Source organism: Nyctereutes procyonoides, unplaced genomic scaffold (genome assembly GCF_905146905.1).
Source record: "Nyctereutes procyonoides isolate TBG_1078 unplaced genomic scaffold, NYPRO_anot_genome, whole genome shotgun sequence".
In the NCBI taxonomy this organism is placed as follows: Eukaryota; Metazoa; Chordata; class Mammalia; order Carnivora; family Canidae; genus Nyctereutes; species Nyctereutes procyonoides.
In genome coordinates, this window is record NW_026575128.1 from 25,385,644 (window position 1) to 25,529,822 (window position 144,179).

Genomic DNA, 144,179 nt, shown 5'->3' on the forward strand with positions numbered 1-144,179 from the left:
ATCATGGAGGGGGCAGATGGGATGACTCATTGCATGCTGGGAGGTTAGATGTCTAAACTCTGAACTCAGTGTCTCCTGGAATCAATGAATATGTGGCTGCAGTTTTGTTTTTGTTTTTGTTTTTTCCTGTGGTGCTGGCTGGAGTAAAGCAGTTGCTATATAAAACTTTTCCGTCTGTCTAGGCTGCCCCTTTCCCTGTCCTGTCATTAGAGAACACAGGCTATCTTTGGGTTGTTTGTGTGTGTGTGTGTGTTTACATGCCTTTGTCACATGATACCTAATATCTAAGAGTCACTCTTTCCTACATTTTGCCCATTTTTCATGTGGTTTTAGGCAGGGGAGTGAATCCAGTACCTGGTACTCCAAATTTGCCAGAGATATGAATCTCATTTTTTTTCAAAAATAATAACTTTCTACATAAATATTCTTTCTGTAGTTTGCTGGCTTCTCTAGCATCATGTTTGTAATAATATAAGGCTAAACGAAAACGCAGCAAAATTACTACCATGTAATTACTTCAATCTCTATTTCCATAGCAAGACTGACTTTTCCTCTCTACTTTTCAAGTCTTTTTATACTTGTTTTATATATGTTCAGATTTTTTGAACTATATTTAGCAAAATAATAGGAAAAATTACTTCTACTTCATCTTCTTGAGAGCAAAAGTCCTTTTTTAAAAGTAAATTTGGATAATGGGAAAAAAAGAGTTACCAACATAGTATTTCTTATGTTTTTCAATATATTGTTTAGATACAGACATTGTGATTTTTCCCATGTTGGGTGCTGATATTTTTTATATATATATATAAATATAAATATAAATATATATATATTTATATATACATATAAGTATTCTTGAGCATTGTTCTAGTACATACTTGAGTTACTTGGAAAACTGATAATTTTTAGATTTTGTTTTTAGGATTTATTAGGTAAATCCAAAGCAGTGTGTAGTATATGGCTACTTATTTATCCCCCACTCCTGAGGCAAAATTTTCTGAGCACTTTCCCCAATGCCCTATTAATTAGAGGTCATTCTAGCTAAGAGACACACATTATTTCTGTCTCTGTGTGTGCTTTGAACAGTTTCCTCTAATTCTTTTGAGTGGCTTTCTTCTGGCTTTAGGTAATTTCCTCACACCCATGTGTTGCTTAGTACTCTGCTGATTATTGGAGGAGGAGCCTCTGCAGATCTCTGGTGTTCTTACCCTCTGCACCCTTTCCTCACTGGTACCATGCTCTGTGAATACCGGCTACTTTGATCTTCCTGGCTCTCACCTCCCCTTCAATTTAGGGAGACTGTGGATTCCATCTGGATCACCTTTGTTTTGTCATGGCCTGGAAAGTCTCTGAAGATGATATATAGCTAAAGTCTCGGGGTTTACCTCATTTATTTTTTTTTAAGATTTTTTTTTTAGAGATTTATTTATTCATGAGAGACAGAGACAGAGACACAGGCAGAGGGAGAAGCAGGCTCCACACAGGGAGCCCGACATGGGACTTGATCCCAGGACTCCAGGATCACGCCCTGGGCCAAAGGCAGGCACTAAACTGATGAGCCACCCAGGGATCCCAGCTTACCTCATTTATTGCTTGTGACTCAGAGACAGGTGTCCTTTGTTACTTCACATCCAATGTCTTGTCACTGTTTCCTATATTATTCTTGTTTTTCATCTTTTTTTGGGAATGAGGGTGAATATAGTCCCTCATAATTTAAATTAATCAGAAGTATAAATCCCACTTAAAAAATAACTTTCTATGTAAATGTTCTTTCTTCTCGAACTGACTCTATATAATTTGTGAAGTAGCAGCTATTTCTTATAAATTGTCTTGTATGTTATACATACATCAGCAGGTATTTGTTGTTGAACTTGAATATTAAAGGATATTTATTTTTATTTTTTTAGTTTTTTGAATATTAGAGAATACTTATTGACCATTTAAGCATTTAAATAATGCTATGTCAATATGTTAAATTCTACTTTTCTATTGGCTCTTTTATTAACTTTTCTCTTGAGAAAATTTTATATTATTTGACTGAAAATATGTTTTAAGAGTTTATTATGTTCAGGGACACCCGGGTGGCTCAGTTGGTTAAGGTTTGCCTTAGGCTCAGGTCATGATCCCAGGGTTCTGGGAATGAGCCTCACATTAGGCTCCCTGCTCATCAGGGAGCCTGCTTCTCCCTCTCATTCTGCTGCTCCCCCTGCTTGTGCTCTCTTACTCTCTCTGTCAAATAAATGAATAAAATGTTAAAAAATATTTTATTATGTTTAAAGTATAACATGCAAAATTTAAAGTGTAATGAAGGAATTTAACTAATTGAGCCTCAGGACAGTTATGTCTCTGTCATCCTTTATAAAACTTTGAGAATTCAACTTTTGTGCCATTTTCAAGTATATTTTTATTTTTTATGTAAAAAATAATGTGACCTTCTATAAATCATTATCATTCAATTATTAGGACTATAACATTTTTCTCTATTATTTTTCTAGGTATGATAGTTCTTTGTTTCTTATTTCCATTTTCCTTCCTTTTTCCTTTCTTCCTTCTTCCCTTCCCCACTAAGTGTCATTTTTGGGGTCCCTTCCAATGCTTATATTCTGTAATTCTCAGAAAGTTGAGAAACTTTTTATAAAATTGTTTACTTATAATTCCTGAAAAAGGACTTAAAATTGGTTAACTTCCAGAAAATTAATACTGGAAAAATACTTTTTCTCCCCTAGATTATTAAGCTAGCTTTAATTTGTAATATAAATCAGAGTATACATTTTAATTATTTTACAGTTGTAAAACATTTTAAGACAGATTCTTATCACTCCCTTGTGAGATGGATAGTTTACGATTTCCCTTTTACAAGTGAGGAAATCAGTGCTAACTAAGGAAATTCAGCCAAAGTTGCCTCCAACACAAGAGCTCATCCTCAACTTCCTGTTAAAGAATACTTTTTCTGTTGCTGGCAAGTGGATATAAAATCAAGGATACATCTTGTCTTTCATTGAAAGATAAATAAGGGAGGGATGGAAAGAATTAAAGAACTGGTTGAGGTAAAAGATAAGAAAAAAGAAAAAAAGATAAGAAAAAAGCAAGGGACAGAGGAAAAATCACAGAACAGTTGATCTACTTTCCTCCTGTTGATTGAGGAGACTTTCTGAAAAGAGATAAATATTCATGAGAAATGGAATCACAAGGGAAAAGCTATTCATTGGTTGGCCTGTATTATTATTGAAGCTTAAACACATTTAATAGTGAAAGGGAACATGATTAATATTTATTCTGGTAGAGTATTCATTAATTATGATTCAGTTAATTCAGAATGCGTAGTAACAATTGATAACAACCAGGAAGAGTTTGATCTAAGTGAATTAAAGGAGTAGATTTTGCTGTCACTATGGGACTTCACTCATAATCTTTCAAAGCATATTCCTCTGTTGGGAAGACTTAGGTGTAAATAATTTTGGGAAGCCAAGTCAGGAGTGTTCTCTCTCCTCCTCCTTCCTTTCTCCCTCCCAACCTCCCCATCCCCACTGTCTCTTTCTCTCCCTCACTCCCTTCCCTCCTTACTTAAGTAAAAAAAAAATATGGAGCACTTATTGGAAAGTCAGTGGAAAAAATGTGGGTTAATAATTGGCTGCTACCATGTATTACAGTCATAGGAGAACTAAAGAGTGATCAAGGAATTCGAAAATTCTGAGTACATTGGTGACATATTAGGGACTGATCAAACTATTTTGTAAATGATTCATGAGAAAAGCTATGTTTAACTTCTGATTTTTATTGCTCAACTTTGTGTCAATCACGCCAATTGGAAATTTGTCAGATTTTTTCTTTTACTTTTCACATTACATACAGTCTCTTTTAGGGGAGAAGAAAATATGATTCCTGTGAATGTTACAAGAGATAATGAGTTAATGAGTTAATGTCAAAAGAATTAATGGCAAAGTCAATACTGTGCCCTAAGAATAGAACAACAGATACAATAATTATTTTCCCTCTTTTAGAAGGTAACTAATGGGTTAAAATCAGTTATGTTCAAATATATGATATCTAGTATTCTCTAGTGTCTACTAGTCCTAAATCATTTATAAAGAATTCTTAACTCCATTTTAAATGTTTATGTTTTTAAATTGAATTTATATAACATCACCCTACTGTGGCATCTTTTCAAAGTAGAGAGTAGAATGGAGGGAATTTCCTTACATATTTAAAAAATAAATACACAATTGTTGATATTAGACCAAGTAAAATAGATAACCACTTTAACACTACATTTTGTTATATGGATATATATATGCTTAAAGATACAATTATTTATCAAACAGACCTAAATCATGTTTCAAAAAAAGAATAAATTGGAAAGCTGGATGATTTAATCAATGAAGACAGCCCATCTAAAATTTTTAAACCTCAAACTTCTACTTTTTCTTAATAGTAGTGTTTGGGAATTATTAGCCAGATAATTATCTCAACTCTCCATTAATTTAGAACTATTCATACAAAGCCTCAATGTTGAAGAATCCATATATTTCACTTAAAAACAGAATACACCGAGCAATGTATTAGTCCAATAATCAAGGATCATGGACAGACACCACTATAATAAAGCTTGCCACATGTACAAAAGGAACATTAAAAACATTTCAACTATTAGGCTGCTCAGTAGAAGTTGCCAAAATCTTGAGCATTCAATATATACACATACACATAGCTTGAGAGACTATATGAAGAATATTGAAAGCTTTTTATGTTAAGCTGTCCCAAGAGCTATTGTGTAACTAAAACTAGTTCTTGGTTCCAGAAAATCAGAAGAGCAGAGGCTTAGGGGAAAAAAAGTGGAAGTAAATTTGAGAAAAAAAAAAAAAAAAAAGCACTTCAGGTGAATTATATTTAAAGTAGCATTATACTTTTCTCATTTTTTAGAAATCTTCATTTCTTTGTTTTTCAAATTCTACAATTTTTAGACACCCCAAAAAATATTTCCATAAGGGTTATCTATTTCTCTGTAAAGATATATCCCATACTTAGTGGTTTCAAACCACAGTGATTTATTGTTTCTCTGTATTATGGTGAGGTTAGTAAGAGTTTCCTTTGTGGGTTTCCCATGAGCTCATTATGCAGCTGAAGGTCAGGTGCGCTACAAGATACAAGGTGGCCTGACTCATAGGTCTCTTAGTGGATGCTACTTGTGGGCTAGGACATCTTAGTTCTTTTCTTGAGTTACTACTTTGGGCTATCTATATGCCTTACATGTATAATTTACAGCTTTATGTACTGATATTCTACAATTACGTTGCCAATATCCAGAATATAAAAATAATTAATAGCATTATTATTAACAAATATAGCCCAGAAACACATTGTTTAAAAAATTATATTTAAGTAGGATTTAACAGAATTCTTTCAAAGTGAATGCAGATTATATACATTTAAATTTTGTTTTTGTTTTGTTTAAAAGTGTTATTCATTTATTCATGAGAGACACAGAGAGAGCGGCGAAGACAGGCAGAGGGGAGAAGTAGGCTCCCTCCTGGGATGGGAGCCTGATGTGGGACTCAGTCCCAGGATGATGGGGATCATGCCCTGAGTTGAAGGCAGACACTCAACCACTGAGCCACCCAGGCATCCATACATTTAAATTTTGAATAATAGTAACAAACTATGAATCATAATTTTCGTATTGAGTTAAGGCCTTGTCACTTTTAAAGGTATTTTGTATTTTAATTTCAGAATGATCGTTTTAGAAGAAACATAACTATGAATCCAAGTTTATAGGTGAAAAAGAAGACTTTGAGAAGTGAAATAGTTGCCTAAGTTCATATGTTACAAGCATTTATACTTAACCCTATATTTTAATTTCGTTCATAGGCAGTCATATTTTTATTGCTAATGGTTCATGTAAATAATGTTGGACATTTCTGCTATAACTGCATTGTTTTGATTGCTAGCATATTCTCCTCTTTGGGACAGAGTAACTTCATCTTAACATTAGCTTACAGTTCAAATTGGAACCAACATATTTTCCATGGCATTTGCTCCCTGGCCACAGCAGTTGTTTGAGAATTGGTCACTAACTCAAGCCCGGCCAGGCATACGTACCTCTTTCCTGGGATATTTCAAACTTTTGGTGGAGGGAGAGCTTCTTCAGTTCTGTTATTAAGCTATGAAAAGTTGAGCCCAGTAGTTGTTGATGCCATGCCCCAGCTAGCAGATCTGTTTTAGCAGCAAGAGGGAATTAGGCCAGCATGCAAAGAAATGTAGAGTTGAGAATGGAAGAGACAGTCTTGATGGTTTCAAGGGCCTGAGGCCTGCAAACTTGCCCTAGGCCTCTGCCTTGTCAATATCCAATATTTTGAAATTTTGTTATCAAACCAAATCATTACACACCACATACAATTTTATTCTGAGGTATGGCATTATGTAAAGGTTTAAAATATATGTATTTCAAATTCTCACTTAATTTTTCTAGAATTATTTGAGGCATGATCCTCTCTTCATGAGCAATGATTTGTAGTAGCTCTTTCTATATTCAGTTCAAATATATAGTTCAGACTTTCTATTCAGATGCCAAAGTGGATATTTTAACCTAGTTTATACAAAAATGGAAGACAAGTAATAAAGAATTATCCCAAGGCATAAACTGAATTGCATCAAAATGATGGTAGTGGAAAAAAAAATGATGGTAGTGGAAATCCCTTTCTACAAGATGTGTAAGAACATTAAAATACTAATTTTGGAAGGAAACATCAGGATTAGGTAGGTATTTCAGGAAGTCAGGAATGGAAGTAAATTGAAGTTGATGTGTTATGTGTAGATCTCAGACTTTGACAATTGGAAGCAAAGCATATTGCATTCTCTGTAGTTTTTTCAGGCTTGTATTTTTCAAAGATAGTCTACTGATGTTTTTTTTTTTCCTTTGATAGAAGAACTGAGTGCTTTAACATTGATGATTGATGCACTTGTCTCTTTCTTTTGAATTTTTTCCAGAGTTAAAATCCAAAATTTAAAACATTTCCCTATCAGGATTTTAAAAAGCATTTTGTAGTCTTGGATCATTTTACTGTAGTGTTGGTAACTTTTATAAGACTAAATAACACATTTGCATCACATTGCACAATATCTTTTATTACAGAGTTTTCTAATTCAAACCTCTTAATGACTCCTATAATTACCTCGTGTACAATTTCTCTATTTTAAAAGTGAGTATGGTGACTGGCTAAGATCCTTAGAGGGATTAAAAAACATATTTAGAAGAGATTGAGAATTCTGACATATGCATACATGTTCTACAAAAAAATACATTTGGTACTATCAATAGAGGTTGGTAACTAAATCCACAATTAGAAACAACACTGATAGAATGGTAGTATCTTTCTTGCTTAATTTAGATATTAAGAACTGAGGGGAAAATTACACATCACAAATAATTACTATATAACATAAAGTTCTGTTTCCCAACATCCCAGTGACTGTGTTGTAATTTTAACAATATATTAAAGGCATAAATGTGCTATATGTAGATGCCTTTTCTTTTTCTCCAAGTACATTTTATAGTTTCAGACAGGTCAGGATCTAAAATCCTGACCTAAAATCCTTACTTCTAAAAATCTCTAATTCACATATTCAATCATTTATTCATTAACACTTTCATTTTTACTATATTCAAGCGATATATATTTACTCCCTTGATGTATCAACTACTGGACTGGGCTCTGAACCAATGTGTTAGATTTCATATTTGAATAAAAGATTTTTTTTCCTGCATAGTGCTCAGATAAAGTTAAAATAATTATTCTAGAATTTATAAATTGTCCTAAGCTTATTAGCATTTGAATGAAAAATGCCTCATGTAAAATACATTTTCTTTGTTCCTTAGGATAACAGGAAACTCTCTTTTCCCCTTAAAAATATAAATATCTCAAATTGTTTCAGCATGCTAACATTTTTGCGAAATCTATGGTTAAAGGCAAGGAGAGAAATTATATAAGATGTGGTTTTAATTTTAAATGGAATCTATAATTTATAATTAATTTTTCTTATCAATCAGTGTTCTAAATGTTCTTAGCACGATAGTATTTTGTAGTCTTTTATATATGATAGGTACAAAAGATTCCGCATGAAAATAGGTGGAAAATTGTACTCAACAGTACTTCATCCCACAAGGTTACTCATGTTGGCCCAATATAAGTTGAAGTTGACCAGTAATTTTGAGGATTCAGTTAAAATTATAGTCACAATAACTTGGTTGGTACCAGATGTCTAGGTATTCAAAGGGTCCAAATTCAGAAAAAAAAATGATAATGAGATGATTTTTAGCACATGCACATCAGAGACCATTCGAAGTTAATGTTTTTAAGCTAACCCTCTCTGGGTGACCGAAGGCTGTGGGAAATCATGTTAACAGCAAAGTGAAGCAATTTTACCTACATTATGATAAATCAACATTTTAACAATTGTTCTTGATTTTTATAGTAGACCATAATAATAGTTTCTAAACGGAGTCATTTACTTGTCTAAATGGCAAAGTCCTTCAAACCAATATAGAAGGATCATAGCTTCCTGGGGTATTTAGCTTTCAGAGTTCAACTTTTATATCCATACAAAAATTGAGCTGAACTTGTTGACAAGTTACAAAGAATGATGGCTTTGGGGAATGTCACATTTGTTTTGGAATAGGACTACCCCTGTGATTTTCTTTGCCTTCGAGGGCTTTAGTGAACTAGAATAAGAACCATAAGACCTGAAATAGCCAAATTTACTAGAATAAAAACCAAATAAATACTTTGATGTATGTTGAGAAAAAGCTGATATCTTTTCGTATTATTTTTTTTAAGATTTTATTTATTTATTCACAAGAGACATAGAGAAAGAGAGGCAGAGAGACATAGGCGGGGAGAATCAGGCTTCCAGCAGAGAGCCTGATGTGGGACTTGATCCTGAGACTCCGGGATCATGCCCTGAACAGAATGGCAGACGCTTAACCACTGAGCCACCCAGGAGTCCCTCATATTAAACTGATAAGAAAAAACTGGGAATGTAGTATGTTTTTCTTTTGTTAAAATATAGGCAAAATGTGGATTTATCTATACATATTATTTCCTTTAAGAAATATCTTAGTAAATCTTTTACCTTAAAATATAACTCGTGTTTAAATATTAAATAATTATTTTCATAAATATTTCCTGACAGCTTATTATGTGTAGGGCACAGTGTTCTGTTCTGTGGGGGACATATAGGTTTGCAAAGCTTGGATCTTGCCTTAAGGAGAGATATATTTCTCTGGTGAATTAACCAATATCACCTCATCTCTTTGAAAATACGCTGATTTATGTCTGAGATGTACTAGTTGCCCATGGTGACTCTTAAATATCCATGTACTTTTGCTCTCACTAATTGACGAGCATGCTTCCTAAAAATCAGTTAAATATGTTCCAAAATTTGCTTTAGTGACATGGCATTTTTATTTAGAATCATGTTGTGTGCTGGGTCCCCAAGATTGCTCTCACATTGGGTGTTTTTCCAGAAGGACTCATTATAGTTGTAATCACACTTAGTTGTAATCACAACTAAGATTTATTACAGTGAAAGTATACAAAGCAAAGTCAGCAAATGGAAAAGGTATATAGCAAAAAGTTAGGAGGAGGCCTGGCACAAATTTTCAAGAGTCTTCTCCCAATAGAACCACACAGGATACACTCAATTCCTCTAACAATTAGTTATGACAACTCATGTAAAGTGTTGTCTGCCAGAGAAGTTCAGGAGAACCAGGGACAACAGGGTTTTTGAGGGTCAATCACCTTGGCGTTCTCGACCTAGCACGTAACAAAATTCCAGACCCTTAGAAGGACAGCAGGTACTCGATTTATACTGTTTGCACAGATTTGGCACAGGGAGCCATGTTTACCATTTAGAGACAACTTTATACCAGTCTTAGGAAGTTGCCTATCAAGTTTCCTAACACCAGCCAAGGGCCAACTTTGCAAATATAATTTTCTGAGAATAATAGTCTCAGGCTGCTAGGATAAGTCTTTTCCGCATATACATGTATCAATGAAACATAAAATGGGTGAAGAAGAAAGATCAAGTGAAAAAATTGTTGTTTCAATGAAAATGGAGTTCAATATTTTGAAGAGACAAAAAAAAAATAATTGCAGGGGCACCTGGGTGGTTCTGTGGTTGAGCATCTCCCTTTGGCTCAGGTCATGATCCCGGGGTCCTGGGATGGAGTCTGGCATCAGGCTCCCCCCAGGGAGCCTGCTTCTGTCTCTGCCTATGTCTCTGTCTCTGTCTCCATGTCTCTCATGAATAAACAAAATCCTTAAAAAATAAAATAATTGCAGTTGAATTAGTTATGTGCTAGATCATTATTTATCCAATTTTTACGTTTACAGGAATCACTTGGAGATTTTATTAAAGTGTGAATTCATACTGAATTAACTCTGGTATAGAGCCTAAGGCTATATTTCTAATTAGTTCTAAGGTATAATGATGAAGATGATGATCCATCAATTATACCTTGAGAAGCAAGATTCTAGAGGAGACCAAAAGACAACAAAATAATTTAAAAATCAAGAATTTTTACCTTGACATTTATCACTGTACAGGTTTCTGTAAGTTGCTGCTCAATATTAATTAAATTGAGATCAGTAGGTAAAGTATTAGCATGGTTTAGGGGAGACCATTATGCAGAGTCTAATCAATAGACTCACTCAAAAGATCTTGGCTCAATACTAAAATATTCATGAATGTATAATTACATATTTTAATTTAATATAAAATATTCATGATGTGAATGTCTCAGTGTTAACAATTCTCCATTTTTATATATATCTTTTCAAGTATTTGATTAACTGGACAGTTGTGTTGAATAGCAGGGCTTCTAGGGAATAACAGAAATAAAGACTCAGAGAGAGAACAAAAGGATATAGAGATTAAGGATGGAGAAATTGCTCCGAGCAGAAATGCTCTTTTGTAAAAGAGGTGGCATTTGAACCTTGGAGGCCTTGAAAGATAAGTAGATTTGATAAGCAGTGACAGAAGTACTTGGAAATAATGACAATCCAGATCTTTTCCTAGAGAATTCAGATTTACGGAAAAATGTAGTTAAGTCTGGAAGGTAGATTGATTGGTTCCAGGTTGTACAGCTTTGATGGACAGAGAAAAAAATATGCATTAATAATAATAATGGGCTAACTATTATTCTCTTAGACCCTTATTCCAAACTTCCCATGGCTTTTCCTAACACTTAGGATCAAATCCCAAATTTTGACAAGGCCCCTGATGGATTCCCTACTTGATCTGGATGCAGACTACTCTGATAGACTGGTCTTTTTTGTATTCTTAAATAGGTCAAACATACTAGCACTTTAAAGCTTTTGTATCTGCTGTTATCTCTGCCTTGGTAGAGTCTTTCCCTAGATATTTTCTTGATTTTTTTTCTCTCCCTTTAAAATTTTTACTTTGCTCAGGTATCCACTCATCAAAGACATCATCCTCAATAGCCCTACTACCTAAAATAGCATCTACCTATCCCAGTTTATTCTTTCAGTCTGCTTAACCTTATCTACATAGCATATTTATACTAGTAACTTGGTGTTATTTTTTGTGTTTTTTTGTTTGTAACTACTACTCAAACATGAGTGCACTGAAGTATCTCTAGAGCCTAGAAGAGTGAATGAAACATAATAGGCACTCAATAAATATTAGATGAATAAACAAGTATCATAATTTATTATGCATTGAATTTTTCTTATGTCAGAGCTGATTTAATGTGATATAATGAAAAGTCCCACGAAATGGATGGTTTTAGTGAGGTAAGGTTTCTCCTTAGAGCTAGAATAATCCATGTTGTATAGAAAGTGCTCAATAAATATTAGATGAATAAATATATATTCTCACTTATTATGCATTGACCTTTCCATTTCCATTGCCATAGCTAATTTTATGCATTAAGATGTGGCCACATGTTCCAAGAGTTATGCATCTCTCCAGTGATATTCTGGGCTTTCATATCTCAGATCATTGAACTGTCCCTTGGAGTGTCGAATATCAGAAGGTGTGATCTACCAGAAGAGGTGAAGACATTGGTTGTTTTTAAAAGAAGGTAGAATCAGAGAGTAAAGAAGGGGTTGTATTAAGGAGCCAACATTTTAGTTTACCAGTATGTAGAGCAAATATGTATGTTGTGTGTTCCTATGTATATACCTAAATATCTGCACCTCAGTGTCCATTAAAAGACATTTTATTTCTATCACTGTTAAACATATGCACCAGTCATTTCCTTGGGCACCCTTTAGACTCTCTAGGTCTTGGCTTGAGGTAGCATCCTGAAAGCCCACAATTGATGTTGAAAGAAGGAACTCCAGGTTGAAGACATAAATGAAAAATATAAAAATCCTGTAGTTGCATTTGTGGGTGGTAGACCAGGGCTTCCTTTGACCTTTAGCTTTCCAGTGGGTATGATCAGTGGACAAGTGTCTTCAGATGTGAAGATGAATGCCTGCCCACTCTATTTCTGCGCTCAATTATGTGATTTATTTTGGCCAATAGAATGAAGTAGAAACAAAGCTGTTCAGTTTCAAGCCCAGGCTTCAAGAAGCCTTAGGTATTTTTAATTGCCCTCTTGTATCTCTGGCATTGACATAGAGAGAACGTGTTGGTTGCACCTACTGATTCCAAGAGGAAAATGAAAGACATGTGGAGCAAAACTCACCCACAGATACATGAGTAAATAAGCAATGATCAGTTAAGTTCTGTACAGATTAACCAAATGGCACAGTTACAAGAAATGCATACTTACTGTTTTAAGTCCTTGCCAGCTAGGGTGATCTATTCAGTGAAGGCCAAATAAAGGGGAAAAGAGAAAAAATGAGTGGGAAATATCAGAAAGGGAGACAGAACATGAGGGACTCCTAACTCTGAGAAATGAACCTAGGGGTGGTGGAAGGGGAGGTGGGCGGAGGTGGGGGTGACTGGGTGACGGACACTGAGGGAAGGCACTTGATGGGATGAGCACTGGGTGTTATTCTATATGTTGGCAAATTGAACACTAATAAAAAATAAATTTATTAAAAAAAACCAATTGGTACAGGCATCATACTACTAAATACCCTCTTCATGTTGAAATCTCTTCTTCCCTTTATATTTATCGTCCTTCTGTCTCTCTACTTCAGTTATGTACACAACTTCTTTTTGTTTTATTTTCAATACATGTAACTATCACCTTCAATTTAGGTATTTTCTAAATTTTATGCCTTTATTTTTTCTTCTGCCTCTTTCTTCTTACTGTTTTATAAGATGCTGGAAGGAACATAGTAATATAGTGTTCTAAAAAAATAAAATAGTTTGACTTAAATAAAACAAAATTAAATTTTATTCTCTAGTGGTATTCCAAAAGATTTTAATATGCTATGATAGGTTGAATTGTGTCCCCTAAAAATTTATTTGTTGATACTCTATGCCCCAGTACCTCAGAATGCCCTTATTTGTAAATAGGGTCATTGCAGATGTAATTAAATAAATGGAATATGATTACCATAAAGTAGTAAGGATCCCTAATCCAGTATGACTGGTGACCTTGTAAAAGAGAAATTTTGGACACAGCCATCCATCATGTGAGGACTGGAGTTACACTATCACTAGCCATGGGACTCCCAAAAGCTAGGAAAGAGGCCTGAAACAGCCACAGCTGTACACCTTCAGAAATAATAGGGCCTTGACCACACCCTGATTTCAGATTTCTGGACTTTTGAACTGTGAGACAATACGTCTCTATTGTACTAAGACACTCAGCTTGTGGTACTCTGTAATAGCAGCTCTAGCAAAGTAACACCTTTGCAAATAAGCATTTCCGTCTTGAGGAAAGAAGTGTGAAATTTCTTAAGCTTATTTCATCAGCTACTGGTCCCCCTACAATGCTCTTAATAGTATCTTCAGGAGAAGTATTAAGTAGAATTCCAAGTTCAGCAAAGATGACCTAGAAACCTAGCTCTCTTTCCCAAGATTTCCCATTAAATGTTTGCTTGAAGGTATATATAGTTCCTTGTGATAATTTTTGAGTGATATTTGGCAAAAAACATGATTCTGGGACCAAGATTAAAGAGTGGTTAAGAGGGAAGCATCTTTCCAAAACTCTTTTAATATTAAATATCTGTCCTCTGTTTTTTTTTAATATAAAAACATATTCGATGCCTTTCAAATATTAATCACAAAGTTCAAAGTCTTTCACATAATGTTTTTTTCATGGCACTCTCAGAAAAATTATCTTTTATTTGAGCTAAATTTCTCACCATCATTCCCCATTGATGCCTTGGTGCATGCAGCCTATTAGGAAAGAGAAAATAGATGTGACTCTTGGCCTTTCTATAAAGGGAGAATTTTATTAGTTTTACCCCTGCTTGGCTGAAAATGAATTTTAGAGAGTGGGATAAAGTCCCCTGTAGTGTATTTTATATAACTTTTCTTCTTTATCATTAACCATGAAGCCTATGCTGATAGAACACCCAGAATTTATATTGTCCTTTGTGTTTAATAGGATTCCATCTAGTTATGACCAGTAACTGACAATCGTTTTAAGTTATTATTCTACAGAAATTGTTTGTATAACACTAATATATTCTTTTCAAGCATGCAGTGTTTGGAGATAATCATAAATTTCAATGCTTGATATTCAATTGTCCATGAGACTGTGGTTCTCAAGGGCTGAAGCAGCTTTTTATACATTCCCATTTTTCCTGTAGCCCAACCACAGAGAAAGCATCCAATAGTATCTTTCAAAGCTTGTTTCAAGGCCTTGCATATTTTTATTTGGAAGATTCTGCATGTGTTATTTGGAAAGATAATTTCTGGAGGCAAAGGTAAAAGAATTTTAAAAGGATTAAAAGTAAGTTGGTAGAGTCTTATGGGAAGATAAACGGATTACAAGTTGGGAATGCATGTGCTCCAATTCTGACACTAGAGTAAACTTTGAACATCTCAACCTTTAGTTTTCTTATCTGTAAAAAAAAAAAAAAAAAAAAAAAAAGGATCAGACAAGATAATTTCCAGCTGTAAAATGTTACAGTTTGAGCCTAAATGGAGCCTGTGGTTAAGTCTGAGGCATGTCTGAATATATCTAACAAAGAGGTGACACAGGCCCATTAAAAATACATCACCCGAGCTTATTCAATGGGTTGGGGCAGAGTCCTCAAGGGAAATGTTTGAATACAGAACCTTAAGGAAAAGACAGTTGGTGAACACTGTGCCATCTAGTCCTCAGGTCAATTGAATAAACTGGTTTTCAATGAAACCAGTGAGAGGTGCAGTAGGCACAACTTAAAGATATTGTTTTTAGAAGATATTGCAATATCTCTTTCATCTTAAGAAGCCATTCTTCATTACATGCACCATCAATAACAGATTTTCACAGAAAACAATGTAAAAGGATGCACTGTATTAAATTTACCTGGCAGTGTAATATACATCTTGATTTCAGGAGACTTAAAATAGGAAGGCTTCTTATGACTCAGATTGAAAGAAATAAGGCATTTGAAATATGGAGCACAGGCTGTGCTTATTATATTAAAAATCATAAATTTGTCGAATACTTATCATCTCCCCTCCCACTTACATGTAAATGCCTTAAGAGATACCTCTGCTCTCTTGGTCATTGTTTTAAGTTTACTATTTTGTTCCTTATTTGATCTCCAGTGGCTTGAAAGTACTTAGCACAAAAAAAGACTTTCAACACATATTTGTTAATGGAATAGATGAATTAATGAGGACAATGTTCATATAGGGAGAGAATATAGTCCCCCTTCTTACAGAAAACAGTGTTGCAAATGAACAATATTAACTGTAGGGAACCCAGGACTGCTTTGGCAGCTCAAGGTACAGCTCTGGGAAATTAATGCCCTAAGTAAGAAGACTGTCATTGTAAATGGTATTCAGAGCTACTAAGAATACGTGGCTTCCATCTCGAATAGTTTTACAGAGAATGCAACAGCAGCACCGTTTATGAGCCTATGTAAGTCTCCACCATATATAATCACACTCCATAACACAAAGCTGGAATTCCTGTAGTATGTGAGTAAATAAAACAGGTCAGTGGCATTTGGGTTCTGACCCTGAATGCAATCTAACTGGAGAGAGCCAGGTTAAAATCCTACCATTTTATAAAACAATTTGTTAAGTATTGAGAATACAAAATGAACAAGAAATAATTTCTGTACATTGTACTTCACCTATCCCTGCCAAAATTTCAGTTTCCTTTGAGAAAGGATAAATTTCTTTTAAAAATAATATTTAAAATAAATATACACAATGTTTTACTGAACCATAGAGAGATAGGGACTTTATCTTATCTTTTAGGCAGAAAAAAAAAAGGCAAAGAAAAAACTGGCTTTCTTGCTACTCAAAGAATATATGTGTTCAATTACCTTCCAAAAGTTAAGCCTGAGTAGATTATCTATTAGAAAACTGACTAGTGAAGCTCACAGTCCTCAGGAAAAGTAAAATATTGGTATTACATGTAACTATAAACTATATGTATGTGTATATATATATGTATATATATATTTTTCTGAAATGAGAAATACATTAAAATGATTATAAAAAGAAACTGCAACTTCTAGAGGCAAAAACTCTTCAACAGGGCCTATCGTGCCACAGCTTCTGTGTAATCTTCAGGAGTAAGGAGGTGCATCTTTGATGGCACAGTATTTGAGGAATCTCATAAGTGCACTATTATTGAGAACCAACCTAATATGTATTAGAAAAAGCAAGAGAAATTTGAGAGAACATGGTGCATGCAAATGTGAGTCAGTTCCACTAATAATTTCCTTACTTTGATATAAAAAATGGATACTGGCTTCAAGGAATTACTAAATTTGAAAAGAAAATAATTTTGTTAGATTTCTAAATGTAGTAGAATTGACAATGCTTTGTATTCTTTTCTTAGTTGGTATAAATTAAAGTTTGTTCCTGATTCTAAAAGCGTTTATTTTCATCTGCACTGAGGAAAGAAAGGTGTCAAAACACATACATCAAGATTAGCTTAAATGTTCCGCAATGGAAATGTGATGAATGAAGGATGACATAATTGACTAAACCCTGGGAAATTTCTATATGATTAGAGCCCTTGTTTTAGAAAGCCACTGAGTGGTACAGCAAGCAATCTCATAATAATATATGCTTAACTGGGAAAACCTGAAATAGACCAATAGTCCTGCTGAAGAGGAATGAAACAAAGATAATTATCTACTGGTTTGTATAACCCACCTCTTCTCTATCATTGTATTCCTTTTATATATCAGAGTACAGTTGACCCTTGAACAATGTGAAGGTTAGGGACACTGACCCCTGCCTTGTTGAAAATCCACATGCAACTTCTGATTCCTCAAAAACTTTACTAATAGCCGACTATTAACTGAAAACCTTGCTGATCACAGTTAACACGTTTTTTGCATGCAATATGTATTATATACTCTTTAAGTTAGAGAAAAAGTTAAAATCACAAGGAAGATAAAAAATTCGTTTATAGTACCAAAAAATTTGCATGTAAGTAGACTCACGTAGTTCAAACCCATGTGCTCAAGGGTAAGATGCATAGTGTCAAATAGCAGATTTCTTTACAAAAGGTTAGGTTTCCAATAACATAATTAATTTCTAAAAATTGTCATTATAATAAAATACCAATCAATAGATGGTAAGTATCAAATAATAAGCATGAAGAGGGGAGCTAGGGGAGCTTCTCTCTAATGTGGGAACTTTTGGGGTACATATATTCAAGAGCTGTGACCAAATAAACATATTTTGTGCATCGTACCTTTCTATGTCCAAATATATAAGAAAACAGGGTTTATCCCAGAGGTAAGCCTAGCTATACCCTTCTCCATTTCTTCTCTTTCACATGTGACTAAACATATTCAACCCTCTCCACTTGGAAACTAGTTGAAGGGTTGGCTTCATAATTTGTGGAGTCCAGTACAAAATTAAAATGCAGAGCCCTGTGTTCGAAAAGGAGGAAAAATACCATTAAAGATTACAAAATGTAAAGCTTTTTCCTTTCTCCCACACTCTAGCTCGATTTGCCACTGTTTTCTGCTTGTTATTTAATGTCATAATAAGAAAAATGTAATTATTAGCATAAATTTTACTATTCATGTTTATATCACGCAACACCAGTTTATAATGCAAATATAGGAACATTTCACTCGTATGCATAACTACCCAAATTAATTTATGTTTCATACATATGGAAGTGCTGCACAAAACCACCTCAGCTATTCCTAGTTCACATCTTGATATGCATACATTCTACCAACCTACCTTCAGCACTCAGATGAGTAAGGAAACGAAAAGGAACTCTAGGTTGCTCTTTGTTTTCCTTTCCTTCTATGTCATCATGTTCGGTGTAAGTGCTTAGCTAACGTAGGAAAGTAATGCAAATATGAAAGCATATGGTAGGATTCCTTGGTTGCTCATGTCTCTTAGAATGCCTTTACCTTATGTTTGCATTCGAAGCAACTTCTGGTTCTCTAGAAAGTGTGACCTCTCAGAGCTGGCATGTTCTGCTTATTTGGTTACAGACGAACACATTTACCTTTTGCTCACTCTGCATCTCATAGGACCCACATGCATGTGCCCTCCAGAATTCTGTTTTCAAAAGGTATCGCAAACACTGTATGGGAGTGGGGTGATGGGGAGCAGTGATCAACAAGCATATTGTGCCTATCTTTTCTACTAACATGCACGCTTCATTGTCCCATTAGTCTTCATCAGGAAAATGCAAGTTAAAAAATAAAATTATTAAGAATTTGAAGAAGGCAGGGGCACCTAGGTGGCTCAATTGGTTAAGCGTCTGCCTTCAGCTGGGGTCATGATCCCAGGGTTCTGAGATTGAGTCCCACATCAGGCTTCCTACCAGTGGGGAATCTGCTCCTTCTCCTTTCCCTTGATCATGCACTTTCTCTCTCGCTCACCCTCTCTCTCAAATAAATAAATAAAATCTTAAAAAAAAATTGAAGAAGGTAACATGAGCATTAAACCAAGCTGAGGCCCTTAAGAGGATAAGACTCTGTGTGATGTCCCAGATCACATACTATGAAGCTAGCCCTGATTGGTTGTGTATATTATTTTTACCTAGGGAAAATGTGAGGCTCTGTTGTGTCTTGAGCCCAAGTCAGTCATAGCTTGTTTTAGTTGTCATCATAACATACATAATTTGAACATTGTATATCTTTAACGAAGAGGCATGGCTATACAGGCATTTTTTCTTGAACCGTAGGCTGTATAATAAGATCCCAGCCTATACCATTAATAACATTCAGTTCATAAATGACTTCAATAACTCCAGTACTTTGTTGTTGTTGATATACACATGAGAATCACCAGAAACCATAGCCCACTTGAGAAATAAATGTGCTAGCATATGCTAAAGCTTTCTAACAGGTCAATTAAAAACCATAGAGGCCCAGTATTTATTTTGCTGCTGCTATGTGTGTCCATCTCTCCCTGTTTTATAATAATGAATATTTTTTGCCAGTTATCTTGGCCCCATCCATTTATGTGGGGGATTTGGAAGTATGTTTTGCTTTGTGTGTTCTTTTGGCATATTTTAGCTGATCCTTCAGAGAAATATGATGAGAATTTGATTGAAATGTATGTCTGTGATAAAGAGGTTGACAAAATAACTGGGTGAAATAGAGAGTTGAGGATAATAGAAATAAGTGGAGGGATGAAGCATCATGGGGAACTCCATGGTGAAGACCAGATTCTGTAACACTGAAGAATTGGTAAAGGGGAAAGACAAGAATTTGTGCTTGAAAGAGGAAAAAGAGGTTACAGGAGTTCACCGTGAAGATGTGATGGGAGATGTGACAATGTGGGTGTGTTGGCTGACCTAGACCAAAAGGTTGAACATGAATAGGACAAAAAAGTTTTATTGTGTTTGATTATTAGAGAATTGAGAATGCTTGTCAGAGGTTTTAATAATCACGACCGGTTCTTCAAATCTTGAAATGTTTTTCTACAAGCACTCCAAAGGTAATTTCATGCTTAAAAGCTGCCCCATTAAGGGAGCTATTATTTTACCTTCTCAATGCCCTAATCACCCATAAATTGAATTAAAAGCACTGGTTGCCAGGTTTTCTTTTGGATTAATCATAATTACCCAGCAAATAGTTTTCAGAAATCATCATGCTGCAAAAAAAATAGTATTTGGTTCATACAGTTTGCTTTAATCTCATCTACATTTATCAAGTAGTCCTATCCCCTGCTGACCCCTTTCGTATTTTAGAGAAACCTTATATAATTAGACATAGATCAAGAACATCTCACAGCATCACTGTGCCCATGTTTTTGTGACATCATAATAACTGTGTAGAAAAGTTAAAAAAAATCAACTCTTGTTTGAACGTTAAATTTTCAAATAATCAATTTTCTTGATTGTTCTAATCTAGCAGTTCTTTTATTTATGATTTTCCCTGGAAATAATTTTCTATGAAGGCTAATAGGACAGCAAATATTATAAATGGAGTGTTTTGTCTTACTGGGTTGGTCTGCTTCTATTTCAGTGGTAAACTTTCACGATTTTTTTTGTGTTTTGGAACATAACATTTTTTTTTTTCCCTGAAGGATCAATTCAGGAAAAATAAAGGTGTTTGCCAGACACATTTTAAAAGTTCACATACAATTATATTTTAGTGAATCTCATGGAAAATGCAAGAATGTAACATAAAAATTTACATAGATTCATAGAATCATTGTATACTGAATAGAGGAATGTCATTTTGAAAAGTAGCATTATATTTGAGCCACTAACATTTTTAATATCTGGGCCAATTTGATAAATAATATTAGAGCTATTTTCTAATTTGGAGTCATTTGTATTTTTTAACACTTTAAAATAATTTTTAAAGAATCTGTTCACCTAGGGCATTTCAGTTCAACTTTGCAATAACCCTAAAATGCTGATATTCTTTTCAATCCTAGGTGAATAAATTAATTAGAATAACAAAATAACTTCACTTAAAATTGTTTGAAATAGACTTAAAATAGTTGATTTCATTACATGATTTTGTCAGGAAGGGATACTGAGCCAGAGATATAAATTTAGGAGTTAGGAAGACATAGATGTTATAAAATCCTGGAACAAGAGGTGCCCAGAAGGTACACCCAGGGGAACTCCAAAATTTAGAGTTTGAAAAGATAAGGAGAATCCCACAGATTAAACTCTCAAGGACTCTCTGTGAAGTAGAAGTTGAACCATGAGGAGGTGACATCAGGGCGGCTAAGTGGAGGGACTATTATTAGGAGACTGTGATTAAACGGTGTCAAGTGCTGCTGTCAAGACAAATAGGAAGATGACTGAAAAAAAAAAAGCCATAGCATTTAGCAACAATGGAGATAACTATTGTCAACTCTTGTTTTGGTGGAATAGCAAAGATGAAAGCCTGACTAGGGAGTAGAACAGAGATGAACATCATGTTTTGGTTTTGCCCGTTTGTTTGCTAAAAGAGGTGCTCAGGTATTGGATGCAAGTGAAGACTAATGTGAACATCACAGGAGAGTTTTTGTTTTGTTTTGAGATGGGAGATATTTTAGGCTGTTTGTCTGATGGGATGATTCCAGACAGAGGAAGCATTTATGAACAAGAAGAGAGAACACATGAATGCAGGAAGGTGTGGAAGTAAAATACAGCATAACGGTGTGGCATAGGCACTCCAGTGTTTGTAGAAGCTGGTGGGCCCTGTGATTACCTGGGCTTGAGCTTGAGCAGGGGACAGACGATGGGGGTGATGGGAAAGTGTAATGTGGCAAACAGGATCAACACAACTCCACGTAGAATTTACTCAATGTTTTGACTTGATCGTGACTGTATTCTGGAGTGGCATTTTGCCACTGATGAGGAAGCAGCGCTACCTGGTACACTGTCATCTGTATCTGTTGTGCTCTTCCTGCTGAACCTCTCCTGGATGACACTGGAGCTCAGGAGGCTTTATGTGGAGTCCTTGTGTTCTGTCCATGCCAGCTCATCGTGTGTAAATTTAACTAGCTCTGAGTTGAAGTGAGACTCTTTGATCAGAGGATTTTCCCAAATTCTTGTCATTCTCTGTTTTGGGGGATATACATTTTTCTAGTTATTTTCATTGCCTGGCGTACATGAGATGGGTAAGGGAAATGTCTGAAGAAGGTGACCTTTTGTGATTCATCTGAGGCTGCCAGTATGATTTTTTTTATTTCAGGTTTTTTAGCTTACTGAAGTCTGAGTCCTTTGTCACAGGAGCCTGTGTTGCCTTGAACTAACACATGCTCCAGGCCCTAACGATGACCTTGATGGCGAGAGGTTCTGGGTCTACATGTGTGACTTCACGCACATTAAGGCCAACTTCATGGAAGAGTAATTTCCAAGACAAAGATTATTTGGTGTATGGTCTGGGTCAGTGGGATGGTGGGTATGGGAGACGGTGGTATCACATGGTGTTGGGGGATTTGGTTAGTTTTGCCTACAATTTGCCCAGCAGGGTGGGAATGAGGGGAAGAAGAGCAAATCAAGCTGTTGAAATCATACAGATCTGCAGTCACTGATAAGACCAGGTCTGTGTCCCACCCTCACCCCTCCTCCTTGAGTGAAGTATTTTTCTGGGGGAAGTCTGATTACAAAAATCAAAATAGATAAATATGGAACGAATTGATGCCATCCTGTATCAGTTACACTATCATAATAAATTATTAGAAAATGAAGATGTTATATTCTGAGGCTTACCCAGAACTTCTGATATTTTATTGAGCCTCAGAAGCCTGCATGACCTCAGAGTCCTCAACCCCACATTTCATCCACACTGAGGTGAAGGAAATGCTGCAGCATGCCATCAAGGATTTCTTGGGTAGGGTCTGTGGGGGTATTGCATCTCAGGTACCTATTATCCCTGAGTGTAAATGAGGTGAATTCATTCAGTTTAGCTCCCTAAGGTAAATTTGTGAGAATTCCTCCCCAGCATTTGCTCATTTCCATGAGTCACTTTAGGGATTACAGTTTCTCTAAAGGCTTTGTAGAAAAGCTTGAGTTAGGATGAATAATATAGGGTCAGAACAAAGTTTCACGACATGACACAGCATTTTCCCTATTGGGTGGTCATGAAAAAGTATGTGAGGAAGGGGCCAATTTCCTTTCTCCATGAAGACCAAAAGTTCTACCCCTCCTGAATATAACCGGTGACAGAGTCTCACCCAAGTAGAGTTGAGCTGTCAGCTGCTATGAACTTTGATGCAATGTGTTTTCCAGCATGGTGTTCGTTATGAGGGACCTTCTCTGAGTCAATGCCATCACATCTAGGCTCAGATTCCTTTTTTCCATTATAAGCACAAACACATACACAGATACACACTGACACCTTCCAGACAATACCTCTTAGATTCCTTCCCGTTGCTCTCCTATATCTGGAATGCCAGCTAGTAACCCTTCTGCTAGGTCCTCCTAACTCTGATATTTCCCAAGATCCTTTTTATCCCTCTACAAAGATCTTAGCCTCAATTTTTCTTTTATTATAGATCTTAATAAATCAGTAATCCAGAGCCCGAACTATTAGCAACCAAAACCAAGTTTCTTCTTCTTTGAGGGCAAAGGAGGTAAATCTCCAAATTTTCAAATATTTGCTAGAAGTGCGATGAAGTATTTTCATATCATTTTACAACAAGTCATGTAGGGATTGGCTATTCACCTTGTCCTTCCTTTCAGAACGGGTTTAGCCATCCTAAGGCAGTCTGACAAAACACAAATGGTTAAATTCCATACATCTAACCCAGCTGCATATTTACAGCTTGCTCTATTTTTGTCACCCATCTAGAACAGGAGATTTCAGATGCCGTTCTGGATGACCGACGAAGTATTGCTCAAACCAGATGCACCTTGATGCAACCAAATGTATTTAAAATTGTTTGAAAAAACCTGCACCCACTCAGGTCTAATAAAAAGAAGTGGAAGCAGGTAGAGGAGACGATAGAGGAGGAATGGAGGGAAAGAGGGAGAAAGAGAAGAAGGCAGAAAGGTGAGAAGGGACGGGATAGACACAAAAGTCAACACAACCTTTTGTACTCCAGGGACCTTGTGGTAAGGAATCAAGGGGTGCACTCACAGTATGAGACCTTGAAATCTCTGGCAAAAGAGAAGTTCTCTCATTTGCTCAAGTTGCCATTTTACAATGGGCACAAGGGCTTCTATGGGGGAAGGTCTGGTGAACCCCTGATGAAAGGTACTGACAGAGGTTAAATGCCTTAGGTCGGAGAGTAATCTTGTTCAGGAGGAATGAGACTCTTACCAGAGAGGTTAGGTGGTAATGCTAGGCTTCCCCAGCTGCAAACACTTTAGGCTGGATAGCCTATTAGCCTGTGATTTCATGCAGCTGGGGTGTCACATTTGGGTAAAGGAGGAAAGGGACAGCCTGTATTTATAGCTGAAACCAGGTGTACAAAAGAGAAGTGTTCTTTTTTTTCTTTCTTTCTTTTTTTTTTTTTTTTTTTTTGTTTATGAGGAGGGTGGAACATATGTCTGCAACCAAGAAAGGGAGAACACTAGGAAACCGAGTGAGAGACCGTAGGAAGGGTCAACAAGCTCAGAAAAGGAAGAATAAAACCTAGTGATCCTGACAATACGTGGATAATCATAGCAATAATGATATCAGCTCCCATAATGCATGCTTACTAGATTCAGGTTACCTGCATTATTGTGATCTTTACAAAAACCTGAGTGAGGACACTGTTAGGATCCCTATTGTATGGAGAAGGGAACCAAGGCTGGGTTAGGTTGTTTGCTCAAAATTAAAGTGATGGAGCTGGGCCTCAGGTGTTTAATTCCAAACCTGTGGTCCCAACAGCTGCTTTCAACTGTGGAAGCCAGGAAAAATAGTGATGCCATTAAGACAAACTGAAAAATAAATGACCACTCTGTGTGGGGAGGCTAGAAAGATGGGAGGAGGGGGCCTACGTTGTTTTTATCATTACCAGAGCGATGCATGCACCTTTTACAGACCACTGCCTTCATGTTAAAAATAAGATTTGAATATGCCTTTGCAAGTACTTTTATATGTACAGAATAACCAGCAATCCTTCCAAGAAAGCTTAAACACCAAACCTAAAAGTCCTTCAACTAAAACCATCCATTCTTATTTATTTCTCTGAGCATAAATTAGTGGCCAGCCATAGCTGACATCTGTAGAAAATCACTATGAAGAAATGTCTCGTCCTCTGTGTGATTTGGTAGTATTTGTTGCTTTTCCTAACACATTGGCGAAATATGTTTTTCCACATGGCATATCTTTACTTTTTCCTTTGATGCTTATTTTTATAGTACATTGTTTTGCTCTACACCTAACCCATTGTTCTTTTCCTTCAGTGTTTCTTCCAAATAAACAATATCGCTTTTCTGAAATAGTAGTTTCAAATCTAAAAATAACCTTCCATGTGTTTAAAAGGGGTACCCTTTTAAAAATATGCCTCCTTTGAGATATTTTCAGCAGATGCTTATTTGGTTGTCTAGTTCTTTATTTATCTTTTGACTATGTCACTAAAATGGACAGGGAGACCTGTGATGGTCATAGTCCTATGTTTAAGTGATTTAAGGAAAAAAAATAACATAGAAGCATCTGGAAAAGTTGAAATAGTGATTAAGGGGGATCCCTGGGTGGCTCAGCGGTTTGGTGCCTGCCTTTGGCCCAGGGCACAATCCTGGAGTCCCAGGATCGAGTCCCACATCGGGCTCCCTGCATGGAGCCTGCTTCTCCCTCTGTCTGTGTCTCTGCTTCTCTCTCTCTCTCTCTCTCTTTCATGAATAAATAAATAAATCTTTAGAAAAGAAAAAAAAAGTGATTAGGATAGAATCCTGGGTGAACTATTATGAAAGCAAGGCCCACATTTCATTAGTAGAATTTATTCTGTGTCATCTCCTAGAATAAAAATTAAAATATTTATTTTTAATTATTAATTTAAAAGATACAGCCATTTGGTTAAAAAAATAATGCCCAAAATAGACTTGAAAGGATCCACATAGTCCCATATGAACATTATATTTTTATCAGGACCATAATTATGTCTTGATTGTCATTGAAAAATCACACTGAATCTGTTGCAATGACCATATTTCTAATTGTGTTTAAAAATAATGAGCAATATTTTATCCTCCCTCATTCCCCATCCAGCTACACATTACTACTTGAAGCACACCTATGGTTTCTACCATTTTGCGACATGTGTCATGCTTGTTATGAACTGTTCAGTGCTTCCTGAAAGCAGTGAACACTTATGTCTAGTTCACTCTTGTTGACCTACTATTGGTTAGAACAATGTCAGAAATGTAAGTAACTATTCAGAATATGTGTAGAATGTATTAATGAATGTGAGGCATTATTTGAGAAGGACATATATATAAACACAGTGGCTCTGAGTGCAGTTAAATAGAAGATAAAACTCCTATAAGCCACTTAAGCTGTGGGCTTGAAATATATGGTTATGTTTCTCATAGAAGTTAGAGCTTAACAGGAAATGAAGTTTCCATTCTGAATTACTTGGTGTTTATTTTGACACAAAACCTTGCTAAATCTTCTAACAGATATTTTTTAAGAAAGGGGTCATGACCAATATTTCATGACAATTTAATATTGAGGATAGTTTATGGATTTGAGTTTGTGATTTATGATTACAAGTATTTTCTACCTCTAATAACCACAGTTTACTTTTTAAGATAATTTTAATGCGGCATTTCTAGGAGTTGCTCTTCCATGTATGGAAATTGAACTGCATGTCCTTCTGGTTCTTTCTGCACAGGAAAATATTATCTAAGACAAATATCAAATTTTCTCTGTATATTCATGTGATTGGTCACAATAGGGCTATTAGAATTCATTTTATTTCTTGTTTAATAAATATAAACTAGTAATGCTTAATAAATTCTGATTTACACAAATGGCAATTTCATCAGTCTAGTATTATATCACTTTAAACACAGAGCTTTAAACACAAAGCTCTCTGATTTATATATTGAGAGTACCTTTGGTTATGAAAAATGCTGTTTTAATTTTAATGGCAGCTATGATTTCTGGCTTAGAATTGCATTTCATAGAGAAATTTCAGTCGTCTGATGAAACTTCTAGGTAATAGGTGAACAATAGATGGAAGATACACCATATTCTGGCCAACACATCTTTGTAACTCAGCAATGTGATATCCTCATAAGATGTCCTTCATAAATTTATTTCGTTTCACACCGCCTTAACAATTGATTCCACCCTCCAATATGTGAACACACTGAATTATAAAGTTGTAAGAAATTGTGTTAAATTTTAGAGGCTTAATATTAAAATAAAATGAACAAGGATATTTCATAGTTTTCAATTTGCCCCTCATTTATTTGTTACTGGGAATTTTGATCACTAAAGTCCTATTTGAATTTTTTAGCTGCAACACCTAGATTTTCCTCTAACTATAGGAAATAGTGCTAGTTTCTTGTGCTAGCTTAACCTCTCTCAAAATGTAGTACACAGAATCATTACTCTATAGAAGTGCACACAAAGGATATGTATGTTGTTAATTCATGGCTGAGTGAATTAAAAAAAATGCAGGGTAATTTTGACCTACATGTGGTTTTCACTTAAGGCTTCAATTTAGAAAATGACCCCTGTCCATACCTAAGAGTTGGCGTGACAGTGACAGGACCCCTAAGTGCAATACAATTAAAGATTGATTAGTGAGGACTTGAATGGCAATTCCTCTTTGTTAAGTAGATCTAAGCAGCTGCTTCTCCCTGGCCTGTAGCTTGTCCTGTGGGTGTACTCTAAGCAAGACCACCCGTTCAGCTGTATCTCATTACACTTGGCGTTGTAGGACTTCACTTAACCTACTTTCTTCTTTATACTTTCTGTAAACAGAAACTATATAAACTTTGGAAACTCTTTAATATGGGAGCAGGTGATCCATGGACAGAAGACCATTGTCAGGCATTTAAGAAACCAGTTTCATGTGTCTACCACTGTTTGTGTCAGATCTTGAGCAAATCACTTAAAGGCGCTCTGCCTTTTTTCCTTAAAATGGAGCTAACTGAAAGCAATGGTAATGGCTTAGATTTGTATGGTGTTTTGCTTCTAAGAATTACATTCACTAAACTTTATTTGATTCTCATAGTATCCCTGTGAGATAAAAAACCTGGACAGAATTATCGATATTTGGCAGGCAGAGCTAATATACAAAAAGGTGAGATATCTCACCCAAAGCCATAGGGCCTGTTTGGATAGTTCTTGCAATATGTTCTGGATTTGCATCTAGAATCTAGATTTTAAACTCCAAATGCAGTTGTTTTCATCCCATTCCCTCACTCCAGTTACAGCAATTTTTTTTAAACTTCAGTCAGATGGTATCATAAGTTACTTTTTTTTTAGTCTGTATTTCAATTGTTCTCTTATTTCCTAAATGTTTTAATTGACTCCCTTTTGAACTAAATTTATATAAAATAAAATGATATAGTTATTAGAAGTGGATAATCAGTAACATTTGCCATAAATGAGAGGTGTCCATAAAACACATGCACAGAACAAAACCCAAGCTAAATCAATGTTATTAAATTCTAGCAAGAAAATCTAGCTAAGGATTAAATCCTGAGGTTTTGCTCTCTCTTTGTTAAAAAAAAAAAAAATTAGCAAGCCATAGAAAGAGGTTGAAGATATACTGGTATCAGACTGAGAACTTTCCTTAATGAAATCAAAAGCTTTGAAACAGGACAATTTTCTCACTGTGTGATTCAATGTTATGTAAGGCCGTGTCTATAGGCCACCTGAAATCAATTTGTGTGCCACCAGTGAGTATTTGTCCCATATTGTGGAGAACAGTACACTATGTCTCACCTAGCATGATTTCCTCTTAGGGTTTATAGTGAATTTCAGATAATACATGTAAAAGCATTTCAATAACATTAGCTAATTCTGGAGTTTGCATGTGAACACAATGCTGTGTATATGGTTCACGTTTACTATTACATGAAAACTAAAAACACATTGTGCTTTCATTTTGTTTTTTTTTTTTTTTTTTTTTACACTGGTGGATAGATTTTTATTATCTGAATACAACCATTGAGCAGATCAAGAAAGAGATGACTGGTAGCACTCTAGAAACTCCCTCCTGTCCCTTGCTGGTTCCTACCTTCTTGAGAGTAACTCATAGGTTGACTTCTAACAACTCACGTTAAGTTGTACCTGCAACTAGTTTGCAGTTTGGTACTCTTTAGTATCTTGCTTCTTTCAACAGATTATTTGTGAAATTCACCTATGTTATTTCATGTAGTGTTTACCCGTTTTACTATTAATGGACATTTAGGTAATTTCCAGTATTTCCTAACCAAAAATATTACTCTGTATATTCTGTACATATCTTTTAGGAACCTATATGTGTATATGCATTTTGCTTTTGTTGACTATCTAGGAGTGCTATTGTTGGGTAGTGAGTTTAGGGGAAAAATTGTTTTATTTACTTTTCTTATCGTTTGCCAACCAACAGTGATTTATAACAGCATCTTGATTTCCTTTTGGGGAAAGGTTTACCATCAGTATGGAGCAATTTTGATATGTAATATATCAAGTTTTTCTACTCCACAAGCAGAAGGGTCCTTGGAGGCTTCTTTTACTAGAACCTTCCTAGAATTCTCCTTTCTCCAGCAAGAATATAGAGGCCTAAGATCTATTCAGTCAGATTCCCTTTTGGGGGAAGGGGGGTGGGATTTGAAACTTGAATAGAACAATTCAAAATGGAACAAATGATTAGCATTCAGTCTTGGTAGCAGTAGAGGTGACTTGGAAAGCCTAGTAAGATGTGTGTTGCCTTTTTCTTATCAGACTTAAGCCTGGTTGTTTTGCCTTCCCTGATTCCTATGAGTTCCTATATCCCCTTCTAACCCATTCCTTATTTGATTAAAATATCCATGCTGGTATCCATTGCTTGCAACCTAAGAAACCTGTGTCATAGATAAACTCATATACCATACACATCAATAACTTCTCTCTTGCTATGTTACAATGTTCCACTTGTACTTTGTTGAATGGGATAAACTACTAAATAAGCTTGATGTCTACATATAGATGAAGATATCTCTTAAAAAGTAGGCACTCATGGCTTCTGAACAGAGTGGACATGCTTCCTACAAATGAGGTGTAGGGGAAAACAGTGAAGATTATGCCCTTCTTCCTTAACTGCGTAGGAGAGGTGAATATTTGAAAAGATGGGATTTGGTGGCACAGAAAATTTTGTGTCCTATAGTTCATATTTACCAATTCTAATAATACTCATATATTTTTATGAATATTATATTACAGTTCAGACTAAGTGCATTAAATGGTAATGTTCACAGTATCAGTTTTCATCTGGAGTGATGAGAAGAGGTATCACTTGCCATGAAATTAATGGCTTGGAAAGAATTTCTACCAAGTATACTGAGTAGTATTTCACTTGTCCAAATTATCTTACATCTGCTTAAGGATTTCATGTTGTATGTTTTACTTAATTATTCAGTTTTAACCCTGACTACTAAAATTTGGAGTTGATTGTACACAAACTGGTATTGTGAGACTCTGCCCTTGGTTTGAAGTTGTTTGTAAGCTTCGGTTTCTTTGGAGTGTGCATTTATGGAGCTGGATAAAGCTTGCTTCAATTCCTGTGTTGAATCTTGGGTTTCAGAAGAAAAGGAATTTCAGGTCATATTTCACAGGATTATAAGAACAGAGATGATGACTACTTGAGTCGACCTAGTTTAAACTGTTTCTCGGCTGACTAACCATGCCATCAATTGCCAGTACTTGTTCTGCTTTCCCTAATTCTGTCTCAGTTCACAAAGAAAAGGGCTTATTTGAAAAACCCTAGGGATATATATAATTTTTATTTTGTTTTTATTTTTTTTTTTTTGAGATTTGTATCCTAGGGCTGTGGGTGTTAGCCCTGGAGTTCCAGGCCATGCAGCATAAATCAAAGCCAAGCCTTTGAAAGCAACATAAACAATGACTGAAAGCATAGGTACTAGAGGAAGACTGCTGGAGTCCAATTCTGCTATAATATCTCTGCTTTGTCTTCTTTGGCGAGTTGCTCAGCCCATCGGGATTCAGTTCCTGAGAAGTGAAAGGGAGACCAGAGTAGTGTCTACTTGGCTGTGATTTAAATGTGTAAAGCACTTAGTTACATTGGATATTAACCATTATTAGAGGTTCCTCCATTATAGTCCTAAAATGCCTCAAAGAATCTGGATTCCTGATTACAAAATCAGACAAGATCTTTCTGGTGTGCTCTTTTAGAGCCTCTTGTACCTATTCCTTAATGGACCTATCACAATGTTTACACTTAAAATGTTGTGAGGATTATTTGTTTTGACGTATGTTTCCCTGATCAAGGTTTAAATTTCATTAGAGCATTATGTTTCTTTTGATAATGAATTTATTTGTAAAACCTGGGCAAATACCTGGTATCTATTAAGTGCCAAATAAATATTTGTAGAAGGAATGAATGGATGAGCTGATGGATGGATTGAAAATAGTCATCCAGGGGATCTATAGAGATACTAAAAGACCATTAAAACAGAAGAGGATTAATTTACTTAACAGACTCTAATTTTCTTCACATTATATCCTCAGTGTCTATCTCAAACACAGAAGTGATTGAATAAACATTAAGTCGAACAATATGAAACTGCCAATATCCAATTACTTCTGCCCTACAAAAATGGCAATTTCATGTAGATCAATGTGATATTTGTTGAACAGATTAGTAAATAAATGTTTGAATACTCCAGTAATTGCCCATTGTGGCTTTAATTTAAAATGCATGTTTATGTGTATTTGTGTGTCTTTGTTTTGCAGCACAATTGGGAGTTGTATAATACACATTAAAGAGCTCCATCCCATATTTATAACTTTACATTTCTAGTATTAAATGCTAAAAATTGATGTTTTAAGTAAAGCTTTCTAAGAAAAATCATCAGATACTTGTCAAATACGGGAACTACTAATATTAATTTTGTAATTTGTGGATCAAAACATAATCAAGCCTCCTTAAGATGGTCTTCTTAGGGGATCCCTGGGTGGCGCAGCGGTTTGGCACCTGCCTTTGGCCCAGTGTGCGATCCTGGAGACTGGGGATCGAATCCCATGTTGGGCTCCCAGTGCGTGGAGCCTGCTTCTCCCTCTGCCTGTGTCTCTGCCTCTCTCTCTCTCTCTCTCTCTCTCTCTCTGTGTGTGTGACTATCATAAATAAATAAAAATTAGTGTATCACTTTTTTATTTTTATTCCTTTAAGGCCAGGCTGTATTTTGGAATAGATAATCTAGCTCATGGAATTATGTATAGCAACATTTGAAGAGTATATATATTTTTTTCTTTTTAAGCTTAGAGTTTATTAAAGATGCCAAAAAGATTTGTTGGCAGTGACTGACCCCATTAAGAAATGAGCAATATGCACATTTTCTACTCTGTCATAATGATGAACAACTATGCATTTATGGATTGGGTTTCTGATAGCAACTTCAGTTTCCTCTCACCTAGAAAGTACTCGCTATTATTAATCTTAGCACTAAGAGACTAGTCCCTCTTCTAGTGTGTTGAGATTATTCTTCTAAATTTTACTTTTTCCTCCTCTAAGTCTCAACAACAATAATTTTCCTGGACTGGGATATCTGCTTTTGAATTTGGTCCATTGCTAGTAATCACGTGTAATTTTTAAATCTCATGTATTTAAAAATATAGTCATAAAATAATGAGACATTATTTATTATTTATATGGAATGCTTTGTGTCCCTTCTATCAATATGCATGTCACAAAGGCTGAGAGCTGTTTTTTTTAAGTGTTTAAATGTGTATGTATATATTTTTAATAATGGTAATGGATGTAGTTTCTTGGATGTGTATATGTATATGTATGTATCCTTATCCTTTCTTCTCACTAACAAATAACCTTATTTCTTGATACTGTGGCCATGTGGAGTGAGAAGAAAGACTAAGTCAGCTAGAATTCAGAATTAGTTTCTTATTTTAAATCTTGTTTTTTGTTTTTTGTTTTTTAATTCCAAGACATATTCTGATCTCATTGAAAATGGCCAACTACAATTTAAAATAGATAATAGTCAAAAGAGTTTTTATTAAGTGCCAACTAGAGTGTCTGGTTTATTTTTTAATGATTATATTTGGGAGATAACCTTATAGTGAGCATCTAGTGAACATCTTAGTGAAGCCCTAGTCTGTGTTAAAAACTCTCTAAGCAAATAACTTCACAACTTTCCTAAAGTCAGTCTGATATTTACCCATTTTTATTGTCAAAGTATTTCACTTTATGATTAAGCTTATCTTGTGTTGCTCCTTAATCTTCTATCTTGTTCAATCTGCAACATACTTTGGGAATAATCATTCATGATTTTTCTGATATTAAGAGTTTCTAGTATCCCAAACTCTTATTCTAGATCTTTCCTCTGATTCCTTCCTAACCCTTGCATATCTTTCTTCACTTAGGTAATTTAGAAAGCTTCATTTTTCATCTGTGCTGCTATTCTACTATAAAAGCACCTTAGTAACTCATTAGCTTTAATAGCAGAATCACACCACAGATTTAAATTTATTTAGCATGTTAATCAGCATGACCTTCAGTATTGCAGTTTCATTTTGGGAGACTTACAACACAGTATTCCCCTTAATTATTTGCTTGACTGTTGTATTTTTATTCATTCATTTTCATTCCTATTGTTTATTTGTACCTTGTTTGTTAGTCCAGTTAAAGTACAAAATGCCTGTATTTTCACACTATAATTTAGCACTATTATGGTATTAAATCTTAGCATAAAATATATGACTAATTTTATTCTTTTCACTCTTAATACTTACATTACCTTTTTGACCTTCCAACTTATAAATATGTAAACAAGTTTAAAATTTAGAGACAGGCATCAGTGGGTAGTTTATATGTTAGAATGGATATGCTAAAATCAATAATTTTCAAGTAATATGCTCAAACATAAGAAAATAGCTGAGCATATTTATTGCTTATTTATAATCTTGTTCTAACTGAATGTTTTAAATCAGTCCAATAAGATAGAGTTGTTGAACTTCAAGAGTAGCAATAAAAATATATTTTGGAACACTGCATTTTTAATTTAGTAAATGATCTATAACTATTTGTTTTAATTCTAAGAATTTAAATCAAGAAGTGTAACATAATACTTTCTACTATATTATAGGATGAACTAGTTAGTTCCTGTGAATAACTGCCCTCTCATAAAATAGTTTTGAAATATAAAATAAAACTCATTTTAATAGAAAAATCAATTTGATTAAGTCATGTAGATTATTCATTGTATTCAATAAAGATCATTAGTTTCAGAGATCTATAGAGAAATAAAATATATGTAAAGAGGAAAAAATTATCTGAAAAGTAAGGAAAACTAACAATATGGATGTTTACATGAGTTTAAATTCAGTGATTATTCTATCTCTGACTAAGTCCCCACAAGGACAAGGAGCATAAAATTTAAAAATATATATGCTAAGTACGGCAGATTAATCTATAAAAATAAATATGTAAACTTGTAATGAAATAGTCAGAAATGGTTTAGGATCAGACAATAGCAACCCGAAATATAACTTACAAATTTGTTGCAGAGAGATAAAGTATCAGATTTAAGAGGTATAAAAATCTGTCAAGTGGCAGGCAGTGCTATTTGACTATCAAATAAGAATTTAAGAGATAGAGGAAGGTAGGCAGATTCTGGGAGGGTACCTAGATAGGGAGAGACTAGCAGATCTCTGAAGTCTGGGAAGACAAGCAGAACTCAGAATCTGAGGGTCAGATATTCATGAGTAATATCATGACTAAGTAGGGCAGGTAAGTTCTCATCTTAGAATGCCTGACTCTAAAAGCAAAAAACAAAAAAATCTTGTTTACCACATATGTTCACAAAATAATTTATAGTGAGAACAAAGTCATTGTTCCTAGAAATATTTTACCTTTTGTTAAGTCAAGGACAAAGCAGTTAGTACTTTTTTTTTTTTTTTTCAGTTAGTACTTTCTGAAGTTCACAGAAGGGCTGACAATTTTTAAGTGGAAGTTGGGAAGCAGGTACCATATGCTTTACATGAGAAGTATTATAATCAGATTTTTAAAAAAGTAAATCACCCTAGCCTCTGTAGAGGTAATGCCTTAGACTAAGGTGCTAGCATTGAAGGTAAAGACAAGTAGTCAGACTGATAGATTTTAAAGCAGAGCATAATATAATTGCTCATGATTTAGGATTTGAAGTTTGGATGTTAAAAAAAAAGAGTATTTCAAATGTTTTAGCCTGTACAATTGGATGAATGGTGGTACCAGTTTTGATGGGATAGAAACCATCATTTTAGAAACACTCAATGTTCAATGTCAGTGTCTATTAAGGATCCAAGTGAGGATAGAGATTTGGCAATCAGATCAACAGTCAAGAGACAGTGGGGGTATTCTAAGATAAGCATACAAACTTATGTAGATGGTTTCCAAGCCTTCCAAGCCTGGATGGCATTGGCTAGGAATCAGGATGGATAGAGAAAGCAGAGAGGCAATGACTGAGTTCTGGGTCATTCCAGTACTTAATAAGGAAGAGGAAAGAAATGCAGAAAGTGAATTTGAAAGGAAATATTAAAATAAAATCCAAGAATAGGTAGTGTCTTAGAATTGAAAAGGAGAAAATGTTTCTAGAAGTAGGGAATGTCTGTGTCAAATGCTGCTTGGAAGTTGAGTAAATTAGGACTAAATATAGACCATATAACCATAGAATTTACCAACATGGAAATTGTCATTATCCTTGAGTAAAACAATTTCAAAGGAATGGTTGTGATCAAAGCCCTAAGAAATCAAATGGAGGCAGCACACATAAACAAACCCTTTGAGGAATTTTGCCAAAATGCAAACAGAGAAATTGGGCAGTAACTAAGCACATAAGGTATAGTTTTCTTTTTTCTTTAGTGAAAGCTGTTATAGAATGTAATATCCAAATGGGAATAGAAATGATCTGATAATCAGAAAAAAATGAAATTCATTTTTAAAAAGAAAAATGGAGAAACAAAATTCTTGAGATAGAGAGGAGGATGAAATGCATATAAGTGTATGGGTTTGCCTTAGGTAGATGTAAGGACTTTTCATTCACTGTAGCAGAAAGGAAATTCTGTACACAGGTACAGATGCAAACATGATGGTAGATGATGCGAGAAAAGAAGTTCTATTTTGGTTCTCTCAGTTTGCTCAGTGAACTAAGAATATGGTTATCATTTGAGAGTGAGGTGGGGAGGTGAGAGCTGGAAATTTGGAAAATTCAAGATAGTGTGAAACAACCTTCTTTGTAATTGGGAGACTAAACTCCCTCTGATGTGTATTATAATCATAGAGCACTGCTGAGGTCCCAATTGAGATAAGTGGTCCCAAATGTGAAGTAGAGTAGCTAGCATGGTTATGTGTACCTTCAACATCCTGTTGAAAGTGTGGGTGCATGGTGTGGTAAGATATTTGGGTTTAATTAGGATTGAGTATTATGTTTTGTTTGTTCAAATAAGTTCAATAAATGAAAGTTGTGGGCCGGAATCTAAACGGATTTTTTAAATTAGTAATTAAGGGGCTGACTGTCAATATGAAAGTGACAGATTAATGGATTAGTGGTCTTAATGGGTTGAAGAGTTATTAGAGTAGGACTAATGCTTTGAGTCAGTAAGTTGGAAAGATAGGAACTGGCATTTAGACATCTGACCCTATCTAAGATATTTAAAATAAAAAGAGAACGTTAGCTATTATAGGCTACTGAAGTCACAAGCAGCTGGACTTGTAATGAATAATTTAGAAAGATGAATGTGTAATTCACTTGTCATATGACCTACAATTCACATGTCATAGGGAAAAATTGAACCTCATTTTTGAAACGGTGTTTGTACACCCCAAAATAATAATAAAGGTAGAATTAACACTCTTGTGCTAATCATCAAGGAAATACAAATCAAAACCACAATGAGGTACCATCATACACCTGCCATAATGGCTAGCATCAAAAAGACAAGAAATAACAAGTATTGGCAAGGATATGGACAAAAAGAGAACCCTTATGCTATGTTGGTGGAAATGGAAATTGGTGAAGCTACTGTGGAAAGCTTCAGTCTGGAGTCCCTCAAAATATTAAATCTAGAATTAACATATGTTCTAGTAATTCCACTAAAGGATATTTATCAAAAGAAAACAAAAAACACTAATTCAAAAAGATATATACCTCTCTATGTTTATTGAAGCATTATTCACAATAGTAAATATATGGAAGCATCTGAAGGCTCCATCCATAGATGAATGCATAAAGATTATATATAATGGAATATTACTTAGCTGTAGAGAAGAGTAAGATGCTACCATTTGCAACAACATGGATGGACCTAGAGGGTATAATGCTAAGTGAAATAAATTAGAGAAAGATAAATACCTATGATTTTACTCATGTGGAATTTAAGAAAAAAAATGAACAAAAAATAAAGAGATAAACAAAAAAAATACCAGATTCTTAAATATAAGCTGATAGTTGTCAGGCAGGAGGTAGGTGAGGTATGAATGAAATAAAGGGGAGTAAGAGTACACTTACTTGATAAACACTGAGTAATAGATAGAATTGTTAAATTATTATATTGTACATCTGAAATTAATATATAACGCTATGCTAATTATACTTAAAAGATAACACTCCCGTGAATGACCCTTTCTTGAGAGAAAAATCTACAGATTTCTCTACAGAGAAAAATCTCTGTAACTTAATTCTGAATTATTTTTACTGAAGTTATAAAAATTTGGAGGATATTATACAATGTAGCAAAGTTGTCTTTGTATATTGGACCACATAAAATAATTGACACACCTGAATTCAATGCAGTGAGAGATGATTTAACAAATTTCTATAATTTTGAGACAATGGTTTAGTCAGTATCTTATCAATACAAAATTATTCTTGGAGTCTGATTTCTTCTACTTTATATAATCTTCGTGATTTTCATAAATTACCCTTTGCCCTGGGATATAATTTTTAGGCATTTTTAAACTCCAAAAGTAGTACATTAAAAATATATTTGCTGTATCTCTTGAATTTTTCTCTAAAATACGTTCTTAGTACATGGAAATACTAAATTATTGATGAAATATTAAGAAGCTATAGGAGTTTGATAAACATGTTAGAGTGTTATCACTTATTTTACCTATATATGCATACATACATAAACATAATACAGTGGTACTTTTTTGCAGAAACTAGCAAATTCATTGAATTTATTCTTTTGGAAAAAGTCTATATACATCTCTTTTTGATACTAAACAAAATGGCTTAGTTCTATTCCAGAGATTTAAAAACAAACATTTAATATAAATACACATTTATTACAATTTCCAAAAAGGCATGTACTTTGTTCAAGATAATTTTAAATATTTGAGAATCATAACAAGTTCTTGGCACTAGATTGTCCTTGTGATTTATGTGATTTAAAACATATTTTTTATACAAGTAACATATCCAATGTTTTTATGTGATTGCTTTCCAATCATATGGTTGGATATAGTTTATCAAGTAAATCAAATCTTAACATTGGCAACTAGTACCTTGTGAATGCCTTTTGACTTCAATGGATTCTAAGATAGTTTCCAGAATATGTGTGTGTGTGTGTGTGTGTGTGTGTACAGACATTTAATATATATCCACACTTACATATACAAATTAAATCTTTTCTTTCTGACATTCTCATTGATAGTCTCACATGAAAATTTGAGGCCCAAATGGCACATCTGGGGAATTTGGAATGAGAATATTGGTACAGAAGCCTACATTTCTCTTCTATGAGGACGCTGGCATTCTTTTCAATCCTGATTTTTTAGGTAACCTACTATTGGTGCTTCTGTATATTTCTTGGTATTAAGAATTTTGTGTTTGAATCACAGAATTTTTAAGGTTGAAGGATGAGATTAGAATCCTTCTGCTTTCCAGCAGGAAAACTGTAGCCCAGATAGATTGAAACTTGCTCAAGGGCCACAAAACTAGCAAGAGGCAGATTCTGAATTTGAGTTTTCTGACTTTAAATCCTGTGCCCTTTTCATGTTGGGCTGGAGCAGGCCTCAAAGGAATTAAAGGGTATCGTGAAGTAACCTAAGCCAGAGGAAGTTATTCTGGGAGAAGAAAGCAAGATTTTTAAGATGTTCTGTTAGGGAAAAGCAAAATAAAATGCAGTTGTTACTTGAAGTTTGGAGGGAAAAAAGAATGAATAAAATATGGGTAACTTTAAAAGAACATCATATAAGCTGTTAGTACATCAATCCAGTGTTTATTTTGAGCAGTTGGTGACATTTAGAAAGAAGTGAGGTTTCCAGACATTTTCAGTAGGTGGTCAGTTTGACATTTCTATATAATGCCTCTCTGGGCTAACAAAACTTGTTTATTCCTGCTGGTTCCATTTTCATTTTATTCTTTCTGTTCATTTAAAGCAACAATTTAGTAAATCACAGTAAATAGGCAAATGCTGAAAGTCAAGTGTTTATACATGCTAAATTTTTTTTTTAAGCCTGGACTTTTTCTTTCTTTCTTTTTATTTTTAAAAATTTTTTTTTGCATAACAGATGGGAGAAATGTGAGTAATTTCACTGGAATTCTGTAGCCTTATTTAAAAAAATCATTTAGTGGCATTTAAATATTCAGTTTATGTCTAATAAAACAAATCATATTTTTAAATAAGCCCCACAATTATTATCAAAACAGATTCATGTGGCTTGGCAACTGCAAATAACATGGACATCTGTTACTGAGAAAATAATTTAAACCAAAATAAATTGAACCATAGTGAATATTGCTGTAATTTGGTAATTATTATTTTAAACTACAAATTTATCCTACCTACCATCAGCTGGACTTTTATAATAATGTCCTATTTACAGTGTGTCACACCATCCATAAATCTGTTTCAAAAATTGCCCAAATTTCCCAAACCCTAAAACATAGACCCACTACTGTACCCAGTACCATATTCTCATAAATGATCTAGTCTCCTATATTTATGTGAATATCATTACAATCCAGAGAGTTCCCTCACTTATCTTATTTTCTCCCCTATATTTTAATTCACCTTGATTCCTTCTCACCTCCAAAACAGAAAGTGTTCCCACTTCCTGTTATGAGACTGGGCATATATCTTTGCTCTTAGGTACACTGTGTCTCCTAATATCTTTTTACATGTCATCTTCTTTTTAAAAGGTGTAATTGAAATAGGAGGTGCGGGGAATCTGGAACTGGCTCTGCTTATCCTCATCCAAGTCCAGACGCTTATGGAACTTTTTCCTCCCTCTACCTTCAAGTCTCTCTCTTGTCATCCAGGAATTTACCATTTTTGGAGAACATTGGACTACCTTAGGATATTAAAGAAGGGATTGTCTGATGGAAGGAATTGTGAGTGGAAATTTCTCCTGGTAAAGATTGGCAGGTATTGCACAGGTGTCTGTGGAGGCTACTTGACCATTACTCCCTTCAGTAAAAGGAACTGCCGGTAGCTGCTCTGCACAGGTCGTGCCTCCCTCCTACAGGGGCGGGTATGGACAGGATTTGCTCTTGGACGAAGTGAGGTAATCTTGATGTTCCTAGTCCCTACCAAGAATGAGCCACTTAAGTTTGTGAGGCTCTCCCTTTTCTACTTTGTGGGTTTTCCTTTCATTTCTGCCAGAATTAACACTATCCAAGGATTACTTAAAGTACTGATGTCCAGATACCTCTAAAAATGAATTTTTAGGTTTATGAATAAACCTAAGGCTGTGTTCTTTAGAGCTTTGGTTTTGATCCTTGATCCTCTTCTTGTTTTACTTCCTTGGTCGTGCCGACTCTTCCAAATTAAAAGACTTTGCTCTTACATAAGAGCTTGTCAATGAAATGGGCTTCAGAAGCCATTTGAAAGGCAAATCTGTTCATTAATGTCTCTTTTTCAGCTATGTGATCTTAATTATCTCCAACTTACTTGCAGTTAAATTGGGGAAAGTCATACATAAGCATTTGTATATAAGAAGAGCAAGTTATTCTACTTATAATATTATACATCTGAAATTGCCCCTGAACCTTTTCAACTGACTTCTTCATCTTTTCCTGCACTAAACTTTCCCTTTGAAATGTTCTGACAACAATAATGATGATGACAAACAACAAAGACAAGCCTGTCGACTTCCTTACTAATAAAAGCATCAACCTGCTTCTCTCCTGTTCCCAAATCTATTTCTCCATTCCAAATATCTTGAAGAGTGAAGTCTATTTATTGGCTACAGTCTTCAGTGCTTATATTGTCTGCTCCTAGGAAACTTATTTCTTATTATGGGTATCTTAAGTAGATATTGGTTTAAATGTCACTGCAATAATAGGTGTGACTTTTCTCTAAATTCATCTATCACCATTTCTGCAAGGGAACATTCAAATCCATTCACACTGAAATGTTCCCTATGCAGGTGAGTTATTTCTCCTAGTAAAGGTTAATTTCTGCATTTATCCTTTGGCTCCCATGACCAGTACCCTTTCTTCTGCATCTCCAAGACATTCCTGAATCAACTGATTGCTTTTTTTTTTCTCTTCATCATCAAACTCTTTGGCCCTCACTGCTGGTTCATTAGTTTTGTCTCCTTTCCTGTCTGTTGTTTTGTTGGACCCCCAAGTAGTAGTGTTCTCCAAATTTCTCCTCTCACTGCTGTTCTCACCTTGCTTTTTCAGTCTAAGAGTTTACATTTGCTTTCAAGGCTTCAATAACCCCTTTCTTAGTTGGTTACTCCCAAATCTAAATCTAAAATAATAATACTTCGAGGGAGGGGCAAGATGGCGGAAGAGCAGGGTCCCCAAATCACCTGTCCCCACCAAATTACCTAGATAACCTTCAAACCATCCTGAAAATTTACGAATTCGGCCTGAGATGTAAAGAGAGACCAGCTGGAATGCTACAGTGAGAAGAGTTCGCGCTTCTATCAAGGTAGGAAGACGGGGAAAAAGAAATAAAGAAACAAAAGGCCTCCGAGGGGGAGGGGCCCCGCGAGGAGCCGGGCTGAGGCCGGGGCGAGTGTCCCCAGGACAGGAGAGCCCCGTCCCGGAGGAGCAGGAGCTGCACCAACCTTCCCGGGCGGGCGGAAAGGGGCTCGCAGGGAGTTGGAGCAGGACCCAGGAGGGCGGGGATGCCCTCGGGCTCCCGGGGACACTAACAGACACCTGCGAGCGCAGGGAGAGTGCTCCGAGCTCCCTAAGGGCTGCAGCGCGCACGGCGGGGACCGACCGGAGCAGCTCGGAGGGGCTCGGGCGCGGCTCCGCGGAGGGGGCTGCGGGGCGGGAGCGCGAATCCCACAGCGCAGGCCCCGGAGCACAGGGCGCCGGGACACAGCCCAGGATCCGGCCTCCCCCGGGACAGGCAGAGGCCGGGAGGGCCCAGGACAGCGAGGACGCTCCTGCCCCGAGCTGAGCAGATCAGCGGCCCCGCCCCGGAGCCTCCAGGCCCTGCAGACGGAGAACCGAGAGCCCCGAGCCCCGTAGTTCCTGCGGAGGCTGAATCCAGGCTTCCAGAGTTGCCGTAGCAACTGCTGCTGTTCCTCCTGGGGCCTGGCGGGGTAAACAACCCCCGCTGAGCCCGGCAGCAGGCAGGGGCAGAGCAGCTCCCCCAAGTGCTAACACCTGAGAATCAGCACAGCAGGCCCCTCCCCCAGAAGACCAGCTGGACGGACCAGTGATACTCCCCCGTGTTCCAATACAACTTGTTTTTGGCCACTCTGCACTGAGCAAAATGACTAGAAGGAAAACCTCACCTCAAAAGAAAGAATCAGAAACAGCCCTCTCTCCCACAGAGTTACAAAATCTGGATTACACTTCAATGTCAGAAAGCCAATTCAGAAGCACTATTCTACAGCTACTGGTGGCTCTAGAAAAAAGCATTAAGGCCTCACGAGACTTCATGACTGCAGAATTTAGATCCAATCAGGCAGAAATTAAAAATCAACTGAATGAGATGCAATCCAAACTAGAAGTCCTAACGACGAGGGTTAACGAGGTGGAAGAACGAGTGAGTGACATAGAAGACAAGTTAATGGCAAAGAGGGAAACTGAGGAAAAAAGAGATAAACAATTAAAGAACCACGAAGACAGATTAAGGCAAATAAATGACACTCTAAGGAAGAAAAACCTACGTTTAATTGGGGTTCCCGAGGGCGCCGAAAGGGACAGAGGGCCAGAATATGTATTTGAACAAATCCTAGCTGAAAACTTTCCCAATCTGGGAAGGGAAACAGGCATTCAGATCCAGGAAATAGAGAGATCCCCCCCTAAAATCAATAAAAACCGTTCAACACCTCGACATCTAATAGTGAAGCTTGCAAATTCCAAAGATAAAGAGAAGATCCTTAAAGCAGCAAGAGACAAGAAGTCCCTGACTTTCATGGGGAGGAATATTAGGGTAACAGCAGACCTCTCCACAGAGACGTGGCAGGCCAGAAAGGGCTGGCAGGATATATTCAGGGTCCTAAATGAGAAGAACATGCAACCAAGAATACTTTATCCAGCAAGGCTCTCATTCAAAATGGAAGGAGAGATAAAGAGCTTCCAAGACAGGCAGGAACTGAAAGAATATGTGACCTCCAAACCAGCTCTGCAAGAAATTTTAAGGGGGACTCTTAAAACTCCCCTTTAAGAAGAAGGTCAGTGGAACAATCCACAAAAACAAGGACTAAATAGATATCATGATGACACTAAACTCATATCTGTCAATAGTAACTCTGAACGTGAATGGGCTTAATGACCCCATCAAAAGGCGCAGAGTACCATGGACTTTCTTCAGAGACTTAGAACAAATTATTTTAAGATTCGTGTGGAATCAGAAAAGACCCCAAACAGCCAGGGGAATTTTAAAAAAAGAAAACCATATCTGGGGGCATCACAATGCCAGATTTCAGGTTGTACTACAAAGCTGTGTTCATCAAGACAGTGTGGTACTGGCACAAAAACAGACATATAGATCAATGGAACAGAACAGAGAACCCAGAAGTGGACCCTGAACTTTATGCTCAACTAATATACGATAAAGGAGGAAAGACGACCCACTAGAAGAAAGACAGTCTCTTCAATAAATGGTGCTGGGAAAATTGGACATCCACATGCAGAAGAATGAAACTGGACCACTCTCTTGCACCATACACAAAGATAAACTCAAAATAGATGAAAGATCTAAATGTGAGACAAGATTCCATCAAAATCCCAGAGAAGAACTCAGGCAACACCCTTTTTGAACTTGGCCACAGTAACCGGAGAAGGACAAACAGTGTATGTTCTCATTCATTTGGGGAATAGGAATAATAGCGAAAGGGAATATAAGGGAAGGGAGAAGAAATGTGTGAGAAATATCAGAAAGGGAGACAGAACATAAAGACTTCTAACTCTGGGAAATGAACTAGGGGTGGTGGAGGGGGAGGAGGGCGGGGGGTGGGGGTGAATGGGTGACGGGCACTGAGGGGGACACTTGATGGGATGAGCACTGGGTGTTATTCTGTATGTTGGTAAATTGAACACCAATAAAAATTAATTTATAAAAATAAAAAAAAAATAAAATAATACTTCAATGATATTATTTTACCATTACTTTAGTAGTTATACTAAAGTGTCTATAGATGTTAAGTGATCACAAAGAAAGTACACCCAAAACCCATATATTATGCAAATTTTATTTTCTCTCTTGGAGCAAAATAATTTGCTGAGGCACTCAGTAGCACGATGTTTTAATTTTGCATTTATGTTTCTGTATTCTCTAGTTTGAAAATCAAGCACACGTTAACTCTGGATTTTAATATGACTTACAGTAATATGTGGTATAAAATGCTTATTGAGCTGTTTCTGAGCACAGCATGAAAGTTTGTTTTTGACTTTTTGCTCACTATGAATGAGACAGACCTTTCTAAATTATTAAAGTGCAAGTGATTTCTTCAAGGTACTATTCTAGGATATTTCTTGACTTGGGGCTATTTTCTTTTTACCTCATTCTTTTCACACAAAGTTATATCTAGAGTTTTCTTACTTGTGGAATTGGTTTAACAAATCTCATTATTGTTTTTGATTCAAGCATTAGAATGTGAAAAAATAAATTTCATATCTTTACACACATAGGAGAAATAATTTTTACTCTTGCTACTACTGAATAAGTGTTAAGTATTTTCCAGCACTGAGAAAAGCAAATATATTTCTGATTTGCATAATGTTTTCAGGGCCTAACTTAATTATGATTTCAACAATATCAAAACTATTAAGTTAATCTTTTTATTAGTTGAAAATATTGAAATCAATGGAGGTAAATAGATATGAACTAACACACCTTAATTTTAATGGGATTTGTAGGCTTCAATTGTTGCATATGTAGGAACATGGGTAGGAATGTCAGATGAGAGAGCAAATTGTAAAATTCTCTTCATGAGAGAATATGAATTGTTTAACTTTGAAAAGCATACCAACTTCCTAAGTTAAATATTAAAATTTCCCCTACTTATTTCTCTTAAAAAAAAAGGACAATAATTTGGCAACTATTTCAAGAAGGAATAATTATTAAGCAATATGAAGTAGATAAAATGTTATGGAATATCTTACATTTCTGCTAGATTCAGTTTGCTTAATTTCCTCTAAGGGAAAGAATAGTTACTCAAAGTTCTGTCTATAGATTTGCAATGAGCTAATGTCAAGAATTTTACTGCACAAAGACAACAGTTTTGTCAATAGAATTACACATTTTACAATATGCTCTTCAAAATACAAGGGATGATAAGAATTAAAACATTTCAGAGTACATATTTCTTTGTTTTCTATGTTTCTAGCAATGTTTAGTTAAAAAATTTATAGTTTTTTAAACCTTTTTGTTTCCATGTATTATTCCTGGAAGAAACAAACTAAATCATAAATTTAATTATAATTATAAAACTTTATTTGATTTTGGGGGAAGTGGGGAGGTAAAAGCAAAACAATGAAATAAGCAATTTTCACACAAAAACTGGTGCTTTTAGAGAAGACAGCATTCATCTCTCAAACAACAGAAAAAAGGACTGTTAGCAGGAATTGAATGGCAGGAACTTTGAGACAGAGCTGGTAAATTGAATGAATGTTTGAAAATGCACATTTAAAACCATAGTAATTCCTTAAAATAAAAAATTGCTTTTAAAAAAAACTCTATTGCAACAAAACAACAAAAAAAAAAGGATTTTTTTTTAAAGATTTTATTTATTCATGAGACGAGAGAGAGAGAGGCAAAGACACAGGCAGAGGGAGAAGCATGTTCCATGCAGGGAGCCCAATGTGGGACTGGACCCTGGGACTCCAGGATCACGCCCTGGGCTGAAGGTGGTGCTAAACCACTGAGCCACCCAGGGATCCCCCAAAAAAGGATTTTAAAAGTAAAATCAGGCTATTGTTCCATAGCCTAGAAATCAATTTAAATTATTTAAGTTGATGGGGGAAATATCAAATCTCTATAACAGTAGGAAACAAAGTATTCTGAATCCCACGGACTAAGGAATCTATTGTTGACACTAGGGGTTGCTCAGAAATTAAGCCACATTATTTGATACTTGGCTACATCAGCATCAGTAGATCATGGATCCTTTTATATCTACGGTGGTAATATCTCAGGTATTGATTTCTAGAGGACCACATTCATAGGTTCTGATTCAGTAGCTGCAATGTACACATAAAAATTCCTCAGGGAGGGACTATTCCCCAGGTGATAGTAGTTTTCATTGGGGCCAATGATTATATATATATATATATATATATATATATATATATATATATATATATATATATATAAATTTACTATGAATTTAGATTACAGGATGTAAATATATAGTTTACTTTTTAGTATAAATTCATTTAGCAATTCACAAGTGGGTTCGCTATGTTTTAGGTGATTTAGTAGATGATACAGGTAGTAGAGTGTTGAGTAGATCATAAGAATTTTGTAATATAAGAGGAACTGGACAGCAACAATATATCCATAAATAGAACACAATAGTCATTTTGTTCAATATTTTTTTCATTATTGACTGAAACAATGCCTATCATATAGTAGTACACATAGAGTAGTACTCTGTGTGTGTGTGTTGTGTGTCTATATATGTGTGTGTTGGATGAGTGGATATGATAAATATCATGAGAATATAAGTGTTCCAAGTGTTCAAAACACGGGAAGTAGTGTATAATATTTCCAGAGTGCTTCATGAGTCACATTCTTGGATATTGCTCAATGCTGTGTTGGGTGGTGCTGGACCTGAAACCCTGTGATGCATAGTAAGCAGATGTGAGGCACTGCATTTCTTTCTTTCCTTCCATTCATTTATTCATTCATCATTCAGTAGTTTACTGAACATCTCTCAGTGACAAGACCAGAACACAGAAATAACACAGATCTAGTATCAGTGAGGTCACCATGTATTGGAGGTGACAGGCAAATAAATAGACAATTAGAATAGTTCATGATAGGGACACCTGAGTGGCTTAGCGGTTGAGCGTCTGCCTTCAGCTCAGGGTGTGATCCCGGAGATTGAGTCCACATGAGGCTCTCTTCAAGAAGCCTACTTCTCCCTCTGCCTATGTCTCTGCCTCTATCTCTTATAAATAAATAAAATATTAAAAAATTAAAATAGTTCATGATAAATGCTATGATAGTTTCTATGGGAGAGAGAGGGGGAGAGAGAGTATATGTAACGTGTCAGGGTTGGTGCATCTGATTTTTTCTGTCTTCAGAACTGAATTAGGATGAATAAGAACTAGTCTGTTTAAATTCATCTCTCAGAGTAACATTAATCCTGAGATGAGTTCCAATTCCCCTCCTACCTTCTCAGATTACATCATTAACCATTATACCTTCCATGTTGATTGGATACAATTGTCTACAATACACTTCATATTTTGATTTCTCATCGGCTGTGACAACCCCATTAACACTCCATTCTATTCTCTGTACTCTTTGATTGAACCTGTAATTTTTTCATGTTATTATGTGTCTATCCTACTAGTAAATATGGAGCTTACCTTGCTAATCCACCTTGTGTATCTTTTTAAGTCACATTATAAATGCATGTTTCCTTTGGGCTTCTGCTTTGATATGTGGTGGGAAAATGATTCAGTTTTCATCTTGCTTGGCATTTCTTTCTGTTGTTGCCTTTTCACTTGTGAGGCCCACCTTAAAGTTTTCCTTTATGTGTTGTGTTAGCTGCCTCAAAAGTATGGGTCAAACTCCTGTACTGACCCTGTAGACCCATCTATTTCATTCCAAGCAAGCAGTTTTCCACAGTCTTCAACATCTATACTTCCTGTGTAATTATTTGAAATAGTTATTTGACAATTTCTCAAACTAAGGTAAAGTGTTATGCCTTATGTTTAGCTTTGAGAATAATATAAGAAGCTGAACCTCATAGGGATTACTAACATGCCGTAGAGTGTCAGACTGCCTGTGGTCAGATCACATCCGCTATCCACTTTCTGTATAAATTAAGGCCATTGAACTCTGTGGGTTTCACTTTTCACTTTCTTCATCTGAGAGATAGTGATGATGATAATACTTACACAATAAGGTCCATGCAAAACTTAAATGTGTTCATATCTGTAAAATGCTTAGAATTCCATTTGCTAATATTTGTTACTTATCCATATGTTCTAACCAGATCACTACCCTCTGCAAGTTATAGAGATGTGACTGACAATAATAAAGGCTAATATTCAGAGGTGGATTGACATGAAATTCACAAAGCTTAGTCTTTAGGATCTCTCACTTGGAGAGGTCATGCATTTTTGGTAAACCATCCAAAGGCAGTATGGAACTGCAATCAGTGAGACCAGACCATTGTGTCTTCCCTCCATGACTCCCCCACCCCCCAGAAGAATGCCTGTGGATTGGCCACGGGCATTATTTGAACAGTTAAGGGGAAGTTGAGCTGCCGATATTGGTACTTTAGTTTTCATGGGATGTAGTTGAATAGCTTACAGAACCTTTAATTTATAGCTAAGACTGACAGAGCTAGTTATGAAGAACTTTCAGGAATCTTCTACTGTCCATGATGCAAAGCTACCATGGCATCCTCTAGTACTAGAGGTTTTAATGAAATGTGAGCTCATTCTATGAATATCAACACTAAAAATATTTGTGGTAGAGGAGATAGAGTGTGAAATGTGTGAAGCCAGTAGCTAGTTTGTGGACAACCTTTTATTATAGAACATTTAAAATTGTGAGGGGGATTTTATGTCAAATTTAACGATATCTTGTTAAAAACCATCAATAATAACATATTAAAATATATTTCAAACATCTTTCTATTTTTTTAAGATTTTATTTATTTATTTATTTGTGAGAGACACATAGAAACAGAGACATAGGCAGAGGGAGAAGCAGGCTCCATGCAGGGGGCCCGATGTGGGACTCGATCCCAGGACCCCGAGATCACAACCTGAGCCAAAGGCAGATGTTCAACCACTGAGCCACCCAGGCATCTCAATAGAAATCTTTCTATTCTTTACTGAAAATATCTCAAAATAATCTTCATGTCAAAGGACAATTGAAGAACATGCAGCCAAAAATGTAGAAAAAAATTATGTTAAGAAATTCATAAAATATTCTTAGATTTTAGATTTTGTGATGTGGATATTTACAGCATTTTTTTCTGTGTGATTATTTTCACATTCTAAATAAATGACTGAAATGTATTTAATTTTGAATTTGCAGTAATATTTTATTTTTCAGGATAATCCTCCAAATTATACAAACTTTAGTACTCCAAAATCTGAGTCCACCCCAGCTAACATGTAATGGATGATTTTATGTTCCAGGTATTCTTTTTTACTTTATCTTTACTGAGATATAGTTGACATACAGCACCATGTAAGTTTACACTGTACTGCACAGTGATTTCACTTACATATATTGTGAAAGGATCATCACAATAAATTTAATCAACATCCATCAACTCATACAGACACAGAAAAGGTTTTTCTTTGTGATGAAAACTTTTAGGATCTACTCTCTCACCAACTTTCAAATATACCATATCGCACGTTAACTATAACCATCATGTTGTGTGTTACATACCCAGTACTTATTTACCTTATAACTGGAAGTTTTTATCTCTTGATTAGCTTCATCCAGTTCCTGCACCCTCTACTCACCATCTCTGGCAACCACAAATATTATCTTTTTTCTATGAGTTTATGTGTTTTAGATTCCACATATAAGTGAAATCACACACTATTTGTCTTTCTCTGACTTATTGCACTTAGCATAATGCCTGCAAGGTCTATCTGTGTTGTTGCATACAGCAAAATTTCCTTATTTTTTTATGGCTGAATATCACATATACCACGATTTCTCCATTCATTCATTCATGGATGGACACTTCAGTTGTTTCCAGTTCCCGGCTATTGTAAATAATGTTGCAATGAACAAGCGGGTTCAAAAATCTCATAGACATAGTGTCTCAACACTAAATTTTTTACCCCCTGAATCCCTTCCCCTTCTCTGCCACCCAGACTTCGATCCATCTCTTTTTCTCTCATCTAGTATAATGATAGATTTATAAATTTTCATGAGACATTTTTTCCCTCTAACACTTTGTTCCTTCAAAGTAACATATTTCGAGAAAATTATTTATAATTTAATCTCTTAATTTGTCTCTGATCCTAGTATTTTTTTAATTGAAAACATAGTTGACACACAATGTATATTGATTGCTGGTTTTCAACATAGTGATTCAACAACCCTATATGTATTTTATATTCGTCATAAGTGTAGCTACCATCTGTCACCATACAACACTATAGTGCCATTGACTATATTCCCTATGCTTTACTTTTTATTCCCATGATTTATTACTCCATAACTTGAAGTCTGTATTTCCCACTCCCCTCTACCCATTTGCCTCTTCCTCTACGCCCCCTTCTCTATGGCAGCCATCAGTTTGTTCTACTTTGGATCTGTTTCTGCTGTTTTTTTTTTTCTTCCTTTATTCATTTGTATTGTGCAATAGATTCCACATGTTTGTGAAATAATACAGTATAATTTTGACTTATTTTTGACCTTCAACTTATTTCACTTAGCATAATACCCTTTATGTCCATCCATGTTGTCAAAAATGACAAGATCTTATTCTTTTTTTGTGGTCGAGTAATATTAACATTCCTGTGTGTGTGTATGTGTGTGTATACATATATGTATATTTGAAATAGTGATTTAATTTTATTTAGGTAAGTAGTGAAATTGCTGGATATAGAGCATTTATATTTTTAATTTTTAAGGAATCTTCATGGCTATATTAATTTACATTCCTACCAACAATACATGAGAGTTCCTTTTCCTTTTCTTCTCCACATCCTTGTCAACACATTTTTTGTCTTCTTGACTCTAGCCATTTTGACAGGTATAAGTGATATACACTGTGGTTTTGACTTGAATTTCTCTGATGACTAGTGGTTTTGAGCATCTTTACATGTGTTTGTTGACCATTTGTACATCTTCTTTGGGAAAAAATGTATATTCAGGTCCTCTCCCCATTTTTAAATCAATGGTGATGATGATGATGATGATTTTGGTTTTGAGTTGTTTCTTTCTATATTTTGGATATTAATGCCTTATTCAGATATATAATTGTAAATCTCTTCTCCCATCCATTAGGTTGCCTTTTTGATTTGTTTATAGTTTTTTTTCCCTGTGCATTGCTTTTTATTTTGGTGTTGTCCCAGTTATTTATTTATTTTTGCTATCCTTTCCCATGCCTCAGGAGACATACCTAGAAAAATGTTGCTAAGACTTATGTCCAAGAAATTACCACCTATGTTTTCTCCTAGAAGTTTCATGATTTCATGTCTCATATCTTTAGGTCTGATCTATGTATCTATGTCTGTGCCAGTTCCATACTGTGTTGACTACCACAGCTTTGTAGTGTAACTTGAAATCTGGACTTGTAAAACCTCTAATTATGTTCTTTCTCAAGATTCCATTGGCTATTCAGGGTTTTTTGTGATTCCATACACATTTTAGGATTGTTCTAGTTCTGTGAAAAATGCTCTTCGTATTTTGATAGTGATTATGTTAAATCTCGATTGCTTTGGGTGGTATGGACATTTTAGGAGTATTCTTTTAATCCATAAACATGAAATATATTTCCATTTCTTTGTGTCATCTGCAATTTCTTTCATCAGAGATTTATAATTTTCAGAGTACAGATCTTTCACCTCCTTGGTTCAGTTTATTCCTAAGTCTTTTATTATTTTTGGTGCCATGGTGAACAGAATTGCTTTCTTAATTTCTCTTTCTGTTGCTTCATTATTAGTGTACAGAAATAAAACAGATTTCTAAATATTGGTTTTGTATCCTGTGACCTTACTAAACTTATTTGTCAGTTCTAGCAGTTTTTTTGGTGCAGTCCTTCAGGTTTTATATATAGAGTATCATATTGGATATTGGCTGTGTTGAGGGATTTTATCATGAATGGCTGTAATTTGTCAAATGCTTCTTCTGCATCTATTGAAATGATCATGCTTTTAAAATCTTTTCTCTTATTGATGTGATGTACCACATTGATTGATTTGTGAATATTGAGCCATGGTTATATCCCAGAAATAAATCCTACTTGATTGTGGTGAATGATTTTTTAATGTATTATTGAATTTGGTTTGCTAATTTTTGTTGAGGATTTTTGCATCTGTGTTCATCAGAAGCATATTGGCTTGTAGTTCTCATTTTTTTGCCATGTGTTTGTCTAGTTTTGTTATCAGAGTAATGTTGGCCTCATAGAATGAATTTGGAAGTTTTCCCTTCATTTCTATTATTTTTTTTTTTTTTGGGATAGTTTGAGTAGGTATTAACTCTTCTTTAAATGTTTGGTAGACTTTGCCTGTGAAGCCATCTGGCCCTGGACTTTTGTTTGTTGGGAGCTTTTTAAATTACTAATTCAATTTTATTGCTAGTAATTGGCCTGTTCAAATTTTCTGTTTCTTCCTGATTCAGTTTTAGGAGGTTACATGATTCTAGGAATTTAGACATTCCTCTAGGTTGTCCAATCTGTTGGCATATCATTTTTCATAATAACTCTTAAAATCCTTTGTATTTCTGTGGTGTCAGTTTTTATTTCTCTGCTTTCATTTCTGATTCTGAGTCTCCCCTCCCTTTTTGATAAATCTAGGTAAAGGTTTATCAATTTTATTGATATTTTCAAAGAACTACCTCCAGGGTTGGTTGGTTTGTTTGTTTGTTTCTTTTTTTTTTTTTTTTTTTGATCCGATCTATTGTGTTTTTAGTCTCTATTTCATTTATTTCTGCTCAGTCTTTATTATTTCCTTCCTTCTCCTGGTTTGGGGTTTTATTCTCTCTCTCTTTTTTTTAGATCCTTTAGGTGTAATATTAGGTTGTTTATTTCAGATTTTTCTTGCTTATTGAGGTAGGCCTGTATTGCTATACTTTCCTTTTTAGAGTGGCTTTTGCTGTATCTCAAAGATTTTAGACTATGGTGTTTTAATTTTCATGTCTACATGTAACTTTTGATTTCCTCTGAGTTCTTGGCTGACCCAATTATTGTTTAAATATCATGTTATTTAACCTCCATGTATTTGTGGTCTTTCCAGTTTTTTTTTTTTTTCTTGCGGTTGATTTTTAGTTTCATAGCATTCAGGTTGGAAAAGTTGCATGACATGACTTTAATTTTTTTTTAATTCATCGAGACCTGTTTTGCCTCCTACTATTTGATCTATTCTGGAGAATGTTCCATATGCGTTTGAAAAGGATGTGTATTTTCCTGTTTAGAATGGAATATTTTGAATATATCTGTTCAGTCTGTTTTGAATGTGTCATTCAAAACCACTGTCACTTTTTTAAATTTTCCACCTGCATGATCTGTCCATTGATTTAAATGGGGTATTAAGGTCCCATACTGTACTACCATATTACTATGAATTACTTCCTTCCTATTTGCTATTAAGTGTTTTATGTATTTGAGTGTCTCAAGTTGGGTGCATAAATAATTGCAATTGTTTTATCTTTTTGTCTGATTGTCCCCCTTTATTATTGTATAGTGTCTTTGTCTCTTTTTACAGTCTTTGTTTTAAAATACATATTTCCATTATAAGTATTTCCATTATAAGCAGCTAACCCTGCTTTCTTTCCCCATCTATCTGCATGATAAATGTTTCTCCATCCCTTTTCTTTCAATCTGCATGCATTAGGTATGAAATTAATCTCTTGTAGGCAGCACATAGATGGGTCTTGTTGTTATTGTTGTTGTTTTTCAACCATTCTGTAACCCTGTGTCTTTTGATTGGAGCATATAGTCCATTTATAGTCAAAGTAAATATTGATAGGTATCTATTGTCACTTTGTTACTTGCTTTATGTTTGTATTTGTGTTTTTTCTCTGTTCCTTTCTTCCCATGCTTCAGTCACAATAAGTTGACTTTTTTTTAGTGACAAACTTGGATTCTTTTCTCTTTGGTTTTTGCATATCACTGGTTTTTGAGTTGTGGTTACCATTTGGTTTGTATGTAACCTTTTATGCATATAGCAGTCTATATTTAGTCACTAAATTTGAAACTATTCTTTACTCTTTTCCCCTCCATGTTTTGGCTATATGGGGTCATATCTTACATTCTTTTATTTTGTGAGTCCTTTGACTGATTTTTATAAATATACTTATTTTTACTGCTTTTGTGTTTCCAACTTTTCTTACACTTATGGACTTTGCTTTACATTCAAAGAATCCCCTTTACCATTTCTTATAAGCCTGGTTTAGTGGTTATTAATTCCTTTAACTTTTGTTTGTCTGGGCAACTCTTTATCTCCCCTTCTATTCTATTCTTCTATCTTCTATTCTTCTATTCTATTTGTCAGATAGAATATTCTTGGCTGCAGATTTTTTTTCATTTTATCACTTTGAATATATCATGGTATTCTCTTCTGGCCTACAGAGTTTCTGCTAAGAAATCGGCTGCTAACCTTATGGAATTCCCTTTGTACACAACTGTCTTCTCTTGCTCCTTTAGCATTATCTCTTTAGGGGCACCTGGGTTGCTCAGTTGGTTAAGCCTCTACTTTCAGCTCAGGTCATGTCCTGGAGTCTTGGGATCAAGTCCCATATCACGTTCCCTGTTAAGTGGGGAGTCTGCTTCTCCCTCTCCCTCTGCTCCTCTCCCTACTCATGTTCTCTCTCTCTCTTCTCTCTCTCAATAAATAAATAAAATCTTTTAAAAAATAATAAAATTCTCTCTTTATCATTACTTTTTGCCATTTTAATTATTATGTGTCTTGGTACAGACCTCCTTAGGTCAGTTTTGTTTGGGGCTCCCTATGCATCCTAAATCTAGATTCCTGTTTTCCTGCCAGATTCAGGGAGTTTTCAGCTATTATTTCTTCAAATAAATTTTCTGCCTCCTTTTCTCTCTGTTTCTTGCTTCAGGGACCCATATAATATAAATGTTCCTTCTGGAACCCATATAGTACAAATGTTATCATATTTGATGATATTGCAGACTTCCCTGAGTCTATTTTCATTTTGCATAATTTTTTTGTCTTACCTGTTAAGCGTGATTACTTTCCATTACTTTGTCCTTCAGGTCACTGCCTCATTCTTCTGTTTCCTCTAGTCTACTACTTATGCCATCTAGTGTATTTTTAATTTCATTTATTGTGTTTTTCATCTCTGATTTTTTTTCTCTTTGTTAAGTGTCTCACTAATGTCCTCCCTCCTTCTCAAGTCCAGTGAGCGTCTTCATGATCATTACTTTAAATTCTCTATCCAGCATGTGACTTACATCCATTTTGCTTTGGTCTTTTATTGTGATTTTTTTCCATTTCTGCTCATTTGGAACATATTCCTCTGCTTCCTTATTTTATCAGACTCTGTCAGGGAAGTCAGTTTTGTCTCCTGCCCTTGAAAATAGTGGCCTTATGAAGAGGTCCTGTTGTACTCTGTCGTGTCATGTCCCTTTTTTACTGAGAACAAGCATTTCAGGGGTGTCTCCTATGTGTGCAGTGGCCCTTTTTGCCCATTGTGGGCTGTGTTTGGTCTTTGTGGTGTTAGGTCAGTCTGGGGCCACTTTGGGCTTGAGCTCAATCAGCAAAGGTGTTTGTCAGAGATTCAGTAGCACCGAACTGCAGGGTTCTCTTCCTGTTTTGTCCTTCAGGAAGTTTTTCTTGGTGGGTGAGGCCTTCAATCCTACCAGCTGTCTGCCCCCAGCACACTGCTGGAGTTTTAGTCTGAATGGTGTTTCTTTCCCTCTCCCCTGGGCAGGAGTCTCTCTGGAGTGGTGCTGGGCTTGGTCAGGGCACTTTCTATACTGCTAGGTTTATGGTACCACCTTCAATGTGATCAAACCCTGAGTACCATTGCCACTATTGGGACTGAGGTTGGCCAGGTTGAAGGGGGTGGATCTATAAAGTACGAGGATTGGGAGACACAGTGTTAGTAAGATTTGCACTGGTCTTCTGGGGGAGGGAACCCACAGTGCTGGGACTGAGGCAGGCCTGGCTGGTGGGGTGCAGGGTGCACATATGTGCTGAAGTGAGGGGAGGCAGTGTGTGCTGTAAGCAAGTTAGGTAGGGTCCATGCTGATTCCTGAAGGTGATCATATGTTTATGCTGGGGGAGTCGGGGAGGGAAGTGGTGGCAGTCAGCTCCTTTGTTCCTGGAGGTAATCTCTGTCCCTCTAGGACCTGTTCTCAGATTTGTAAATAATTCTCCCTCCCAAATGCTGCAGGTGTTTTTCAAACTGCTGCTTTTATGCTGTATCTCTGCAGGCTATTTATTGTGCTGTTTCTTTAAAGGTGGGGATTCAGTTTCCTCTTGTTCTCCTGGCTCTTCCAGAATTGAGCTGGCTGATTTTTTAAAAATTTGGCGTTTTAAGTCCCACTGGTTATAAGAACTCATACAAATTTCACCTCTTAGGTTTTCAAAGCCAAATGTTACGGGGCTTAGTCTATCCTGTGCAGGCTCCTCTGTGTGATAGTCTGCTTCTTTCCCCAATCTGGATCAGCAGCTTCATCCATCCCATGGACAGTCCTACACATCTGTTTAGCTCCCAACTACATCCTGCCCTTCCTGTCCTCTTTGATGTGATCTTTTCTTTACGTTTGGTTGTGGAGTTTGTTCTGCTGATCTTTAGATCATTTTCTGGGTTATTCACACTGATGTGAGTGTTATCTAGTTGTATTCGTGGGATGAGGTGAGTGTAGGGTCCTTCTATTCCATCATCTTCCTTGCCTCCTCTCTATAATTGATGTCTTCGTGTAGTGTTATGCCTGTCCTTTCTTCTTTTTGCTTTTAGTGTATTTATTATAGGTTTTGGGTTAGTGGTTACAGTGAGGTTCATAAATAACATCCTAAGTATACCTAAGTATATAGCAGTCTATATTAAGTCTATGGCCACTTAAGTCAAACACATTTTATGAGAATGTTTTTTTTAACTTCCCCTCCCTGTTTTATGTATATGTTACAATAATTTGCATCTTTGTATTCATAATTTTATTACTCCTAATTATGGCCCCTTTTTTCCCATCTGAAGAAGTCCCATTGACATTCCTTGTAAAGCAGGTTTACTAGTAATGAATTCCTTTAACTTTTGTTTGGGAAATTTTTTTTCACTCCTGTTGTGAATGATGACCTTTCCAGGTAAAGTATTCCTGGTTGTAGTTTCATTTTGTTTTGTTTTTCTTTCAGCTCTTTGATTATATCATGCCACCCTTTTGTGGCCTGAAAAGTTTCTCCTCAAAAATCATCGATAGTCCTATAGGGTCTCCTTTGCACCTAATTTTGCCTCTCTATTGCTGTTGTTAAAATACTCTCTGTAGCCTTTAACATTTTAATTATTTTGTGTCATGACCTGATCTTGGGTTCATCTTGTTTGCAATTCTCTGTGCCTGCTGAACCTAACAAGCCATCTGGAGTTAAAATGGTGTGGGTCTAGAATATTCTGGGGTGCTTTGCATGTAGTCACTCTGGTGCAATGGCTAGAACTGTAGTGAGAATTGTTCAAAGGTGTCCCAGTGTGCACTATCCTGGAGGTACCTTGGTGGGATGGCCAGTACTGGTATGGATTAGGGGACTTGTCTTCACTGAAGCGGTAGGCCAGTTACGGTGTTTGGACCCTGCTCCCATACATGCTATAAAGGTGGAGGGAGAATGTAAACCATGGTGCTTGACAGCTCATCAGACCTGGAGAGTATTCCAGCAGTTACCCCACCATTTGGTAGGATTCTAGGGGGCTAGATCCTCTATATTCTAGTTACTATTTTTATTTTAACCTGTGGCTTTTCTTTTTCTCTGTGCCCCAGGGTGTCCAGGGAGCACCTGGTATGGGCTAGGGATCCAGGGCTCACTGAGGCAGTGATGCCAGCTGTGGCACCTGCACATTGCTCCTATCTGTGCTATCAAGCTGAATGGGGAACTTAAACCATGGTGTTTGCCAACCTTTTTGATCTGGAAAGAGTTCCAGCAACTCCCCTGCCATTTGGGGCATTCTAGGGCTAGATCTTTTATATGCTAGTTGTTCTGTTAAACCAATACTTTTTTTTCCTTGCCCCAGGGCAAACAAATTCATAGTCTTTCAGTACTATCTTTTCCCAGCACTGCAGTTGGCAGCATCACTGGTGGGAATTCCCTTTATTACTGTGTCTCTGCTCTTTTCTCATTCTCTATGTGTTCTCTCTATCTTTCGTTGTGTAGCTGTTCAGTCAGTCTTCATTCTTCTTTAGGAGAATTGCTGGTGTGTTGGTGCAAGAGGTGAGTTCAGGGTCTTCTTCTGTTGCCATCTTGGAATGGCACAACTCTCTGATCCCTGTTTTAAGCACTGACCCAAGCAATCAATTATATGTTAGTTTATTCATTCTAAACCTTCACAATGTATTCAGTGCACATGGGGAGCTTTAAAAAATTCCAATACCCAGTATACCTGGGTATACTGGGCAATATTCCAGTATTCCAGGGAATATTCCAGACTAATTAAATCAGAATTTCTGGTGGTAGGACTGAGGTATCAATATATTTTAAGGGTGTCGGTAGGCTTGAGAACCAATGGCTTGGCTGAAGAATTTCTTTTTAGGGTAAAAATAAGGATTCCCTAGGAAGGAGGAAAGCACCCAGGAATTTTTTTTAATGTACAAAGTACATAATCTAGAGATTTCCAAAAAGGGAACTCTGCTTTGTAATAGTGGAGTGAATAAAAGTAGAACTGTGAATTCTGGCCCTCTTACTCTACTATTTGTGTAAACGTACAGAAGTTATTAAATTCTGGGTAATCTCAAGATCTTTATGAGTTAAATATATACCTTGTGGTTTGTTATCAAGACAGTGATAACAACAACAACAAAAAAAGACAGTGATAACAAATGTAAAGTAACTGTTAAATTAATAGTTATTAGACTATTGTTAATTATAGAGGCTTATGCCACTTAGTGGTTGCTTCAAGGCAGTTGTAACTCTTAATTGCATAAAATTGTATAATACTCTCTAATTGTGGAATTCTCTAAGGGATGGGCCACTTTTGCCTTGTCAACTATTAGAATCATAGCCCTCCAAAAAGAACCTGATACAGACTATTACTGTAAGTATTAAATGAGTGAATGAATGGAAATATTATATAGCTTAATCTCATTGGTGCAAAACAGAATGGCACCATGTCATATATTTATTTTGTCTTTCCTATAATCTCTTTTTTTCTTACTTGATAACACTAATAGCCTTCTATTATTCAGGTACTGTTATAAGAATTTTAAAGCATTAGTACTTGCAGTCCTATGAACTAGGTATTACAGTATTTTACAGGTAAGAAAGGTGAAGAACAGAAAGGTTAAGTCATTTGTCCATGTCAGACAGCTCGAAAGCTGTTGCTCTGGGATTTGAGTTTAAGAAAATAGACTTAGGACAAGTTCTAATTACCACTTCAGCTGTGCAAAAGTAGCCATTGCCATTTCTATGAACCACTGGAAGTCCTTGAATCAATTATTAACCTCTTAAAGCTCCATACAAGTTTCATCCTCTAGGTTTCTTGAGAACTGGTCCTAATTCTGAGGGGAAACAAACAAAAAGACATCGTTTAAAAAGATATAATTATTATATTCATTTGAAAAAATACTTTTTACTTTGTAAAATGATGTTATTTTTATTTGGTTTGGACAAAAACACATGGGCTCAATACAGTTATTATTTCTGTTATATTCGGATACTTTATTGCTGGAAGCAATGATGAATTTAGACTTTTCCTCTTTAATATTATGTCACAGTTCATTAGAGATTTAACAATCATATTTAAGAGTCTTTACATTGGAACATTAGGTTTTATTTTAAAAAATGCTCATTACTTGTACTGCATTCACTAAATAAGAGCTCACAGAGTTTGATTTTCTCCTAAAAAGCTGTGATTGAAGATATACGAAATGGTTTAGGCAATTTGATTTTCCCTAAAACTCTTTAAAAGATAAAAATCAGGTTAAGATAAAACTTCTCTGGACAACCACCAAACTCAAGAAAACACCAGATGTATTTCTAACCTTTAATATATAATGAGAAAAATATCTTCCAAGTCTGCAGTTATTTTCAGATGGATATGTTAAAAGGTTGATTGCCTTTCAAATTGTAGGTATTTTTTCCATTACTATATTTATAATAATTTTTAACTGGGTTATAAATCTATCTCAGCTTTATTAGTTTTGGGTTATACAAATATAAAAATAAAAAGATTATAGAATTGCCAAAATATTTTCATGTATCTTAGCAGAACACAACTAGAATTACAGGAAATGTTGAGGACACTATTGCCATTTCCAATTATACAAATATGTTTGTCCAAGATGGATGGTACATGATTTTGGTATGAGCCACTGGCCTATGTAAGATTTGGAGGTAAAAAAATGGCCAATCTCCTTCCAATAGCAGATGTTTCTCTGCTAATATTGAAACAAACATTTCCCTTGGAAACATCTGTCAGAGTATCAGGTCTATAATCAAACATTGAGGATATTAGAATGTGCCAATTTAAAAAAAAATGCTCATTTGCTGAAAAAAAAAGATTTAGAAAGTAAAAGACTTTGAGGCACATTTAAATGTATAAAACTCAACTATAAATCCCAGTTAACAACATGTATCATGAAATGTATATTGTATAACATTATATCCAAGCAACTGATTTTATGTGATACTTAACTTGAAATATTGAATATATCTGCTTATTGTTTCTGTTCATACACCTTGCCAAACAATATGGCTAGTTTTTTTAATATGCATAGTTTTGATTTAATCCAACAAAGAACTAAAACATTTGTCTGTGAAGAAAGTGTAAGAGAGATATTTAATACTGTGGAAAGTAGTATTTAAAATGAATAGTTCTGGGCGCCTGGGTGGCTCAGTCAGTGAAGTGTCTTCCTTTGGCTCTGATCAATCATGATCCTAGGGGCTAGGATGGATCATCAGGCTCTCTGCTCAGTGGGGAGCCTGTTCCTCCCTCTCCCTCCCTCTGCCTACTGCTCCCCCTGCTTGTGCCCTCTCTCTGTGTCAAATAAAATCTTTTAAAAAATGAATAGTCCTTTTGTGCAGGTATAACAAGGGGCTGTTATCTCCACAGAGGCCCAAACTAGAAATAAATATAATTTTCCAGAAAAAAAAAACAATAAAAAAAACACTGTATGTTTTCTTAGACGTTGAATTAAATAATGGGTAAAACCAAAGAACTTGATCCCTTCAGTCAATGTGTTGACCTCATTCAACCTCTCAGCAAAAATCCTTAGTGACTAGGATTCATATTTACAAAGATTAACTTAATATTGATATACTTGAAAAAATTACATCTACTCTTTCTCTGTAAGTACCACAGCGCTGTGAGATATAATTTGAAACTTTATCTTTTTCACGTACACCTGCATCATCAAGTTTTTGTGGTCACCTCTATGCTGCTGCCTGGGTTCACATCCTAATCCCTCATCTCTCAACAAAGCAAAATGTGATGCAGAATCTGTGTATTTAAATACCTTTTACTCTAAGGGATACAAGTAGACTGTATTTTCCAGCCTCCTTACAGTTTTATAAGCAATGTGGACAAGGTGATTAATGAATGTCACTTCAAGGCTCAGCTTCCAAAAAGCTTCTATACACAGGATTTGACACTGCTAATCTTTATTCAATCAATGAATGGAGATACTGCATGAGGTCTGAGCAACAAGAGGCAAAGAACCTGCTTCTTGAATAATCACTTCAAGTGCTTGCCAACAGGAATGTATGCATTGGAGCGAGGAATGCACTTATTATATGTTGCTACTAAGACGTTCAGATTTGTTATTACAGCAGCTAGCATTATTTACTATTTCAGGCCCACCAGGAAAATAATTAGAAAATATCACCTCAATCTTTATCTGCAAAATATGTCATTTCAAATTTTAAAGTCTCAGAACAGAATCTTAATATTTGCTTCCAATCAGTTTTCCTTTGCAATATTCTGGTTTTTCTGTTAATGGCAACATCATTCTAGAAGCTAGTTGTCAAAAAGAAAATATGATGCAACCTCTAGGTTGGGATTTTAGTGAGATTGAAAACAGAGGCATTTCAAAATCTGACCATAGAAGAATGAATTCTTCTATAGATATTTGATATATTCAATTGTTATACTTCAGGAGATATGATTTGGCAACAAATTAAATTCTCTATCCTATTTAGACTATAGTATATCACTTTAGAACTTGGAAAGCCAGCTAGCTAAGTAAGACTAGAACAAGCAACTCTATATTTCTAGCGCGACATAATTTGAAATCGTTGAGATTATTGTATTCATGCTCATCAGAATTCATTAGAATGATTTATCAGTATCATCATGAAAACTATCCAGATACTTAGTTCCTGAGTTCGTGGCAATGATCACTCATATGGCTATCATTGGGGAGTAAGAAATGTAAGAAAAACATCCAATCACATATGAGTCATGCTACATCTCCACATGTAGATGATGTGCCTAATTCTTTTTTTGTTCCTCTCTCTCACTCTTGAAAATAATCAAAAGAATAGCTCCAGACATGTGTATTAGAAAGAATTAGTAACAAAAACAAGTATTAGTAAGTTTCTGCCACTGTGGCAAGGCTGGCAGCTGGACTACAGTTGTTAGAATGCCAAATCCCAGACGTGGCATGATTAAATCCAGTATCTAATCATTTCGTTACAGTAAATTCACAAAGCAGTCTGATTATAGCATGCCCTGTCTTTCTGGCAGTACACATGTTATACATTTGCTATAAAATTACTAGTGTGAATTTGTAACCAAAATGTATTATTTACAAAAGAATTGTTTCCTTTACGTTTTTAAAAAACTGATCTGTATATTATAATCCTGTTGGTAAATACCCATGATATTAATTGAACTTCTTACTATTTTACCATTACTTTTTTGCTTCCTTATTTAACTGTAATTTCATTTTTCTGGGTTTTTCTTTATGCTTATAATAAAATTTTTCTAAGATGCAGTAGTCAGCTATTTGAACTTACAATCTTCAAATAACATTTAGGAGAAATATTCATTAATTTATTTTCTGGAATACAAAGTTAGAGTTGTTTAATATGTACATATTAACAAGTTTACAAAAATAGATTATGTGGTTTTAGGATATAATAGAAGAAGTATTTAGACTTACAAGTTGTTTTAATATCTTGGCCAAGAAAATATATAGAAACATTTTAAGAAAATATATCAAATCATTTTATTTGTTTCTACATACCAAATTAATGGGAAGTAGAACACATTTATCAAACTCTCTTGACAATGTGTAATACATTAAATGAATCATTAAAATTTGGCTGTGAATATACTGTTTTTATAGTGTGCTTTCTTCTGAATAATAATGTAATTGCTATAAATATTGTTAGCCCTTTCCTACATAAGAAAAATACATCTAAAATTTGACTTCTATTTTTCCTTTGAGACAGTTTTCCTTCCTTATTTTCTCTTTGTATTTAAATGTAATCAACCCTGATTAATTGGTAGAAATAATCTGTGAATTTTTGCAGTTCACTGAGAGGTGATCACGGAATGGAAATTTGGGGTCCTATTTACCAAATCAGCCAGAAACACATCTGTGAACAGAGTGTTTTAAGCTCTCAATACATGTTTTAATGGATGTTTACCCCAAATCCTGCCTTTTAGTTTCTAGGTGGACATTGCACTTTATACCTAGAAAGTTGTGTATTTGCCTCCTTACTGCAAACACATTCCTGCTCTCACTCCTATGGATTGTGTTGTCTTCAGAACTATTCTGTCTCTTAAATCATTAATTCCTCCTGATTTTTCTCTCCAGGCTTGCTTCTCTCCTCTACCCAAGCATGGAATATGCAACTCTCTACTCATACTTGGATAAAAAGATTAACATGCCAAAGTTGACCTCAATGTCCCCTTCCAAGCTGACTGCTGCCACACTGATCCCCATTTCAATGAAAGGCATTATCAGGTATTCAGTTTTTCAGTCTCCAAACCTAAAAGTCATCCTTGTGTCTTTATTCTATCATACTTCACATCTATTCCATTTGTTAATTCTGTTAGTTGTACCCTTTAAAAATGTCCATAATCTAACATTCCTTTCTGCTGTCATGCTCACCCAAATTACCACATACTCTTGTTTTGACCTTTACCCTAGACACCTAAGTGGTCTTACCTTTTTCTACTCTTGCCATACAGTTAGCCTCTTCACATAGTAGCTGAGCAAATTGGGTCAATCCCCACATTGGAAAAACTTCCACTGAGTTCATACATTTGGAATAAAATCCAACCTTCTGGAATTGTCCTCAAGCTTCTACATATTTGGCCATCGTTTCTGTTTTATCTCTTACCCTTCTTTTTGCTAACTCTGCTGCAGCTACTCTGGCCTTCCTGCTGTTCTTTGAAATGTTCAAGCTTGGTCCACCCCAAGGAATTTCCATTTATATGTTCTCTCGGCTAGAATGTTATCTTCAAATTAGAGACTTCTTCCTGAATTTCATTCATTTTTTTTCTGTTTAAATATTCCCCTTTCTGGCTCATCTCATTTTCCAGCTCCAGTCATTACTTAACCCCTTACATAGACTTTCTTTTCTTGTAGCTCTTACCACTATCTGGAATTATACAACATTTAATTTCTATTGTCTGTCTTTTCTGTGAAGGCACTCAGAACATGTAACTCTAAAATATGCCCCTCTGACATATTATTTTGAGTCAAAGCCACTTGAGAAAATTCGGGTGCAAGAAGGGCCCTCTGACCCACCTCTTTCTTCCTGAAAGCAGGAGATAATACTCCTCCCTTATATCACAAGGGAGGAGGACATTCTCATCATCAGAGATGGGGAATGAAGTCTGAGAAATCTGTACAAACCAACTGTGTGAAGTCAACTCTTCCTATTCAGTTCTCAACAATATATTGCCACTAACCCAAGTCTTTTGTCTAGTCAATTCTTCACCAATTTATTGTTTCTTTATCTAAGATATAAAAGCTTTCTGCTTGAGTCACTTCTGTAAGTATTTGTTCTCTTGTGAAGATTCCATGTATATGTTAAATTTTATTAAAACTTGTGTGCTTTTCTCCTGTTTCTCTCTATTGTGTCAGTTTAATTCTTAGGCTCACCTGGAGATTCAGAGAGGTAGGAGAAGATTTTTCCTCCTTTACTTCTATTAGAATTTAGCTCTAACAGGTAGGGTCTCTGTCTTGTTGGCTGTAATTATGTTCATTGTCTACAGAAGCTTCAATAAATGCTGAATAAATGACAAAGACCATAAATTAAAATTCATATCTTTTAATCATTAGTTGATAATGATCCTTTTACTTATTCTGATTAAAGTACAATTTATTCTTCTACCACTGAGCCACTTAAACACCAGGAAAGCACCTATAGTATACAGCTCTAGTTTCTTCATGGTTTCTCTTTTAATTAACTGTGTTGATCTGTTTTTAGCTTACCCCTTTGCCTTATCTACTAACTAGCTTTCTTACATGGGAGTGTTAACTTCTTTGAGCATCATCCATGGCAATAATTCTTAAACTAGCATGTATCAAAACCACCTGAGAGCTTATGAAAACAAAAATGGCAAGGCCTGAACTCTCCTCTAGTAGATCCTGGGATGTGCTTAGAAAATTTGTATTCCTAATTAGTCCTCAGGTATTGCTGATTTTGCCAATCTGGGACCACAATTTGAGAATCACATAGCTATAAGAATAGGTGATGGTCTTCTTTTGTTGACATCCTTCCAGATGGACCTGGGCAAACTGGTGTGAAAGCTTTCTATAGAACAGGATAAGGAATGGAGTCTGAGGCTCTGTTACCTTGGGTATACTTGCTAGAAAAATAGGCAGCCATGAAAGGAAATGTCTTGAAGAGTTTTCTGGGCAGTATTCAAAATTAAAGTTTGACAAAATTAGGAAGAAGCGGGTATGATGAAAAAGGTAGAGAAAAGATAAAGATAGAAGAACAGGAAGGAGGAGTAAAAGGAAGTGGGAGGGGATTGAGAAAAATTGGGATCCTGACCTATGCAGAGATTCTGAAAATATAGAGAATACCTGAAATGCCTGGAAGAACTAGCTGAAACTAATTTGGAGAAGTTTGTGTTTACTATATAAAATTCAGATTTAGAATTGTACAGAGGCCTGAGAGAGGCAATAAAGAAACAAAGCAGAGATCCTTCCTCTCCTTCATATTTAGAATTTCATATGATTGGCAAATTCCTATAACCAAAATCTGTTATAAGGTGTCTAGGGTTGTCTTAATAAAGTACCATAGATTTGGTGCCTAAAACAACAGAAATTTGTTCTGTCACAGTTCTGTAGGCTAGAAGTACAAAATCAAGGTGTCAGCAAAGCCATACTTTCACTAAAGATTCTAGGAGAGGAACCTTTGTCTTTTCCTAGCTTTGAATGGTGGCCTGCAGTCCTTGGTGTTTCCTGGCTGCAACAGATTGTTGTCCAGTTTCTGTCTCTATGATCACATGGCATTCTCCTTGTGTCATCCATTTTTTTTCATGTTGTTTCTGCATCTTAAAATTGGTGTTTTCATGAAAGTTAAGTTTAAAAGCAAAAATATTTGGTAAAATATTTTAAGTAGAAGAGGAATTGAGTCTTCCTTTCCTCTTGGTTGGGATTCCCCCAAATACTTCTCTTTGCAAATAATCATTCGTGGACCACTTGTTACTATCCTCATGTCTCACTTGTCGTCTTTGTCTTCTTCATCCTTTTGTTAACCTGAAATTTGAGAGCTTCTAATTCTTTATCACAACTCTTCAGTCAAGTATAAAGTCTCAGTGAGCAAAAGTATTAAATTAGTGGATTTTTGTGGGAATATATAAACTAATTACCTCCCAGGAATTAATAATAACCCAAAACTTATATAGATAGATAGATAACAATTTCTAGGTGTTTGTCTGAATGTCTTATACCTTAGGAAGCTGATTTAATTTTTTATCTTTTTGAAAAAAAATGAAATAATGCTCCCTACTCCAGCTTTACTATTGTAATTCCACTGTGTTTTTTAATAGCTATATGGAAGGATTAGAAAATCAATTAGTCAATAAATGGAAAGAGCAAATATAATTCTACATCTGAGAGATGTTTTGGTATTCTTTAAACAGCCCTGTGTAGGTGGTTGTCTACTCCACTGCCTACCTTGTTTATCACTTTTATTTGTACCCTCCTTATGTAGTCTAATTCATATAAAATAAGGATATAATTTTTATTTTGCTAAAATATGACTTAATCTTCCAAATTCTGCATATATATGTGTGTAAAGAAAGGCATATCTGTCTATGAAAATTCCTGAGTTTAATGAAATTATTTATAATGGGCAAAAAGTCATTTTTAATATTACACTTTTATCATTATGGCAATAAAATCAGTATAAGGTATTTTGAATGGCTCCTGGTTTCTACCAAATTTTACTGATTTTTTTTTTTTTTTTTTTTTACTCAATGAAAATGCTTTAAATTTTGCTGAAGCTTTTCTAAGCAGGGCCATTTGAGTGCTACAGCATGCCCCTCATATGTCAAAGCTTCTTTATAGCCATATATAGTAATAACAGGTTTATTGGAGAGTCTGAGCTTTATGGAGTACACACTTGAAAAGGATTTATTTTCTCTAATCAATGCCCCTAACTGTGCAATGTCAGTTTTCCTTCCCTGCTGGATAGCAGATCTCTTAATGATGTCTTGGGCAGATTCCATAACATCTCTCTACTTTATTAAAAAGTCTAGTTTGTAACTGCAATCTCATATCCCCTCCACATCATAAGACAAGCCTGGTTTGGGGCCTAGGAACTTAAAAAGAAGTGTGATCTGCTCTCTCATTTCCTCACTATCACCAGGAGTCAAATGGAAGGTCATAGTATGTCTCTCTGGGGCCTATCCCTAACTTCTGTCAGAGGCTTTGATGTTTTCTAGCTGCTCTGGGAAGAGATATAGAGTAAAGGGACAAGAGTCTTTTTGTTTTATTTGGCTTGAAAGAACAATATTGTTTCTTTTCCTGTCAGCTGCCTTATTCTCCTAGACAATGCTGATAGGCCATCAAAGTCCTGGATGACACACCTCTAACTTAGAAGTCCTGTTGGGAATATCTGCACTGCAAATTTTCCTTATCTTTTATTAGATATATTCATTTAACACTTATATAACTCTTACCCTGTACTATAACATGTTCTGCATGGTTTATAAACATCCATTAATTATCCAAAAACTATTTGAAGTAGGTACTGCTACTATTTCAATAGGGAGTCTGAACCACAGTGAAACTGTGCAAATTGTGCAAGATTACATATCTGGTGATTAACTGACTTTGGATTTGAACCCAGGCAGTCTAACTCCAATACTCTTAACTAATATATTGGGCTGCCTTCATGTAGTTGTCTCTGGCTTGAGACAAATCTTATATAGAACATTGGTAATAATGGTTTGGATCCAAAAGATTTCCAGAGTAAAGATGTAATTTTATAGGCGTTGGAGCCATCCATATATATTTTTTATTTTTGAATTATGAGAGTAGGTGAGATCTCTGAGGTGGAGGACTCAATTAGGGAAGACAATACTATTTAACAAAAATGAAGGACACCAGGGAAGAAGATTTTAAGGGAACACAGAAATCAGAAGATTTAATGTCTACACATACAGAGACATGACACCCCCAAACAAGCCAATACCAGGTGTCCATTCTAACCTCATTATCTTCCTTTATTTGAGGAAGAGGCTAAACATTTGCACGGGGAGGGGCAGGTTATGTTAGAATTTTTGAAAAAGACATTAGTTTGCATAAACCTCAGTAAAACAAAAGATGTAGAGTTAATAAAATGCACCTCCATAAAACATTGTCATTGCAGGGTGAGTCAGAGGAGACTTTCAGACTCAAGTATTTTCATCAATCATATAACTAGGAATAGTCTTAGAAATTCATTTTTCTTCACATGCTCAATGACATTTTACTGTTCTTTCTGTATTGCCATCCTGAGCAAGTAACTGTCTGGTCTAAGTCTGCATTGAACTCTGAAATCACTGGAGCCAAAGATGGAAGAGAGTTTCAAGTGGAAATGAACAGCTGCAAAATGTTCAAATATGTCCAGTAGATCAAGAATTGGGAAATTAGATTCCTCCTTAATTAGAAGGTCATTCTGGTTTTGCAGGAGAAAATTAGGGTCTTGCATTTCCCAGCTGCACTGCATGCCATTGTTAAAATTTGACATTTCAATATTTGATTCATTTTTTGGATTTTTTCTAATGTATGATATGGCATACAGTTCCTAAATATATTTTTGTATTGATGGTTACCAAGTTTTCCCAAAATCTTGCATAGAATGGGCTTCTTTTCTCTAATTTGAGGTCCAAACATTTTCATAAAGTATTACGCATGTATGTGTTTATATATATGTGTGTGTATATATAAATATATCTTTATATGTGATGTTTTCTTCTATTCCAGTGGTCTTGTATCCATTATGGAAGCTTTATAGCATATTTTAATAGTAACAGGCTAGTTACCCTCATTGCCCTTCCTGTAAAAAATTTCCTTGCCTGTTTGTTTATTTTCCATATTGACCATTAGAATAATCTGTTTCTTTCAAAACATTTTTTAAATTGACATCCCATTACATTATAAATTTTTTAGTCTTCTTCCTTTATGAATATTTTAAAGTTTCTCATCAAAGACCTTAGTTTTTCTCATTAAGCTTATTTGTATATTTTTCCTCTTATAAATAGGTTATTTTCTTCTATTATAATTTTATATCTTTTCTGCTGGTTGCTGTTGGTGTTGGTGAATTGAATGGCTGATTCTTTATGGATTTTGACCAACAAAATAATCCTTCTATGTGGTTTAAACTATTTTATTTGAAACCTAATCATGTATGCATATTAATATTTTATCCTGGACTCTGTTATTTTCATATACATAATTTTTTTGATCATCTTGGGTTTTACAGATATGTAATCATATCATCTAGAAATAGTAAGACAGCCTTTTGTCCAAATTTTATGTCTTTAGTTTCTTTTTTGTATCAAACTATTTTGGCCAGTAACTTAAGTATTGTTTTAAATACTAATGTGATAGAGGATACCTTTATCTTGTCTCACATTTTGCTAGGGAATATTTTTAGTGGTTCTGAGCTGAGATAAATATATTTTGTCAGGTTAAGAAAGTATCTATAAATTCTTATATGTTGAGTATATTTATAATTAATATCTATATTATGACATTTCTCCTTAGTCTTGTTGATATGATAAGTTATATTAATAGCTTATTTAATTTGAACAGTCTTTATATTTGGAATAAAAATCTCTTGAAAATGATATATTACTTCTGCAAAGATCTGCCAAATTCTGTCTGCAAATATTTTATGACTGATATCTCATTGTAATTTATAAATGATTTGGATCTGTAGTAGTTTTATACGGTACTTGATAGCTTTGGGTAACTGTGTAATGCTGGCTTTGAAAAAAAATAGTATTTTCTTTTTTAATGTAAGGTCTAGGGGAGGTTACATAGCTTTGAAATGATCTAGTAGTTAAGGACTTTGTTTCCCATGTAAAAGCACCTAGGCATACCACCTTTGTGGTGAGATTTCATTTTACCAACATTATTTCTTATGCGGGAATTGCCATGTTTAGGGTTTTATTATAAATGTAGTTTCCATTTTTCTAAATGTTTTTTCATTTGATCCAAGTTTTATTTTTTTAAAAAGACTCGGGGCTCAATCCCAGGACCCTGAGATCATGACCTGACCCCAAGGCAGATCCTTAACGGACTGAGCCCCCTTGGTACCCCTTGATCCAAGTTTTTTTTTTTTCAAGATTTTATTTATTTATTCATGAGAGACACAGGCAGAGGGAGAAGCAGGCTCCATGCAGGGAGCCTGACGTGGGACTTGATCCCAGGACTACAGGATTACATCCTGGGCGGAGGGCAGCGCTAGACCACTAAACCACCTGGGCTGCCCCCAAGTTTTTTTGTTTTTTTTTTTAATAAAGAATTTCTTTTTAATTTTCTTCTTGCTTTTTATTCCATGTTTTAAAATTGTATGTATTCTATATTCTTTCGTTCATAAGTAGGTTGGCTAGTAGTTTGTTCACAATATGGTTCTTTTAAAACTAGCTTTTAGTTTTTATGTTTTCAGGTTTATAAATAATTTCTTCTTTAATCATTAGTAATTATTCCCTATTTTTTCCCATGGCTTAATTAGTGCTTTGTTTTTTTTAACATTTTCAATCGAACAATTTGTTTTAATTCCTTTTTTTATGGACATAAAATTTATAGCTTTGATTTTTTTAATACAGCTTTAGTTATATTCTATAGGTTTAAATATAGAATGTCCTTATTTAAACATCTTTTAGATTTTATAACATTTTAGTGTGATTTGCTTCTTTACTAGAAAATTGTTTAAGGAAGAATTTATTAATTTTTATTTGGTAGGATATTTTGGTTTTCTGATTTTGATATTAAAAATTTCTAGTTTTCAGTTTCTTTAATCAGATGATAATATCTGAACAATATATTTTGGGATTTTGGGGGTTTTGTGGGTTTCTTGTAGTGGATTTTCTGGTCATGTTTGTTATTTTATGAGAATGTAAGGAGTATCTTTTTACATGTAAAGATATTTCAATGAGACCTAGCACATTTGTTGTTTCTTTGCTGTGTTTACTTTTGATTATTATTTTCATCAGTATTATTTACCCACTGACTTTCTGTGCTAACAAAATGGATTGTTTCTTCACACTAGAGGTCTTCTAATGTTCTTTACTTCTATAGTTTTCTAATACTTGTTATTCTTAGTGTATAAATATTCCAAACTACTATAACTTCAAGTTTTTGACATAAATTCAACTTTTTTCTCTAAATTTATTGAGGAATATCTGACAAATATAACTATATATTTAAGGTACAATGTGATGATTTGATACAGATATATATTATGAAATGATTACCAGGATCAGAGTAATTAACACGTCTATTATCTCATATAGTAAACTTTTTTTTTCTGTGATGTGAACACTTAAGATCTTCTCAGCAATGTTTAGGTATACTGTATTAACTGTAGTCACCATGCTGTACTTTAGATCCCAGAATTTATTCCTCTTATATTTGAAAATGTGTACCATTGAACCATGTCTATTTTTCCCTCCAACCACCATCCTATTCTATGTTTCTATGACCTTGGCTTTTTAATTTTTTTTTTTAGATTTAACATATAAGTGATATCATACAGTATTTGTCTTTTTCTGTGTGGCTTTTTTCACTTAGCATCATGCCCATGGGGTTGCAAGTGGCAGGATTTCCTTTTTTTTAATGACTGGATAATATTTCATTGTATAAATGTCCTAATATCTTTATCCGTTTCTCTGAAGGACATTTAAGTTTGTTTCCATTTCTTGACTATTGTGAATAATGTTACAATGAACATGGGAATGGAGATATTTCTGAAATAGTTTTTTAATTTCCTTTGAATATGTTCACAGGAGTGGGATTGCTGGATACTAAGATAGTTTTAATTTTTTGAGGAAATTTCATGCTGTTTTTCATAATGGCTGTACCAATTAACATCACCACCAATCACATATAAAGATTCCTTTCATCCATATTCTTGGTTGTCTTCTCTTGACTTTTTAAGAATAGACATCTTAACAGGTTTGTATTGGCATCAAATTGTTTTCATTTGGATTTCCCTGATATTAATGATATTGAGAACCTTTTCATATACCTGTTGGCCATCTGTATGTTTCCTTTGGAAAAATATCTATTTGGGTCCTTTGCCCAACTCTTTAATTGCGTTATTTGCTTTCTTGCTATTGAATTATTTAAGTTCTTTATGAAATTTGAATTTTAACCACCAAGTCAGATATGACTTGCAAATATTTTTCCTATTCCATATATTGCCTTTTCATTTTATTAATAGTTTCTTTCACTGTGCAGAAGCTCCTGAGTTTGATATACTCACTTATTTTAGCTTTTGTTGCCCTTGCTTTTGTCTTATTCAAAAAATTATTTGTAAGACCAATGTCAAACATCATTTTTTCTATGATTTCTTTTAAGAATTTTATGGTTTTAGGTCTTATGTTCAAGTTGCCCATCTATCTTGAGTTAATTTTTGCCCGTGCTGTAAGAGTCCAGTTTTATTCTTCTACTTCTGAATAACCAAATTTCCCAACACAATCTATTGAGAGACTATTATTTACCCATTGTGCATTCTCAGTAACCTTGTCAAAAATTAGTTCACTGTATATATGTGAGTTTATTTCTATGAGTTTATTTTGTGCCTCTTGTCTATGTGCCTGTTTTTATGCCAGTACCATAGTGTTTTGATTTCTATACTTCATAATACAGAAGTGTGATGCCTCCAGCTTTGTTCTTTTTTTTCTTAAAATTGCTTTGGTTATTCAGAGTCTTTTTTTTAGTTCCTTATAAATTTTAGGGTAGTTTTTTCCATTTCTGTGAAAACTAAAACTGGAAGTTTGATAGGGATTGCATTAAGTATGTAGATTACTTTGGATAGTATAGATGTCTTCACAGAATTCTTCTAATCCAGGAACCACAGTATATCTTTCCTTTTATTTGTGTCTTCTTTAATTTCATTCAGTGTCTTATAGTCTTCAGTATACATGTTTTTCATCTCCTTGGTTAATTTATTCCTAAATATTTTATTGGTTTCGATGTAATTGTAAATGAGATAGCTTTTTAATTTCTCTTTTAGGTGGTTGTTAGTGTATAGGAATGCAACTGATTTTTATACATTGATTTTGAATGCTGTAACTTTACTGAATTCATTTATTCTAACAGTTTTCTGAGGGCATGTTTAATAATTTCTATATATAATATGTCATTTGCACACAAAGATAATTTTATTCTTTCCTCTGATTTGGATGCTTTTGTTTTGCTTGCCAATTGCTGAAACTAGATTTTCAATACTACTTTGAAGTGCTGAGAGAGAGCATCCATGACTTGTTACTGTTCTCAGATTGAAAGTGATGTTAGCTATGGACTTGTTCTATACGGCCTTTATTATATTGAGGTACATTCCTCTCATACTTAATTTGTTGAAAGTTTTTATCATGAAAGATTTTAAATTTTGTTTATTAAAATGACTATGTGAATTTCACTCTTCATTTTGTTATTGTGTATTATAGATGATTTGTGTGTGTTGAACCATCCTTGTATCCCAGGGATATAACTCACTTAGTCATGGTGTATGACCTTTTTAAGGTGCTCCTGAATTCAATTTACTAGTATTTTGTTAATGATTTTTTTATATCCATATACATCAGAGATACTAGGCTGTAATGTTCTTTTCTTTTAGTGTAATTATCTGTCTTCAGTATTAGTGTAATGTTTTCCTTGTAAATTAGTTTAGAAGTCTCCCTTCCTCTTTTATTTCCTGAAACATTTGAAATGGATTGGTATTAATTCTCCTTATGTTTCAAAAAATTCATCAGTGAAGCCATCTGATTTTCAACTTTTATTTTGGAGAGGGTTTTGATTACCAATTCATCCTCTTAAAATTGGTCTGTTAAACAAATTTTTTTATGATTCATTAAATCAGATTGTATGTTTCTAGGAATTTGTGTTTCTTCTAGGTTGTCCCATATGTTGTCATATAATTGTTTTTTATTTATGAGAGAGAGAGAGAGAGAGAGAGAGAGAGAGAGAGAGAGAGGCAGAGACACAGGCAGAGGGAGAAGCAGGCTCCATTCAGGAAGCCCCATACAGGACTCGGTCCTGGGTCTCCGGGATCAGGTCCTGGGCCAAAGGCGGCGCTAAACTGCTGAGCCACCCAGTTTGCCCCAATATGTAGTCATATAATTGTTGATAGTAGTCTTTTAAAATCTTTGTATTTCCTAATAGCAATGATTTCTATATCATATTTTTATGATATTGTAATGTCTCCTTTTTCTAGTTTTATTTGAGTCTTCTCTTTTTCTTGGTAAGTACAGGTAACCATTTGCCAATTTTATCCTTTCAAAATATCAACTCTGTTTAATTGATCTTTTTTATTGCTTTTAATCTCCAATTTATTTCCACTCTAGTCTTTATTTCCTTCCTTCTACTAACTGTGGAGTTAGTTTGTTCCTTTTTTTTCTAATTCCTTGAGGTAATTAAGTTACCTGTTTATTGCTATGAACTTTCCTCTAAGAACTACTTTTACTGCATCCCATAAACTTGATTTTTTATCATTTTCATTTGTCTTAAGGTTTTTTTCTTTTGCTCTTCTCTTTAATCCATTTATTGTTTAGTAGCACATTTAATTGCTATGTATTTATTTGTAAATTTTCCAATTTTCTTCTTATAATTGACTCCTAGTATCATATAAGATGTTGAAAAAAATGCTTATGATTTCAGTTTTCTTACATTTGTTAAGACTTGTTTTGTGGCCTAACATATGATCTACACTGGAGAATGTGCCATATGCACTTGAAAAAGAATGTGTATTATTATTTTTTATTAAGTTTTAAATTTTAATTTCAGTATATAGTGACTCAACAATTCTCTAGATCGTTACTCAATGATCGTGATAAGTGTACTCTTAATTCTTTTCACCTGTTTAACTCATCCCCTGCACACACACACCTCCCCTCTGATATGCTTTATTTTAAAAGAGTACCCTCATTTAAAGTTATTTTTTTCAACAGGAACATTTTTTACTTGAAGAATACTTGATATATATATCATGTATATACACACACAAACACACACATATAAAACAATCCATCCGAGAAAAGTAAAATATGCATTTTCTTCAAATACACACAGAAGAATTCCCTGGTTAAATCACATAAAAAGATACAACAAATACTACAAATTTAATAAAACTGAAATCATACTTTTCTGACTATAATTGTGCAAAACTAAAGATCAACAATAAAACAAATCTGGAAAATCTACAATGTAAATATTAAATATTTAATGCACAAATATCATACAACACACTATTGCATAAGTAGTGGGCCAAATATCAAATGGCAAATCAAAATATGTTTCAAAACAAAATAAAAAGAGAATGTTGTTTTTTGGTAGAATGCTCTATAAATGTCTCAGTCCATCTGGTCTAATGTGTGGTCAAGCTTCAATGTTTCCATGTTATTTTCCTGTCTGGATGATCTATCCATTGATTAAATAGAAATATTGAAGTTCCTGGCTATTTTTGTTACTCAAGTCTATTTCTCCACTTACTTTCCATATTAGGTTCTTCTGTGTTGGGGGCATAAATATTTATAAATATTAAATACTCTTGTTGGACACCTTTATCATTATATAATTTCCTTATTTGTCTATTATAGTACTTGTCTTTATGTCTAATTTGTCTGATATAATTACTCCAGTTTTCCTTTGGTTTCCATTTGCAATGAACACATTTTTCAATTCTTTCACTTTCAGTCTTTGTGTGCTTACATCTGAAGTGAAACTCTTGTAGGCAGGAAATATTTGGTGTTTTTTAATCCTTTCAGCCATCCTATTTTTTTTAATTGGGTATGATAAATATGGACTTACTACAATTCTATGTATTATTTTCCAGTTGTTTTATAATATCTTTCTTCCTTTTTTTCTTGTGTTCTTCTAATTTGTTGATTTTCTTAGTTGGTAAACTTAGATTTTTGTATGTTTTGTGTATTTACTATATATTTTTGCTTTGTGGTTACCATGAGAACTACACAGACCACCTTAGAGTTATAACAGTGTATTTTAAGCTGTTAATAATTTATATTTAAATGCATTCTAATGATCAATTTTTATTCTCCCATTTAGGTTTTATATCAATTTACATTTTGCTTGTGTATCCATTAATAACTTGTTGTGGTTACAGTTACTTTTACTATCTTTGTCTTTAAACCTTTATATTGATTTGTAAGTGATTAACCTATCCCCCAGGCTGTCATTAGACCATTCTAAATTAACTATGTATTTGGCTTTATCAGTGAGGTTTATACTTTTATGTTTCCCTGCTACTGATTAGTGCTGATTTCAGTTTCAGAAGTCTCTTTATCATTTCCTGTAACCTTAGTCTAATGGTGGTGAACTCCGTTAGCTTCTCCTTCTCCTTATTTGCTTATTTTACCCCTTTATTGTGATTGACAACTTTTTCCAGTAGTTTGGCTTTTTTTTTTTTTTTCCTTTCAGCACTTTGAGTGTATTGTGCCACTCTCCTCTGGACTAAAAATCTCTGCTAAAGAAAATCTGTCAAGTTGTTTTTCTCTTGCTGATTTTAAGATTCTCTGTGCTCAACTTTTGACATTTTAATTATAATGTATCTTGGTCTTTGGATTTATCTTATTTGAAATACTATGGGCTTCCTGGACCTGATACCTGTTTTTCTTCTACAGGTTAGGAAAGTGTTTAGCAATTATTTCTTCAAATAAGCTTTATGACCCTTTTCCTCTCCTCCTCCTTGGATCCCTATAATGTGATTATTGGTCCATCTGATGTTGTGATCTCCTCTAAGTTCTTTAAGCTATCTTCACTCATTTTCATTCTTTTTTCTTCTTCATTTTTTTTTCTTTTTTAATTGGATTATTCCACTGCCCTGTCTTCAAGTTCACTGATCATTTCTAGTCTACTCTTAAAAACTTCGTTGAATTTCTCAGTTATTATATCCTTCATCTCTGTGATTTCTGTTGGATACTTCTTTGTATTTTCTCTTTGTTGAAATTCTCATTTTGTTTATGCATTGTTCTCCTGATCTTGGTGAGCATTTTTATAACCATTATTTTGAACTGTTTTTTTTTCAGGGGATCACTTACCTTCATTTCATCAGTGTTTTGTTGTTGTTTCCATCCTAGGGTTTTATCTAATTTTTTCATTTGGAATATAACTGTTTCTCATTTTCATTGACTCTCTGTACATTAAACATTCACCTTTCTTGGTCTTAAATTTGTAGCCCTCTATAGATGAACCTTATTGTTGAATTCTGTCCTTGCTCTTGACTTTCTCTCAAGTCTGTGATTTTCCAAGCAACTTTTTTACTCTTGGTGGTTTCCATAGTTCAGTGTGTGCCAAAATATCTCAATGCAGCAAGGGTGAGCATCTCAGCATCTAAATGCAGGCTGATTGTAATTTAGCAGCAGCTTTTGAAGGATGCAAATGTACCTCTTTCAGGGGAAGACTGGGAGATTAGCATTCTTTCTGCTCCATCTGTGCTGAGCTCTGGGGGAGGCAGGGAGAGAGCCAGTTAAGAACTGTTTCTTGGGGATCCCTGGGTGGCGCAGTGGTTTGGCGCCTGCCTTTGGCCCAGGGCGCGATCCTGGAGACCCGGGATCGAATCCCACGTCGGGCTCCCGGTGCATGGAGCCTGCTTCTCCCTCTGCCTGTGTCTCTGCGCCTCTCTCTCTCTCTCTCTCTATCATAAATAAATAAAGAAAAAAAAAAAAAAGAACTGTTTCTTGGTTTGCTACTGTCTCACCGAACACAAACATGAGTCCTGTTGGCCACTGGGCACAAAAACTGGGTGACAGACATGTGAACAAACCCCTTTCACACATGGAGATACATGCAATCTGAGGTGGGGCAGAGGGAGAGAACAAAATTGGTAAAAGCTGTCCCTCCCAATTTCTGGGGGAAGACTATAGTCAGTGCCTAGATATGCGTTAAATGAGAAGCCTGTTCCTGAGTCTGAAGCTTTTAAGATTTGCAAATAGGCTTCTTCCATGAAAAATCTTAAGAGTTTCATCATGCTGTTTCTGTGCTTTACACTAAAATGATAGCCAATTAAGAACGGTTTCTCAAAAAAAAAAAAAAAAAAAAAGAACGGTTTCTCTATTTGATACACTCCTGTGGGATCCATGAATACATTGCCCCTGGCCACTAGAGCCAGGTGATCAAGCAAGACATCCTCTGGTGGTCCTAGTAAAAGCCAGGATACCACGATGTGTATATGATCCTTTCGAGGAGATAATGGCCATCTGGAGTGTGGCAGAGTCAAAGTATAAAGTGTGCATGTTGGCCTCCACTCTCTCTGCAAGATGTGTTTTATTTTTTAATGTGTTTTAAATTATAAGCATGTTCCTCAGGTTGCAACTTTTAAGATCAGCAAAGAGGTTTCCTTCAAGGAAAGAGTGGGTATTTGCTGCCTCTCATTGAACCCTGGGGAAAAGCCAAGATGATTCCTTATGAGCCTTTTAAAAGTCTCTCTCTTCCTTTCCCTCCCCTTCTTACCCCCCACTTCCAGACCCTCCCCTTCCTTCCTTTCTTTTTTCCTTTAATTCCAATATAATTAACATAGAGTATTAAATTAGTTCCAGGTGTACAATATAGTAATTCAACAATTCTATACATTACTCAGCGCTCATTATGATAAATGTACTCTTAATCCACTTCACCTTTATTACCCATCTCTCTAATCACCTCTCCTCTGTCACCCATCAGTTTGGTCTCCATATTTGAGAGTCTGGTTTTTGTCTATTTTTCCCCCTCATTGTTCATTTATTTCCCAAATTTCATATATGAGTGAAATCATATGGTATTTCTCTTCCTCCAATTTATTTCACTTAATGTTATATGCTCTAGATCCATCCATTTTGCTGAAAATGGCAAGATTTTTTTACAACTACATAATATTCCATTATTCCATATATAGTGTGTATGTGTGTGTATAGCTTTTTATTTTGATGTAGTCACAATTGTTCATTTCTGCTTTTGTTTCCCTTGCTTTGGGGAACCTGTCTAGAAAAATGTTGCTATGGCCATACATACATACATACATATCATTTATTTAGTCACTCATCAGTTAGTGAATATTTGGTATGCTTCCATAATTTGGCTATTGTAAATAATGCTGCTATAAACTTGGGGGTGCATGTATCCCTTTGGCTTAGTACTTTGGCATTCTTTGGGTAAATACTCAATAGTACAAGTGGTGGATTATAGGATAGTTCCATTAACTTTGAGGAAACTCCATACGGTTTTCCACAGTGTTTGCACCAGTTTGCATTCTCACAAAACATGCAAGAGGGTTCCTTTTCCTCCACATCCTTACCAACACCTGTTGTTTTTTGTGTTTTTTATTTTAGCCATTTTGAAAGGTGTGAGGTGATATGCCATTGTGATTCTGATTTGTGATTTTGATGATTAGTGATGATGAGTATCTTTTCATGTATCTATTGGCCATCTGGATGTCTTCTTTGGATAAATATCTATTCCAGTCTTCTCATTTTTAAATTGGATTGTTTTGGGGGTGTTGAGTTTTGTAAGTTTCTTTATATATTTTGGACATTAACCCTTAATCATATATGTTATTTGCAAACACCTTCTCCTATTCAGTAGGTTGCTTTTTAGACTTGTTTATTGTTTCCTTTGCTATGCAGAAGCTTTTTATTTTGATGTAGTCACAATAGTTCATTTCTGCTTTTGTTTCCCTTGCTTTAGGGAACCTGCCTAGAAAAATGTTGCTATGGCCAAGGTCAGAAAAATTACTGCCTCTGCTACTTGTAGGATTTTTATGGTTTCAGGTCTCACATTTAGGATTTATTTTTGTGTATGGTGTAAGTGGTCTAGTCTCATTCTTTTGCATGAAAATGTCCAGTTTTCCTAACACCATTTGTTGAACAGACTATTTTTTCTCTATTGGATATTCTTTGCTGTTTTGTTGATGATTAATTAGCCATATAACTGTGGGTTTATTTATGGATTTTCTATTCTGTTAATCTATTTTTGTACCAGTACCTTACTGTTTTGATTACTACAAATTTGTAATATGAATTGAGGTCCAGAATCATGATGCCTCCAGCTTTGCTCTTCTTTTCAAAGATTGATTTGTCTATTTGAGTTTGTTTTTGTGGTTCTATACAAATTTTAGCATTGTTTGTTCTGGTTCTGTTAAAATTGCTGTTGTTATTGTGATAGGGATTGCATTAAATCTGTAGATTCCTTTGGGTAGTATAGACATTTTGGCAATATTTGTCCTTCTAATCCATGAACATGGAATATCTTTCCATTTCTTTGTATTCAATTTCTTTCATCAATGCTTTATAATTTTCAGAGTGCAGATCTTTTACCTCCATGGGTAAGTTTATTCTTAGGTATTTTATTATTTTTGGTGCAATTATAAATGGAGTGGTCTTCTCTTTCTACTGTTTCATTATTAGGATATAGAAATGCAACAGATTTCTATGTATTTTGTATTCTGTGAATGTCCTGAATTCATTTATCAATTCTAGTAGTTTTTTGGTGAGGTCTTTTTTTAATAGATAGTATCACATCATCTGCAAAGAGTGAAAATTTTATTTCTTAGCAACTTGGGAGACTTTTATTCATTTAAATTTTCTTCTTGCTGTGGCTAGAATTCCATACTATGTTAAGTAAAAGTGGTAAGAGTGGACATCCTGGTCTTGTTCCTGACCGTAGGAGAAAAGTTCTCAGTATATTTTCATGACTGATATGATGTTAGCTGTGGATTTTTCATATATAACCTCTATTATGTTGAGGAATATTCCCTCTAAACCTCCTTTGTTGAGGGTTTTTATCATGTGTGGATTTGTAGAATATTTTTTCTTCATCTATGAAATAATCATACGGATTTTATCCTTTCTTTTGTTGATGTGACATATTGATTTATGAGTATTAAACCACCCTGCACCCCAGGAATAAATTCCACTTAGTTGTGATGAACGATTTTTTAATATAATGTTGGATTTGGTTTGCTTATATTTTGTTGAGTATTTTTGCATCTATGTTCATCAGAGATATTGGCCGGTAGTTCTTTTTTGCAGTGTGTTTATTTTTGATATCAGAGTAATGCTGGTCTCATAGAATGAATTTGGAAGTTTTCGTTTCTTTTCTATATTTTGGAATGGCTGGAGAATAGGTATTAACTCTTTAAATGTTTGGTAGATTTCACCTGTGAATACATTTAGTCCTGGACTTCTATTTGTTGGGAGTGTTCTTATTACTGATTCAGTATCATAGTTGATAATTGGTCTGTTCAAATTCTTTAGTTCTTGTTAATTCAGTTTTGGGAAATTACATGTTTCTAGGAATTTATCCATTTCTTCTAGGTTGTCCACTTTTATTAGCATGTGATTTTTACAATATTCTCTTACAACACTCTATTTCTATGGTGTCAGTTATTTCTCCTCTGTCATTTCTGATTTTGATTCCTCTTTTTTTTTTTTTGATAGGTCTGACTAAAGTTTCCAATTTTATTGATCTTTTTGAAGAACCACTTTCTGGTTTCACTCATTTGTTCCAAAGTGTTCTTAGCTATTATTTCATGTATTTCTGCTCTGGTCTTTATTATTTCCTTCCTCCTACTGGTTTTGGGTTTTGTTTGTTCATTTTCTAGCTCCCTTAGGTGTAAAGTTTGATTGTTCATTTGAGATTTTTCTTGCTTTTTGAGTTAGGCCTCTGTTGCTATAAAGTTCCCCCTTAACACAACCTTTCCTGCATCCCAAAGGTTTTGGACCATTGCGTTTTAATTTTCACGTGTCTTCATATATTTTTTTATTTCTTCTTTGAGTCCTTGATTGACCCATTCGTTGTCTACTAGCATGCTATTTTACCTCCATGCAATTGTGTTCTTTTCAGATTTTTTCTTGGGTTGATTTCTAATTTCATATTGCTATTGGGAAAGATGCATGATATACTTCAATCTTTTTGAATTTGATGAGACTTGTTTTGTGGCCTAACATGTGATCCACTTTGGAGAATTTTGAAAAGAATGTATATTTTTCCTTTTTAGGATAAATGTTCTGCATAGATCCATCTGGTCCAATATGCCATTCAAAGCTACAGTTTTGTCATTGATTTTCTGGATAATCTATTGATGGAAGTGGGGTGTTAAAGTCTCCTACTCTTACTATATTACTCTCAATTACTTTATGTTTGTTAATAGGTGCTTTATGTATTTGGGTATTCCCATGTTGAGTAACGAATATTTACAATTGCTATATGTTCTTGGTGGTTTTTTTACTTTAGGATTATGTAGGTCTCTTGTTACAGTCTTTGTTTTAAAGTCTCTTTTGTCTGATACAAGTATCTTTACCCTGGCTTTCTTTTCACTTCCATTTACATGATAAATGCTTTTCCATCCCTTCACTCTTAATCTTCATGTATCGTTAGGTCTGCAATAAGTCTCTTGTACATGGTATATAGGTGGGTCTTACTTTTTAAATCCATTCTGTCACCCTGTCTTTTGATTATTTAGTGTATTTACACTCAAAGTAATTATTGATATATATGTATTTACTGATATTTTCTTATTTTTTATGGTTGTTTTTATAGTTCTGTTTCTTCTCTTGCTTTTTCTCTCATGGTTTGCTTTCTTTCTTTAGGATATACTGAAATTCCTTTCTGTTTATTTTTTTCAAATGTATTGTCAGTTTTTGTTTTGTGGTTACTGTTATGTTTATATACAGTATTCTTATGCATATAGCAGTCCATGTTAAGTCAGTGGTTGCTTAAGTTTGAACCTACTCTTCACATCTTTGTCATCCATGTTTCAGGTATATGGTGTCATACTCTAGATCTTTTTATTTTATGCATCCCTGGACTGATTTTTATAGATATATTTAATTTTACTACTTTTGTGCTTCCTCCTTTTCTTCCTCCTTTCCACTCAAAGTCTCTTTAACATTCCTTGTACAGCTGGTTTAGTAATCATGAATTCCTTCAACTATCATTTGTGAAAGTCTATCTGTCCTATTCTGAGTGATAGCCTTGTTGGATATTGTTCTTAGCTGTTTTTTTTTCCCCTTCCCTTTCTTCAGTTTGAATATATCATGCCACTCACTCTGGCCTGCCAAGTTTCTGCTGAAAAATCATCTGGTAGCTTTACAGTATTCCCCTTGTATGTAACTGTTCTTTTATTTTTCTCTTGCTGCTTTTAAAATTTTCTCTTTATTGCAACTTTTTTTTGGCATTTTAACTAGTATGTGTATTGTTGTGGACCAGTCTGGGATAATTTTGTGGGGGTCTCTGCCTCCTGGATGTGGATTTCTGTTTTCTTCCCCAGATTCAGGAAATTTTCAGCTATTATTTATTCAAATAAATTTTCTGCCTCCTTTCTTCTTTCTACTGTTTCTGGGATCCATATAATGCAAATGTTACCACATATCATGGTGTCACTGAATTCCCAAAGTCTATTTTCATTTTTATCATTTTTTTCTCACTCCCGTTCAACTCAATTGCTTTCCATCACCTTGTCTTTCAGAACATTGATCCTTTCTTCTGCTTTCTCTAGTATATTATTTATTCCATCTAATGTACTTTTAATTTCAGTTATTAAGTTCTTCATCTCTGGTTCTTATTTATGTTTTCTATCTCTTTGTTGAGGGTCTCACTGAGGTCTTCCATTTTTTTCAAGTATAGTGAGTATCTTTATAACCATTGCTTTTAAATACTCTAGCAGGCATATTGCTTATCTCTGTTTTATTTAGCTCTCTTGATATGATTTTGCCATGTTCTTTCATTTGGGGTATATTCTCCTGTCTCCTTGCTTTGTCTAATGCTCTGAGGCTGAGTTACATTTGCCTTCAGTCCAGTCATATGCAGTGACTCTTTGCCTGTTTTGGGTAGGGTTCAGTCCCTGTGTTGTTAGTAGACCAGTCTGGGATCTCATTGGGCTTGAAGTGAGTCAGATGAGGTACTTGCCAGAGATGCAGTTGCACCAAAATGTAGGGCACTTTTCCTGTGTTGTTCCCTGAAAAGCTTTCATTCGTGGGAGAGGCCTCCTATTAGACTAGATATCTGCTTCCAGCCCACTGCTTGGGTCATAGTTGGTTCATGTGTGGTTATCTTTTCCCTTCCCTAGGTCAGGAGTCACTTTAGAGTGCCAAACTCACCCTGTCATGGTTGCTTGAACACTGCCAGACTTGTGGCACTGCTTGGATGGACTCTGGCCAAGGAGTATTTGTAGAGGCACTTCCACAGGAAAAATCAAGGGCACCCAGTGTTAGAAAGGTTGTTCAGGTCTGCTTTAGGAGGGGACCTGGAGCTGCTTTAGGAAACTTTTGTAGGGCTGGAGGGGATGAATTTGCAACAGAGTAAGGAGGCAAGATGAGTGGTGCCAGTGAGGTCCACTTTGGAAGGTGACCTGTAACCACTCAAACTAACCCCACTGGGTTGGAAGGAGCAAATTAGCATAAGTGTGCAGGATTGGGTTCTGTTATCAAACTAAGTAAAGAGTGTTGGCATTGAACTGGTTTTTGCAGGTGTCCGTGTATCTTGGCCAATGGACAGGGATGGGAAATAACACTAGCCAGATCCTTTGTTCCTGGAGAAGTCTCTCAGCAATCTCTTCCAGCACATGCTCTGAGATTAGTTAACAAATATCCCTCCTGTATACCTCAGTTATTTTTCAAACTACTGCTTGTATGCTTTACTTCTGAGGGCTGTTTATTATGTTGTCTCTTTAAGGGTGGGGACTCAGTTTCCTCTTGTCTTCTTGGCTCTCCCAGAGCTAAGCTTGCTAGTTTCTAAAGTTCCAGGTGTTAAGCCCAGCTAAATATAAGAACTCACAAAATTAGGTCTGGTTTTCAAGACAAATATTATGAGGGTTTGTTTTCCTTGTTGGGTTTCCTATGCCTGGTGTGCCTGGTGTGAAGGTCTGTTTCTCTCCACCCTCTGCATCCATGGAATTCCTCCTTCATAAGGACAGTCCCTTAAGTTCCTTTAGCTCCTGACAGCATCTCAGCCCTTCCTACTCCCTTGATCTAGCCTCTTTTGTACATTTAGGGTGTCTGTTCCACCCGTCTTTGGGTAGTTTTCTGGGTCATTTACAGTGATGTGAGTGCTATGTAAATGTATCCATGGGATGAGGTGAGCTTAGGATTCTCCAACTCCACCATCTCCCTAAAAGGTGTTTCTTAGTTCACTGTAATATTATGGTTTCATGGACACAATCCACATCAGCTTTCAGAGTTAGATGTTTTGAGGTTCATCTCTCAAGTGGGAGCCTTAAAAACTGGAGAACCAGATGGTGGGATCCAAATCTTTTATTGCTCAAGAAGAAGTTGGGAGTTATATATTTCCTCCTGAGTATGTGTCTCAGCCTCTTCTAACCATTTCAGTATGGGTTTCTCTTACTCATTTGATGTATAGCAGAGGCTCAGCTAGTTTGGATTTCATTCAGAGGTAATTGTTCCAAACGTAGCGACAGATTCAGTATGTTTGGAGGAGGTGATTTAAGGAGCCTCCAATATTGCCATGTTGAAGTGGAACCCACTTATCTTCCTTCTACATTTTCTCTTCTCTGACTGGATAATATCAAAAGAGCTATCTTCAGTTTTGGAGATTCTTTCCTTTGCCTCATAAAGCCTGCTGTTGAAGTTCTGTATTATGTTTTTAATTTCATTTATTGTATTCTTCATATCCAGAATTTGTTTTTTAAATGATTTCTGTTTATTAAACTTCTCATCTTGTTCATGCATTGTTTTCCTGTTTATTGAGTTGTCTTTATCTTTATTATCTTGAATTTCACTGAATTTCCTAAAAATAATTATTTTGAATTCTTCTTTCAGTCATATACCGGGTTGCCATATATATATATATTTTTGGTGTTTAGTTACTAAAAATTGTTTTGCTTGGTAGTATCATATTTCCCTGTTTTCATTTCATCTAATAGTTTTGCATTGATGTCTGTACATTTGAGGATGTGTTACTTCTTGTCTTTTCAGACTGTCTTCAGACCTACCTAAAGGTGGCTGTGAGGGCGCCAGTCATGTGAAGTGCAGCATCTTGATTCCTTGAAGGACAGTTGGTAAGTCTGTGTATTGTTACTTGAGGTAACATCAGCAAGATGTTAAGATCACAGATCTTCTGTGGTCAAGAATGTGAAAGTCCTGTGGGTAGCACTGCTGGCTACTACTATCGAAGGTCCTCAGAAGTGAAGGCTTCTGGTATCTTGTTCTCCATTTTTCCTTTGGGAGAAAGTCTGGCCAGTGGAATTACTTTTGGGACCTAAAGATATGGCATCCTTGCACTCACATTAGCAGTAGAAACAGGATCCAATTAGACACACACAGAGAATACCAAAGCTTCTCAGTTTTGGAGCACAGATCCACTACTGCCAGTATCTGAAGTGTGAGAGTGTACAGATATCCTGTGGAACTAGGTTCTGTCTATGGGGCTCAATGCAGTGACTGAGGCCCTGGGGACAAAAAGAACAGAAATATTAGGTCTGAGATGACAGGGTGCAGCAGTGGCACACCCTGGGGATAGTAGGTTAAAGTCTGAACTCTTGCCCCAGGAGACAGGGCACAGAGAAGGAGCAATGCAGCCTGGTGATGGTGGAAGGAAGCCTTGACTTAGGACCAAGCATGGGATGTAGAGCAGTGGAAGTTTAGCCTGGTAACAACCTATGAAAGTGAAAATTTGGGACCTGGGTTTGAGTGCAGAATAGCAACATCAGCAGCTGTCATCTCATGGATAGTTACCTGATAGTGGAGTGGAGCACAGTAGCAACTAGGGCACCTGGGAGCAGGTCTCATGTAGCCACAGCTCCATCCAGGGAAGAGACATACCAACAAAGACTCTGTAGCACTGTCAGCTGGGTTCATTGTTGATAAAGACTGTGGGGTTCCTCAGTAGCAAAGGTTTCAAGTGCCCATGGCCCTGAGGCTTTCTGGGGATTCTACTGGTCTCCTTCTCCCCATAAGGTAAAATCCCTCTGAGAGGATCCTTCTTAGAATTGAGCTGCTCTGGCCTAGGAAATGGATGACACATGTAAAATGTTTCCTATGCTTTTCTATGTGGCCATTTTCAGGTTTGAGATTCAAAAAATTACTGTTGATGCTTGCTTTTAGTCCAAAGTTTTTCAGAGCTATTTTCATCAGTTTTTGGTTGGTTGTTTATTGTATTTATGGGGAAGACAAGTGTTGGGACCTCCTAGTCCTCCTCCATCTGCTCAAAATTGACTCTATTTTATAGATTCCTGACCCCTTCTTTGTTTTAAATAGCATTATAATATATTGCACTTATTTCTTTAAATCTCTGAGCCACTTAGTTTGATAGATATTTTACAGAATTGGATTTTGTTTTTTTAAATCTCCAAAGGGAAATCTCTCTATCTCCCTCCCCTACCTCTCCCCAATTTTAAAGAGTTCAGTTGAGTTCATTTACAGTTTTATTTGTATTAGTTCTGAAATACTTTTACAAATATACATTTTCTCTATTTTAAGATTTTTATGACATAGAAATATTAATTTTTTTTCAAAGTTTAGAAAAAAGATTGGTAGCCAAGAGAAAGACATTCTTTCCTTTATCTGGTATTTACTGAATATAAATTATGTGCCCAGTACTCTTTACTGAACAAATGTGGAAAAATCCTTTTGTGGAGGAGCTCACATTTTCTTAGTAGGGCTAATATTAAACCTAGTGAATAAATAAACTATGTAGTTAGCTTGTGGATAATATATGGTATGAAACACAATAGATTATAGTAAGAGAAAATCTTGAAGATTTTTTGAATGAACGAGTTAGGGTTTCAGTTTTAAATAGGAGGGTCCAGGTAGACTTCATTGAAAAGATGACATTTGCACAAAAATGTGAATGGGATGAGAAGTTAGCTGTATAGCTATTAAGGGAAGGACATTCCAAGCAGAGGGATTCCAGTATTGCCAATGATTCTTCTGAAGAAGGCAAGTGAAGATGGGTAAAAATATAGATGGAACTTTGAGGTGGAATGTGCATGCCCAGTTTTATTAGAAGAATGGAATATGAACATATCATTTGAGGATGAGTTGAAGACATATGCAGGTTGGCAAAATATGGGAGAGTCATTGTGGGAAAAGCAAAGAGTACAAACTAGAGAGGAGTAAGAGTTGTGTTCAGGAACCACTAGGCTGACAAGAGAATGGATGTTATTCATTTTCAGTAGAGTCATTCAGGGAAAATAGGCAATTTTCTGTGAAACGCTGTTTGGACTAGATGTGGTTGTTGTTTGTTCATACTATATGCCAGCCTTTTCTAGGCTGCTTTATATATTTCAATACTATTGCAAAGATTATTAATTTTAAGTATGAGGTTTTTTGGACTCAAACAGAATAAACTATACAATATTAAAATGTAGCCAACATCCAAGCTATCATTAGAAGATGGGATTGCTTTGGAGAAGGAATAAACAACAACAAAAATACATACTGATTAATCTTTAGGTGATGGTTTTATTTTATAAGGTAAAAACTCAAAAGAGCCATTTTGATGAAAAGTGATAATTTATACCCACTAGGCACAAAGGCAAGTGTGCCAACAAGTACTGGACCTGGAAATAGGGGACAGGCAAGGAGTAGAAGCAAGTCATTTCTTTTTCAGTTGTTTTTATCATTAGGGTTTCAGATTTTATAATGGTTAACAATATATACTTTGTGAAATGAAATGTTTAGACATCTTTCAGTCACTTATTTTTGTATTGTAGTATGAAAAAAACAGTTGTTACAAAGAGTGTTTATGTGTAATTCCTCCTTTTTCATTCACTCTTTGCTAATATAGTATTTTCACTAAGGCACAGCATTAATGTGAAAATCCAAGATACTTTATTTGTGGATTTTTTTTTAGGGTTGATATTATACTTGCAGATGAAAATGCTTTCAAAATTATTTATTCCAAACATTATCTTTGTGCATTTTCTCATGCATTGCTATGTTGTAAATGCCATTACAGATATCTTGCAGTGGCTATAAAGCATTTTGAATGGCATCTTAAAAGTGATACCAAATATAAGTGATATAATTGAATAAAATTCAATATTGTGGGAGTTTAGTATTTTGTAGTGGGAATGTGATAATATTCTAATCATTCACTCTTGTTGAAAGCAATTCTGATTGAGATAACAAATCATGTATCATTTGGTCTGTAATATTAATGACTCATCCTTGAATTTTTACATCATTATCAATAACCACACATACTATTTATGTGGCACAGTGATGTTTCTGTTTTCACAGCTAGGTTTTTAATTTTTTATGTCGATATACTGGCATATTTTATAGAGATGCTTCAACAACTATCTAGACCTATTGAAGGCTGATAAATAGAAATTATCTTAAATTCATTTGCAATGAAATTGAATAGCTGACCCGAGGGCTTAGGTTAAGAGAGGCAAGTGAATGTATTGTACAACATCATTTTTTATTTCTTTTGGGTTTGATTTTTCTCTGTGATTTGTAATGAAATAGATTAATGGGCCCAATTCTATTACTGATTAAATGGATTTGACTCGGACCTTTAACAGAAAAGGCACAATAGCAGTCAGCTTCAGATCAAAAGCTTTAAAATAAAAATGAAGGACTGTTTCAGGGAGAAAAAGAACTAGGCAGTAATATAGAGGGAGACTTATTTAAATTCAAATGGATCATTTGATTAAGTGCAAGGATCACACTGCTACATGTTGTTAATAAGCTGGCATATACAAAATAGGTACTATTAAATTATGAAAATACTTCATATGCAGACAAATTTTTTCCATTTTTCAAATATGTTTTGAATAGTTACTATGTACCAAGCATTTTTAACTTTTGTTACGAATTGAATTGTGTCCTCCCCATAAAAGTTATGTTGAAGTCCAAACTTAACTTACCCGTGGAGTATGGCCTTATTTGAAAATAGGGTATTTGCAGATAATGCCAAGTTAAGATGAGATCAGTAGGGTAGCCTCTGATTCAAAATGACTTGTCCTTATAAGAAGAGAAAAATTTGAATATGGATTCAAACAAAGGAGAAAATGGCTCATGTAAAGACAGAAAAGACCAGAAGAAAACCATGTGACAACCGAGGCAGAGGTTATAGTAATGCAGCTGTGAATCCAGCAAGTCTAAGGATGGGTGGCCATCACCAGAAGTTAGGAAAGGAAGGAGTTCTCCCTTAAACATTTCAGGGAAAGTATGGCCCTACTGACCCCTTGATTTTGGAATTCTTGTTTCCAGAACTATGAGAAAATAAACTTCTGTACTTTTAAGCCATCCATTTTGTGGTACTTAGGCATAGTAGCCATAAAAATACAGAATTATGCATTCTAATATTAAAATATAGGCTATATATTTTAATAGGCTCTGGAAAAAGCTAAATGATGTGATCAATTTGTGAAATAAACTGTTACAATATCTCATTCAGATATAATTATATATACATACAAGCATCACTAAAGTAAGACATTTTACTAGTGACGCAAGACTCAAATCCAATAAAGACATTTAAGGAACTTAAAAAAGGAAGACACATACCTCTACCCCCAAAAAAGTCTATAAAATAATTTTTCCAGTCCATGACACTGGTATAGATATGATGCCCTAATAATTTCTGGTGAAGAAGAGACTTCATTTGATTGGAAATACTTCAGAGAAGAGGCATGAGATTAGGATAGTTTGGATTTGATAGTCTGAAATACAAATTTAGAGGGAAGGACTTGAATAGGTAACCATGTGGACAGAACCACAGAAATAAAAAGCACATGAGATTGGGATATTCAACACCCATGCTCTTGTCTATGCTAAAATTCTTCAGTAGTGGCAGTTGTGACATTGAAACCGTATATTTCTACTTCTTTCTAATGCACTCAGCCTCTGAAGCAACAGGGAGGGGTTTCTACAAACTTCATCCTCTGGACAGACAAGGTAAGAGTTAAAAGGAAAAAAAAAAAACAAGGAGTCAAATACTTCACCTTGAATGTCTGTAAACTTATAAACTTTCACTTTCAAGAAACTCATACTTGAGACAAAAGTGTATTTGTTTTCCTTTCCCTTCTGCAAAGCTTTCATTCAAATATGAAGAGCCAGACCCTGTTAGAATTTAAGCCAAACATTGGTATTTTAGAATAGGAAACTAAGGTTTAGACTGATTATCATATGGGAAGAGAGATCACAAAGGAATGTAACTAGACATTAAAAAAAAATATATGGTTCTTTAGGAAGTGCCCATCTCCAGTGTTTTGGATTAAGCCCAAAGATTGGTGGAGATAAAGTAAACCCCTAGAAATGAAGAAAAGACTAATCACTTGGCTTCCCACAGTATAATATAAAAAGTGCCAAGCCTTATGGGAAAACCCACTATCCAAAATGGTAGCTGGGAGATTCTTAGATGGGTATGAGGTCAACCATACAAAGTCATGAATTCCCAGGGTAGTGTGGGAAGATAACCAATGTTCCTGAGTATCCTGTCCCCACCAAAGGTTCAGAATTGATGAGAGCATCAAAGTACTAGAAAAAGAATGAGAGTTGGGACAAAGAGGATGCACTGTTTAATTCTGACAGTTAAAACCTGATATGGGGACATGCACTGGATCAGTAAAAGCAATGAAAATAGTGAGGGCCAGATGGAGGTGAACTACATTTTGATGCAGACTAGTCAGAAAGTGGCATGAGGAGCAGATGTCCCCCTTCTAATACTGAGATGTTATAACTCCACCTTAGGATTTAGATAACTCAGAGAGAAATTAAGGAGAACCATGTCTGTGTATATTTGTGTGGGACGTAGAATTCTAAGAGTCTTGTTGTAAAACAAGTAATTTTTAAGATTTTATTTATATATTCATGAAAGACACATAGAAAGGCAGAGACGTAGGCAGAGGGAGAAGCAAGCTCCAGGCAGGGAGCCTGATGTAGGACTCGATCCTGAGACCGTGGATCACGCCCTGAGCCAGGGGCAGGTGCCCCCAGAAGTAATTTATTTACCATGAATTAGTAGAGTTGAGCATTTTTTATCTCCATAGAATTGGGATCTTAAGAACAATAAACGCAGTTACAAAGTTCTATTTTACACACCCAATTTTGTGGACTGTTTTCACTCTATAGTTGATATCTATTGAAAGAAATTGAGACATGGGAGTGCCATGAATGATAATTTACCTTATGTCCTGATGAAGAGTCACATTTATGAAATACTGTGATTATGCCATTTAATATTAATCTTTTATATTCTTAAAAGATTTTTTTACTGAAGCATAGTTGATACACAATGGTGCATTAGTTTCAGGTGTAGAACATAGTGATTCAACAAGTCTATAGGTTGTGCTCACCACAAGTGAGCAGAAATACCACAAACTGTATGGCTTAACTGTACTTTTTATCCTCATGACTTATTCGTTCCATAACTGTAAGTCAGCGTCTCCCCTCTGGCAACTAAGAGTTTGTCCTCTGTACTAATGGATCCGTTTCTGCTTTTTGTTTTTCAGATCCTACATGTAAGTAAAATCAATGGTTTTTGTCTTTCTCTGACTTCCATTAGCATGATACCTTCTGTATCAATTCATCTGTCATATGGCAAGATCTCATCTTTTTATGGCTAAATAGTGTTCCATTGTATGTGTGTGTATACACCACCTTTTCTTATTCATCTATCAATGGACATAGGGGTTGTTTTCAGATCTTGGCTATTGTAAATAATGTTCAATAAACATAGAGGTACATATATCTTTTTAAATGAGCGTTCTCATTTTCTTCTTCTTTTTTTTTTTTTTTTGAAATTATGATAGTCACACACAGAGAGAGAGAGGCAGAGACACAGGCAGAGGGGGAAGCAGGCTCCATGCACCGGGAGCCCGACGTGGGATTGGATCCCGGGTTTCCAGGATCGTGCCCTGGGCCAAAGGCAGGTGCCAAACCAGTGCGCCACCCAGGGATCCCTGTTCTCATTTTCTTTTACAAATACCCAGTAGTGGAATTACTGAATTGTATAGTATTTCTATTTTTATTTATTTCTATTTTTAATTTTCTACAGTGACTGTGCCAGTTTCCACTCTCACCAATAGTGCACAACTATTCCTTGACTCCACCATCCTCACCCACTTGTTATTTCTTGTCCTTTTGACACTAGCCATTCTGACAGGTATGAGGTGATATCTCATTGTGGTTTTGATTTTGATTTCCCTGATGATTAGTGACACTGAACATCCTCTCATGCATCTGTTGGCCATCTGTAGGTCTTCTCTGGAAAAAATGTATATTCAGATCCTCTGTCCATTTTTTTAATTGGAATTTTTTCTTAGTACTGAGTTGGATAACTTCTTTCTATATTTTGGATATTAACACTTTGTTGGGTATATCATTTGTAAATATCTTTTCCCATTCAGTAGATTGCCTTTTCTGTGTGATCTGGTTTCCTTTGCTGTGCAAAAGCTTCTTAGAGAAGTTCCAATTGTTTATTTTTGCTTTTGTTTCCCTTGCCTCAGGAGACCTGTCCACAAATAAGTTGCTAAGGCCAATGTCTAAGACTACTACCTCTGTTTTTGTTAGGACTTTTATGGTTTCTGGACTCACATTAATGCCTTTAATCCATTTTCAACTTATTTTTGTGTTCGGTCTGAGAAAGTAGTCCAGTTTTGCCAGCACTAATGAAAAGACTATCTTTTCCTCATTGTATAATTCTTGCCTCCTGCGTTGTAGATTAATTGACCATATGAGTCTATTTCTGGGCCCTTTATCATGTTTCATTAATCTATGTGTCTATTTTTATGCTACTACCATACTGATTTTATTACTGTGGCTTTATAGTTTAAGATTTTTTATTTATTTACTCATGAGACACACACACACAGAGAGGCAGAGGGAGAAGCAGGCTCCATGCAGGGAGGCTGACATTGGACTCAATCCTGGGACCCCAGGATCCCACTCTGGGCTGAAGGCAGAGCTAAACCGCTGAGCCACCTGGGCTGCCCTATAGTTTATCTTGAAAGGCATTGTGATACCTTCAGCTTTGTTCTTCTTTCTCAAGATTGCTTTGGTCAGCCATAAGGTTTTGATGATTCTGTCAAAATCTTTGAGTTTGACTTAGACATAATGAACCCGCTTAATGTGAATAGTCATGTGATTAGCTCAAACTAAATCTATTAGTACTAATTACAAAGATGGCCAAAATATAACAGTCCCTAAACTATTTCCTATCAACTCTATCTTTTGAACTATAGGCCCAGTTATGTGTCCATAGCATATTTAGAATATTTTACAAAATAAATCAATCCTTGAGTAAAGTTTAAAATATGATAAAATACTGTAGGTGTTCCTCAGGAGAAAAATAAAAGCTACAATGCCTTATGTTTTCATTACATATAAAATAATTTAAGAGACTGATATTTTGAAAAATGGAATCAGGATAGGTTTTCTCACATTATACATATACTTATGGTAAAATATGAATAGTTTTATATTTTACAGCAAAATTATATTGATATCTATGTTACTTTAAACTTCTGTTTCTGCTTGGTACACAACTCTTATTTTACATGAAGGAAATTCTGAAATGAATTTTGTGCCTTTTTTTTAAGAATATGAAACATTTGGTGGTAATAATACAAAACAATTTGAAAAGTACCCATAAGAGGTTATAGGTCCAGCTTGCTCTGCTCAGCACATCTAAAACATTGATTTGAATGTTCTTTTTGAAATTTTGTATCTAGTCTTCATAATTTTTTGCTCAAGTTATGCATTAATGAATAATATTTACATAGTCTTATGAAGTTTGCAAACTCCTATGAAGTTATTTTTTTAAAATATGCATTTTGCTGCTTTAGGTAAATATCTAACTTTGATTTTCAAGTATTAATACTTAAATCAGCATGTTCAAAAACTGGGAGAAGAGTAATTTAGCAGACATACCTTATGCCTAGAAATGTACTCATATTCAAAACTCTCTATTCCTTGTTTTTAAAAATTGTCTGATCTTTATTCATCAGCTAGAGTGAGGGGCCATAGCAGGCATAGTTCAAGGCAGCAGCGTGAGTCAAATTTCAAAAAATAAGGTCAGTACTAGTGAAGTAACGTTTAATGTTAGATCTCAAAGGTGTGTATAGGACAGTCAATAATACATGAAGCAAAAGATAGGGAGTTGATTAGAAATTTCAAAAGCTCAAAGGAAAAGGGAAAACAGACCATTTTATTTTGAAGCAAGTATCCATGTCCACCAGGTGATAGAAGAAATACTTAGTAAAGGAATTTTCAAAAGGCTATATATAGCCTTCGATTCTATACCAATAAGGGATGATTATTTTTAAATGTTCATATTACTATTTTGGATTTGTTTTTGGCTTCTGTTTTCTTAAAAATTTTGATTCTGCATTCTCCTTTGCAAAGTTGTCTAGAAAGAAAGACAAAAGGGTATAATATACAAAGTGGGAAGTATTCAGTGCATTTCACAGCAGTAAGTTATAGTCTGTTGGCCTGATTATTCTGTGCCCAGCTGTTTGAAACGGAGTCAGAAAGTTAGCTCTTGTTCACTAATCCGTTTGTTTTGTTTGGGAAAAGCAAAATCTTCTAAGTTGTTCAATTATAACATTTTTAAGAATCAGATTATTGGAGACAATTAGAAAATATGCTGTGAACTCCTAAGCCCACTTCAGATTATATAAAATAAGGACACCAATGTATTTTTTATTCCACTTATTCTTCAGTAAATACTCTATTTTTAGCGACCACAGTGTGTCACAAATTATGTATTTGGGGCTATTCATAGTATGTTTAACACCCAAGTGTTTCATGCAAACACAGCTAGAAAATTTAATAGAATCTCTTTTAAAATCTCTTTTAAAAATGAAAACTGGACTTTTTATTGAAAACATAACTAATTTAAAGGACTAGCTAATGCTTTATGATTATTTATCCTGTTAATAAAAGTAAATTTTTGGTTAAGATATATTCAAATGCCCATAAAATGTAATTTATATCTCTTCAAGGAATGTTCATTGCTAGTATTTCCAATAAAGTTAATTTCGTTAGCAAACAGTAAAAAAAAAAAAAGGGATATAAGTGCATAACAACCCAGAGAGATACTTGTCATTGCTTTTGTAACACACAGGAAGATGTTTTTCTCAATGCTCAAACTGCTCCTGGTATCATAGAGGTATCATAGATCCCAAATCTGACGTGTTGAAATTTATTCTTTAGCATATCTATTTATTTAACTAGTTTTTATTGAGCAATTATAAGCATGGGAGAAATGATAACATATTGATGCTATAAGAACAAATGACAGAAAGTCTTTGGTTCCAAAGAATTTAGAGTATAGTGGAGTGGGTTATCATGATCCTTGTGTTAATAACTAATACTATTAAGGGCTTTACATGCATTAGCTTATTCTTTACAACAATTCAAGGTAGTGACTCTTTTAAATGTGATCTTCACTGTACAGACGGTGAAAAGTGAGTCACAGAAACAAAGTGATTAGCTTAAAGGCACACAGCTAATCAATATCAGAGCCAATATTTGGAACCAGGTCATTTAGCTCCAGTGCCTGGGCTTTAACCCACTACATAAGAAAAAATACACAGGATGCTGTCGGAGTGTAGAGAAAATCCTCATCCATCGGATTCAAGAAAATCTTTAGTTTTGATGAAGGAATAGAATTCCCCAAACAGTGGGGACTCTCTGTGTTTATGTGGAAGTGTTCGTTCATGTGGGAAAAAGGAAGGAAATAGAGCTAGGATTTTAGAGCAAGCATCAGGACCCAATAGATCTTGGATAATAATCTGAGAAATCTGAACTTTATAGGGCATAAGCAAGGCAACAATAATTACATTTTGGAAAGTTCATCTTGGCAACCATGAGGTAAATGAAGGGGCCAGTTGAAGTAAACCATGAAAAGTTGGTAAAAAATGCAAACATAAAAATTGACAGTGGAAGAAAAAGACAAAGAATGTCCATTTTTATTAAATGACAGACATTTAAAATAGTAAACATTTTTGTGTGCTAGGCATTTTACTTGTCACTTTCTATGTGTAACCTCCCTAATTCCCAAGCAGTTCTATGAGAGATTTTATTAGTGATGTTTTATATTGAGGCAATCAGGGCTTAGAGAAGTTAAATCACTTGCTCAAGGTTTACAGCTAGTCGGTGGCAGTTGGGATTCAACTCCATGGCTTACATTCTTTCTAGTCTACGGTGCTGGTTGCCATCAGTCTTTAAGAACAAAACTGCAGATCTCAAGCCAAAGTGGTAGTACAATGGTAAATTAGAAGTCTGAATTTATATTAACACTCAGGCCTCTAATATTGCTGTGAATTTTGCATCATTTCACCAAAATGTGAAAAAAGGAAATTCAAATAATTTTATCAAAAGGATTTCTAATTGCTCCATTCACCTACTATCTCTTACTCAAACTCTGAGTTGGCATCAGGCATCTCATCTGGTATAAGATCAGCGAACATCTTCCTGTCTCTAAATCCAAAGAATGCTTTTAATGCTCTTCTTAGCCTGCTTCTCAGTAACATCCATCTGTTTTCCAAGTTCTTGCTTTGACACATTCTCACCATTTGAATTTCTGACAACAGTACCTTTGACTTTTTCTTATCCCACTGTCTCTTTGTCAAGCTCATCACTGTGGGCCATTAAATATTAGAATTGGTTAAGCTTAATGACAGCATCTCTTGTATTCTAATCTCATACTTTCTTTCACTTATAGGATTTCAATTGGTACCTATTTAGAGATAACATGCACTTACCTAGGTCCCTTCTTTAATATACCTTCTTGGGAATCTTAAAATCACCTCAAATATAGGAATCAGGCAAACAAAAATTTATGATATTACTCTTCCATTATACTTTTTTTCTCAGCCTTCCTGATCTTTTTTTTTTTTTTAAGATTTTATTTATTTATTCATGAGAATGCAGAGGGGAGAGAGAGAGAGGGGCAGAGACACAGGCAGAGGGAGAAGCAGGGTTCATGCATCCGACATGGGACTCGATCCAGGGTCTCTAGGATCACACCCTGGGCTGCAGGCGGCGCTAAACCGCTGAGCCACCAGGGCTGCCCAAGCTTTCCCGATATTTACTGATAGCACTACCAGCCACAAAATTCATTTTTAATAATAATTTAGTAGTAATTTAGTAGTCATCTAGGACACAGCCTTCTTCCTCACCTTCCATATCTAAAGCAGTACCATTTCCTGTCAATTGCACTTCCTAAAAATTTCATTTTTCATATTCATGAAACACAATATTCCCTGCTGTACTTACATGACGTGATTCTCAATTGCCTGCAAACTGATCTCCTCAATCTTCTCTAACCTCTCCTTTAATCCATTCTCCATATAACATTGAAAGGTGATCTGTCAAAGTACATTTCTGGTCATGTTCCTCCTATGCTTAATACCCTTTAATGATACATAATGCTCTTAAGATAATGGTTGGAACTCTTACCACGGATCTCAGAACCCTGCGCATCATGCAACCCCTACTTGCTGCTCTAACTTCATCGTGTACCAATCTTACTCTACACTTTCTCATCCAGTCTCACTGTCATCTAATCCTTTATTATTTGTATATATTTCTTTTGGTTGGAGCATCTTTTTCCTTTTAACTATAGCTTTGAAGTTCACATATCACTTCCTCAAGAAATTTTTCTCTATGTCAGATCTTTTAAGAACCTTAGAAGTCTTTATCTGTTACAATAATTGTCAGTGGAATACATTTGTAGATCGTTTTCTTGAACATGTGATTGTTTAAAGCTAAAAAGTGTGGTGGTTTTCCACTAAGTGTGTCTACTCTTTTAGGATGGAGTTTTGTAGTTTTACACAGTGGCAGTATCCTAGCCAGTGAGGTTTATCTGAGGCACAGTTATTCCTAAAAGTCATTCCAAATTCCTAAATTTGTACCATTTACCAACACGTGTGTGGTGTGTGTGTGGAGGGAGTTTGTATAATTATATGTGCATATTTATGCTTAAATATAATGCATCACTTTGTTATATCTTATGGGTCAAATCAGTGGCAGAAAAATATGATAACTATATCTTCCCTCTTATATTTGGGGAAGGATATGTTTTTGTCCAACAGATTTGGAAAAGACCAACTTGGGCAACTGAGGAGGAAAAAGACACACAAAAATGAAGTTGAAATAATGAAAAGGAGAATTCCAATCCTATTCAATTTCAAATGAAACATTTTAAGTCTGTGGGACTAGATATGTAATTTGTTACAATTATATTTAGGCTTGATTTGGTGAAGGCAGGTCTTCCTAAGTAATGGTTCTTTGGTGCCCTACCTTGTGAGTTTGAATTGCCTAGCTAATTTCACAGAAATGTCCTAAACTTGCTTTCCCTCTCTATTAATTTAAATTTTATGTGGTTTTTATAAGAAAAATTGTTTTCCTTTGCCTTGCCAAAAATTTTAGAAACAATAAACTCAACCAGACATCTTCCTCAAAACTCAGACAGAAACCAAATAAACTTTTTTTTTTTTTTTGGAGTGGAAAAGAAGATATAAGTATGTGTAACTTCCAGCACCATATAGAAAGATCAAAATATGTTTCATTCAAACTTCAACTCTGTTTTAATAATTTATGTTTTCTAAATAGCATGGTTAATTTTCACAGAACACTTAGTTTGCTTCCCAATTAAAATTACAATATAGGTCATACTCAGATGAGACTCATGGCTCCTATCAGATAAGTACATTTGAATTGTTATCAAATTCCAACAGTTTTAACTTTGCAAGTCTCCTGACTGCTATGCCAACAGGGTTTCCTTCAAACTATGGAGAATGTAACTTGGATTAGGAGGGAACATGCAAGTCCTGGGACACTAAGGTGAAACATAATACATCTTGCTGGTGATATCTGCTTACTTTTTGAAAATAAAATTGTATGAATAGAAATAGAAATATAGACATGTATAAAATAAAATGAAAGTCCACATGCACTTTTAAGGTTAAACATCAATTTGAAAATATTTGGTACTTGTAGATCCTGGGTTTACTTTTTTACTGTCCTTTGAGGTCTCAATGTTTTGATGGAAAAGTTTAAGAAACCACCAATAGGCAATATCCCAGGTTTCCTTAACATTTAGCACATAATTTGTTTAAATATTTTTAATAGAACAACAAAAAGTATAAATACGGCTGTGGTAATTCACACACACTTTCTGAATTCATGACTCCTTCCTGATTCAACTACAAGGCATCTCTTCTTGTGAATGCAGATTCACATTCATATTTTTTTTACATTTATTCAAATTCAACTGCCAACTTACAGTATTAACACCCAATGCTCATTACACCATAAAAGAGCAATATGGCAAGTAAAGAACATAGGCTGAGATCAGAGAGATCTGACTCCAAATCTTCATTCCATTACCTCACATCCTGGATAGTTACTTAACTTCTAGGCCTCTTCCTTTGTCCATTAAATGCAGACAGACTTACCATATTTTATGTTGTGATGAGAGACAAAATATGTACATTGTAAAGGAAACAGCTGTTGCTACACATGTGAGATAGGCCATCATCCTAAATATGTGTTCTCTCTCTTCTGAGTGAATTGAAATTCTATTGACAATAATTGTACCTTATTTATCTAGGTATCCTTAAGATGTAAAACATTTATAAATTGTGTTCAACACAGTCTTTGAAATAGTCTCTGGTTATGCCATTTGCTTTGTTCCATCTTAAAGATTTGATTTGATTTGATATGATCTTCATGAAAAGTAAAGCTATGCCTTAATTGTTTTTATGTAGCATTCTGCTAGGGCCATCCTGGGTATCTGATCAATATTTGTTGAATCTCCCTTTTAAACAGCCCCATGTCCAATTTTCCCATTTGGGTTAGTGAGCGTTTTGTAACAAATCAGTAACCAAAATGGGGAAATTACAGGTGGAGCTATTTGAAGAAAGATTCAACAAGTATTCATTGAATAATCCAGGATGACTAAAATAGTATGCTAGGTGCAAAAACACATAAAGACAACCAAAGGATAAATTATTCCTCATTCTCATCTTATTCAAAATCCAATCCCACTTCAAGCTGTAATTGGTTTCTCACATCTTTTCCATTTGCTCTCCCTTTCCTCTAGCTGCTTACTCCCCAAGAATCACAATTTGGTAATTATTTTTAATTTACCTCCTTACTCTTTTCCCGTTACATGGTTTTGCATTTCACTCACATATCAATCTTTAGTAGCCTTCTGGAGCAAGACTTTATCTTCAATTCTCTATTTTATTCATCACTTCTGAGTTTCTCTGGATATATATCTGCTCTACAGAGCCAACATTTCCTGTGGCTATTTTAAGATTGATGAGACTTGAACAAAGAGCCAGTCAACCCATAGAAGGCTCAAGTTCTTTGTGTTCTTCAACAAATTTGTCATAAAGAAGAAAATATGTTGAATTTTATCATAGTTCTCTCAGTTGGTTCTGAAAAAGGGTATTTGTTATCCCCAATATGTGGGGCGTTCAGTACAACATTTTTGAAAGAGAAGAGATAAAATGAGATAAAATAACACCTGGAAATAAATGCTTTCTTTAGAACTACAGATAGTAAATTTATAAGCATGGATATGTTTGGATATTTTACATTTATGCTTTTTTTCTACTTTCTAGATTTAGAGTTTGTTACAAAAGAATGTTTAAGGATAAATGAACAGCTAGATTAAGAAATACATAGGACAAAGCCTAGATAGCTCCTGAACACAAGAGTTTCTGTCCCTGTAGAATTTGGGTATGCCACCCTCCTGGCACATGAATATGTTTTGTGGTAAAATACAATGAACATAAAATTTACCATCTTAACCTTTTAAAATGCATAGTTCAGTGGTATTAAATATATTTTCATTATGCAACCATAACCACCATTCATCTTGTAAAACTGAACCACTATACCATGAAGCAATAACTCTCCATTATCCTCTCCCACCAGACTCTGGCAAGTAGCATTGTGCTTTGTCTTTTATTCCACTTATATAGGTATTTAGAGAGCGTTTGCCTTTTAGTGACTTATTTCACTAAGCATAGTGTCCTTAAGGTTCATTCATGTTGTAGCATATTGCAAAATTTCCTTTTAAAGCTACATAATATTCTAAGTATATGCCAAGTTTTGCTTATCCATTCATCTGTCCATAGAAACTTGGGTTGCTTCCATGTTTTAGCAATTATGAATAATACTGCTGTGAACATGGCTGTGCAGTAGCTCTTTGAGATCCTTTCAATTCTTTTGACCCAGAAGTGGAATTGATAGTTTATGATAATTCTATTATTAACTGCTTTTTGAGGAACTACCATGGTGTTTTCCACAGTGGCTGTACTATTTTTCATTTCCATCAACAGTGCATGAGGTTCCCATTCTTCTACATCCTCAACATGTTTTTTTCTTTTTAATGTTAGTAGTTATCCTAATAGGTGTAAGATGGTAACTCATTGTATTTTGCTGTTTTTAAGTGTTTCTTTGGTTTTATTGAGAAATTATTGATATATATTACAAGTTGAAGGCCTATAGAATGGTTTGATTTATAGATGTTGTGAAACAGTTACCACAATAGGCTTAGTTAACATCTGTCATCTCATACAAAGTTTTAAAAATGTGGTTTAGATTTGCATTTCTTGAATGATTAGTGATATTGAGCATCTTAGAAGCTTATTGTTAATTTATATAACTTCTTTACAGAGATATGTCCAAGTCCTTTACATATTTTTGAAATGATTTTGTTGTTGAGTTTTAGGAGATCCCTACATATTCTACACATTAATCTCTTATCAGATACATGAATTGCAAGCATTTTCTCCCATTCTGTGAGTTGCTTTTTTACTCTTCGCAATTTTGTGGTTTTTATGCAAATTTAAATTTTTTTTTTCATGAAGTTCAATTTGTCTGTGTTTCATACTTGCTTTCTTCCTAGAGTTGTATGGTTGTTGGATAGTTTCTTAAATTTATGTCCTTGATCAATTTTGAGCTAATTCTTACATGGTATTACATAGGGTCCAACTTTATTCTTTTGCTATCCAATTTTTCCCAGCACCATTTGTTGAAAAGATGGTCATTTCTCCACTGAATAGTTTGAGTACTCTTGTAAAAAATTATTTGTGGGCATTCTCACTTTATTCCTGAATTTAATGGTAAAAGGAAAGTTTTTCTTTCTTTTTTTTTTTTTGAAAGTTTTTCTTCTAAGTATGGTGTTCACTGTGAGTTTTTCAGATGATTTTTATTATGTTGAGATAGTTTCCTTCTGTTCCTATTTATTGGGTATTTTTGTCATGAAAAGTATTGGATTGTCACTTTTTTTTTTTGCAGTAATACCTTTATTCCACTGATGTAGCATATTATATGGTCAAATTTTCTATGTTAAAATATACCTATATTCCAGGAATAAATCCCAATTATAGTGTTTAATCTTTTTTTGTTGTTGTTAATTATTTATTTATGATAGCCACACAGAGAGAGAGAGAGAGGCAGAGACATAGGCAGAGGGAGAAGCAGGCACCATGCACCGGGAGCCCGACGTGGGATTCGATCCCAGGTCTCCAGGATCGCGCCCTGGGCCAAAGGCAGGCGCTAAACCTCTGCGCCACCCAGGGTTCCCCATGTTTAATCTTTCTAATATGCCGCGAATTCTCCTTGCTGGTATCTTTGTTGAATCTTTTGTATCTATGTTTATAAGGATATTGGTCTGTTGTGTTTTTTTTTTGTTTGTTTTTTGTTTTTTGTTTTTTTTTTTGGTATCTTTGTCTGGCTTTGGCATTAGGGTAATTTTGGCCTCATAGAATAAGTTAGGAAGTGTTCATTTTGTTTTTTGGGAAACTTTGGGAAGGATTGGTATCAGTTCTTTTTTTTAACTGTTTGGTAGGGGGTACCTGGATATTTAAGTGTGTGCCTTCAGTTCAGGTCATGATACCTGGGTCCTGGGATCAAGTTCTGTGTCAAGTTCCTTGTCCCGTGGGGAGTCTGCTTCTCCCTCTGCCTATGTCTCTGCCTCTGTGTCTCTCATGAATAAAATATTAAAAAAATAAATAAAATTTAAAAAAGAAAACATCATTGGTAGAATTCACGAGTGAAGCCATCAGATTCAGGGCTTTTCTTATTGGGGAGATTTTTGATTACTGATTCAATGTCCTTGCTAGTTACATGTTTATTCAGATATTCTATTTCTTTATGATTTAATCTTAACAGGATCTGTGTTTTATTGGCATATATTCATAATACTCACTTTTATGTATTACGATTTTAATAATTTGAGTATTACATCTAGCTAAAGTGTTAATTTTGTTCTTTTCAAAGAAGTAATTTTTGGTTTCCCTGATTTTCTCCATTTTTTTACTCTTATCTGTGCTCTAATCTTTATTTCTTTCCTTCTGCTAGTTTTTGTTTTTTTGTTCTTTATCTAGTCTTTAAGTCATATGGTTAGGTTAATTTGAGATATAGATATAAATTTCTCCATTAGCACTGCTTTTGCTGTGTTTTTGTCTATATTTTCTAATTTCCCTTGTGAGAACCTTCCTGATCCATTGGCTTTTTAAAAAAATATTTAATTTCCACTATTTTGTGAATTTTCTAGTTCTCCTTCTGTTTTTTAAATTTCTAATTTCATCCCATTGTGGTCAGAGAATATTTTGTATGATATATATAGTTTTTAATATATCATGACAATCTGTGGCCTAATGTAGGGTCAATCCTGGAAAATGTTCTAGGCACAGTTGACAAAAATATGTATTCTGTTGTTGGATTGTTCTCTAAAAATCTGTTAGATCTATTAGGTTTATTGTGTTTAAGTTCTTTCTTGCCTTTATCCACTGTCTGGTTCCATTCATTATTTTGAGGGGGATATTTAAGTCTCTGATAACTCTTGTAGAACTGCTTATTTCTCCCTTCAACTCTGTCACTTTTTGTTTCATATACTTTAATGATCTTTCATTAGGTATGTAAATATTTATAATTGTTACATCTTCTTGCTCTAGTGGACCTTTAATATATAATATCTTTATTCCTTGTAACCATTTTTTATTTAAAGTCTATTTCATGGCATCTTTTTCCCATCTTTTCACTTTTAACCTGTTTGCATCAGACAGCATATTGTTAGATCATGTTTTTTTTTTTTTAATCCATTCTGCCAATCTCTGTCTTCTGATTGGAGAGTTTAATCCATTTGCATTTAAAGAAATTACTGATTAAAAAAGTACTGTCATTGTGCAGTTTGCTTTCTATACACTTTATCACATTTCTGTTCCTAATTTCCTGCATTACTGTCTTCTGTTGTATTTGATTTTTTGTATTAAAATGTTTAAATTCCTTTCTCATTTTTAATGTATGTATTTATAGCTATTTCCTTTGTGGTTACCATGTAGATTACAATTAACATCCTGATTTTGAATTTGTATTAGTTTAACTTCCATAACATAAAAACTGCCTTTTTTTTTTTTTACTTACAGATTTGTTTCCACTCCTGGTTGTTATTATCACAAAATTACATTTTTATACACTGTGTGCCCTGAATCAAACAATTTTCCTTTAAATGCATAAGACTCTTATTATGTAAACATTAAGATTTGGAGTTACTAGATTTACATTAATATTTTCTTTAAATGTATTAATCTCAAATCATGTAGAAAACAAAAGGTTATTACAAAGCTTGTTATAATACTGGCATTTATAATTTCCCATATATTCACACTTTAATGTTGTATGGGAAAATAAAGATTTCAATAAAGTCATTAACTAGTATCCTTTTACTTTACCTTTTAGGATTCCTTTGAACGTTTCTGGCAGGGCAGGTCTGTGGTCACAGAAATGCCTGTCTTGTTTATCTGGGAATGTCTTCATTCTGCCCTTCTTTGTAAAGGACAGTTTTCCTGGATATAAAATTCTTGGTCGATCATTTCTTTAAGCGCTTTGTATATACTGGCCCACTGTCTTGTGGATTCCAGTTACTGGTGAGAAATCTTTTTATCTCATTGAACACCCTTTGTGTAATTTTCTTTGGTCACTTCAAAAGACAGAGTATTTTGAAAGTTTGATTATAATGTGTCTCAATGTGGGTCTCCTTGAGTTCATCTTATAGAAGTTCTTTGAGCTTCTTGGATGCTTATATTCATGTGTTTTGGAGTTTTAAGCTATTACTTATTCAAATATTCTCTCTGCCCCTTTCTTTGTCCGAGACCCTCAGGATGCACATGTGGTGTGCTTTGTGTTGTTTCATAGGTTTCTTATATTTTGTTCACCTTTCGTTTTTTCTTTGTTCCTCAGACTCAAAAATTTCCTTTATTGTATCTTCAAGTTTGTTGATTCTTTACCTACTCAAATCTAGTTTTGAGTCATGCTAGTAAAATTTTAATTCCTGTCATTTCACTTTTCATATTCAGATTTCTTTGTTCATGCATGGTTTTCTTGACCGTATCTTACTTTAGTTCTTTGAACATCTTTAATACAGTTGTTTTAAAGACTTCGTGAAAAAGTAGTGGCAGATATGCTAGGAAGACAATTTTGTTGATTTTTTTTCCATTTTAGTCATCAATACATTTTTGTATCTTTGTGTGCATTGTGATCTTATTTTATCATTTATTTCCCCTTCCTCTAGGGCCTTTGAATATAGTCATGTGGTAATACCAGATTTTGCTTTTCTGGGGTGATTGTTTTTGTTGGCTATACCTGTGCCATGGATCCAGGGACATAGAAATATAACATCTTTTCATGTTTTCTCTGAGCCTTTCTTAGGGTATACACAGTTACTTTCTAATTTTCCCTGTATATGAAGTTGTTTTTGAATGTTCTGGTCTTTACTGTCTGGCTCTTCAAAGTGGAAAAAGCATAAAGTGAAGATAGGAGAAAATCCCCCAGAAGTTGCTTCTGCCAGTGGAGTGTCTTACAACTATGAGGAGTGGCACCTCCTGCTGCATCTCCTCACAGAGGGACACACAAACAATAATCAGAGCAGAGATCACCAATCTTCAGAGGATGGGTACTTTTGCCCACACTGGCTCCTGAATGCTGTGTACAAGCTGCTCAGCTGCCCACCACATAGCTGAATAACTGATACTGTGCTAAGAGATTAAATTGACCAAAATTAATCACAAGTTACCATCCAAGTCTTCCTTTGGAATTAGCAAGCTTTTGACAGATTTCAGAGTTCCAAAATTGTTATATGAAACACAATCTGTCAGCAAAGTATTGTTAAGGTTGGGAGACAGATTACTGGTGCTACAAATTCTGCCAACATTTGGTATCAGGCTAATCCTGGCCTCATAAAGGGAGTTTGGAAGTGATCCCTCCTCTTCTACTTTTTGAAGACATACGGATATCTAACAAGTACATGAAGCCATGTTCAATAATACTGATTAATTAGGGAAATGCAAATCAAAACCATAGTTAGATGGGATCCCTGCCTGGCTTAGTGGTTTGGTGCCTGCCTTCGGCCCAGGACATGATCCTGGAGTCCTGGGATCGAATCCCACATTGGGCTCCCTGCATGGAGCCTGCTCCTCCTCTGCCTCTGCCTCTCTTTCTCTGTGTATGTCTCTCAAATAAAATCTTAAAAAAAAAACACACACACACACACAGTGAGAGATCACCAGTCTGAACGGCTAGTATCAAAAAGACAAGAAATAACAAGTATTGGCAAGGATGTGGAGAAAAGGAAATACACACTGTTGGTGGGAATGTAAATTGTTACAGCCATAATGGAAACAGTTGGAGGTTCCATAAAAAATTTAAAAATAGAACTAGATGATCCAGTAAATTTCACTTCTTAGTGTTTAGATAGACACCAACTCAACAAGATATATGCAAATCCATGTTTACTGCAGTATTATCTACAAGCCAAGATATGGAAGCAATGATGGATGAATGTTTAAAGAAAATATGTTATAGTTACATATACACATGTATATGTACACACATACACAAAATGGACTACATTCAGCCATGGAAAAGAAGGAAATCTTAATCATTTGTGACCATAAGGATGGACCTTGAGGGCATTAGGCTAAGTGAAATACTTCAAAGAAAGATCACTCATATGTGGAATCTAACAGAACAAAAAGCTCATAGGTACAGAAAACAGAATTTTGGTATTGGAGGATATAAAAGTCAGAGTGTAGACTTCCAGTTATAAAATGATTGTCATGGGGATATAACATGTAGCATGCTATGTAGTTAATATTAACTTTTAGAAGTTTTAATAAAAACTTTTGCTAGGAGACTAGATCCTAAAAGTTCTTATCACAAGAAAAAACTTACAACTATGTTGGTAATGGTTGTTAACTGGACTTATTGTAACCATTTGCAATATAAACAAATATCAAATTATTGTATATCTGAAATTAATACAATGTTTTATGTCAGTTATTTCTCAATTTAAAAAGATAAAGCTGATTATTCTTAAGTTAGTGTTTTTCCATGGTGGTAGTTCATGGCCAGAAATAAAGAAACTAATGGATGATAAAAGAGCCCTTAAACACTGAAGTGGCCTATCACCCAGTTTAATTGTATAAAGGGTAGTGACCTTTCTTGTTCTTTTTATTCCTGATCTGTTTACCCAGAGCAGATGGAATTTATCATGGAACTTTAATGCACATCTATAAGACCTGGGGAAATGCTGGAGAGCTGCCCTTACATTTTACATATGATGCATAGTGCTTGCTAATGCTTCAGTAGTTAACTGAAGATAGAACACTGATAACTCAGATTCAGTTTAACTTTCCTCAAAATGAATACTCTCATCTAATGCATAACTCCTATTTTTTAAATCCTTTACTTTTGCCAATTCTATATGGCTAAATTTGGAGGCATATACTGAAATGCTAAGAATACTAGCATGTTTAAGTTTCTAAATAGGGAGCAAGAATACAAATAAGAGAAATCCAAAAGATAAACACTCTTTCCAATGGACAGAAGTAGAATAAATTTGATGAAATTCAGGAGCCTCGGGAAACTGAAGATAGCCATGAATGATTGGATGGGTCAAAACAGTATTTAGTGGGAGTAAATGACTGAGGTTATTCACATTATAAAGTTATGTATGTTGCCAACAGAATTATCTGTTATAAATGTAAATTACTCCACTCTCAGGAGAAATCTGAAGTTTTAGAACAGATAAACCTTGTTCAAGATAGCAGAGTATGGGGCAGCTCAATGGCTCAGTAGGCTGAGCACCTGACTCGATTTTGGCTGAGATCATGATTTCAGTGTCATGAGACTGGGCCCCACATTGGTCTCTATATTCAACAGAGTGTCTGCTTGAGTTTATCCCTCTCCCTCAAATAAATAAATCTTTGAGAGAGAGAGAGAGAGAGTCCTATGGTTCTGGAACTTTACTAGGACAGGGGTATCTACCTCATACTTAGAGGATGGGGGAACAGATAGAGTCAATGGGACTTTGTTATTGATACTAGAGTTTTTTTTTTTTTTAAGATTTTATTTATTTATTCATGAGAGAGAGGGGGGGGGGCAGAGACACAGGCAGAGGGAGAAACAGGCTCCATGCCAGGAGCCTGATGTGGGACTCAATCCTGGGACTCCAGGATCATGCCCTGGGCCAAAGGCAGGTGCCACCCAGGGATCCCTGAGTTTTATTTTCCATGGCTAAAGACATCCTTCCTTTCTAAAACTAAAAAATTTAAGAGTTTGTGAATTCTGGGACTATCCAGCTCAAAGAAGCCAATTTAAATCTGAATGTGGAGCAATTAGGTTTGTGAGATCATCAGCCTAATAAGAGGAGTCTGAATTAAGAATTATCATAGATTTAGGCAATTGACAAATTGATAGAAGTTGAATTATATCATACCCATTCTCTTGTGCATCCACAATTATTAAATCTCTGGGAAGTTATGAGAGATTTCAGATGAATACTATCTGAAAAAAATGCTGAGTCAGGCCCAGTATAACACCCATATAGGTGGAACTCCTAAGAGGTCCTTCAATAAACCACAAACAGTATAGTATATCCTAAGAATTAATAATTAAAGAAGACATACAAAAAAATGTTATGCTTTGCTTCTGTACTACATATTGACCCAATCTGTACAAAAGCTAGATGGAACAGTAGCAATTTATGGTCAATTTTAGGTAGGGTAATCATATATCTCAGTTTGCCTGGGATTATCTTGTCTTATTTGTATTGTTTTTATATGACTATAAATATAGCCATACTTTACTTTCAGAAGGGCCCCTCTCTGGAAAGTACATCATACAGTTATCACACACTTATAGAGGATGTAAAGCAAGTATCAAACCCAATTGCTTATAAAAATGTCAAACTTTTAGGATTGAGATTTAGAAAATAAAATTTGGTATGTACCCCTGAAAGAGATATGGCAGTACAAAATTACATTTTGGGGCAAGTTATACAGTAGATATATTCATTATTCTTCAGATTTTCTTAGGCATGTCAGGAAATTTCAATATATGTCTTAGAAGACCATCAAAGGCCACATTAATTAGATTATTGCTTAGGCCAGCAGTGAACTATCTGCCACTGTTTCTGTTTTAGGTTCTGCTAGGAATTTAAATATGATACAGTTAAATAACTCAGCCTAAAAACTCAGGATATATATGATACTAAGATTGGACAGTCCATTGTAGAAACACAGAAGGCAGCTTTCTTGGGCAAGTGTATATGCTTTTCAGAACCAAAATATCCCTCAGCTGACATAGTTCAGAACCAAAATATCCCTTAGCTGACATAGGGGTCCCAATGTCTATTTCTTTAGATGCAGAGGATGTTACAAAAAAGGCCTTTGGAAAAGCCTTTAAGCTATCTTTCCTCACAGTTAACAAAACTGACATTCTGGCCTCTTTTTATATCTTTATCTGAGTTGGTTTTGAGTTTAGAAGGGGGAAATTTGTATATATACTATACCCCCTCAAATCTAACATTGGTCCATGTGTATTTTTAAAATGCTGGTCTCTAGAGTACTTTTCATTGCACACACAGTGCCTAGTGCAGGACCTGTGATACAGTAATGGTTACCGGAATAATGCATTTATTTTACTACATTTTAATTAACTTTAATCCTTATAATAGATTTCTAGATAAAAACTCTTAACAAAATGGCAAACTGGTTTCATAAGTCAAGTGACGTAGAATTAAATCCATGTCTACTCCCAATTTTTATCCCTTTTCTCGATGCCAGGTTTCATCTCCAAAAAGAAAGCAAGCAGGATAGTAATCTTGTTAAATAACCCAGCAATTACACTATAATTGGAGATAAACTAAATAGGTTGAGGGACATTTTGGAAAGTCTTTTTAAGTTTTCATTTTAATTCCATTTAGTTAATATACCACTTAGTTAATATATGGTGTTATATTAGTTTCAGGTGTTTTTTTTGGAAAGTCTTTAACACCAGATTAAGTCTGAAATTATGTTGATTAGTTATTTAGAGTCACTGGCAACACTGAGGTGAATCACATGATTATGTAACTTTGAAGGTTATAGAGAGAGTTTACTGTTCTGCATACTGTTATGGTGCAAGAGATTATAAGAGCCTGAATTAGGTTGGTGACAATAGAAGTCTCACCAATGGTGAGAGGTTTAGGAAATTTTTAAATTAGGAAATATTAAAAATATTGTCAGTTTATTATTAATTTTAGTTTGGATTTACCTTCTGTCCTTGTTACCAAGAAAGTCCATCCAAGTAATTACACAGTCCCAGATTACCCATAAAACATCGTAACGGATGCCAGTAAGTGATCCATTTACTCACTATAAATCTGTGAGTGGAAACATGGAGTAGTATCATTTCTCAAAGGCAAACTTAGTGCTCCCATTTCTAAAGTGGTGCCAAGATTATAGTTTAAAAGCAGTTTAAAATTAACACGAACCATTAATCTTCTTTCTCCTTAAGGCACCACTTTGATTTTGCTACTACTCTGCTGGAAAGCCATCCAAGGTCCCTATCATCTTCCAAAACCCGTAATTGTTTATCATATATACCTATTAATTATACTTCCTTTTACAAAGCCGAGAAAACTAAGGGGAAAAAAAGGAATCAACATATTGTATTGTACGCCCAACTTTTATCGTCATATCTTTGCTATCAGGGATCCCATTTTTAGTCCTAGATCTGAAATGGATCTACTCAGGTTTGAGTCTCTGTGACCTTGAAAAAGTTCTAGGATTTCCTTGTGCCTTCCTTTATTTTTTCTTTCATTATTTTTTCTTTAATTTGTAAAGATTAAATAGGTAACATATAGTGAGACATGATATCTGAGATATTAGGCATTCAAATATTACCTATTATCAATACTGTTATTTTGAGTGATATCTTGACTGATCCAAGAAGTACTTTTTCTTGAAGTACAGAAACTAAAATTTTCCTTTGAAGATTTTGCAATTTATTTAACTAAATTATTACTGATAACATATCTTTCTGTGTGAAGTGTCTGAAACAAGAGACAGACATGGGTAATTCATTTAGTTTTTGAACAGCTAAAGATATCAGATCTGTAAGCAACATGTCAGTGTGTCAGAGGGAATTCCATTCTAATAGCTATTTAAGATATGTGAAGGAGAGGATAATGCTCACTCTTCAAATCTTTATTCCTGTTGTCTGAGGAAGTATAAAGACATGTCCTAGCTGACATAAATTTACTCCTGTTGACTTGACAATTTTATATCAGAAATAAAATTCAGTAGCTCACTCTAATTTTCTTACTGATAACTAAAAACACTAAAGATATTCTATGAGTAGTTCCTAAAGTGTGTATGGTAACTAAAACAGTATAAACTACCTTCTGGCATGTAACTTTCTCAAGTTAAAAAAAAAAAAAAAAAAAAAGCTTGTTTAGATTCTTTAATTATTAAGAACAAACTGATGGTTACCAGTGGGGAGGTGGGTAGGGGGATGAGTGGAATACACTTGTTATGAGAAGCACTGGGTGATGTATGAATTGTTGAATCATTATATAGTATAACTGAAACTAATAACACTGTATGTTGACTGTACTGGAATTAAAACTTTAAAAATACAGGGTTTTTAAAGAGCTTGCTGTTTCATATGTTAATTTTGAGATTTTCATTCTTATTATACATCAGATCTGTTTAATGCCATCTAGTATGACCTAACTCATACTTTTTGTTAATTTTGTGCCATATACCAAATTATGTTAGAGAGGTTAGGTGCTGTGCAGTCATCATAAGAGACTTGTACTTTAGTCAATAAATTTTACATAAACAAAAATATTTGCATTCTGAAATTAGGTTGGCAAACAATGAATGTGAATATCTTTTTATTTGTTGCATTGGAAGAATATTTTTAAAAGAATAAATACTTTTGAAAACAAAGCATTTATTTATAGTAAGTTTGAAAATATAGAAAGATACTCTCAGTCAGCACCTAGATCCTCCCTCTTATACACTTTCAACTATAGAAAGGCAATAAAATACAGTAGGCTGTTTGGCAATCACAAACGTTTAAGACACAACCAAAAGCAATAAAGTTCTTCTACATAAGGCCATTTTTTTCAAGCCTGGAAGATGTGGCTATTTTTTCTAATGCATAGAATTTAACATAGACAGTCAAGAAAATTAAAGAAGCAGAGGAAGATGTTTCAGATGAAAAAAGATAAAACCTCAGAAAAAGAACTTAAGATAAGTGTTCTAAACAGTGGTCAACAGATGATCACTGAGCCTGAGAAAATAATGGAAGAATAAGTATAAATTCAACAAAGAGAAAATTTTAAAGTATGAAATAGAAGTCACAGAGTTGAAGAATACAACTGAGCTGAAAAATACAGTAGAGAAGTTCAAGAGCAGACTGAATGAAACAGAAGAAAAAAAAATCCATGAACTCAAAGACAGGGCAGGGGAACTCACCCAATAAGAGCAGCAAAAAGAAAAATGAAGGAAGAAGTGAAGATAGTATAAGGAATTTATGAGATAACATCAAGCACACCCCTATTTGCATTATAGGGGCCCAAGATGGAGGAAAGAGAAATCAGAATTAAAGTTTACTGGAAGAAATAATGGCTGAAAACTTCCTTAACCTGAGGAGGGAAATAGACATACAGATACAGGAAGCTTAGGGATTTGCAAATGATATGAACCCAAAGACACTCATTATACTTAAAAACTAAGAGAGAAGCTTAATAAATGTTTTCTCTTGTTAATTTTGTAAACAAGGGAACCTCAATAAAACTGTCAGATTATTCAACAAAAACTCCTCAGGTCTGAAGGGATATTGAAATGCTGCAAAACAAAACAAAATAAAACAAAACCTCTGCCAAACAAAATATTCTAACCAGCAAAATTGTCCATCAGAATTAAAGGAGAGTTAAATAGAAAACAAAAGCCTAGAAAACAAAAGCTCAAATTGTTCTTCACCACTAGGCTGGCTTTGCAAGAAATGTTAAACAGACTTCTTTGGGTTGAAATGAAGGGACAGCACTTAGGAAAACATATGAAAGTATAAATCTCATTGGTAAAACAAAAAAATACGAGGTAAAATTCAGAATAATCTATTGTAAACATGGTAATCACTTATAAAGCTAGTATGAAGAATAAAAAATTTAGTCAAAATAATTATAGCTACATAGTTAAAGGATATACAAGATAAAAATATGTAAATTATGACATCGAAAACTGAAACGTGGGATGATTAAAAATGTAGAGCTTTAGCATATAATCAATCTCAATTTATTAGAAACAAAACAGACTGTTGTAAGTTGTTTATGAAAACCTCATGGCAAGCACAAAGCAAAAACTTATAGTAGATGCATAAAGAAGTCTAAGCTTACAACTACTGAAAATCATCACAAAGGAAGAGAGCAGTAGCAGAAGAAAGGAACAAAGTAGCTACACAAAAGCCAGAAAACAATTAACAAAATGGCAGTAAGTCCATACCTTTCGTAATTACTTTAAATGGATTAAATTCTCCAATCAAAAGACAGAGCCGATGAATGGATTAAAAAACAGAACCCATATGCATGCTTTCTAAAAGAGACTAACTTCGGGGATCCCTGGGTGGCGCAGCGGTTTGGTGCCTCCCTTTGGCCCAGGGCGCGATCCTGGAGACCCGGGATCGAATCCCACATCGGGCTCCCTGCATGGAGCCTGCTTCTCCCTCTGCCTGTGTCTCTGCCTCTCTCTCTGTGACTATCATAAATAAATAAAAATTAAAAAAAAATTTAATTAAAAAAAATAAATAAAAGAGACTGACTTCAGATGTAAGGACACACACACAGAATGAAAGTGAAGGGATACAAAAATGATGTTCCATGTAAGTAGAAACCAAAAGAGAGCTGGAGTGGTTATAATATCGGACAAAATAAACTTTATGACAAAGACTGTAATAAAAGACATAGAAGACCATTATATAATAAGGGATCTAACAAGGAAATATTCATAAATATTTATGTACCAAACCCAGGAGCACCTAAACATATGTATTATATACACACCAACAGATCTGAAGAGAGAGATAAACCACAATACACTTATAAAGGACTTCAGTGTCCTCATTTAATCAATGGATAAAATATTCATATAGAAATTCAGTAAGTAAATATTGGCCTTAAATGACAGATCAGGTAGACATAATAGTCATATACAGAATGTTTTATTCAAAAGTAAGAGAATACTGGGATGCCTGGGTGGCTCAGTGGTTGGGTGTCTGCCTTTGGCTCAGGACTGATCCCAGAGTTCTGGGATTGAGTCCCACATCGGGCTTCCTGCATGGAGCCTGCTTCTCCCTCTTCCTCGGTCTCTCATGAATAAATGAATCTTAAAACCACAAAGACATTACGAAAAAAGAAAGCTATAGGCAAATATCTCTAATGAACATACACAAAAATCCTCAATAAAATATTAGCAAACTTGGTTTAGCAATACCTCAAAAGGATCATATACCATGACAAAGTAGGATTATTCCAGATTTGATGTCTACAAATCAGTGTGGTGTACCACATTATGATCTTAATAGATGTAGAAAAAAACATTTGACAAAATTTGGCATCCATTTATGATAAAAACTCTCAACAAGGTAGATATAGAGAATATGTGTCTCAATATTAAAATCCATAAATGACAAGCCTACAGCTAACCTCATACTCGGTGAAAAACTAAAAGCATTTTCTCTAAGAATAGGAACAAGACAAGCAACCCTGCTTACTTTTATTTTTATGCCACTTTTATTCAATATAGTATTGGAAGTCGTAGCCAGAGCAATTACTCAAGGAAAAGAAATAAATGTAATCCAAATTGGAAAGGATGTAGTAAAACTGTCACTTATTGGCAGATGGCATATATAGAAAACCCTGAAGACTCCATAAAAACAAAAACAACCCAACTTCTTAGAAATAATAAACCAAATTCAGTAGTTACAGGATACAAAGTCAATGTAAAAATAGTTAAGAGTGTATAGAAATGCAATAGCTATCAGAAATAGAATTTTTAAAAAATCCCATTTACATAGCATCAAAAAAGAAAATATCTAGGATTAGTTTAATGTATAATTAAATCAAAAATGTAAACCAAAGAAACTGAAAACTACAAGACATTGATGAAAGAAAGTAAGAAGATACTAATAAAGGGAGGTTTCTCCATTATAAAATTCCACTTTCCTCCTTTGTTCTTAAGTAATGCGTAAGGAGATATATATTTTGATTTTGTGCAATTATCCTTTTCATTTAATTTTCACCCTCCTGTTTTAATATCTACTGCTCATTTTTATAACAATATTGGTTTTATTTTTTTCTTTTGTTTTTTAAATTTGGCATTCAGCTTCAATGAAAAAGAAAAATAGACCAATGCTTGCATGTAAATCACTATGGACTTACGCAATATTGTTTCTTGAAGGAGTTAAAATCCATTGTTTTCATTATTTAGATGGTCATAGATTGACCCTTAAAGCTCAAGATGATGATTCCTGTGTCCTTTTCACATGTCTCATAATTCTTAGAGCATTTTTCTTTCTAGCATAACAAAATGCTCCAGGCTCATGTACCTTCCCTTCCTCAGCTTAAAATCAGTCTTTTCTCTAAGGAGCCTTGATTCCTTTTGGTGACTGTGGTATTCAGGAACCACATTTGACTTCTAGTTGTTTGCATTGTTCTTTGTGTGTAATTGCTTATAGACCTTCTCAACACACTGAGCAAGAAAAAAACCAAACACCCCCTTCCATAGGCATGGTATCTCATTATGGAGGCCATGCTGAGACCTTCCCCCCAGTTACTGCTCTAGAAATAAGGAAAAGGTGGAGTTGTTAGAATGGCAAGCATGATCTCTCAAGAAGCCTTAATTTGAGGACTTTGCATAGGATTCTTGGTTTTGGACTAATCAGTTTCTATATTACAATAGGCTAAAGGGAAAATAGCTGTGGTTCATAAAGATATGAAGAGTTTAAAATGAATTATTTTTCCTCTGGTGTAAAGGCTCTACAAGAAATTTTCAAGTATTTAGAATCAGAATTTCAGTTGTTACAAATTACAGAAATGACCCTGAAAATGGTCTTATTTTACATATAATTTTATTTACTAGGGCACAAAAAGTTTTGTCTATGGTCTTGGATTATGAATGGCATACTCCAAAGGAGAATATTTCACATGGTTAAAAGGTATTTGTTTACTCTAGCATATATTTTTGTCATAACAACCATTGTATATTTTATACTGGATGACTGCAGGACTATTCAGAAATACATTTCTTTATATTCTTCATACAGAGGGCAAACATATCCTTTCTGCTCCATAACATTAAGCATTTGACTCTGAAGTTTCATACCCCTAATTCTTTTTTTTTTCTTTTTTTTAATTTTTATTTATTTTTTCATATCCCTAATTCTATGGGCATTTGATGTCTATATAACACACTATCTGGTTATCAAAGGAAAATGCAGTTGGCAAGTGTATTGCCAGTACACAGCTCTATAGATAGAAATATTGTGACTGGGGTAAAGTTTTATTTGGGGGCCATTTTGATCTCCTACATGTTTGCGGCTTTCAGTCTGCACTCATTTTAATGTCATCAGGCAATTTTCTGCCTCCTTTCCAGAAAAATTGATGGCAATGTATTTGTAGTGAAACCGCAGATGCCAATTTTATTTTTCACACTCACAAATTCTCTTTCCACAGTTACTTTATAAAGCTTTGTTTTTCCTGTTTATCTAGAATTCTCTGACACCACACTTCACTGAATTCTTTAGTGTTCTCCAAGGGCCATGAGAATATCTGGAAATATAACTAGTCTGTGAAGTAGCACAAATTTGGCTCTATACCCATTCGAATAAAGATTTCTAACAGCAAAGTTCATTGGCTCAGAGATATCAGACCGGTATTGTATATTTTTAGAATAAAGTCTAAGTATATATTTAGAGAGAGTTTAAATAATTGTGGTGTGATTTAATGTTTATATAACTTAGATCCTGAAAAAAAAATTTAGTTCCAAGGATAACAATTTGATCATTCACATATAGAGGGGTATAATGATGTTTGTTTTAGGGTCACTGTGTTTAATGAGTTCAAGCTTGTAAAGATTCTGTATTTGACCCACTCTATGTAGGGATAGAACAACTTCACCCAAACTTTGAATGTTAGAGATACAAGCTAATAGCACACAATGATAAATGAGATATTTCTTGTTCCGTCTTAACAGAGGAGTAATGCCCTAGCTGAATTACAGAGGTGTTCTAAAGATAGCAACAATTATAGACATGATTAAAATAAGTTATTGGAAAATATAAAAGTATTTTGTGTACTGCATTACTGAAGAAAATGCCATTACACAAGTTTTGACAGTGATATATATATATATATATATATATATATATATATATATATATATTTTACTATTTGTTAGGAGGCTATACAATAGGTGCTACCACACTCAACTATTAAACGCCATCCCCTTTCTCAACCTGATCATTCTTTGCTGGTTGCAGAGAAAAGGAGAAATAAAAATATAGATAATCTTCTTGCTTACTATTTCAAATTCCTTAAACCATAGATCTTAAGATAGAAAAGGGAATATGTCTGTTTGTATATGTGTCTAAATTGGAGACATGCTCTTTTACCATAAAATCCCTCAGTTTGCATGCCTTAAAAACAAAAACATTACATAATGATTGCATAATTATCAAAATCAGGATATTTAACATCAGTACATTATCTAATCCAGACTGCAAATCAAAAATTTTTACCAATTGTGCAAATAAAATAGAATTTTTTCTTTCCTTCATATCTTTACCATTTATAGATGTATGTAAATGTATACCCTATGTGCATACATATGGGAAATATGTATATATCATAATATAGGTCAGCAATCTTGTGAAATACCCCTCAATATGGATTTATCTCATGTTTACTCATAATTAGTTTCAACTATTACATTTTAGGCAGAAACATTACAGAAGGAATGTCATGTCCTATTCAAAGCATTATAAAAGGCACATCTTGTCAGTTTAACACTGATATTAATTTGATCATGTAGCTAAATGTCATCCACAAAGTTTATTGTAAAATCAGTATATTTACTTTCATAATTAATAACTTGTGGATACACTTTGAAGCTAAGTAGATATTACGTTTCTTATCACACTTATGCTCTCCACTTTATTGATGATTTTCCAATTTTATCATATCTTCTATAATTATTAGCTGACATTGCACTGCAAAACATAGCCCTACCTATCTGCTATGCTCCATGGATTTCTATTTTATGGAATTTTAGTTTCTTATCATTACTATTTATTTTTCATGTTCAGAATATCCTAGATTGTCCAGTTTGAGTGTCTTCATTTTTGTTAAACATTTTCTTCATTCATGGCCTAACAAGATATTCCAGAAAAGGTTCACTTTTCCTATATTTAGACTCAGCTTTTTTTTTTTCTTCAACAAATTGAATTTTCTTTCTTTAAAGATAAGACACCTAAAGCTGACAGGATCTAGAATTATCTCAGTTTACAAGGTGGCTTTATACTATCATTAAGATGAAATGTTATGGATTTCCACACACAATTTGAAGTTTTTTTTAAATACCCTTCTTAAATAGAGGTCTAGTTCAACTCTAGCTTTAAAAAAAAAAAAAAAAACAAGACATATTAAGGTCATCAGTTCAACCTTATGACTATCTAACCAGCTCCAACAAAATCTCATTCAGTTTCTCATTAATATATCACTGGGCACACAGTAAAAGATCAAAAATTGTAGCACAAAAGCCCAGACTGACAGATTAACTTAATGAGAGACTCAGGAAGGAATGGACATAAATTATAAAGCAGATTGAATTTATTAACAATTAAATCTTCTTATGCTTCAATACAAGATGAACCTTGGGTTTGCTTCATGAAATAGAGTGTAATAGATGTTGCCAATTTATTATCAAATCTTCACTCCCTTTCTATAAGAGAATTAATTGATAGACTTTCCTATTTGACTTTATAGTAGATAGCGCTCACCAGAATGGCCAGTAGGTATAATTTCCAGTCCCATTTATTTTGAATTTGACTGTGTAACTTGCTTTGGCCAAAAGATTGTGGACGGATGTGACTGCACCATTTCTAGGCAAAGGTTTTAAGTATACTGTTCCCATTTGCTCCTCTTACACCACCAAATGCCATGAGGAGGGCATGCCATAGGCCTAAGAACAAGGGAAATACTTGGAACAGGCCTGAAAGAGCTACTCAAATGACCAACAGACCATGACGCCACAAAATAAATGCTACTTTAAATCGCTGAGACCTTGAGGTGGTTTATTTCATAGCAAAAGCAGGTTAATGCACAGGGATTACCTGGAAATAATGCACAATGCTCAGAACCAGTCTCTGACAAAGGGATGCAAAGTATTCCCTCCTATCCCTCAACTTCTGTTTGAAGAGGTGTATTCTTTATTTTCAGCTCATATTGCCATCGTTGCTGCATATAGGGAGAAAATTCAAATTAAAAAGAGAGACTTCTTCATTTGAATGGGTAATTGTGAAATGGTACAATAGACTGTTGAGTAGTTCAGAATATTTTACAAATTCAAGGACTGGATGAACATAACCTTAGTTAAGCGCTGTCCCATGAAGACTTTGCTAGTAGAGAGTGCTAGTAATAGTAGTTTGTCATACACTAGATCTGTCTATAAGAGTAGAACATAATAAATCAGGACTAAAATGCCACCTGAGTAAAAATAAAGCTGATGAAATCTTTTTAAAGATAGAAAAATTATATGGGTTGGGAACATCAATGTATATTCCAGCTATAGATCTGAAAAAAGATAACCACATACATGAAGAGAGATTGAAATCAAGAAAAATGTCTTTATTCTTTCTGTTGGCATGCAGAGATTCTTGACTGTGAACAACAAGCAATACTTTTTTTTTTTTTTTTTTTTTTTTACTGATGATGGGTATGGAGAAGAGTAATAAAAAAAAAAAAACAGGGTTCATGAACAAATAGTGCTATGTGTATGAGGAAAGGTGTTGGAAAAAGCACTCAGTAAAGAAATCCTCTGAATACACTGCTAAATACAAAAGAATTTCTATGAAACCATTCGATGAACTCAATAGTAGAATACAGAAATAGGAAAAGAAGAAATTTGCAAAAGGGTTATTTACAAAATAAAACTAAAGAACTGAAAAAAGTAACACGATTTTACATCTATATAATGGAATTGGGCAAAAAATATACACCAGTCCCAGAAGGTCCCGTGAATATCTCTAGGTACTCTCTTGTGCCTCATTTGGTGACTGGAAACCGATACCTATGGCAACATTTAGAGTTACCAGACTGCCCAGGTCTACCTCTTGCACTGAGGCAGAGTTATGGCAAGAAAGGAGACAGTTCTCTAATGGACAGACCTGCTAACCTTCTCTTACTCCTCACTCCCTACACAATACCCCTAAATCCCTACCAACCACATATAGGATTCTGGTATCAGAGAAAATTAGTATTTGTGTAACTCATTGAAATATTGGGATTTATCTTATTTCACTTACTCTAATTTACCATGACCTTTTTATCAAATTAAAATCCTTAAAACGGCCTAAATTGCTTTCAGTGCTGTGTGTATATATACACACATTTAGGCCGTTTTAAGGATTTTAATTTGATGTGTGTGTATATATATACACACACATATACATACATACAGGTAGACACACACACATATATACACATACATATTTGGCAAAATAAAAATTAGGAAAATGACATTTAATGCTAGGATAATGTCTTTTGGAAGCATGTGTCACAATTGAAGTTACTTCTATTATTTACTTATAAAAAATAAATCAGATTTTGTTTATTTATTCATGAGAGAGGTAGAGACACAGCAGAGGGAGAAGCAAGCTCCATGCAGGGAGCCTGACGTGGGACTTGATCCCAGGTCTCCAAGATCAGGCCCTGAGCTGAAGGTGGCACAAAACTGCTGAGCCACCCGGGCTGTCCAAGTATTTCTATTTTTTAATATTCATGTGGTTCCCAATTTTTGAAATTATAAAGGTTTTTATTTTTGAAAATATTAACATTTTTATTTTAGATTATCATTTTCTTGATGGAATTAAAAATATTTGATGCTTTTAGATGCCCATAACCTTTTATATGTATGATTCTGTATAATAGTAATTGTATCCTTAAAGCCCTTTCATCTAGTGATAAAGTTTATTTCCTCAGATTATATTGCAGATATTGGATTCTTAAATTTAGCGACACCATATGACTTCAAAAGGTTTGTTCATCTTCCATGTAATATACTATTTCCCTCTCAAATATCGATAAATTGCATATACTGGTTCTACTAATTTTGTATACTCCAATAAACAATGCTGTTTGTCAGGCTTTGGCTGACACTGAATATTTTAACTGTTTAAGCTTTGGGAATTTAATAACATTACAGTTATCAAGGAACCTTTTCTGAAACTCATGGGAAAGAGAAGCTCTCTTTTATACTGTGGAATTGGGAGGCTTTAAGCCTGTAGAGGTCAGCACCCCGTGGGGAACAAAGTAAAGCTAACACAGAAGAAAAAAAAGAGGGAGACACACACACATTTGGTCATTCTAATGGCATCACCTGAATTCTAGTATTTTGTATTACTTCAAGCAGGATCCCAGATTATTTTATTTATATGCCAGCGAATTCCTTTTTCTTAAGATAGTTTGAGTTGGAATTCTGTAATATGCAACAGAATGAGGCATCCTAATATATAAATGGTTATTATTATATATAATTTGAACACTTTATTGTAATGCAACTTGTGTAACAGCATTGTCAATTATACTAAATATGCTCAATTATACACTTGCAAGCTGAGTTTTTATCTCAGTCATTTAAAAGCTCTCCAGTGTACTTGAGTTTGCCTTCTGTTTTTAATTTTAACTTTGATACCCACATAGAGATTTTTTTTAAAGATTTTGTTTTGTGTCAACTATACATATAAATGCATGAATGTCTTAGTAATGAAGTATATGTGAATTTTACTTTGTTACTTATGTTTTTTACATGCAGAAGAATAAATTATAAATAGTCTCTAAAGAGAGCAAAAATAGATGTTCTACTTCCTTAAATAGCAAGCTTATTTTTTCATTCATCACTAAATTCCTTTTTTGTGGTAAACAATCCTATTCTATCATTTATTTTAGGAAAATAGTGTATTCCATCTGAAGGAATTTACTTTTTTAAAAACACTGGCAACTCAAGAAAAATCTTAGATAAAACATTGCAGTTGTGAGATGAAATGCCTTTTATTTAGCTATTTTTTAAACAAAGAATTATGATTGATGTTTCAGAGCTCATTAATTAATTTGACCTCAGATATACTTGCACTTCTCAATTTTTAAAAATTATACTCTACTTTTGTATATAATACTTTTAAATAAAATGCCAATATAAATGTGTTTCCACCCTGGAGTCTTTGTCTATAATTATCCATTAAAAAAGGAAGAACTCATACTTGTAACTAACTGGGCTGAAGGGAAACACAGTTTAGCCACAGCAGCAGGGTGCGCACAGCCATAGGAGATAGCTCTGGAATGCCTAGTTCTGATGAACAGGGCACATAGTGCCACTGGGCACCATGGGACCTTTTCTACTCAAGGCCACTACTTTTAGGACCAGGAGACACAGGGGACTTGCCTCATACATATAAAAAACATAAAGACTTAGATAAAAGGAGGAAACAGAAAATGAATCCCAAATGAAAGAGCAAGATATAAAATAACAAACTAAATGAAATAGAGATAAGCAATATGCCTGATAAAGAGTTCAAAGCAATGGTCACAAAGATATTCACTGGACTTGAAAAAAGAGTGGATACTTTCAGTGAATTTCAATAAAGAAAATATGAAAAAGAACCAATCAGAAATGAAAAATTCAAGAACTAAATTTAAAAAAATACATTAAAGGAAATCAGATTAGTGGATGCAGATTAGATCAGCAATCTGGAATACAGAGTAAGGGAATGCAACCAAGTTGGAGAGCAAAAAGAAAAAAAAAACAAAACAAAACAATGAGACTAGGTTAAGGGAACTCAGCAGCACCATGAAGAATAATAATATTTTCATTCCAATAGTGAAAGGGAATAAAGGGGAAAGGAGAGAAAATGAGTGGGAAATATCGGTGAGGGTGACAGAACATGAGAGACACCTAACTCTGGGAAACAAACAAGGGGTAGTGGAAAGGGAGGTGGGTGGAGGGTTGGGTTGACTGTGTGACAGGCACTGAGGAAGGCACTTGACAGGATGAGCACTCACTGGGTGTTATGCTATATGTTGACAAATTGAACTCCAATAAAAAAATATACAAAAAAATATGTTCATTCCAACCATTCAAAAAGGAGAAGAGAGAAGGGCGCAGAAAACTTATTTGAGGAAATAATAGATGAAAAATTCCACAATCTAAGGAAGATAACGTCATCCAGATCCAGGAAGAGGAGAAACCCCCTAGCAAGTTGAACCCAAGAAGGCCTACACCAAGACAGATAATAGTTCCAATGGCAAAAAGTAATGATGAAGAGAGAATTTTAAAAGCAGCAGAGAAAAGAAAACAGTTACATACATGGGAAAACCCATTCAGCTGATTTTTAGCAGAAACTTTTCAGGCCAGAAGGGAGTGTCATGATATATTCAAAGTACTAAACATATATATTAAAAGAAAACAAAAAACTGAAACCAAGAATACTCTATCTCACAACGTAATTATTCAGAATAGAAAGATAGAGTTTCTTGGAAAAACAAAAGTTGAAAGTGTTCATCACCACTCAACTGGCCTTATGAGAAATGTTAAAGGGGATTCTGAGTACAAAGAAAGGCCATAAAAGTAAGAAAATTATGAAAAGATATCAGATAAGTACAAATGTATAATAAAGGTAGTAGATTAATCATATATAAAGCCAGTATGGAGATTAAAACACAGAAGTAGGAAAATCACATATCTATAAAAACTAGTTAAGACATACACAAAACAAATATAAACTATGACATCCTATACATAAAATGTGGAGTGGTGGGGAGAGTAAAAAGTTAGTACTTTTATTTTTTATTTTTTTAAGTTATTGCTTTTAGAACATGTTCAAACTTAAGCAACCATTAACTTAATCTAGACTTCTCTACGCATGATATATGTAGCTAATGATAACTAAAATTAGAAACCTATAATAGATACATAAAAAGAGAGCTAGAAGAAGGAAACCAAGCATAAGACTAAAGAACACTGTCAAACCACAGTAAAAGAGACCAAATGGAGGAGAAAGGAATAGAAAAGTACTACACAAATGGAAAACAAGTAACAAAATGGCAATAAATACATACTTATCAATAAATTACTTTAAATGTACCAAATGCTCCAATAAAAAAATAGGGGTGGCTAAAGGTATTAAAAAACAAGACTCATCTATATGCTGACTATAAAAGATTCATTTCAGACCTAAAGATACATGCAAACTGGAAGTGAAGGGCTAGAAAAAAAAAAACACACATGCAAATGGAAGTGGAAGAAAGCTAAGGTACCAGTACAAATAGCAAACCAGATAGACTTTAAAATAAAGACTTTAAAAAGAGATAAAGAAGGGCACTACATAATGAAAAGGAATGATCCAGCAAGTAGATAAAACAATTACAAATATCTATGCACCCAACATAGAAACATCCAAATATCTAAAACAATTGTTAACAGACACAGGAAGCAAACGACAGGAATGTAAAAATAGCAGGAGACTTTAAGACCCACTTACATCAATAGATAAAGACACAAAACAAAGAAACAGATGGTTTGAGCAACACATTAGACCAGAAGGAGCCAACAGATATATCTCAAAACAGCAGAAAGCGCTCTTTTCAAGTGGAAATGGAACATTCCCCAGGATATATTACATTCTAGGCCACAAAACAAGACTCAAATTTAAGAAGTCTGAAATCATATTAAGTATCTTTTCTGACCAAAATAGTATAAAATTAAAATTCAGTTACAAGAAAGAATCTGGAAAATACACTTAGAAGCTCAACACATGTCCCTAAACATGTCTGTCAACCCAAAAAATCAATAAGGAAATTAAATTTTATATATATAAAATTATATATTATACACACACATACACACACACAAAAAACAAAAAACAAAACCAGCACTCAAAATCTTTGGGATGGAGAAACTGGAGTTTTAAGAGGGAAGTTTATGCCAATACAGGCCTACCTCAAAAAATAATAAAAATCTCAAATAACCTAACCTTTCACCTGAAAGAGCTAGAAAAAGAAGAATGAAGCTCAAAACTAGTAGAAGGAAGGAAAGATTAGAGAAGTAAATAGAGATGTGTAAAAAATAAATAAATAAATAAAAGACAATAGAAAAGAGCAAGGAAGCCAGTAGCTGATTCTTTGACAAAATTAATAAACCAGAGAAATCAAGGAAAAAAGAAGACTAAAATAAATGAAATCAGGAATGATGAGAAATAATAAACACCACAAAATACAAAGGATTATAAGAAAATACTATAATCATATGCCAAAAAGTTGAAACAAGAAATGGATACATTCCTAGAAATATACAATTTCCAAACTAAATAAGTGGACTTAGAAAATCTGAACAGATTATTAGTAATGAAATAAAATCAGTAATTCAAAAATCTCCAATAAACAAAAGCTCAGGAACAGATAATTTTACTATTTAATTCTACCAAACATTTAAAGAAGAGGTAATATATGTTATTCTCAAACTATTTCAGAAAATAGGAAGGCAAAATTGAAAATTCATTCTATGAGGCCAGCATTTCTCTAATACCAAAACCAAGAGACACTATAAACAAAAAACACTATAGGCAATCTAATGAATTTAGATGGAAAAAAAAGCCCAACAAAATATTAGCAAAAATAATTCAATAATACATTTAAAAAAATGATTCACCATAACCAAGTAGGACTTTTTCCAGGGATGAGAGGTAAATACAAATTAGTGTGATGAATCACATTAACAGGAAGAAGGAAAAATATCTCAATAGATGCAGAAAAAGCATTTGACAAAATGCAATGTTGTTCATGATATTTAGAGGGAACATACCTCAATATAATAAAGGGCATGTATGAAAAATCCACAGGCAACATCATACTCAATGATGAAAATATAAGAACTTTTTCTCTAAAATCAGGTAGACAAATATGTCCACTCTCACCACTTTTATTCAACACAGTACTGGAAGTCCTAGCCACAGCAATCAGATAAGAAAAATAAATAAAAGATATCCAAATGGGTAAGGATGAAGTTAAACTGTTATTTTTTGCAGAAGACATGATACTATATATATAAAGAAAACCCTGAGGGCAGCTCTGGTGGCTCACTGGTTTAGCATTGCCTTCGGCCCAGGGCCTGATCCTGGAGACCTGGGATCAAGTCCCATGTTGGGCTCCCTGCATGGAGCCTGCTTCTCCCTCTACCTGTGTCTCTGCCTCTCTGTGTGTCTCTCATGAATAAATAAAATCTTAAAAAAAAAAAAAAAACCTGAAAATATCACCAAAGATTAGAATGGATGAGCAAATTCAAGTTGCAGGATACAAAATTAGTACACAGAAATTGGTTTTATGATAACAAAGTTGCATAAAAGTAGATTAAGAAAACAATCCCATTTATAATTGAACTAAATAATATGCTTAGGATAAAGCTTAACTAAGGAGGTGAAAGATCTGTATCTGGAAACTATAAAACATTTATGAAAGAGACTGAAAACAATAGAAAGAAATGAAAAGATATGCTCATGAATTGGAAGAATATTGTTAAAATCTCCATATTATACAAAGCAGTTTACAGACTCAATGTAATTTCTATCAAAATTCCAATGGCATTTTTCACAAAACTGTAACAAATAATTCTAAAATTTGAATGGAACCACAAGGTTCTCAAAATAGCCAAAGTAATCATGAGACAGAACAAAGTTGGAGGTATCAAAATCCCAAATTTCAAGATATACTACTACAAAGCTGTAGCAATCCAAGCAGTATGGTACTGGCACAAAATAGATCAATAGAATAGAATAGAGAGCTTACGTGGTCATTATGACGAAGGAGGCAAAAATATACAATGGGGGAAATGACAGTTTCTTCAACAAATGATACTGGGAAAACTGGACAGCTAAATGCAAAAGAATGAATCTAAGCCACTTTCTTAGAGCATAAACAAAAATAAACTCAAAATGGAATAAAAACCTAACTGTGAAACATGAAACTATAAAGCTTAGGAAAAAAAAAAAACAGTAATCACTTTGACATCAGCCTTTTCTAGATGTGTCTCTTCAGGCAAGGGAAATAAAACAAAAATAAACTATTAGGACTCTACACACACAACAGTTTTTACATACCAAAGGAAACCACCACGAAGATGAAAAGGTAATCCACTAAATGAGAGAAGTTCTTTCCGAATGATATATCTGATAAGGAGTTAATATCCAAAATATAAAAAGAAATGATTCAACAAATAATAATCATCCAATTAAAAAAAGGAGCAGAGGACCTGAATATTTTTCTGAAGATGACATTCAGATGGCCAACAGATACATGAAAATATGTCCAACACCATTAGTCATCAGAGAAATGCAAATCAAAAGCACAATGAGATATCACCTTATGCCCATCAGAATGGTTAGAATTAGAAAGACAAGAAATAAGTGTGGGAAGGACATGGAGAAAATAGAATCTTTGTGCACTGTTGGTAGGAATGTAAACAGTGTGGCCACTGTGGAAAACAATATGGAGGATCCCCAAAAATTAAATATGGAAATACCCTATTTTCCTTTAAGTCCACTATTTATTCAAAGAAAATAAAAACACTAAGTCAAAAAGGTACATGTACCCCTACGTTTATTGCAGCATTATTTACAGTAGCCAAGATGTGGAGGTGACCCAAATGTCCATAGATAGTTGAATGGATAAACAAAAGGTGGTATATACCCACATACAGATGTACACATACAATGGAATATAACTCAGTCATAAAAAAGGGGTGAGATCATGCCATTTTGTGATGTGGATGAACCTAGGGAGTCTTATGCTAAGTAAAATAAGTCAGAAAAAGACACATACCATAGGATTTTGTTTATATGTGGAATCTAAATAACAAACAGAAAAAGACCTATACAGAAACCTGATGGCTGCATGAGGATATGGTATAGGATTTAGGCCAATGGGTGAAAAGGAGTAGGGGATATAGGCTTTTAGTTATGGAATGAATAGGTCATGGGGATAAAAAGTGCAGCATAGGGAATCTGGTCAATGGTATTTTAATAGAAGTGTATGTTGATGGATGGTATCTATATTTGTAGTGAGCATAGCATAATGTTCAGTCTTGATAAATCACCTGAAATTTTGTACACCTGAAGGTAATGTAACACTGTATGTCAAATATTTGTATTGAATGAAAGTGGCCTTCACTTATTACTTAGAACTGCAGAGCTTAATCAATGATAAACTGATAGAGAACAAACACAGTAAAGTGTGTCTTGAAGTTACTAAAATTTAAGTACAGAGTCTCATAGCATTTAGTTGTAAGAATTCAGCCGTAGGAAGAAAAAAAATTTGGCTACAGCTTTTCCTAAAGCAATGAAAAGTGCCAGAAAGTTATAAAATACCTGCTACAGAAGTAGCTATCAGAGTGAGGTCTGTGTTCCTTAGAGTGCTTTAACAACTTTTAGGTGGTTTCAAGGTTAACTGTTTTCACAGGAATACTGACCTATCAATATAATGAAGTTTTTGAGTGACCATGTGATGTATATAATGTTTTAAGATATAGCAGATGGGAGTGTCCATTTTCTATTAATATTCAGTAGATTTGCAAGAATGTAAAATGATGTCAGAAAAGATGTTTGAGACCATGTTAATCTTCTTAAATTTATTAGTATTTGTTTTGTGGTCTAACATACAATCATTTGTTGAGACTATTCCATGTGTGCTTGAGAGGGCTTTTTCTTGAATTAATAACCTTGAGGCAGACATTTCAATTTTTTAAACTCTGGTTGGTTTATTTGTAAAATAAGCAATGTGTTATGATTTTAGAATTCCCAAAACCACTCTGTCTGTGGTTCTAAGCGGAGTTCCCTCTTTTGGCCGTACTATCAGAATTTCTCTTTGTACCTCATTCTCTCAGAGCCTTTTAATGAGGGCCTCAGCAAATTAATGCATTTCATCTTCTAGTTACATTTGCATTTCAAATCAGGACTACTGTAGAGATTTATGCTTAGTAATCCTTCCTTAACCCCCACACTACCCAGAAACATAGAAAAGGGTGGTCAAATAAGTGGAGAACATTCTGGACATACTTAGTATTTACTATATGGCAGTCACTCTGCTAGATACTGGGGATATCTACAAAGGAGATAGCAAGCAGCTAAACATAGAGATAGTAAAAGTGTAGCACAGAAGAAAAAGGTGGTTAACAGAATAGGCTAAGATAAATGTTATCAGAAGCATATGCAAAAGTAGGTAAAGCTTATTTTGTGGGGTTTCTCGGAGGATCAAACCACTAAAAGTTATGTCCTGATTTCTAATAATAAGAAAAATAATATTTTACCCTAAGGAAGAGAAACATTACAATTCTTTTTTCCAGGATCTAGCTTCTCCAAATAGAGCTCTTTATATATGTGCTTAATATTCCAACAAAATACTGATAGCCTGGTGATTCATTCTTCAAGTACATGAAATATCCAAATAATATTGAGAAAAGTAGAGCAAAACATCTTTATCTTCAAAAGATCTCGATTATCTATTTTTCAGACACCTTACTTTTGTAGATCTAACATTTCTTCTAGTGAGTAAACGGGCTTGACATTTTGTTTCCTCAACTAGAATTTTCTCTTTTCCTCACTTTGGTAGAATTGACATCAAAGTTCTAAACTCCCACAAACTGCTGCTTATTTTTAAATAATACCCCCACTCATCTTATATATCTTCTCTAGGTATGTTTTAAAGGCTGAACAGCCAGGTTCAAATTCCAGATTTGTCAGCTGCATGCTAGGGAAACATGGACAAGATGTTCAATGATGTTCAGTTATTCTGAACATTCATTGCTTTGTAAATTATAGATAGTGTAGTAAATTTTTAGCACAATACATGGTGTGTAGTAGACATAACAATAACTAATTTCTCTATATGTATGTGAAAGTTGCCTGTGCTCTCATACCAATACAAGTTAGCGAATATGCTCTGCTTCTACAATTCTCAGTCATTGGTAATCTAATGTGGTTGAGGTAAATTCCTGCCAGGTTTTCACTGTTCCAAACTGAAAGTTGGGGGAAGAATATGAAGTCTGATTCTGCTAACCATGTGTTCTTTTAACATTTTTTTGTTATTACTTCTAGAACTCAACTTCTGAAATTAAAAGTCATAAATGTATTGCTATAGGCAAATATTCTTTGGTTTTGCCACACACACACACACACACACACACACACCACACACACCAAACCAAACGGCTGTTAAGAAAATGGTAGCCTCTTGGGTCTTATGCATGAATTGAAGTTGACCAAGAGACATCAGATAAATATTCATAATATCCTATCTCAAAAGGTCATTTCCTCTCTTTAGCCTTTTTTTGACATAGATTTCTACGATTATCCTCCTATATTAAACATAGGTTCAATTTTAGAGCCATCTTCAAAGATATTCTCAGCACCTTCTTACCTTCCAGGAGAACAACAAACTACTGAGTTTGTGAGTGACACACACTAGCATTTGGGAATTTATCTAAATACCAGTTTGATTTGTGAAACTTTCTCATTTATACAGCGACCATACAGTTCAGGAAATAAACGTAAGAATTGTTTTCAATATCACATGGATTTGACCATGTAAGCTGAAGATAAAAGCAGCAATGGGTTCATTAGTTAATGAGGCTTAGGATGGTGCACGCCTCCTTTGGCCTGACATGAAATCATGAATTTCCCCTGAGACATGATCAAGTAAGTTTCTGAATAACGATAAAAGTGTTATTTTTCTATCAGCTCTATTTTATAATTCTAGTAAAAGACTATCAAGTTTTACTCATGATATTTTTAAACCTATTTAATAGTCCCAATACTATTCTATGTTAATGACATAGTTTTACTAGGAATTGAAATTGGGCTCAAAGGAGCATAATTTCCAGGGGCATATTTCATAGTACTTCATAAGTTATTTTATTCGTACAGTCTCACTTTATTGGCCTCTTTAATATATTGGCTGTATTATACTGCAAGGCTCACAGTAGATTCTAAGTCTTCTCACAAAGACCCTGTGTTTATATTTACTATGCTCTAATTCAAGGTACCTAAAACATTTTAAGGGTCCTGGTGGTTCAAATGACAATATGAAAATTCCAAGGTTATTTGAGAAGGTGATTGATCTTACTACAGTGAAGAATAGCAGCTGCAAATAGATATTATACATTTATTTAAAAATTATTTTAGACCAGTTCCACAACGACTTGTCTACATTTACAATTCCGTAAACCTAAAAACTAAAGGGCTTTCTCTTATTTTTCAATTTTTTTGTTAGTTTGAGGCCAAAATTCATTTACCAGCTCAATCTGACACAAATGAAAGTGAAGCTATTTATTTATCCTTAGTGTGAATGTTCGTATGTTTTGCTAAAGATATATGAATGTAGTTAGAGAGTATTGTCCAATACTTTGCTAACTATTACATAGTAAGTGATATCATAGGTCATAAGCAGCTTAAAAAATGAATGTAGCATAGTGTGTATAAAGAATAATACCCCTGTGTATTAGTTTGCTAGGGCTGTCTTAACAAAATAGACTGGTGGCTTAAAAAACAGAAGGTTATTTTCTCACAACTCTGGAAACTAGAAGTCTAAGACCAAGGTGTCACCAGGTTTAGTTTCTTCTGAGATGGCTCTCCTTGGCTTGCAGATGACTGTCCTCTGACTGTACCCTCACATGGTCTCTCTTCTGGACATATTTTCCCCGTTTTTATATGACCTAACCTCCTCCTCTTTTAAGGATATCAGTCAGATTGGATTAGGGCCCATCCTAGGGGCCTAATTTTAACTTAGTCACTTCTTTAAAGACCTATTCTCCAAATACATTAGCATTCTTAGGTCCTAGGTGATAGGGCTTCAACATATACATTTTGAGGGGACACAATTCGGTCCATAACAACCTATACAGGTTGATAAAAATTTTCACATGCACACACATATGCTACTGGTGGCACCACAGAAACCCCTCTTGTGTTCCCCTCTAGTCACTATCCCTACACCACCAGGGGACATCTATACTGATTCCCATCTGCATAAATAATTCTTCCCTTATATTTTGTATTAATGGAATCATATATACTTTATATTTAGCTTCTTTCAAATAGCTTCACCTATAATGACATTCTAGCTATAGATAATTCAAATTATAATAATTGATTTTATTGGTAAATCAATTTGTTTATTTTAGTACTAATGAGCATTTGGATAGTTTCCATTTTGGAGCTATTGCAAATAATATTGCTATGAACTTTCTTTGACAGGTCATCTAATGAGCATTGTCAAGGAACAGAATTATTGGTCATAGGGTACACTTAGGTTCAGCTTCAGTAAATCCATTATGCTGCATTTCAAAGTTGCCAGACCAATTGAAACTACCAGTTGAATGATATCGTACGTGTGGTGTCTGTTTCATAATGAAAGATACTATAATTTAAACTGCAAGGAATCAAAGATGTTATAGGCAAAACACTAGATAGGAAATGGGAGTCTCCAGAATATTTATTGATGATTTTAAGATGTGACACATACATCAGACAAGAATGCCAAGTACTATTGTACTAACACTAAGAAGTCAGGATGAAAATGAACGTTGTTATGTTTTATAAGCACTTTCCTTAATGAACAAAAACAATAGCTATTGGTTTTAAATGATCAGAGATCAGCAATGATCATAAAACAAATAAAATTCCTCAAGGAACAACAATCAGACCATATTATAACTGATTACCAAAGAAAGTTTAAAGGTAATCTTTCTTTCAGAACAAGATGATTTAAAAAAATGTTTTTAAATGTTATGATGATTTCTTAATAACTCAAATACCTTACTACACTCCAATCAATCCATTCATTCCCTGAACTTCTCCAACCTAATTTGCAGTGATGGGGACTGAACCCCTTGAATTATCATTCCAGGGATCATTTACCTAGAGGATTCTAGTTGGATCCAGCCAATAGAAACACAATATAGAGTTCAGGGGATTCAAGGAAGGGAAATAATCAGCACTTTCTTTCTATTTCATTTTTCCAACTCCCATCAGGCAGCCTCTACCATAGTTTCAATTTCCACTGATTGGGCATGACTCTGGTCATATTGTTAGGTAGTAGCTAGACAGGAGCAGTGGAAAGAATGCCTGGGGGCAGAGTCCCAAGTCCTTCAAGGTGAATAAGAGAGGCATGAGCTGGAGGCAAGAACAGTGATTAAAAACAACAACAACAATCAAAAAACCCAAAAACCTACATATTATAAACCTGAGAGCTCAACATCCTAATTTTGTGGTTTCCAAGACCTTGAGCCTGACAAATCAAGAGCCAAAGGTGCAAAATTTATATTCTCTCCCACCTCTGCCCCAGGGTAACCCATAGACTCCTTACAATGCATTTGCATTGCGGGACAACCCCTAACTAATGGAGAAAGGCTGACAGGAGGATTCCGGTACAAATCTTGTAGGGTCAAACCCCCTCTCCAACCTGTGGGAAGAGTTTCCCAAAAGGTTGCAAACAGCATCCATTAGCGACCACCCTACCACTCCTCCAAGCCCAGAGAGACCCCAATATATCCACTTCTAAAACAACCTAAGGGCCAGTTCCATTTTAGGAACCTGCCTACTTTCCCACCTTGAGTTTATACTTTTGCTTTAATAGACTTCTTTGTGCTTGCTACTTTTCTTCTGCTGTCTTTATTCTCAGTATGGATCTTTACATAAATCTGAGGAATCCAAGGCCCCAGGCCTCCATTCACACAATGCAGATTCTCTCACCTGTAACAATACCATCATCTTCCTTGTTTTTTTTCAAATCCAAACAAAGGTGATCATGGTCATCTGTTAGTAATTTTTGGTGGCCTCATCATCCCTTTGTTTGGCTTCCTAGCTCTTCTATTTCCCTGTTACTAATTCAATCCATTGAACTACCTAGGATGAGCTGTTTTGCTAATTAAATCCTTACCTTTATAGTCTTAGTACCAGGAGTGTTTCCATAAAAGACTCTCAACATGGAATTCTGGGTTGTATTACTCTCCTCTTGGGGCTTTATCATGTAACAGTCTTTTTTTTTTTTTTTTCCTAAAGGAAAATGTAATGCTAGTAATGATATGTAAATGCATCAAGATTTTTATATTATCCCATATTACTTTTGAGATAAAATGCCAAGTTAAGGAAAAACTTTGAGATCTCAAGTATTTGCTTGCTGCTTCTAACAATTGTGAAGAGCTTTATAAGTCAAAGATAGGCTCCTATTTTTAAATTGTCATATAAAGAAATCAGAGAATGATAGAGTTCTCATTAGGCCTTAAATGAGTATCTTATTTTGTAATAGTTATAAAGTAGGCATAGCTAAACGTGTGACCCCAAATCTAATTAGGCTGACTGTAGAATCAAAACAAATCAAATGCATAACATTGCCATGTTTTTTTTTTTTTTTTTTTTTTTTTTTTAATGTTCGGATTTGGGCATTGCTTTGGAAGTAGAATTGGGGATGAGAAAAACAGAAAAAAGATGAAGAAAGTCGAACCTTCAAGTGTGCTCAACCTTACTCACCAGAAGAACTAATCCTCCAATTTCTGAGGATATTAGCCTTCCTTTTAAAAAAAATTTTGCAATGAGTTCATTTAAGATGTTTGTTTAAAAGAAAATACCTATCATGCTCAGTTCTACACCATTTGTTGCTTGAAGACTACCAATTAGAGGTATATTAGAAGAGATTTCAGTAAAAGAATGACTCATAACTCTTTTTTCTTTTTGGATTAGATATCAAAACATACTCATTTGGTTCAAATCTGTAGAGTTGATAAATGCAAATCATAGTGAGGTATTAATCTTAGGTTTGCAGAAAGTATATATAAAAAAAGTACCAGCTATTTTCTTGCTTATGACACAAACTATTAATCTAAGAATGTGGGTTTTTTTTTTAAAGCTAATTAGGAACAAAATCTTGTCTTTTACTTGATATTTTATAAAAAATTTTGAGCATTTAAAAAAGTATTTCTTTTTGAAAGTTGGAATTATTGTTATAAATATTGTACTTTGTCTTAATAACTTTAAATCTAACTTACACTAGGGAGATTGCAAAACAGAGGTTGAAGGATTCAACAAGGGCACATGATCAATGATCGTTAAGTCTCATTTTCCATAATGCTCTACATTTTTATTTGCAGTTTCTGTATGCCTATATTATGATGAAAATGCATACGATTCATCTATGAATCCTGTTCCAACAGAATTGACCTACTCCTCTAAGATTTGTGACATTGTTTATATCTTATTTATTTATTTGAGAGAGAAAGATCACAAGGGGAGGTGGAAGGGTAGAAGGAGAAGCAGACTTGCTGCTGATCAGGGAGCCCAAAGTGGGATTGGAATCATGACCTGACACCAAGGAAGATGCTTAACTGACTGAACCACCCAGGCGCCCCTATATCTTCCATTTCATTCAGCGTTCTTTCTTACAGAACATTGGCAATTTGTATTCTGAGATTTCCAGTTTTCCTCCACCATGACACAGAGTAGGAGTAAATTTTTTTTACTCCTTGAGGTTAGGCATGACTTTGATTTGCTTGGATGATGAAAAGTCAGGAGATGCATCCAATAGTATTGCCCCTGGGACCTCTAACTTTTTCTCTGCCAGAGTAAACAGAGATGCTATACGTGGTCCCTAATATGGACAGAATGAAGCATAGCCCTTTCTTGAATATATAGCACAGTTTAAAGCCCTGAGATTTTGGAGTTGTCTTATTTTTGGGGTTGCTCAGGGTCTACTTGTCCATCCACTCCCATGAGCTGAGCTGTCTAGGGACATCTCTGTGACTCCACCAAAACTCAGTTGAACGCAGTTTAAAAATTGAGTCAGAAGTCAGGACATTTTGGTCTTAATCACATCTAATAACTGACAATACATACACATTCTTTATTCTTAAATATTTTTTATTCAAAAATATCTCTATTTTCTTACACACAGGATATATGTACTATAGGAGTAATTCTTAAATCCTATCTCATATTGGTTGTAGAATAAGATCTGAAATGAGGGTTGAAAAATATTTGGTTTGGCATTATGCCTGTGTGGGTGTGTATATGTGTTTTTAGAAATGCTATAGAACACTAAAAATATATAATGAGATGGTACCTTTATGGCTTCTGATCAAATGGATTTTCTGAATCATAAAGCACTATGAGAATATAAGGTTATTATTTTAATTAAGATAATGCATTTAAAGAAAACAAATTCAAGCACTATTTTTTAAGATGATGGGTTCTGAGCTCTTAGTTCTAGTCTGGGGAAAAAGACACTGAATGATTTGGCTTTTTTCCCCACTTGATGTGCAAAAAAAGACGGAAATGGCTGGGCAGCATTAGGAAGGGTAGGAAATGAACACAAAACATAAGCTTATCCTACTGTGAAATTATTGCAAGGCCCCATCTGCAATATTCTGTAGTGTGATTGCTAGAGAAATGAAAGATATAATGTAGATGGAAAAAGCTCAGGAAGAGGTAATTTAAATGGCCAAGATGATGGAATGCCTCCACGAAAAACTAGAAGATTAGAACTCTTCAGTTTGAGAAAATGAATGTGAGGACAATAGTGATAAAAATGAATAAACTGACCTCTGAGGCTCATTCTTGTACAAGGAAATCCTGAGGGAAATGACTAAATAATAATGGTAGCTAACTTTATTGAATACTAACAATTTACCAGATTCTGTACTGAAGGCGTTATATACATGCTTATGCAATCCTCAAAATAATTATATAAACAGAAACTATTATCTTCCCCATACTGTAGATGAGGAGACTAAAGGTGACCTAGTTAACTTACAAAACACCACTTAAAAAAAAAAAACTTGGGCTAACATCTGAATTCTTATGGTAAAGATAAGTGAATGGTTTTCAATAATATGTAAGATTCTTCTGGATTGTTTATTAAAAATATGGATTCCCGGTCCATCGCAAGCACCTTCAATTTAGTGTATATCTGTGGTGAAGCCCAGAAATATGTATTTTAAAAATATCACAGGTACTAATATAAGTATGTTCATGACCCACATTTGGAGAAATATCAGGCCGGTAGATACTTTGAAAATCCATTTATCTACTATTTAGTTATTTTTAAGTATTTGGTCTTTTATTTTAAAGATTTTATTTATTTATTTGACAGAGTGAGCGAGCCAGAGAGCACAAGTATGGGGAGGGGCAGAGGGAGAAACTCAGTAGGGAATCTGACTCGGGGCTCAATCCCAGGACCCTGAGATCATGACCTAAGCTGAAGTCAGATACTTAACCGACAGAACCACCCAGGCACCCCAATCATTCATTATTCCAAAGTTATTTGTGTGCTTACAATAAATCAGGTTTTACCAATAGCTTGGAATACACTCATGCAGAAAGCAGAAAATCCTCTGCCTTTATACAGCTAACATTGTCTTGGAATGTGGTCTCTCATTCTTTGTCTTCATTTTGAGTTCCTTGCTGGCAGCAGCCATGGATAGACTGTCAGTTGCAAGATTTCTCAAGCAGAGCTGCCTAAAAACATTTTTTTTTAAGAGAGAGAAAGGAAGGGAGAGGAAAAGAGAGAGAGAGAGAGAGAGAGAGAGAGAGAGAGAGACACTCCACATCCATCAAGGACCTCTACATGGGGCTCAATCTCTCAACCCTGAAATCATGACCTGAGCCAAAAGCAAGAGTTGGACGCTAAACCAATTGAGCCACCCAGGTGCCCCAAGCACACTTTTTAACTGAATAAACTTATAGTAGATTAACTCAAAGAATAAGAGCACATTATTTATTAGGGCAAGTTAGTAATTAGTTTTACTCTATCCCAGCACTTGTAATAATCTCTTTTTCCAGATTGCCCCAGAGTGAACACCACAGAACTTCCTGAAGAGTTTTTCCTTACTACTAAGGGAAGTATTTATCTGGGGATCCCTGGCTTAGCGGTTTAGCACCTGCCTTTGGCCCAGGGTGTGATCCTGGAGTCCTGGGATCAAGTCCTACGTCGGGCTCCCTGCATGGAGCCTGCTTCTCCCTCTGCCTGTGTCTCTACCTCTCTCTCTCTCTCTCTGTGTCTCTCTCATGAATAAATAAAATCTTTTAGAAAAAAAAAAGAAAAAAACTACCTCATTGTATTACAATCAGTTGTCTTTTTTAAAAATCAAGCTTTAAGGGCTAGCTTCAATAAAAAAAAAATTATGGTAATATATATCTAGCTAACAGCAGAAGTAAACACATTTCTGGGGGGTCTGAGGGGCTCAGTTGGTTGAGCTGCCAACTCCTGCTTTTTTTGGCTTGGGTCAGGGTTGTGAAATTGAGCCCCACATCAGGCTCCCCACTCATTGTGGAGTTGGCTTGAGATTCTCTATCCGTCTCCCTACTCTGCCAATGCTTATGGACTCTCTAAAACAAATGCATCTTTAAAAAAATAATAAATAAACCAATTTCTGTTGGAGAAAAATATCTCACATAGTAATCTTGTAAGTGTATGACATTTTCAAAAAGAAATATACAAAGCACATATATGAATCAGTAAATTGATCAAATCACACAACAAGAACAACAATCCCTTCTAAGGCATGAGTAGTCAGAGGGCTTAAGCTTACAGTTTCAACTCTATATAATATGAGGCAAATTTAACCTAAGCCTAAAATGTATTATCTATAGAACTCATGAGATTAGTCTTAAAACCAAAATGAGACAATATATGTGTAATTATAGATACATCACTGTATGTGAAAGTAGCAAGATATAATAAAATCTTCTCTTGGGTCATCAATATACTCATGTAACAAGTATTATACTTTAGTGATTTAGAAAACTCTCAAATCCAAAGACAAATTAAAATCCAACTCTAGCACTTTATAGGAGTGTCATCTTAGACCTATTTTTAATATCTTTAAGCTTCAGCTTCAATTCAAAAAGAAAATTTTATTACTTGTACATCACTATGAATAATGTTGATGATTAAATGAGGAAAAATACATAAAGTTATTAACATAGTGCTTTGAAATGAGGAAGCCACAAATGGTCCAATATCTCATTTTCACAAAGGTATACAATTAAATTTTACACATGTTCTGACCCCATGCTAAAAATACATGAAAGACACTAAAAAATTTCCCTTGGGCCTCCTGGGTGACTCAGTTGGTTAGGTGTTGGACTTGGTTTTGGCTCAGGTTATGACCTCCTGGTTATGAGATCAAACCTCATGTTGGGCTCTGTGCTCAGCACAGAGTCTGCTTCAGATTCTCTTTTCCTAGCCCCCTCTGCTTCTCCCCTTCTTGCACTAAAATAAAAACCTTAAAAAAAATTTTCCCACATTTTGCCATAATATGTGATTGTTATATAGCTGTTGCTCCAGAGGAGCTGTATTTGCTTTTTCTATTTGATTTTATATTAGCAGATTTTAAAAATAAAGTCACTAACCTAACTCAAATGTTAGTTGAATGATTTTTCTTGCCTCATGAAAATGATAAAAAAATATTGCTTTACTATTTACTTATATTTAGAATTTGAACAAAAGTGAGACCAAGGCTTTGAATCCAATGCTTTTCCCACTCTTTTTAAATAGGCTAAGCCATGTAAAATCTGCATTTGGTTTCCCTTACACATCTTGAATGTATTTCATGTATTTTTAAAAATGTTTTCTTATGATCTATTTTCTCACCAATCTCCACATGCTTGAGGGAAGATGTAAAAAAGCTCTTCCATATGCTTTGTGTAAAATATGTTAGAGAAAATTGGGCATAAAACAGTTTACTTAGGAAAAAAATAGAACAATTGCATGATTTTTCCATCAGAAAAGGCAAATTATATTTAATTGGTCCTTTTGGCTTTAAATTTCCAGATTCAAAATTCAGGTGATTTAAAATTTAGCGAACAATTAGATAATTGGTATTTTACTATTGGCTTATAAAGATAAGCATGAGTCACTAAAGGTGCACTTTCTTTTTTTTAATTAATTTTTATTTATTTATGATAGTCACAGAGAGAGAGAGAGGGGGGCAGAGACACAGGCAGAGGGAGAAGCAGGCTCCATGCACCGGGAGCCCGACGTGGGATTCGATCCCAGGTCTCCAGGATCGCGCCCTGGGCCAAAGGCAGGCGCCAAACCACTGTGCCACCCAGGGATCCCCTAAAGGTGCACTTTCGAAGGTAATTTATATCACAGCTATGACAAATTAAGATTCATGCAAAAACAGGAGCAAGATTTTATCTAATTCATTAGTTTGAAATGTATGCACCAAATGGCTCCTATAAAGAATTTAAAGCAGCTTAAAAGAAACATATTCAGTAAGTTTTAATAAGCATATATTAATGAAGCAAACCCATACACCAAATGCTTTGGTTAATTGAATTGCACTGATACTGGATTAAATTTAGATCCTAATCTTTCTGTAAAGAGAATTAAAAATCAAAACAATATTTCCCATAAGATATAGTATTAGTGTTGCTCACAATTCTCTAGACTTTATAATAAGGGGTTAATGAATTGTATCTTACTTGATAATCCTCACAACCCAAGAGAAGTTTTAATTATTACATTTCGGGCAGGCTGGGTGGCTCAGCTGTTTAGCACTTCCTTCAGCCCAGGGCTTGATCTTGGAGACCCGGGATCGAGTCCCACATTGGGCTCCCTGCATGGAGCCTGCTTCTCCCTCTGCCTGTGTCTCTACCTCTCTCTCTCTCTCTCTCTCTCTCTCTGTCTCCCATGAATAACTAAATAAAATCTTTAAAAAATGTATTACATTTCCACAGGTGAGAAAATTAAGGTGGAAAACAATGAAAGCCATACAGGATTTTACAACAGTAGGCAGCCAAAATTAGGATTAAATTCTGATCTAATTCAAAAGTAAAGTCCTTTCCACTACTTATCAATGTCTCTCTCTAGGATCTCTACTGGAATACATCACTAACAAGTTATCAAGTCTTCTAAGTAATACACACATGTACAAAGAAAAGAAAGACTAATGATATATAAAATGTAATAAATAAGATCTTGAGTGGAATACCTATTATATGTTCAAATATAACCAAAATAACTTTATCTAGGTAAACTTATTACAGGATATTGGTCTAAGAAGTTACCTGAAGAATAAATGAATTATGTATTACTTATAGTCAACAGGAACCCTTCCTTTATAGAAGTGAATCAATTACTATTCCCTCTTGCTTGACTAAACTCATGGTAATGATTATAATTTTACACAACCAAAATGGTTTCTTAGATATTTTTCTCTCCTTTTGTTAAAATTAACATAAACATAGGAGTCAGAAGCTTTCATTTTTATATTTGTTTCCAATTCCACCTATTAATGTATGTTTTTTGGCTATTTTCACACAGAAGTGTTCTGCTAGCAATTAGTTGATAGATTCCATTAACTCTTCAGCTTGTAAGCATTAATAAATGTAATTCAATGAGAAAAATGTAATGGAGAAATT